The sequence below is a fragment of the Cnephaeus nilssonii genome (genome assembly GCF_951640355.1).
Source record: "Cnephaeus nilssonii genome assembly, chromosome: 4".
In the NCBI taxonomy this organism is placed as follows: domain Eukaryota; kingdom Metazoa; phylum Chordata; class Mammalia; order Chiroptera; family Vespertilionidae; genus Cnephaeus; species Cnephaeus nilssonii.
The window spans coordinates 89,966,980-90,110,597 of NC_137075.1; the positions used below are offsets into that span (position 1 = coordinate 89,966,980).

The 143,618-nt window shown below is 47.5% G+C and overlaps 1 protein-coding gene across 5 annotated transcripts; it reads left to right on the forward strand.

The window, feature by feature from the left end:
* Positions 1-511: 511 nt before the first annotated feature.
* Positions 512-107,248, forward strand: ADCK1 (aarF domain containing kinase 1). Of its 5 annotated transcripts, none has more exons than XM_079768548.1 (11): positions 512-587; positions 6,289-6,432; positions 9,133-9,216; positions 40,395-40,598; positions 68,946-69,104; positions 78,668-78,826; positions 85,450-85,566; positions 96,124-96,273; positions 97,424-97,621; positions 103,699-103,892; positions 105,541-107,248. In XM_079768548.1, the coding sequence occupies exons 2-11, from the start codon at positions 6,298-6,300 to the stop codon at positions 105,710-105,712; spliced, it is 1,572 nt and encodes a 523-aa protein (XP_079624674.1). In that variant the 5' UTR covers positions 512-587; positions 6,289-6,297; the 3' UTR covers positions 105,713-107,248. The 5 variants fall into 5 exon arrangements, with proteins under 5 accessions (XP_079624674.1, XP_079624677.1, XP_079624678.1 ...); XM_079768551.1 differs by having other exon boundaries at positions 40,395-40,562; XM_079768550.1 differs by lacking the exon at positions 512-587 and adding an exon at positions 651-878.
* Positions 107,249-143,618: the final 36,370 nt, after the last annotated feature.

Consider the following 143,618-nt stretch of genomic DNA (forward strand, 5'->3'; position numbering starts at 1 on the left):
ACTGGCTAGGGCATCATTGATGTTCCTATCTCGCTCTCCCTGTCCGAAATCAATAAAAATATATTTACAACACACACACACACACAACAAAATACATCTTATGAACAAACATTCGACAGCTGTCAGTAAACGAATAAATCGGGGCCAAAGATAATTAAGATTAATGAGCACATCTGTACTACTTAGCAACTGCCAGTACATTTCTTCCTCAACTACTTGTTCTAATTCCTTATTAAAAACACACAGCCCACAACTCCATCCTCCACTGAACACTTTCCTATTTGGAAAGCCTCTTGAGAAACAAGTTTTCAGGAAGATTCCATGTCCGCGGCTCAGGCAAAGAAACAAGGCCATCTAACAGGTACAGTGTCTTTCACCCCTTTGCCTCCTCCAGTTCAGCGGACCTGGGTGGTTCTTTGTCCGGGGTTCCCTGCGGCTTAGGGAACCAAGAACTACAAGTCCCGGCAGGCCGCGCGGCGCCCGGCTTAACCAAACGCAATCAGGGGTGGAGGAGAGCGACGTTTCCTGACACCTCCCGTTCCCGGCGGCGGCGGGAGGCCGGGCCCCTCGGCTCTGCTTCCTTCTGGGTGAGTAGGGCGGTCCCTCTGAAGCGGGCGCAGAGCCGGGGCCGCCAGGGTCTCACGGCGCGTGGAGTGCGGGGAAGCCAGCGTGGACGCGCCGGTCGCCCTCCCCTGCTCGGGCTACTGCAGCCACCTGGGGAGCCTGGAGGAAACCCCAGCCGTGACCTTGTCACCCCGGGCGCGGGCACGTGGCTCAGGTGACTGGCAGTGCCCCGCCCCCTCGGCGGTGACTCTCCTGCCTGGCTTTATCAATATCTTGAAGCGTGGACTAGCTTCTTCGGTGGCGCAGTCTTGCCAGTAGGTAGAGCTGGAGCTAGAGGGTAGCAGGGTGCTCACCCAGACGCCCTCAGCCCCAGGTGATCTGTGAGCTGCAAGGCGCAGGCAGCTGGGTCTGCAGCGTGATCTGAACAAAAGCAGGGCCCAAGCAGAAACCGGCCCTCCCGCCTGGACGTGCGGCGTGCCCAGAGCGCACCTCGTTTCCAGCACCTTGCCCGGCCTTGCATTTTCGGGTCGCACAATAAATGAGTGCCCAAGACAGCCTGTGTGTGGAGAGCAGCCTTTAGAAGACACCCGGTGCAGCTCTCTCCCCAGTTTAAGTGACATTTACTTTCGACTGACTAGCAAGTCATTCAATTCAACAAGTATTGATTGATGACCTCCATGATGCTTGGCACTTCGTGGGTGCTCAAGCTGTATTTGCCCAGTTGAAAGTGAGTTCGAGTTTATCTGTGCCTTCCCACATTTTCTTGAAGCATGTTCCTGTTGCAGTGATTTTCAAACTGTAGCTCGAATCAGGGTACCTGGAGGGCTGTTACAAAACAATGCTGGATCCCATCCCCCAAAGTTTCTGATTCAGTAGGTCTAAGTGGGGAGCAAGAATTTGCATCCCCTAGGACAGTGGTCGGCAAACTCATTAGTCAACAGAGCCAAATATCAACAGTTACAACGATTGAAATTGCTTTTGAGAGCCAAATTTTTTAAACTTAAACTTCTAATGCCACTTCTTCAAAATAGACTCACCCAGGCCGTGGTATTTTGTGGAAGAGCCACACTCAAGGGACCAAAGAGCCACATGTGGCTCACGAGCCGCAGTTTGCCGACCACGGCCCTAGGACATGGGGATGTTGTTGCTCTGGAGACTTATTTTTTAGTTCTACTGTTATATAGAGGGGAAAAATCCTATGTACTTAAAACTCTTACTCTTTACACCTGGTTATAGGCCTTTGTGTTCTTGTTTGCTGGTTTAATTTTGTCATTATTACATCATATTCTATCTTATGTCATTACTGGCTTGGCTATTTCTCAACAGCCTTCATGGATGCCAGATTTGATTTCTGCTGGGAGAGTTTGCATTTCATTTCTTTCTGATATACACATTTTCTTGTCAGACAAGGGACCTGTAAAATAAGAATAGTGCTTGATTCAGATATCCATTCCTTCCCTCTCTTCTCTCCCCCAACTCACCGAGGGACTCCAGTGACCCACCCCAGGGTCCAGCAAACCACTGTTGGTCTTTACCCTGTGCTCTCTTAGTTGGAAAGACACACCTGCATTCAAGTTCAGGCTCCCTCGCTTACTAGCTTCCCTGCTGAGTTTCTTACCTTTTCTAAAACTCAATTCCTTATCTGTAGAATGAGGCCCTCATAGTGTGCACCTCAGAATACATTGTGCAAGTTACATGAGATGTTTAAGCCCTTGGCATTCTACCGCTCACTTAGCCTGCTTGCTGACTCTTGGCACTTGGTTTTCCACTGTTCTCCCTGAGGCCCTCTTTCCCAGGAGAATGAAGAACCTCTATTTCTTGCTTGGATGAGATTTATTTTCCCTGCCATCTCTGGGATCTTGGCATCCGTCAGGGATTCCTTTATTTAATCAATATTGATTCAGCCACCTTCTGGGCATCAAACACTAGGAAGGGGAGTGTGGTTACACGGGGACTGCATCACTCTCTATAGGGCAGAGCAGATTATAAACCTGCCCAGGCCAAACCCTGGGCATTGACTCAACCCTGGGCATCAACTCAAGACATGATGGAACCATCCACCTTGTTTGCTTTTTATCCACAACAGTCATCAGGAAAAATAAGGCTCATTTGTCTAACAGTCTGTCTAGGAAATGGGAGGAGGCTGTGATCATTTTACAGGCTTAATGTAAGTAGGGCCCTAACTGCCTTTCCTCTCTGACCATTCTCACCTGTGCACCAAGCAGGGTGAGATGATTCCAGGCTTGTTGTCACAGAATGTGATGTGGGGAGGGATGGTCACTGAAAAGATCTAGCCACTTCTTGGCCGGTGAACAGTAAGTGTGAGAGGTTCCCCATTTAGTTCTGTCCAGGGAATGGATATTTCATTTGCCCATCAACTTCCAGACTTCCCTGTTGCCTCATTTCATCACCCACCGGGGTGGTCCAATGAGATGGGTTCTAATCATAGTTTTGACAATAACACAGCTCTCCGAAATGTTTCCTAGGCTGGAATCGGTTTCTAGAGAGGTGCTTTGGTTGCTCTTGTGACATGTTGATTTCCAGGGCTCCAAGCAGCATCTTCCATATGCCTAGCATTGCGTGGGTGTGGTAGAGGGTCAGAAATAGTCCCTGCCCAGAGTGGCTGATTCAGTTAACGTGTGAGCAGTGGTAAGAATGTTGGTGAACAGAGGGTCTGGGAGAGCCTGTCAAAGAGGTCACCTGTCATAAAGAGTAGGGCCCAAGCTCTTACTTAACCGTTTACTATCTGAGCCGCCTGGGCCAAATCACTCGCCCTCTGTGCTCCTCGGTGTCCTCACTTATTCATGGGGCTGGTAATACTATTTCTCACCTCACTGGGTTGTGTGGAAAATCAAATGAGATAATGAGTGCAGAGGGCTTTGTAAAGGTTAGTTATTGCTAATGTTATTTATCTAATGATTAGGTTTAGGTTCTTGGTGACCTAGCTGCCCCTCCCCCTTCAAGTGTATGTTGTTATGAGAAGTAACTCAGGTGAAAGTAAAAAGTCAAGTAAACAGAAGAGAGCAGGTGATCCGTTAGCAAAGGGTTTAATAAGGAGAGGTGTTTTTCATGGACAGACATATTTCACGGCTGACAGGGTCTTTTAAAATACCCCGAGGGAAGCAACTCATTTGCATGTTAAAGACTCCCTGACACCTTATGGAAAACTCCAGCTTCAGTCTGTTTAGACACAGTTTGGCTCCTATATCATCTATTTTATGTTTTTCAATTTCCACTTCTTTTATTACTGCGGACATTTGCATGAAAACCAGGTCTTGGGAGTTGTGTCTATTTCGCAGCTGCTTCCCCACCCAGAGGTTGTCTCAAGGCTAGGGGTGGCCTCGTCGCCTACAAGGACAGATGTGGAAGATGGTGCACTAGGAGATGAGGTTCAGAGGAGGCGAGGGCTGGGAGCTGGTGCTGGGGGTGACCAGAGGAGGATGGCTATCCAACTGGCAGCCCTGGTATGTGATTCTCACCTGGGGATGTATGTTGTTACTGGCTCTGCACAGGCTCATGGGATATAGTTTATTCATTCACTGATTGATTCATTCAGTAAATACTTTTGGAATACCTACTATGAGCTAAGCCAAGGTTTGGCAAACGATAGCTTGGGAACCAAATCTGGTCACATCCATTACTTTACATGTCATCTAGGCTGCTTTTTGCCTTGAACTACAATGCAGGGTTGAATAGTTCTGATATTGTAGCCTGTATATAAAAAAATATTTACTGTTTGGCCCTTTAGGGAAATAGTTTGTTGATTCCTGTTCCAGGCAGGACAACAGCATGTGCAAAGGCTCTGGCATGTTTGTACAGAATGTGCCTGGCATGTTTGAGGAGCAGCAAGGAGATCAGTGCCCTTGGAGTGAGGTGGCAAGGTGGGAAGGGCTGAGACCCTGGACGGAATTGGGCAGTCAGGTCAAGTAGGATCTTGTAAGTCATGTCAGGGCCTTCTCTCTTCATCCAAGTGAGGTGAGACCCACTGGGGAGTGGTTTGCTGGTGCACCTCTCCTGGGTTCACCTCTCCTTTGGGAGCTGCAGCTGTGGTCAAAGACTAGTCTGATTAGAATTCCCAGGAGAAGCAACCCACTGAGGGCAGTAGCCCCAGAGAGTGACTATGTAGCCACATGGTAGACTTGAGCAGGTACAAGTGGGGTGGGAGAAGGTATCATGGAGTCAGGAGCCCACTTGGTCCCACTGACTGTGAGTGTGGGTTTGGTTAAACCTCTCAGGTTAGGTGGACATTGAAACCCTAACCGTAAAGCGCCCTACAGCACTGTGAGTAACAGTTATGGTGTTTGCACTCACAGTCTAGACAAGGGGCAGTCTATTTTAATGAAAATCAGCCAAATGTGGAAGGATTACCTGGCTGCTTCTGACCCCTTCTGACCTGGGCATAGAAGCCTAATGACGCCTGTGTGTGCATGGTGGTATAATAATAGTTACAAGTAGCAATTGTTGACACGCTCTGCCACTTTTCCTATAGAAAAAGGCACCTCTCGTCACATATTCATCATCTTTCCTTTTGCCCTCTTTTTCTTCTCAGCACTTCATACCAGCTGGCATTCTAATATATTATGTCTGTTTGCTTATGATCTGTCATCCCATCTAGCGTGTAAGCACCACATGGGCAAGGACTATGTCAAGAGTTGACTTGTGTGCTGGGTACTATGCTGAGCTTATCATATACACTAGAGGCCCGGTGCACAAAATTGGTGCACGGGTGGTGGTGGTGGTGGTGTGTGTGTCCCTCAGCCCAGCCTGCATCCTCTCCAATCTGGGACCCCTCAAAGGATGTCCGACTGCCCATTTAGGCTGGATTCTGGTGGGATCTGGCCTAAACGGGCAGTCAGACATCCCTCTCACAATCCAGGACTGCTGGCTCCCAAACGCTTGTCTGCCTACCTGCCTGATTGCCCCTAACTGCTTCTGCCTGCCAGCCTGGTCGCCCCTAACTGCCCTCCCCTGCAGGCCTGGTCCCCCCCCAACTGCCCTCCTCTGCAGGCCTGATCACCCCCAACTGCCCTTCCCTGCAGGCCTGGTCATCCCTAACTGCCCTCCCCTGCTGGCCTGGTTACCCCCAACTGCCCTCCCCTACAGGCCTGGTCCCCCCAACTGCACTCCCCTGCAGGTCTGGTCACCCCCAGCTACCCTCCCCTGCAGGCCTGGTCATCCCTAACTGCCCTCCCCTGCAGGCCTGTTTTCTCCCAACTGCCCTCCCCTACAGGCCTGGTCCCCCCAACTTCCCTCCCCTACAAGCCTTGTCCCCCCCCAACTGCCCTCCCCTACAGGCGTGGTCCCCCCAACTGCACTCCCCTGCAGGCCTGGTCACCCCCAACTACCCTCCCCTGCAGGCCTGATCACCCCCAACTGCCCTCCCCTGCTGACTTGATCACCCACAACTGACCTCCCCTGCTGGCCATCTTGTGGCGGCCATCTTGTGTCCATATGAGGGCAGCCATCTTTGACCACTTGGGGGCGGCCATCTTGTAGTGATGATTAATTTGCATATTACCTCTTTATTATATAGGATTATATAGGATGATCTCATTTTATCCCAACAACTTTTGAGTTGGGTATGATACTGTTTTACAAACAGAAAACTGAGGTGCAATGAGATTAAGAAAATGACCCAAGATACAATCTATTAAGAGCCTAGATGTAAATCCTGGTCTGTTTATGAAACTCAATTGTTTCTCTTTCTCTACTTGCCTTCTGCAGTTTGGGAACATGGCCAGAAGGGCTCTCAAGCTCGCTTCCTGGACCAGCATGGCTCTTGCTGCCTCTGGCTTCTACCTCTACAGTAACAAGTACTTGGACCCTAATGACTTTGGTGCTGTCAGGGTGGGCAGAGCAGTTGCTACGGTAGGTGTTTTTTTTTCTTCAATTGGGGGTGAAAAGGAACTATCATATTAAATGCAGGTGTTCATATATGTAGCAGATGGACATGCTGGTCACACATTTGTGGAGATACACATGTACCTATCCTTACATGTGCAAAGCTCCCTCTACACTGTTGTGCAGGCATGGATATATACCTTCTCGTTCCAATATCCCTGTATACACAACCTCTGCAGTCCTGAAGTTAAGGAGAGTAGGATTGTACAGGATCTTTGTGTTAAAGCCTACATTTTAAGTTCCATATCTCATTTTAGTGACAGACTCAGAGGGCAGCGCTCCTCAGTGAATACCTGAAAAGAAGGATTTGCCATTTTGATTAAATTGTATCAGAAAACTTGGTCTCTTTCTCTCTCTCTGTCTCTCTCTCTCTCTCCAATAAGCTAGTGTGAATGATTCTTGATGCAGGGCTCATACTCAGCATCTAGGCTTCAGAGAACTTTGGGGATTCCTTCAGTCCCCTAACTGAGAATCTGAGTTGACGATGTGACCATTGATGGTTTTGCTCACTGGCTCAGGAGCATCATTCTGTTGTGAGTGTGTCCTCTGTGGAAAGCAGCCTATATCACTGTCCTATTTGCTTGTGGGTAGATTACTACATGCTTCATGTTTTCTTTTCTCCTCTGTGTCCTGCAGGATGAGCTCAGCCTTACTCCCCCTGGGGTAGCTGTATTCTGATGCACAGTCTGTTTGGGTTGTTGTCCAGCCATTTCTTTAATACTTGGCGTTATCAAGTCTTCTCCCTGGCCTGGCTCAGAGGGGAGGCTGCTGTAGTGCCTACCTTCTAGGGAAAGCCAAGTCAGAGAATCACGACAGACAATAGATGAGCAGAGCGGGGACTATGAAGCGATTTCTGTGTTTTCTGAGTGCCTTTTTGGGGTCTAGCATTGTCTTATATGCTTTGAGGAGTAGAAGCAAACTGTCCCACTTAGAAAAAGCTTTGAAGGAGCTTCTGGCTGAGAAATGCTCATCTGAATGGGTCAGAAAACAATCTACAGCTATGCATGGGCTCAAAATAGTGACTTGGACGGCCACCACTGTGGGACCTCAGACACAGGAGTGAGCCCTTGCGCTGGGAGTCAGGAGGAGTGCTGGAGGGAGTGCCATAGAGCCTCAGGGATTTGAACAGTTGGACAGAGGAAGGAAGGTCTTTACCAGTGCTTTATAAATCAGCCTCTAGACTGTGCATTCTTTAAAGGATAGGGTTCTGGTCTTGACTATTCTGCACTGCTTAGTGACCAGGTCTTGGTTGTGGTTGGCGTTCAACAAGTATATGTCAAACGGAATAAAGCTTTGGGGTGCAGACGAAGGAACAAACTCCTCTCAATATTAGCTTTGTAAGCCCCTTTGTTGTGGCAGAATGCACAGGAGAACGATCAGCCAGCACTCTGAGGGAGGAAAGTTTAACCTTCATTTCACAGATCTGCTAGTCCAGGGGAATTCCGGATCCGAAGCCTGACCTGAACTCATGGGGAGGCTCTGACCTATATATCTCCTCCTGTGGCAGGCCCCTGAGGGTCCCCGAAGCTCCGCCCAAGTCAATCTTGGCGGGGCCTTGGGGCTTGCTCCTCAGTTCCACCCAAGTCAGCTGTGGTGGGGCCCTGGGGTTAGGCTCTGCAGCTCTACCCAAGTCAGAGTGGGGAAGTAAGACTACAGTTTTTACCAGATACTGAACTAGATTGCAAGCCCCCTCCCGCCCCCGCCCCCGCCCCCCCCCCCGCCCTTCCCCCATTTTCCTTTACACCTTAACCTCTAGGGGCCTCAGTTGCTCAATTCTAAAAGGGGATGTTTGGGCTGAAGCCGGTTTGGCTCAGTGGATAGAGCGTCAGCCTGCGGACTGAAAGGTCCCAGGTTCTGGTCAAGGGCATGTACCTTGGTTGCGGGCACATCCCCAGTAGGGGGTGTACAAGAGGCAGCTGATGGATGTTTCTAACTCTCTATCCCTCTCTCTTCCTCTCTGTAAAAAATCAATAAAATATATTTTAAAAGGGGATGTTTGGGCAAGGCAATCTCCACAGTTCCTCCATGCCTGAGATATCTGGGAGACTGTCATCTTCTGATTCACCAGAGGTAAAGGGGGCTTCTCTTGGAGTTTTGGCCAAGGGACCGAGAATCAAAACTTACGCTATTAGAGCAAACATAAATATAAAATGATGTTTATTTGTGATACAGAGAGTGGGATAAGCTTACCCAACAGTCCTCATTCAATTAGTATTTACTGAGCATTTACCTGTATGCCTGACACAGTAAGGACAAGCCCCTGTGCCCAGAGAGCTGAAATTCTAGCAAAGGGGAGACAGTCCGTATACAAGGAAACAAATGAGCAAGGTAATTTTGGATGGTGGTTTGTTAGGACAGACAATTGAGAGTTCCTGGGGGGGTGGTGAGGCAACTTTAGATTGGAACTCTGCGGAAGTGGCATTTGTGCAAAGCTCTGATTGGCAGGAAAAAGCCAGCCAGGTTAAGATCTGGGGGCAGAATCAGGGAAAAAGGAGACATATGTAATACTCTGAAGAGTAAAAAAATAAATAATAAAAATCTGGGGGCAGAGTGTCTGAGGGGTGGGACTACCTGTTCCCAATGTCAGGGGCCTGCAGCTTTAGTTCTTAGGCAGAGGAGTCATATTTGATGCCTGGGCACTAAGCTTTCCCTTTCCTTGCTTCACAGACAGCTGTCATCAGTTATGACTATCTCACCTCCTTGAGGAGTGTCCCCTATGGCTCGGAGGAGTACGCACAGCTTCGCTCCGAGGTAAGGACCCCTGGGACCCATCTGAGCCCGACCAGGACTGAGTAAGTCCCGAAGTGGCTGCAAAGGCAGCACACTTCCTGTGTGCAGGGGCCAGTGTGGGGATCAGGGATGGGGGCTGGGGAGGAAGGAGGGAAGGACCACCTCCTCATTGGAGGTGCTGTGGCTGCCCAGGAGGGGCTGGGCTGCCAGGCTGACATCAAGCTGGATCCTGTAGTGCCAGGGCCATGGATCTGCAAAGCACTGTCAGGGAGGCTGGGGTGTGTTTCTGGGATGACTCAGGAGGAAGGATGGCTCTGTCTCTGAGATAACTCAGCTGGCTTCCAAACTGCTTTGTCAGGCAAAACCCAGTTGAAAGAGGTTAATTGTTTTTTTTTTTGTCCTCTGAGGGTGACACTGGGGCCTCTTGTAGGCCTCTTGAGTGGAGCTGTCCACCCCATACACTCTGTTCTCACTTTGATTAGGGTGGTTGATTTTGATGCTGTGACTAGATATCCCAGAGAGTCGGGGCATCAAGTAAGAGGGCATCTTTGTTGAATGTAAGTTGAGTTTGGGGTCAAATGTAGATACTTTTGGTTCCTCCAGAAAGATGTGTCTTTGCTCAGCCCTTTGCCCCTTAGAAAATTCCAAGTCATCCTTCCAGACTCAGCTCAAACACCTCCCCTTATCAATCATCCTTGGTGGATGGAATAATTAATTTTTAAAAAATTTATTTAACATTTTCATTATGGAAATTTCAGCCATTCATAGGGGTAGAGAGAATAGTGTTATGAAGTCCTGTGGAACTGTCATTCAACTTCAGAAATGATCAATATTTTGCCAATCTTGTCTTATTCCCCCTTTATTCATTCCTTTATTTATTTTTATGCATTTATTTATTATTATTATTTGTTGAAGTATTTAATAGCAAGTCTCAGGCTTTGTATTATTTCATGTTACATACTTCTGTATGTATTTCTAATAGATATGGACCTTTAAAGAAATCATGATCATACCTAACAAAATTAACAATAATTCCTTAATAACTTCTAATAGTCCACATTTAAATCTTCCTTTTTGTCGCCAAAATATATTTTTAAAGTTGGTTTGTTCAAATCTGGATTCAAATAAGGTACAAATATTGCATTTGGTTGATGTTTCCTGAATCCTTTCAAATCTATATGTCCCCTGCCTCTTTTCTTTCATTATTTTTTTGAGCTTTTTTGCTTATTGAAGAACCTAGAATTTTCCACATTCAGGATTTGGCTGATTGCATCCTCAAAGTGTCATTTAATAGGAAATAGTTTTGCATAGCACACAATTCAAAATATATAATATTTGAACATACAAAATGATTCTTGGATCCCTGTTCCTCAGGATCCCAATTTTCCTGCCTGAAGGTGGTCATTATTTCCTGTGTATTATTTTAGAGATAGATTCCTCTTTGAATTTAATCACTCTACCTTTATTCCTGCCACAAATGATAGTTGGTCTTTTTCTCTCTTAAGACTATAGCTTCTATTCAATCAGGGATTGGGTCTTTTTTATATCTTCTACCTCTAGTGATGACGCCTGGGACTGAGTTGACTGAATGTCTGTTTCAATGCCAGGCTGCACCTTGCTAGCCACTTGCCTTGGGAGAGTAAGGTTTGGAATCAGAAGACCTGAGTTTGTGCCTCAGCTTTGGCGAGGTCATTTTGGGAGCTGCCATTTTCCTTGTCTGTAGGCTGGAGATGGTTATACCCATCACTAAGGAATATTTTGTGAAATGTAAATGCAAATAAGTCAGATGGCTACTAGAAGGTGTGCTCCATGAGCACAGGGACTTGTCTGTGTTGTGTTTCTCCACGTCTGAAGCACCTACAACAGTACCCCGGGCACAGTAGGTTCTGAATAAAGGTTTGTTGAATGAATGAATGAACGAAAGTTTGTATTGGAAGGTCTCAAAGTCTGTAGCACTTAATATCCCCCCCCGCCTCCCCTCCCCCGCTTTCCTCTGCCCTCCTTTGTCCATCTAACTAATGCTATGGGCTTTGGAACCTACCAGAGCAACATTCTGCAGAGAGGTCCAAGGGCAGAGCAGGCAGGGGCAAGGGTGCCATGGAGACAGTCGCCCTCCATGTGTAAGTTATCCGAAAGGCTGGGGTGCCACAGCACCTGGGGAAATTGAATAAGGAAAGTGCAGCCTGGCATGGTAGTTGGCACCAGATAACAGGGGTGTGGGCTGGTCCCGAAGTTGTGCCTTGGAAGGAGGAGCTGGCTGGCACTAAAGAGAACAGGTAAATATTGCAGGAGTGTGTTCTTCCATCAGAACACTTATCTGTCCTCATCCGAGTGACTGATAAAGGAGTGAGCGAAGGGTAAAACACAATTATCTCAACCTGTCAAGCCAGCGTCCCCAGGTCCTGGAATACGCCAGAGCCAGGAGATGAGCTTGGCAGGCACTTTCAAGGTTGGTGCTCAGCTGACATGGATCTCAGTGACTCAGCCCTGAGTCAGGAGGGGGTGGGACCTGATGCGGAGTGTTTCCTTGGGGCACAGTGGCACTTTGCTAGATAGCTGAGGGTGTGGGGTGGGGCCCAGGGGCTTTGGAGAATGAGATCCCTGGGGCTCAGGATGCTTATAAACAGGGAAAACGTGTGTGAACTGGCCTGTCCACAGGGCAGAAAAAAGTCATAGCTGATGCAGACGTTCAGACAACGGGCTGGAGATGTAGGACAGTTTATTCTGAGCGAGGGGTTGGGGTAAAGTGGACATATGTTAATTCGACAGCGCAGGAACCATTCTATGGAGAACCATTCTCATCCAAACTTTCCTTTGGGGAATTAGTCATATCTCAGGTACTCACCATGAGGTTTGAATGGGGCTCATTCCATCCTCAGCTACAAGAGTGGGCATGTGACTTAGGCCCCTTCCTCTGGCCCTAGAGATTGATCCAGGGAGGGCACCTGTGCCAGGCTGGGCAGTGAGCATCAGCTCCAGGACTTTTGGGGGTGTCTCCCATAGGACAGTGTTTTTTTCTGCTGGATGAGCAGAGAGTATAGGATGTTGGCTTAGGGCTAATGATAGCCATCTTGCCCCCTTGGGGGGGAAAGCCCATCTGTGAATGCAGTCAGTATTGTGGAGAGATGTGTCATTTGAATCCCTGGACCTAATGGAGGCTAAACCCAGATGACCGCTAGACTTTTTAGATATGTGTGCTAGGAAATTCTCTTTTTGCTTAGCATGGTTTGAGTTCAGTTTTCTGTTACTTGCAACCAAACGAGTCCTGATACACTGGGGAATCTTAGAGAAGCAAGCTGGATCTTAAAGCACAATCAGGGTTTTGATAGGTCAGAGAAGAACTTTTCTCTCAGGAAGAAATGAAATTCAGAAATTCCAAGACAGTATGAGGAGAGGTTTGGATGGTGCTGGGTAGAATTTGAGCCATTTTGGCTTCTGGCTCACCACGAAGCACCTCTATCTGTAAAGTGGTAGCAGTGGCCTTTGCCCCAACTGAGTTTGTAAGAACATAGATGAGAGGCTTTACTTAATTAAACATGGGGATTATTTAGTCCAGCCAGAGAGGCGACCCAGAAGCACAAAGTTTGCCTTGTTGGCTCCTTATCATTTTAACGAACAAGTTACTGATTTCTGTTTTCCTTATTTCTACGTTTATTAATTGGAATACTTCTATAAGGAAGAAGTGTCCCTTCTCCTTCAGTTCTTCTTCTTTTTTCAAAAAATATATTTTATTGATTTTTTACAGAGAGGAAGGGAGAGGGATAGAGAGTTAGAAACATCGATGAGAGAGAAACATCCATCAGCCGCTTCCTGCACGCCCCCCACGGGGGATGTGCCTGCAACCAAGGTACATGCCCTTGACTGGAATCGAACTGGGACCCTTTAGTCCACAGGCCAACGCTCTATCCACTGAGCCAAACCAGCCAGGGCCTTCAGTTCTTTTAAATATATTTTATTGATTTTTTACAGAGAGGAAGGGAGAGGGATAGAGAGCTAGAAAACCGATGAGAGAGAAACATCGATCAGCTGCCTCCTGCACACCCCCTACTGAGGATGTGCCCGCAACCAAGGTACATGCCCTTGACCGGAATCGAACCTGGGACCTTTCAGTCCGCAGGCCGACGCTCTATCCACTGAGCCAAACCAGCCAGGGCCTTCAGTTCTTTATTGACATTTTTTTATCATTATGAACTTATGCACTTTTTATCATTATGAACTTGTTTTCTTCTATGAGTTAGAACCCAAAACAATTATTATTAATTTTATTGCTGAAATTGTTCAAACTGTGGCCATTGGGAACTCAGCAGGTTTCTCCTATCTTTTTTTTTTTTTTAAACATGTTTTTATTGATTTTTTAGAGAGAAAGGAAGGGAAAGGGAGAGATAGAAACATTGATCGGCTGCCTCCTGCATGCCCCCTACTGGGGGTTGAGCCCCAAACCTGGGCATGTGCCCTGACTGGGAATCTAGCCAGTGACCTCTTGGTTCATGGGACGATGCTCAATCCACTAAGTCACCCTGGCCGGGCTCCTGTGTCTTTTTGATATGCCTTATCATTTTTTTGAACACCATCTCAATTTTTGGGTACCACAAGATGCCCCAGGCTCTCCTTATATTTTCCTTGCTCCAGCCTTGTAATCAATAACTTCTCCTTTTATTGGAGAATGATATTTAGAAACCAAGATGTGGATGCATATTACTTTTGGGGTGTTGATGTTTCTAGACTCGCCGAAGAGACAGAGTCAGGAAATATATGTACGTATACTTATTCATGCATACACACATCCACCTTTATATCTATCTATCCGTCAATCCATCCACTCACCCATCCATTAAAAACCATGAATTCATACTGATATCTTCAATTTCAATATAACATTACAGAATTCATTTAGCCTTTTCCCTTTCCTTATTTACTTTATTTCTCTGACAGTGAGATACCTGCCTCTAATTATCTACAATATATTAACTGATTTATTCAGCCCCAGTGTAGTTAAGACCTTCCCTCCAAGTAATACAGAAGCAGGGCAGTGGCCTAAGATGGATGAGACTGAATTAATTAAGGGGTATTTGAGCTGGGTTTGGAAAGGTGGTTAAGACGGAAACCCGTGGCACTGGGGACAAGATGATTTTGGTTGATGGGTAAAATTTTAGAGATCATCTGTAGGAAACAGACATTAGTTCTGTGTCTGGAGACTAGGGTAAGGGTGAGTGAATGGACATACTGGCAAATACAATTAGAGCTAGGTCATAGAGGGACCAGATGCCAAGTTTTTTGCCATGGAAACTTCTAGAGCGAAGTTTTACTAAACCTTAAATGAATGTGAATGCTTAAAGTTACCAGTTACTGAATATTTTTTGAGCTTTTACTCTGTCAGATGTCAGACAGTGAGTAGAAGAGTGTGTGTGTGTGTGTGTGTGTGTGTGTGTGAGAGAGAGAGAGAGAGAGAGAGAGAGAGAGAGAGAGAGGTTGCATGCGCCCTTTCCTTTCTTAATCAGAGTCCTACTAATGAGAGGGGACCTTGATTGCTACTGACTGGGAAGTTTGCTTATTTATTTATTTATTTATTTATTTATTTATTTATTTTTGTTAATCCTCACCTGAGGTTATTTTTTCTATTGATTTTGAGAGAGAATTGAAGGGAAGGAGGGCAGGGGAGAGAGAGAGAGAAACATTGATGTGAGACACATCTATTAGTTGTCTCTTGCACCTGCCTTGACCAAGGGTGGGAATGGAACCTGCAATCCAGGAATGTGCCCTTGCACTGAGAATTGAACCTGGGACCCTTTGGTACTGGGGCCAATGTTCTAACCATTTAGAAACACTGGCCAGAGCATAACTAGGAAGCTTTTTACAGAATTCAATTTTGTGTTACTGACTGGGCTCCCATGGTATCAGATGCTTTAGGACAACAGTGGGTGTCATATTAGTTACTATAATACTTAACATTTGGGCTTGAGGAGGAAATGATTAATGCTCTTTTACTTCTTACCCAAGAAGCAGAACCCAGGAGTTGCAGAACTCTGCCAGGTAGGGAGCAAACTGTCAGCCTATTACTGATAAATGCTGGGCTGGAGCCTGTGGCCTGGGTCCCTGAGTGAGTGGGCTTTGTTCGACTTCTCCCTCGAATTTGTTAGACTTATCTACCAGGCATAGACTTGGCAGGGCAAGCCTCTCAGATGGGGGCCTGCGTCCTAGGTCAGGGAGGCGCTGAATACCAGTGCTCTGCAGGTATGAAGGTCCCAAAGGGAAGGAGAGAGGAAAGGGTGAGTCCACCATGCTGTGCTTCTTCTCCCAACTCACCAGCTGCAGTTCCTCCTGCCACAAGGAGTGAGGGAGAGGGCAGAAGTATTACACCTCCGATGGCACTCCCTCCACGTGCTTGTGTGAAACTTAGAGATAGGAGGGTCACCTGCAATATTTACCCTCAGAATGGGAGATAGTTTTAAATGTGCTGTAAGGACCTTTTGTGCCTGCTAACTTCAGCTAGCCTTTACACATGACCTTGTTGAAGGACACAGGTGTTTTGGGCTTGAGTAGGGGGTAGCAATTTTGGCATTACTGAAATCTGCATTAAGAGGGAGGGTCATATGTTGGCACTCTTGAGAACCATGGCATATGGTAGGGTGTTTGCAGGGGAAAGGGACTTAATATGACCAGTGGATGTTGCCCAGAGGAGTAGAGTAAGGAGCTAAGGTGGGGTGATGCCTCTGTTTATAATTATTCCATTGAACTTGAGAAAGCCATCTTTGGTATCAGCTAGCTCAAGCCTTTGATGTACAGATGCGGAACCGGAGGTCCAGAGGCTTGATGCCACTCTTTAGGCCCCCCGCAGGTTTGTGGCCGATCATGGGCTTGGGCTTGGATATCCAGGTCTTGTCCAATTGCTTGTTCTTTGCATTTTATACTCGATTGTCTCCATTTATCAACTTCCAACTTGGGGGAAAGCCAAGTGGATGGAAAGTGGAACCAAAGAAGCTTGGGCAGCTGTTCTTGCCAACTAGATGGAGTGGCTGGAGTTGCTTCTCCTTGGGGTCTGTCCCCCCTGGTGTGAGCCCTGAGGCCGACGTGCTGCTGGGGTCGGTTTGGGAAACACAGGGGAAGAGGAAGAAGGGCAATGGAGCCTCCTCCCTGGGATTCCTTTACCCATGCGCTCAAGCAACCAAACAGTTAATTCAACAAATAATTGGAATTTGCGTTCCTCGGTAGAGGGGAGTGTTGACCCCAAAGGAATTGGTAGATGCTAGCTCTGCGATTTGGGAAAACGCTTCAACTCTTAAGCTATGGAAAAGCTGCCAGTTTGCAGGATAACCATACTACCAGCTTAGTGAAGGCATGGCAATTCAGTTGGCAGTTTAAAGAGCTTGTTGCTCTGCAAGGGGAACTGTAGCAGTGTCTGGCTCTTCAGGAATATTATCTGAAAGCTGGGACTACCCTGGCCAAGTCAGGACATGTCTCCACCATTTTCCATCCATTTTTTAAACATATTTTTATTGACTTCGGAGAGGAAGGGAGAGGGAGAGAGAGAAACATCAATGATGAGAGAGAATCATTCATCGGCTGCCTCCTGCATGCCCTCTACTGGGGATCGCGCTCCCAACCCAGGCATGTGCCCTGACCAGGAATCGAATCATGACCTCCTGGTTCATAGGTCGACACTCAACCATTGAGCAACACTCGCTGGGCTAATTCTTCCATCCATTTTAACCCACATTAATGGAGCCTGCTGTGTGCCAGGTCCTGTGTGAGGCTCAGGCTCAGAAGATATAAAGGAAATTAAGACGTGTCCTCTGCCTTCCAGTTGCTCACAGTCTAGTGGGGAAGCGGGTGTGAAATCACAGCTGCAGGAGGGTTGATTTGCCTTCATTCCAGCTCCGGTCCCTGACAGCAACTAGCTCCTGGGCCATGAAGAGCGGGGACAGGAGCCCTGCAGGAGAGGGTCTCCTCACCCAGCCGGGGTGGGGTGCATGCCCAGGAAGGCCTCCAGAGCAGCGGTGTCTAATTGTGCCACAGCTCTTTTGCATGCACGGTGTCTGTCAACCTGGAGTGGAAGCTTTTCAGTGAGCTTCTGTGCCCTCTGTGCCTCTTCTGCTGGTCATCAGGGAACATTCGCCTGAGAGTGTTCTGCCTAGAGGAGGAGGGAAATTGAATCCTTGCTCTCTTGGTGACTGGCTTTTTCAGAGTTTGTGATAATTTCTGCAGGAACATGAGCTGCATTTAATTTGTTCTGGTTGGGTCATCTCAGGACCAGGCCTCTGGAATAGGATGAGAGTCTGCGATGGAATCTAGCACATCCTTTTTAGTTTTCTGTGTACCCAAAGCTCTCTGAGTACTGCATTGCAAAGCTGAACAACTTTCTGCAGTGGCCCTGACCCCACGGCCTTCTAAATTTGGGGAACATTCCCTAGGAGTGGGGTTTTGGGCCTTGGTGTGGTCTGGGGAGAGATCTGGGGGTTCACTCCCACCAGTGAGGACGCTGGAGGAAAATCTGGCATGACCCAGCTTCCCTTGGAGATGGGGGCTCGCAGCACAGTGGCTTCTCTGTAGTTCCTAGCAGACCACTCAAAGCCCTTGATTGCTGTGGACTTGCCGGTGACCTATAGACCATGGCCAATAACAATGTCCCATCTTGCCAGGTTTGCGTATCTCTTGTCTTTTTAAAAAGGTGAAATATATAAGACCTAAGAAAAGGTATAAAAATAATGTAGTGATTGCCCCTGTACTCACTATTTCAGAAATAACACCTTACCCTTACAATTGCAGCCCCCAGGTACTTCTGCCCTGACTTCAGCCTTCCTCCTACTTAACCAGACACGAGCTCAATCTTGGTTTCGTTGTTTATCATTGCCATGCACTTCCTTGGCACGACCAGCCATTTTTGTGTTTGTGTGATATTTTTTCATTCTGTTGACTCTTTTTCCATTACTTGGTTTTGTTCTAGGGAAAAATATCCGTGAAATTGCAGATTTGATAGGCTAGCTATCTCTTTTTAGGGGGCCTAATGCATATGCAAATAAGCATTCTGGGTACCACCCCCATTTGCCTCTTGTACCACATTTTTGTACACCCTCACTGGTGCCGGTCACACTTTGAGAAGCACAGGCTGCACCGTCTATAGTAGACGCTGGGCCACACTCTGGCTTGCACACACCATTGCCTTGGTCTTTCTCCTGCTGGGTTTGGCCCCTCTCTTTCCAGCTCTTCTCTTCTCCGAGCTCACCCTGCTTATCTCCTGGTGCTGGTCCAGGCTTGAAGCTGCCTGTTGGGGTAGTGTTTGCTGCTGCTGCTCAGAGGCAGTGATCGCTTTCCAAAGGCCACAGCTGAAATGAAACAGAATAAGCCCCTGGGTTTCAGGTGATGGGAGGCCGTTGTTGTGTGCGGTGTCTCTCCATCCTGTTCAGCACGAGCATCACATTAGCCGATTCCTCCTTTGCATGTGCCTGCAGTCCCCTTGCCTGCACAGGCTGCCTGGACACACAGGGTTGCTTCCTCCTGCCGCAGAGCTGCTCTCCAACTGCCGGGCCACCGGGTTCTTGTACGGTGGGTGGAGGAGGGCAGAGCGCCCTGCTCCCCAGAGGCAGTGCTGTGTCGAGGTACTGCATTGACGCACACCTACTGGGGCAAGAGCTGGAGAAACCGCAGCTGCTGCCTGTTCTTACCCGTCTCACACTCTGTCCCAGACTAACCACAGCTGGGCTTCTCTGTGCTGATTACGTTTCCCACTAGAAAGCTCCCAAGTGGCCTCTACCTCTGCCGAGGGTAGTGAAGGGCAATGGGCTGAAGCTATGTGATGACGGATTCAGGGTGGGCATAAGCTGGGACTTCCTTACCACCAAGGTAGGTTATAGTACTGGAATGGCTTACCAAAGACAGTGGTGACATCGGTATCTGGAAGGGCAGCTTTCCCAAAACGGGAGAGATTCTGTCTGTCTGTCTGTCATGGAGGGGAGTGTGACGACTCGCTGGTGGTTCCCAACCTTTAGGCAATTAGAGTCACCAGGGAGGCCTTACAAAGTGCAGACTTCTAGACAATACACTTGAAAGATTTATTTTCCATGATCCTGGGGTGAGGCCTGGAAAACCATATATATATATTTACAGAGAGGAAGGGAGAGGGATAGAGAGTTAGAAACATCGGCGAGAGAGAAACATCGATCAGCTGCCTCTTGCACACCTCCTACTGGGGATGTGCCCGCAACCAAGGTACATGCCCTTGACCGGAATCAAACCTAGGACCTCTCGGTCCGCAGGCCGACACTCTATCCACTGAGCCAAACCGGTTAGGGCTGGAAAACCATATTTTTAATGGCTTCTGTTGCTAAGAACAAGTGTTTACATGGACTGAACACTAAAGGACAGGTGCTAAACTAGGAGCTCTCTCTCTATTATCTTCTTGAACTTCATAGCAACCCTGTGAGGTAGATACAATTGTTATCATCCCTGTTTTACAGATGAAGAAACTGAGGCGGATTGATTGACTTGTCTGAGGGCCCACAGCTAGTAATTAGGTACGTTTCCTGTGATTGCCATAACAAATGACCACAAATCGGTGGCCACTGACAACAGAAATGTGTTCTCTCATAGTTTTGGAGCCTGGAAGTCCAAAATCAAGATGCCAGCAGGGTCACACTCCTTCTGGAGGCTCACGGGAAGGATCCTTCATTGCCCTGTCTGGCTTCTGGTGGCTCCCGACACTCCTTGTGTCCATACCACTCCACTCTCTGCCTCCATCTTCTCTTTCTTATACGGACACTTGTTCTTGGAGTTAGGGCCCACCCAGCCAGTCCAGGGTGATCTCTTCAAGATTCTAAATAAGGTCCTGCCAGTGTTGCTCAGTGGTTGAGCATTGACCTATGAACCAGGAGGTTCACAGTTCAATTCCTGGTCAGGGCACATGCCTGGTTTGTAGGCTTGATCCCCAGTAGGGGGCATGCAGGAGGCAACAGATCAATGATTCTCTCTCGTCATTGATGTTTTTTATCTCTCTCTCCTTCTCCTTCCCTCTCTGAAATCAATCAATTCTAAATAATGTCACAATCACAGGTTAGGATATGGACATATCTTTTGGGGTGCCAGCATTCAACCCACCACCAGATCTTGGATTTATCCGCAATAGTGTGGCTCCTGAGCGGGTGCCTATGACCACTTGACTTCCTGGCTGTCTCTTCTTGACTGGCTGACTCCTGGGTTCTTCCGGGCGAGCCGAGGTGTGGATTTCTTTGCTGTATCAGGGAGTTTGAACCTTTGTCAAGCCTTGAGAAACCAGTGTTTTCTGCCACCTCTCTCCCATCCCCTCAGCCCTCGCCATTTCTCCCAAAGCCCTTTGGTCTCCCGAATTCTTTTTTTTTTAATATATATTTTATTGATTTTTTTACAGAGAGGAAGAGAGAGGGATAGAGAGTTAGAAACATCGATGAGAGAGAAACATCGATCAGCTGCCTCTTGCACACCCCCTACTGGGGATGTGCCCGCAACCAAGGTACATGCTCTTGACCGGAATCGAACCTGGGACCTCTCGGTCCGCAGGCCAACACTCTATCCACTGAGCCAAACCGGTTTTGGCAGTCTCCTGAATTCTTACAGCTTCTTGTGCTCAGGAGGGTGGGCCACAGGGGCCATGAGGCCAGACTCATCCTGGCCTGGCCAAGCTGCATTTCTCTTGCCTTGCTGGTCATGTCTCCAAGATGGGAATCGCTGGAGTAGCAGGTATAGAGGGAAGGCCATGGTATACCTAATAAAGTTGATGGAAGACGCTCTGCAGCCGTAAGGGTGAGCGAGGCGCTTGTTAATAACAGTAATAATCGAATAGCCGGTTCTTGATTTCCTGCTTCTTACTGTCTTGGCCCCAAGCAGCTATTTTCTAACAAATTAAAATCTACTCAGCTTCCTTTCTGTCCCTGAGTAAAACTACCCTCAAAGCTCTTGCTGGCGACAGCAAGCCTTTTTAATAGACTTTTCCTTGTAGAACCGTGAGACATATGTCCAATTAGCAGAATAACTTCCCTTAAATATACAAATAAACTGTTGACTGATAATGGCGGGACATATGTGAGGCTAATTTAAGGCAGCGTGGTTCAGGATCCGGGGTACCACCCCCTTCCCCAGTCTGTTTCCAGGCCTCTCCTTCCCTGCTAATGGAACAGAGCTTCATGCCCCACATGCTAGAGGAGGAAGAGGGGCATCTCTGTGCTATGCCCGGTCACAGCACCAAGTACCTAAGCCACTCATTCTTGTGGACAATTGTGCAGTTAATATTTAGTGAGCACCCACCACACCACGTGCCAGGCACTGTGTGAGGTGCTGGGTATGCAATGGCCTATTCTTGAGGGGACCAGAGGTAACTATCAGTTGATGGAACTCAGAGCGTCCACGCTAGGAGGCCAAGGACTCAATCGGATTGCTTGCTGCTTTATCCACCACACTTGGAACAGCACTGGGCACACGCCAGGCTCACTAAGTACTTTGTAGAGGATCAGGGAGGTTAGTAAACAAGATAATGTCAGCTCTTGCTGAGTGCCCTAAAAGAGATAAAATGTGGTCATGGGATAAAAAGTGACTGAAGATGGGTTGGGGAAGGGCTCTCTGATGGGGGCTTTTCAGTTGAAATTGGAAAGTGATGAAAGAACCAGCAAGAAAAGAGCTGAGGGAAGACTGTTAGAGGAAGAGGCAGGGTGGGCTACATAATTTTCGGGGCCCACTGCAAAAGCAAAATGTGGGCCACTGGGGGTGGGTAAATCAGCATCGCCTTCCTGTGGCCCTGCATCCTAACCTGCAGGAGTCTCTCAGGAGATGGCAACCTCTGGGCTGGGACATGCTTGGAACCAGGATAGGGGGTGGGTGAGAGGTCCCTGCCAAGTTGCCTGTTGAACTTATGGTGGTGATGTGAGTCTGGGATAGGAAGAGAGATTGAATAATATGTATGACCCCGACCCTTCCTATTGTTAACGTAAAAAAAACAATTGAAACCTGTAAAGAATTTTTGTGAGTTTGTTTGAGCCAAACTGTCGCCATATGCCTGGAAGCAGAACCTCAATGAATTGAGATAATGCTCCGGAGAATGGCGGGTTACATTTGTATTTATACATTGCAATCAAAGGAAAGGGACGTAGGTGGGTTATATGAAAGCCATTGGTGATAGACTAGAGAGGCAGGAGAGCAGGGTGGGGAGGGGGATCCCTGGGATTAGATAAAAAGTAAAATGATGGACACATACTTAGGTGGGTGCAGGAACAATGAACATGATCAAGAAGGAATTTGTGGTATCTACCCTGGCGCCCAACACATTAGGTTGTGTCCCAAGGGGTCCGGAAAAAGGGAAGTTACAAGTTACCTAGACATTTCAAAGGGTATGTTATCATAGATGCAAAAAGACAGATAGGCTCAGTTAAGGTAAAGGTTGACCTTGTCAGTGAAGATACCGGCCTAGGATGTAACTACCCACCATAACTGCTTTTAGTTAAAGTTTAATTTCAGACCATCCTTTGTGGTTACTTTAAGTCTCTGAGTTTGCAAGACTGCCATGCAGGCCTTCCCTGAGTTATCATGTGGCCCGTTTTGTCCACACTATATCTACAACCTGGCACCCAGCGGAGATGAAGGCCAATGGCAGAGTGTTGGCCTCCCTCACCTGGGCAACCTGGTTGCCACCCTGGGTGGAAAGCAGCTGTGAATGTGGGGTGGAGGTGGGGGGGGGGCGCCCAGGAGTTAGGGTCCTGGGGGTGAGGAGTGGGCAGTCCACTAGGGATTGGGATTTTGTGTGAGCTGAATCCCTCAGTGTATGCTCCATTGTCCTATCAGGCTTCACTTGTAAAACACAAATTCAAAGATAAAATTAAGAATTTCAAGACAGCTACTGTATTAGTTTCCTATTGCTGCTGTAACAAACGATCATAAACTTAGTGACTTAAGACAATATAGATTTAAAAAAACAAAACAAAACAAAAAAACAATACAGATCTATTCTCTTTCAGTTATGGAGATCAGAAGTCTGAAATGGTTCTCACTGGGCTAAATTGAACACATCAGCAGAGCTGTGTTCCTCCCAGGGGCTGCCTGTCTTTTGCAGCTTCTGAAGGCCATCTGCATTCCTTGGCTGGTGGCACCTTTTCTCCATCTTTAAAGCCAGCAATGTCTGGGCAAGTCCTCACTCTGCCACCTCTCTGGTTCTTTTCTTGTGCGCCCCTGTTCCACTTAACAGGACCATTGTGACCATACTGGGTGCGGGAAGGCACCGCTTGCCGATACTGTCACGAGAGTGCACCAAGGAACGCAGAAGGCCAATGGACCCTGGGCATTAGCAGGGCTGAGGCTTGTTTGTGTTGAGATAGTGGTGGCTCAAGGCAATTCCCTAGCCTGATAATCCTTTTACTGTTTACCAAATTTTACCTTTGCTATGTCTGTATGCATTGCTAAAGGGAAAATGTGTATTCAAGTAAATAAAAGGCAGACCAGGCCAGAGGTTGGTGTGTCTCTTCAAGAAAGAGGCTCCACCTGGCCCCCCATGCCTTCTAAATTCATATTTCTTATATAGCATTTTCATTTGTGATTGGCCCCTCCTTCAGATCCTGAATCCTGCCGCGAAGGTCGTGGCAACTGGGTCCACCTGGATAATCTGAGATAGCCTCTCTATCCCAAGGTCAGCTGATTAGCAACCTTAATTTCATCTGTAACCTTAATTCCCTTTTGCCAAGTAAGGAACATACAGGTTCTGTGTCATGGCCATCTTTGTTGGAGGGGGAAGTTGGCATTATTCGGCCTTCCATATTAAATCACAAGTGTGGGGCTCAGTGTGGCCTCACTGGTCACATGCCCATGAAGCTGGCCCTGGGAAAAGGAAATTGCAAGCCTAAAATCCCTGAGATGGGAATCCTCGGCTTGTTCACAGACCCGAAAGGAGGCCAGTGTGATGGAGTTGGGTGAATGACAGGCCATGTGGTACAAAATGAGATGGGAGAGGCTGACTCAGGTTGAGAACACAGGAACAACGAAGTGTTAGGAACAGCAGGCTGGGATCTGCCTTTGAATCTTAAAAACAAAATATATGAAAAATTTCAGATGCAATTAAACAGTAGAGAGAATAATATGAAGAACCATATACCTGGCACCTAGATCTAAAAGATATTTCTGTAATTAATGCTGAAGAATTTTAAATGATAGAAATCATGGCTTTTCTCCTGTCATTTCCCCATGCATCTCTAACCACGGGTGTTTTCCTAAGTATTCATGTCATTATCACCATGAAAAAGTGGAGCTGACCACATGTCACATAATGAAATTAACAGGAGTTTTTTGTTTTTTTAAAAAATATATTTTTATTGATTTCAGAGAGGAAGGGAGAAGGAGAGAGAGATAGAAACATCAATGATGAGAGAGAATCATTGATCAGCTGCCTCCTGCACACCCCCTAGTGGGGATCAAGCCTGCAACCCGGGCATGTGCCCTTGACTGGAATCAAACCCGGGACCCTTCAGTCCCCAGGCCAACGCTCTATCCACTGAGCCAAACCAGCTAGGGCAACAGCAGTTTTGTTTTTTTTTAGTGTCATCTAATTCCTATGCATGTTCAGTTCCCCAAATGCCCTTCCTGTTGATCTTCACATTGCACCTGAGCTTTGTCCCTATTCCCTCTTAGCATCAGGCCTCTTTCTCTGAATCTTGCTGAGTTTTGTTTTGTGTTCCTTCCCACCAGCCCCCAACATCTCCAGGCTGTGAGGAAGTGAAAGAGACTCCTGTTCCATACCCAGGCCCATGGCTTGGACAGAGACGATGGGGAAGGCAAGGGAAGGGAAGGAAAAGGAAGGGATGGGACAAGAAGGGAAGGGAAGGGAAGGGAAGAGAAGAGGGCTGACTGCAAGCTATTCTGCTTGTGGACTGACATTGGTTTTTCTTGTCTGTAATTGTCATTCTAGAAGTGCCATCATTCTTCCAACCGCAGAGTAACTGTTGAGAACAAATTAATTATGTATCTTCCCAGTGTGTATGATTAAGGGGCACATGGAGGGAAGGGTTCTCTTTAGTTTTTCTGGCAACTAGGCTCCCAAATGGATGCTTTCCAGACTGAAGAGTGCGTGTCCTGGGCTCCTGTAGGCATCTGGGTTTGTCTGTGTGGTGGCAGGCAGAGTCACAAGTTGCCAGTAATATTATTAATCTCTTAAATTTTCAGCATGTGCGCTGTTTGCTGAGGGCTTGCACACTCACATCAGCTCATTCGTTGGGATTTCAGGGATGCTGGAACAACTTTCTTTCCTTAATACCTCCCTAAATCATTGCTGATGCTTGTAATTCCGCCATTAGAGATTAATTCCTTTGGCCTAAAACTTGTTCCCTATCAAAATACACGTATTCTTGGCAGCTGTGTAGAATGTTTTATTCATTAAGCTTTCTCAGCCATTAGCAGCTGCCCTCCCCAGATGCCCCCTCCTGCAACTTTCTTTTTGGATGGCCTTCTCTGAAACAGAACCTATATTTTGGAAACTATCCCATTCCACAGAATTCTACTCTCAGTTGCAGAGGCTGGAAAAACAGGCAGGTTATAGAAACTCCTGCCAAAGTGACAACGGCAGAAAACAATTTCCTGCGTTACCACCTCTAGGGAGTATTTGCATTTGAACTGAAGTTTTCTGGATACACAGTGCTTAATGCACAGGAACCTGTACCCCTTCATTCTGTCCTGTCAGCGGCCTTACCCTTAGCTCTCTCCTTTATTGGGCTCCCTGATTGAGGCAGAGGCGAGAGAGGGTCCTGGCTGGACCACCTTGAGAGTAGATCCAGTTTTTGTAACTCAGATTGGGCATTGGCTTGGAGTGGTGTTCACTGTGGGTAGCAATGAAAGTGGAGTGGACCACATGTAACATAATGTCCATTCTGCAGAAGCAAGACTGAGGTGTCAGGACAACTCCAGTTGGAGTGGGGCTAGAATGAAAATGTCTTTAGAAGCTCAGTAAACACAGTTGTAGATTATTAGGGTCAGAAGACACCTTAGAAACAATTTAACTCTGGGCAAGCAAGCATATTTCATTTGCCAACTCGGATTGATATGTAGTGGTTGTCTTAGTGCAGAGTGGAGAATAAGTGAGTCTTCACCTGGGCTCAGTGACTGCATGTTGTGGTAGATTAGTGATGTCCGATGTGTGGTCATAGAGGAGAGACACGATGTCACCCGCTTGCTATTCCTGATTCTGCTCCATCTCTCATTCACAAATGAGCCCGCTGAGATCCAGAGAGCTGGGATGATTTGATCAGGACTACACAAGTAGGGGGCAGTAAGTTAGGGGCAGAATTGGCCCACAATCCAGATCTCTTGTGTCCTGGTTCAAAACCCTTTTTTCCTGAAGTATCCAGGTATTCTAAGAAATGTTTCACTGTGGTTAAAGAGCACTGTGGTCTGGGAGCCCGTTTCTGGGTTCAGGTCCCAGCTTTGCCACTGGTTAGCTGGGTGCCTTGACCAAGTTATTTAACCTTTTGGAACCATAGCTTCTTCATCTGTAAAATAGGGAATAATAATTGTGTCTATCTTATTGGGTGGTTGTGGAATTAAATGAGATATTACACATATAAAGTGTCCAGATTAGGGCTTAACACATAGTAAGTACTTAATAAATGTTAGTAACTTAATTTAAGTGTTACTTTTTGTTTTTTAATCCTCATTGAGGACATGCTTTCATTGATTTTAGAGAGGGAGAACAGGAGGTGGAGGGCGGAGAGAGAGAGAGAGAGAGAGAGAGAGAGAGAGAGAGAGAGAGAGAGAGAGAAACATTGATGTGAGGTTGAAACATCGATTGAGTGCTCCTCCCCAGGGGATAAAACCCGCAACCTGGGTATATGCCCTGACTAGAATCTAACCTGTGAACTTTTGTTGTACAGCCTCATACTCCAACCAACTGAGCCACACGGGGGTCAGGCTAAAATGTTACATTTTTATTGCATTGTCCTTCTAGATTCTTTAAAAAAAATATATTTTATTGATTTTTTACAGAGAGGAAGGGAGAGGGATAGAGAGTTAGAAACATCGATGATAGAGAAACATCGATCAGCCGCCTCCTGCACACCCCCGACTGGGGATGTGCCTGCAACCAAGGTACATGCCCTTGACCGGAATCGAACCCAGGACCCTTCAGTCCGCAGGCCGATGCTCTATCCACTGAGCCAAACCGGTTAGCATGTCTTTCTAGATTCTTGCTGGATATGGACACACAACCTTCCCATGGTCATCCCTCTCAGTGTCCTTCAGGGTTACCACTCAGCACCCACTTCTCTGCGTCCCCTGTGGAATGCTATGGGACTTCTGGGTTTGAAGTGCTCCTGGAATTGTAGTTTGGTGATGACAACGTTCACCGTATAATAGCCAAGTGTGAAATGGTACTGGGTCAGTAATGCCTGCACTTCTGGGGCAGCTTTTGTTGTTACACTTCATGCTCCACAGAAATTTGTCTTGGTTTGGAGCGTGCGATGCAGCCCTGGAGGCCTGCTGTGACTCCCCAAGGACCAGCTGCCGAAAGGGGCCTTGGGGGCCATTTTGCCTGGTCTCCCCTCTGACGGGAACATCATTGTAGCATCTTCCCCGATTCTGTCACTGAACCCCTAAGCCATTGTGTTCCCCCCACCTCTGACCTAGTTTGGAGACTGGGCATCAATGCCCAGCTGGTGCCAGCCCCATCCCCTTATGCCCAACGCTCCTGTGGACCAGGGGTGAAGGGACTTGGAGCTGACTCCTGCAGGATGAGTGGCCACCCCTTGCATTGTATGACTTGCTCTCACTTTGGGTCACAGTTCGGTTGCACCATGGCCATGTCTGCGGTTGCTTCCCTGCTTTCCATTGTCTGGGCCACAGCAGAGCGGATGAACATAGCCCCAGAGCTGTGGCATGGGCCGGAGCCCCGTTATTTCCAAGGGAGGCTCAGATAAAGGGAGGATTGAGAGCCACGCAGGGTGGAACTCCTGGCTCTGCTGTTAGTTCTGGGATGGGGGGAGGCAGTAGCATCGCCTGTGAGAGGGAGATGGGGGCGGGGACTGGAGGAGAGGAGAATGGACCATCTGGGGCTAGGAAGAGGGGAAGGGAGGAGAGGGAGGCCTGGGTCCTGGCTGAGGAGGGTTTTGACAGGTGAGAAGGGAAGAGAGTGGTGAGATTGTGGATCTGCCCGTGGATGGCACAGGAGGTGACTGATCACTGGGGGTGGGGAGGGATAGTGAGTGAGTGGGGAGATAAGTTACGAGGCGGGAGGGTGCCCGGGTTGCATCATGGGGGGCCTGGTAGGAGTTGAATGTCATACTGAAGGCAGTGGGGACTTTTGGAGGGTTACCACTGAAAGCTGTTTTCCCTTTTCCACTGTGACCAGTACCCTGTCCCTTCCTGACCCGCCTCCTTGGGCCTCATGGTCTGTGGTCTTGTCCAGTGTTTGCAGTGAGAGGCCTTATGCCTCCTGGGCCTCCCTCACTTCCTTCTCGCAGTGGTTCTCTGATCTTAGTTTATTTGTGCAACTGGTGCTTTCCAGGCCTCTGTATGTTCATGAATTTGTTCCTAATCTCCATGCTGTTAGCTGGCTTATTGGAACAGGTCCTGGGAGGCCAGACATGGCCAGGCGCCATGGCGGCCGTGTGGCCCAGCTGTTGGATATAGCTGAGGCTCAGCTGGGGCAGGAGTGAGGATTGTGAGCGTGTGGGGAGGGCAACACGGTGGGCCCATAGCAAGCACTGGCTGCCTGGATTTTTTTCTTTTAGTTCATGAGGAATGCTTAACAGTGTGTTTGGAGGGGCAGCAGACTTTAGTAGAAAAGGACAGGTTTTGGAATCAGAAGATAATGACTCAAACCCTGTATCTACTACTTATTGGCCCAATAACCCTGGCAAGGCCACTAACTTTTTGGAGCCTCAATTCCTGCATCTGTGCAATGGGGAGAATGATAGTACCCACCTCAAGGCTCTTACCTGGATCAGGTGAGATAATGTGTGTCCAAGGTTTCATGCACTGTAAGTGACTGTGAATTTACTACTGAGGACCATTATCACAGTATCTGACGAGCAAGATTTGTTCCCAGCAGCTTATATCGTATGCTGGTACAGTGAGCCAACAATTCAAATAGAAACCAGTGATTATGGAGAAGAGTATGTGAACATTACAAATCAGGGACCTATTTATACTTGTATTGTGCTGACAAGTCATTTGGCAACTTAAGTTTGATTCTCATTTTAATATGAAATTATTAACTGAGCCTTGGGTGTTAGTAAAACATAAGATGATAGGAAACACACATACATGGGCATTCACAGCCTTTATCATCTATTAATGAACACATATACATTGAATGAAGACAGGAATCTTTTGTTTAGAAGACTCAAGATGGATATTTATATAAAATGTGTCTAAAGTATTATAATTGATTTTAAAATAAACAGTTTATATATTCTGGAATTAGGTAGTGGTGTAGTCACACAACTTAGTGAATATAGTAACCACTATTGAATTGTACATTTAAAAATGGTAAGTTTTATGGTATGTGAATTATATCTCAATTTTAAAAATAAAAAATAACTAAAGCAATAACTTTATTATAAAAAATTTAGAGTCAAGAAAAAATTACCTAGCCTTTTACCAGTTCAAACAGTATGATTTTGATATACTCTCTTCTAACCCTTTTCTATTATATCAATAATGTTCTATTAATATAATGAACTGTTTTTCTCATTTCCCATGTTATTCTTAGCATTTTTACATGTTGCTATATAGTATTCATTTAAAATGGCTACCTAATATGCCATTGTGTAACTGTTACACAATTTACTTAACTATTCTCTTTTTCATGTCTTGGATTATTTTCTTAGGAGAAATTTCTAAATGATAGATTTTATTTATATATATGAAAAGAAAGACAAACTGCAGACTGGGAGAAAATATTTTCAAGTCATATATTAAATAAAGTACTCGTATATGGGCTATTTAAAAAATTCCTACAACTTAATAATAAGAAACCAAACAATCCATTAAAAAATGGACATAAGATTTGGGTGGACATTTCACCAAAGAAAATATAAAGATGGCAAATAAGCACATGAAAATATGCTCAACATCATTACTCTTAGGGAAACATAAGTTTTAAACCATAATGAAGTAACATTATACATGCATTAGAATGACTAAAATGAAGAAGACTTACTATATAAGCATTGGGAGGATGTGGAGGAACTCGCTACTCTGTTGATGTGAATTTAAAAATGGTACAGCCACTTCACAAAATTGTTTAATTTCTTAAAAAGTTAAACATATACCTATCAAACAGTTTGATCATTACATTCCTAAGAATTTACTCATGAGAAATGAAAGCATATGTTCATGTACATGAATGTTTATAACAGCTTTATTTATACTTAACAGATAAATGAATACATGAATTGTGATAGAGTCATACAATGGAATACTACTCAGTAAGGAAAAATATCCCATTTTATCTCTTTGTTTTGGCTTATGAGCTATAATTATTTTTGTTATTTTAGTGGTTATGTTAGTTTATAGCATACAGTTTTTACTTGTCACTGTCTACATTCAAATGACATTATACTACTTCACAGAATATAAGAATCTTACAATAGTATACTTTCTTTCTTCCAGCCTTTATGGTGCAATACATTTTGCTTTTATATGTATTATAAACTCTACATTATATTGTTTTATTTTTGTTTGATTACCTTTAAAGAGACAGAATATTAAAAAAAACCTCTTGTATGATGTGTGATGTTAGTGGGTAGATGGTATTTACAACCGTTATTCTGAATGAGATCCCTGAGGGAATATACCTAGACTATTGTATTTATCATGTTGTTTCCCCCCCTGTATTTTTTGGTCCTTTGACATCCGGGGCCTTGTTGACCCTGGAGGAACTAATTCATAGAGATAGCAAGCACCTCACCTGGAAGCATGCCTTTCATAGGCACACCAACCAGTTCAGAGCCCATGCCACCAACCACCTCCTTTATTGAGCAGTTATTCTCTGGGACACTGTCCACCTGCCCCACCTACGCCAGGGCCAGGTACCAAACAATTAGGGACATGCCCTGTCCTCCCAGGCCTACTGCAGTTATTCGATCTCGTCAATCCTAAACTTGCTTACTCTCCCTCACCTATTCTTTCCCAAGAATCTACAATAAAAGCTCTTTTCTCCTCCCTCCCCGTACTCTCAGCCAACCCTAGGGCTTCCCCGTGGGGCCCTGCATGGCCTGCCAAGCCTCCTGCTGCTGGGAACTGTGAGTGAAACTTCTTCCTTTGTGACTGTGTCTGTCTTGTTGTATCTCATTAAAACAAGTCCTCGGGACCCTTACAACAGTACAGCAATGCCGGCTCTGGCTGCCTGGAGTACCTCATTTAACCTTCCCAGGAACGCTATGGATATAGCTGAGAAGAGAGAGAGAGGACACTCCAAGGAGTGGTCAGTCTCCTTCAAAACATTTAGAAACTGCAACCTATTCCTCCCCTCCCCCTAAGACATGATGAATTTTACTTTGTTGCCTAAATGACAATTTAAAGCAAAGGGCGACATCAGAAAAGAGACCTTCCAGTCAGTCCTGGACTGATTTCTTTGCATGAGGGGGGAGTTACAATTCCACGTTCATGATGAAAACACACATGTGGATCATAGTGTCCTATAATATTAGGGAGGAGGTGCTGGAGTCCTCCCTCTGCACCAAAGTCTGCGTGGCAGGGTCTTGTACATTTAAAGCTGGAAAAAAAAAATCAGCTGGACTTTTCTGTTTCCAGAACATGTTGAAGAAGGGATGATTAAAAAAAAAATGTCTCCCCCATTATTGATATAATATATACATTAATTTAAAGAAATTTGGAAAATACTGAAAAACCTATAAAGAAGGAAAAATACTCATGTAATCTCACAGCCCAGAGATGCCACTGTTAATATATCAAGTGTATTTCCTTCAGGTCTTGAGTTTTTGACTAGAAGAATTAATCAAAGGTCCTTCTCTGTTTTGGGATCTGTCTGTCACCTCCTTCACTGACTCTTCCTGTGTGTGTGGGGAGTGTATACATGTGTGTCTGACTGTCTCTTTCCGCTCTGTTCACACTCACCCTTAAATCCCATTGGGGATATCGCCCCATTCTGATGGGGAGCCCCATTGATTCATTCTGACTTTGGTAACTTTCTGCCAAGGTTGGGGGCCGAGACCCTTGCTCTTGGGATTTAGACACAAGTCAAGAATTGCCCTCCTTAGGCCTTTGCTCTATCCCTCCCAATCAATAACTAATCAACAGTGAGTTGATCTTATTAGCTATTCACTGCCCCCTCCCAAACCCCAAACCAAGTTGACTAATGAGAGTGTTTTTAATTAATGTAAGGCAGATTAAAACTCATTACAGCAAGGTTATTGGTAATGAGATAATCATAAGGCAAGTTATTGAGCTGGGAGTAAAAATGAAGCTGGAGGAGGGGCAGGGAGACCATGCCAGCTGTTTCTGCCATTTTTTGGGCAGGGGTGGGTGGGGGAGTGGGGGGCCTGCCCTGAGGATACGCTGCAGTGACACACCCAAACCAGTCAGTGAAGCCAGGTGCTGGGTAAGGGCAGCACTCAGCTCTAATGAGCAAAGGGTGGTCAGTATTAGGGTAGTAGCGGAAGTAGGGAGATCTTTGGGGAAGAGAACCTGAAATTGGTGTATTTAGAATAGGCCTCAATAGCTATTCTTATGCACGGATGCTTTGCAATTTAGATGACACAGCTTGAAATTAACTATTATTTCTTTCTATTAGATTGTGGTCCAGACTTGTTCAACTGAACGAAGTATAGAGAATAGATGGGCCTCAGTTATTTTTTTAAAAAATTATTTCATCTTTCAAGGAAGATTGATTCCCTTCCTCCCTGCCGCCCCCCCCGTCTCTTTTTATTCATTTATTGAGCACTGATTATATATATATATATATACGCTGGGGCCTGTACTAAGCTTTTTTATGCATTGCTTCATTTGGTCAACACAATTATCTTGTTTTTCTTTTACTGATGAGGAAACTGAGGCTCCAAGGTTTAGCAACTTGGCCCTGGTTATATGGCAAGTCAGTAGGAAATCAGGATTTGAATCCAGGTCTTTTTGGTTTCATAGCCAGAACTATTAATCATTATGTTTTATGATCCCCTCTTATTGTATTCAAGACCAGCTCCAGCTTGCATTGGACTTTTATACCACCTGTACTTGATTCAAGTTCACTGGCCACCCTGGTGACCTCTCCAGCACCGCCAGACCTGGGAGAGCTCGGCAGTACCTTCCTGCCTGCCATTGGTGATTCTAGTTTCATGGGTGCATGTGCACCTCTCGGTCTACATTGTAAGCCCTTGGCCCATGAGGACCCTGGTTGTACTTCCATGCCTCCCCACAATGCTTGTACACAGAGAAATTCAGTTGATGCCTCTTCCTGGCGCCTGGGTGAGCACACCAAATGATTCACCAACTACTGGCTCTGGGACCTTGGGTATGTCACTGAACCTCTCTGGGATTATTTTTTCATCCTTAAAGATACATATTAAGGTCATTTTACAGAGATATTGTACAGATTTAAAAATGATCACCACCATCACAACCTATATTTGAATGTTTACTGTAGACCAGAAATAGTACTTAGAAGGGGGCACTAAATAAATGATTATTCAAGTGTTGGCGAGGATGTGGAGAAAAGGGAAATCTTGTGCCCTGTTGGTAGGAATGTAAATTGGTGCAACCACTATGGAAAACAGTATGGAGGCTCCTAAAAAAATTTAAAATAGAACTACCTATGACCCAGCCATTTTATTTCTTGGTATTTATATGAAGAAAATTAAAATTCTAATTTGAAAAGATGTAGGCATCCCCATGTTCATTGCAGGATTATTTATAACTAGAGGCCCGGTGCACAAAATTCGTGCACTCCGGGGGGGGGGGTCCCTTAGCCCAGCCTGCACCCTCTCGCAGTCCAGCATCCCTTGCTCCTTACCGCTTGCCTGCAGTGGAGGCAAGAGAGGTTCCTGCCATCCTGCTGTGCTCGCCAGCCACAAGCCCAGCTTCTGGCTGAGCGGCGCTCCCCCTGTGGGAGTGCACTGATCACCAGGGGGCAGCTCTGGCATTGAGCATCTGCCCCCTGGTGGTCAGTGCACATCATAGCAACCAGTCGTTCCACCGTTGAGTCAATTTGCATATTACCCTTTTATTATATAGGAATAGAGGCCCAATGCACAGATTTGTGCACCAGGGGGTCCCTTGGCCTGGCCTGTGGGGATTGGGTCGAAACCAGCTCTCTGACATCCCCCAAGGGGCTCTAGATTGCGAGAGGGAGGTTCTCAGGTGACACACCCTGGAATCAGGCTCCCTCCTCTCTGGTTCCAGGTGCGTCACCCGAGAACTGCAGCTGCCAAGTTACTACAGCTCAGCAGCTCCTGCACTGAGCGTCTGCCCCCTGGTGGTCATTGCGTATCATAGCTACTGGTCAGATAGTCACTTAGGCTTTTATATACATAGATAGCCAAGATATGGAAACAACCTAAGTGTCCATGGATGGATAAATGGTTAAAGAAAATGTGGTACATAAACACATTGGAATATTACTCAGCCATAAAAAAGAATGAAATCTTGCCATTTGCACTAACATGGATGGTGAGGGCATTATGCTAAGTGAAATAAGTCAGACACAGAGAGACAAATACAGTGTGATCTCTTTTATGTGTAGAATCAAAACCAAACCAAACCAAACCAAACCAAACCAAACCAAAACAAAACAAAACCAAGCTTACAGATACAGAGAACAACTTGGAGGTTGCAAGAGGCAAGGGTGGGAGAAATGGTTAACATTTTTTTTTTTTAGTTTAAATGAATAATACTTTTAAAAATGATTATTTATTTATTGTAGTTGTTACTAATTTATAAACCTGAGCTGTCCAATATGGAAGCCATTAGCCACGTGTGGCAATTTTAATGTAAATGATTTAAATTTGAAAATGAAAAATTCATTTCCTCAGTTGTACTAGCCACATTTTATTTTTATTTTTTTATTTTTATTTTTAATTTATTTTTTAAATATATTTTATTGATTTTTTACAGAGAGGAAGGGAGAGGGATAGAGAGTTAGAAACATCCATGAGAGAGAAACATTGATCAGCTGCCTCTTACACACCCCCTACTGGGGATGTGCCCGCAACCAAGGTACATGCCCTTGACCGGAATCGAACCTGGGACCCTTCAGTCCGTAGGCCGACGCTCTATCCACTGAGCCAAACCAGTCAGGGCTACTAGCCACATTTTAAGTGCTCTGTGGCCACTGTGGCTATGGAGCTAGTGGCCGCATATTGGACAGTGCAGGTACAGAACACCTGCATCATTGCAGAAAGTTCTGTTGAACGGAACTGTTATAAACTGACTTTCATTTACCTGCATGTCCCTCCTGGTATGTATGCCTGTGTAAGTGCTCAGAGAGATGCGTAGTTTGAAGGACCAGATTCAAGGGGATGCAGAGGTCGGGAGATCCTGGAAGCTGTGCCTCTCACTGAGCACACTCGCATGGGCAGGGACCAGATCCTAGGTAGGAGAGAATGCCTGTATGTTTCCTGCTCCCAGCAGGCTTAGCCCTTTAAGGTACCAAATTAAATGATGCCAAAAGGGGGGGGGGTTTGCACTGAGCCAGTAGTTTCTTAAAATGCTGAGTGGTACCTGCCTTCTGATCCCAAAGGACAGTGAAGCTGCAGGAGCCGGAGCTGGAAAGGACCCTGGAGAGCAGAGGGCCTGCTTTGGTACTCAGAATGGTGTCATTTGGCCTTAAAAGAGCATTTTAATTTTTTGGTGAGTGGCAGTGTCCCTCACCCTCATGTGACTGTGTGTGTTTATTTAGAAGCTGGTTGAAGGTGATTTTGGGGCCTCTTTAGTTGAAATATAAGTAGCAAGTAGATGCTGACTCATTTCCATGGATGATGGCTTTGTGAGTGTCTGACCTATAGTCACCATCAACCCACACTATGACACATGCAGGGCTTGCCCTGAGGTACACAGAGCGCACAGGAGACACACATGATTTACCCTAATGGCGGATGTGCCAAGTACCTGGTGAGTCAGTAGACTGGCCTTCCTGGGCTTGTGTCACCAGAGATGGCCGAGATGGCCCACGCAGAGCATTACCTAGACACGGTCCTGAAGGTGACCATCACTTTGTGCCAAGAGACACCCTACCTGAGACTCTTGTGCCACAGATGAGGGGCAGCAGAACCCTGGCTCTGTTCCCTGGTGGGCAGGCTTGCAGGGTGACACTGATGTTTTCTGAGGGCTGCCAAAGGCAGACAAATGCAGATGTGCATTGTCAAAAGAAAATGGTAGAAGTGTTCAATACACACGCGCACATGTACACAAACACACATGCATGCACACATGCACACACACACATGCATGCACCCACATCCTTACACACAAACCCACACACATGCCCACAAACGCACACATCATACACATGAATACACACACAGATGCATGTGGTTATGTTCTCTCATTCTGAAATGCCCCTTTTTTTTACCCTAATCTATTCAAATTCAATTTCAGGGGCTAACCTTTTATATAAGCCAGAGTCTAGTCATGCCAATAATTTGAATGGGGAAAATTTAATAAAAAGGATCATTAACTAGTAAAAGGTAATTTACTCCTAAAAGGAGTAAAAGAAGATCCTAAGGGTACAGAAGTAGCAAACGCACAGAGCAGCTGCTCCCTCTAGGGTCAAGGGTAGTGAACCAGGACAAAACTGAAGACTCAGCCCAGGGCTTCCCACCTGCAAGGCTGAGCTGCCTGGGTGGTGAGGAGATGTGGTGGAAGGCGTGGCCCATGGGGGCAGCCTGCCTGGTGGCGGAGAAATTGGCTGGAGCTTATGTGCAGGAGAGGCCTGCTGGGTAGTCAGAACACTCGCTGGAGGGTGTGGGTCTGAGCTGGTCCATGGGAGGGGCCCACGAGGTGGGGAAGAAATTCATTGGGGATGGCTGGTCTGTGAGGGCCACTGCAGTGGGCACTCCCAAGCAACTGACCTGCTGGCTGTTGTGCTGAAGAGGGCACATTGGGACCAGCAAGGGAGACTCCTTGCTCTGTTGTGGCCTCCACTGGCCACCCAGAGCCCCTGTTGACAAAGCCCAAAAGCCACCATCTGACAGGAGAAATGACACAGGGTCCTGCTCCAATGTCACAATTCAGGGCAAAGAGGGTAGATTTGGAGCTGAGAGGCATCTGCTCATGAGTGGCACATACCACGCTTCCCCTCGGGAGCCAAGCCTTTCCTCTGATTCCAGCCCTTTTGGGCCTTTCATCTGTGAGCTCTCGCAGTGGATCCCGCTGCCATGTGTCTGTCGGGTCTCCCCTGTGGTAGAGGGCACAGCACTCAGCCTGCTGTAAGTCCCAGTGAGTGCACAATGGTTGGTGTCTTTACTGCAAGGGGAGGCAACAGGGGTGTGTGTCCTTACCCTATTTTCCAATCCTCTGCTTCCATTTGGCATTGACCCTGGAACAGCTTTGAGTGGGGGCTGAGTGGGCCTCCTTAGGGTAGGGGGTGGCTGCTGGGTGCCAGGGCAGCCTCACCGGAGCATCTGGCTGGACCTGGGCTCTGGTCATACCTTGCTTTTGAATTAATGGGTTGTGGATGCCTTTCTGGCCACCTCATATTCTTCTGTTGAATAATGTGACCTCGCCTCCGCTGGGTTGGAATTGGGGGACAATTACTTGAGCTGCAAAAAGTCATCCTATGTAATAAAAGCCTAATATGCTAAGTGTCTGGTTGACTGGTTGGCCGTTCAATCAATCAAAGTGTAATATGCTAATGATATGCTAAGGTTGCTCAACCGCTCACTATGATATGCACTGACCACCAGAGGATAGATGCTCCAACCGGTAGGTTAGCTTGCTGCTGGCGTCCGGCTGATTGGGACTGAGCGAGATGGCTGGACACGCCCTGGAGCCTTCCCACAGTCCCTCCCCAGCTGGCCAACCTCCCGCATCCCTTCCCGGCCCTGGTCATGCACTGGTGGGGTCCCTCGGCCTGGCCTGCGCCCTCTTGCAATCCAGGACCCAGACAACCTGCCTCAGGGGATGTCAGAGAGCTGGTTTTGGCCCGATCCTGCAGGCCAGGCTGAGGGACCCCACTGGTGCACAAATTCATGCACCAGGCCTCTAGTTTGTTTATAACAACCTGGACCCTTGTATTGTGAGGATATGCCCAGTTCCGTGTTTGCTGAATTAACCTTCTTTCTTGCTTCATTAGAACAAGGGTTTGAGTGTGGCCTTGGCCAGCCATAGTACTACTGACCTTACTAGTATATTCCAAATTCTTTTAATATGTTTTTATTGATTCCAGAGAGAGGAAGGGAGAGGGAGAGAGAGATAGAAACATCAATGATGAGAGAGAATCATCCATCGGTTGCCTCCTACTGGGGATCAACCGCAACCAGGTCAGGGCATGTGCTCAACCACTGAGCAACACTGGCCGGGCCTATTCCAAATTCTTAAAAAAGAACCCTGGCCAGCGTGGCTCAGTTGGTTGGGCATTGTCCCATGTACCAAAAGGTTGCTGGTTTGATTCCTGGTCAGGGCACATGCCTGGGTTGCCAGCTTGATCCCAGGAGGGGGTGTGCAGGAGGCAGCCTATCGATGTTTTACTCTCATATCCATCTTTCTTTCTCTCTCCCTCTCTCTTTCTCCATGTCTAAGAAGTCGAATATATATATATATGAGAGAATCTATCCCATCCCTCACAATCCTTTAATTCATCTAGAGTATGCTCTCAATCCTTAATTCTCTTCTCCCTATAATCTCCTGTCTGCGAAAGAAGCTCCTCCATGGCCCAGCTTGGATTAGTATCCACAGAAAGGCTGGAGGATTCTGCCCAGGGGAATGGAGTCATGTGCACAGGGTTCCCTGAGAGTACATTGGGGTGGGAGGCAGAGGTGTCCAGCAGAGCCAGCAGTGGGGGTCCCTCAAGGCCTAAGGACATCCTGCCCCTGCCTGGAGTCTGTGGCATCTGCTCTGCTCTGGTGGGAGGGGGCAGATAGGCTTCCTGGCTGCTGGGATGAGGATGTTCAGGGCTATAGTATTCTCTTCTTAATTTCTAAAGTAATAGTTTTCTGTATGGTTCACTTGGCAACTAATTATATGGGATTTTCAACATTTCTTCCATGTTTGTTGCCCACTGTTATTTAACTCTTCATGTGGTTCATTGCCTCCAATATGTACTTAATTATGTCAGCATCTTTCATAGTACTTAAGAGAGGGTGAGTCCATCATAGATGGTTACCCTCTCTTGGTTGACTTCATGGGCAGAAGAGGTACAGGGTTCCCACAGGGCACTGGATTCCCTTGCCTTCTGTGTGTGCTCATGGCCCCACCCTACCTCAGAAGCTGTAGCTCCAGGAAGGCAGGGCCCTCAGAGCTCCCAGACCCTCAGCTGAGCTGGGTGATGACTGGCGATGCACACCCTGGGGGCTGATACCCACCTCCCAACTCTGGAAGGACAGGTGGGCATCAGGTTGCAAGTTAAGACTGCCCTGTCCTAGACAACCTGCCCAGCAGCCTGCTTCATGTGCCAGGAAACTTTTTGCTCCAGTTAATATGAGATCACTGCAAAAGTTTGCTGAGTTGAAAGAGCTCTAGGTTTGGAGTGTTTTCTAGACTTAAAAAAAAATTTTATTAGCTACTTCTTGATAAGCAAACCATCTGAGTTTCTTATCTTTAAAGATACCAATACCTGCCTCCCTGAGCTGCTGTGAGAATGAAATGAAATAATGTATATGACTATGTTTAATAAATTATAGGTCTCCATACAGATAGTATTATTAATATGTCTGAGGGTTGGGTGGTAATGTACTCTTGAATGAATCATTAGTAGATGAGATTTGGCTAAAAGCCTTGAACAAACACTCATTTCTGAGGGAGTGGGGTCCAGACCAGGTAAGTTTGATGGAAAGGAGATCGGAAGCATCCGGCCATATGAGAAGGCCAGCTTTGGTATGAGGTTGTAATTGACTGCTCTGGGTATCATGACTGAAGGAGAACAGTGAGAGAAGAGGTGAATGAAGGTGTGTGTGTGTGTGTGTGTGTGTGTGTGTGTGTGTGTGTGTGTGTATGTATGTGCTGAGGATAAATCAGAGTTCCCAAGCAGAGGGACAAGAGGGTCAATGCCCACTGGACAGGGTGCACTCACACTTCTCTGGTCTTGGCCTGTCTCCCTGCAGGTGCACCTCCGTTCTGCCCGGCGTCTCTGTGAGCTCTGCTGTGCCAACCGGGGCACCTTCATCAAGGTGGGCCAGCACCTGGCAGCCTTGGACTACCTGCTGCCTCAGGAGTACACCAGCACACTGAAGGTGCTGCACAGCCAGGCCCCGAAGAGCAGCATGCAAGAGGTCAGCCAGGTCATCCGCGAGGACCTGGGCAAGGAGGTACCCGCCTCTGCCAGGAGGGCTGGGCCCTGGGACGGTATGCTTTTGAAAAGGCCCTGGCAGATTCTCGCTGCCAGGTGCTGAGGACCCACTACTAGTGCGGAACCACACTTCACGCAGCTTTCAGTGCTCAGATCAAAGAGGTTAGAAGGAACCAGTGTTTCTCAGTAAAAAATATTCGTCAGACCATATGAAAGAAGTGATATTCTACTGCAGCTAATATGATTGGTTCAACCTAATAATATCTATCAACTATTGAGGGTTTCTCATGTGCCGACACCTGTGCTGTGTTCGTTCCATGCACTATCTCACTTAATTCTCACGCAAACTTATGAGGTAGGTACTGCCATTAACCCCATTTTGCAGATGAGGGATGGAGGCTTAGGTGCTAAGGTAAAATGTCCAAGGACACTTTAATACGTGATGCCAGCATACTGCTCTATAATCCTGTCAGTAGCTGTCCAAATCATTCTATGCATTGTCTTTCCCAGAACATTTCTGGCAGGCAGCCATCAGCCTCTGCTTGATTACCTCCAGCAATGGGAAGCTCATTCTCTCATCTGCTGCCCTTGGTGGTCTCTTCTTTTGTTAGCCATCTCTAATTATAAACGTTCTTTTTCCTAAGGGCTAAAACCTGCCTCCTCCAACCTCACTTTTCTGATCTTTATTCTGACGCTTAGAGCAACAGAGAAAGGGGCAAAGGGTCCCTCTGTCCACAGCCCAGATCACATTCCTTTGGACTCATGCTAGTGATCTGCAGGATGTGTGGACCCTGAACTGGGCACAGTGGCACGGGCCCTTGCTGGCCTGTTCTGGTCGTCTTGCTTCTGGGGACCGGGAGGGGCTTGAGCAGCTGTCTGCAGGTTGCTGAGCTGTGGGTCAGGCCCAGCCCTACAAATTGTGTAGGGTACCTCAGATATCTCTACTAAAAAAACTTCCTCTCCGCCCTCACCTATTACTCTATTTGCAATTCTCCTCTTTGATAGACAATCCTTTGGGTCTTCTAGAATTTTTTTTTCTGAGCAAAATAATCTTAAAGTCAAGCCCCGAGCAGCGAATACCTCTCCTGAGATGAGTTTACAGCCTTTGATGCCTCCCATTTGCCAGGTCCACCCCACCCACTTTCAACTTGCCCATCCGTTTCATGACTATGTCTGGGTCAGGCACAGTGGCTTTAGAGTTTGGGCTCTAGAGCCAGGAGTGTGGACCATGCACAAATTATTTATCTGGCTCCTCACTTTTCTCATCTGCAAGATGGGAGAGTGTTCTCCTCATAGGGTTGTTGTGAGGATTAGACGTGGTAATGAATATAAAGTGCTTTAGTGCCATCCCTGACCTGGAGCAAGTGCTCGACAAATGCTAGTTATTACTCAGACCCAACGTGTACCCTTAGCCCTCAGTGCCTATGCATGGTCTTGTCTGCCTGCAATGTCTTACTCCATCCTCTCCCTGTCAAGGGAGTCCTTGTGTTTCTAGACCATTCATCATCTATCCTCCCATCTGCCAAATGCCAGCACAGTGCTGAGTATCAAAGCCCAGCTCTCCTGTGAAATCAGCTCTCCTGTGACCAAAGCCCAGCTCTCCTGTGAAATCGTCTGTGATCTCGGCACAACTTTGCTTCCTCTACTCGTGCACCTTGTGGCTTGGTTAGTTATATCTAGGAGGTTCCACTGCAGGCACTAAAGTCTTTGGGGAAGAGATTCTTGTGGTCCTTTTACTCTGTATCTACAGAACAGTATCTGGTGTACAGGGGGTGCCAGTGTTCGTTTAATGAACCATTGGACAAATGAGGGACAGCTTCCTCAGGCTACTCGGGATGGAGAGTCGGGGCAGAGGCTTCATAAAGACCAACTGTTCCATTTCTTTGGTCTGCATGGAGCTGGCCTGGCTATTTGTCCCTGAATGTAGAGCTGGTATTGGATGCCCAGCATCCAGCCACAGATGTCCCACTGGCCTAGAGGGGGCCTGGATCACACAGGAGGGGGAGCATAGAAACCTTTTGGATTTCTTTCCCACTGAGGAACATGGGGGAGATTGAGCGAAGGTGAAACCCAATTTAGGGCTGGAGTCAGGAGCAGGCTGCAGGCTGGGAGGAGCAGGGTTAGGATGGAGGGACCCCAGGGAGAGGGGACAGGATTGGCACCGTGGAGGCTCATGCATGGCTTTGCTTCTTGCAAAGACTCTTGGCTTCCTGCTTCCTATAGCACGAGATTCACCCCCCAAATTAAAACTAAATAAATCACTGTAATAACAGTGTGAAGAGCATCATTGCTGGCATGTGGCAGCTCAGTGCGGGTGGCTGCGAGGGAGGAAAGCTAGCAGATTAACCCTTGGAGGTTGACTTGTCTGTGGATAAAGACCCTGATGGTCCTTTACCCTGTACCTACAGCACCAGAACAGTATCTGGTGTATAGTAGGGGCTAGTGTTTGTTTAATAAACCAATGGACGAATGAGGGACAGGAGGGAGGCTAGAGCAGGTCAGTGGCTCTCTCTAAGCCATGATGGAGCGAGATGAGAAGTTTGGGGTGCCAGCAGTCATAGTGGTCCCACCCAGCCAGCCAAAGGATGTTTGGGGTTGGAAGATGTCACCTGCATCTTCAGGGCCTCTTCTCCAAGCCACCTGGTCAAGTAGTCCTGAGCGTGGTTGCCTGTGGCTCTGCCCCATGGGTTGTCTTGAGCCCTCTGAGAAAGGGGCAGCTGATGACAAGGTCACGGTTCTGTGGGGGCGTCCCTCACAGCTGGGAAGCTCAGAAACCTCTGGTTTCTTACCCCGGCCCCCACAGGCACACAATCAAAGCCTTCCCTCCCATTCCTCCTCCTCCTCCCACCCGGGAAGATGGCATTTGTTCCCTGTGACACGCTTTCTCAGTCTGTGGGTGGAGGGAGGGGAAAGGGGCTGTGCGGGGAGCAGGGTAGGTGGGTGTGGGGGTGGAGGGCGGGGAAAGTCACTCACTTTGCACTTCCCTCCTCCTCAGCCCCTCCTGCAACACTTCTCAGGGAGCAGCTCTTCCCCCAGGAAGATGTGGGAGCAGCCGCACTGACCCTGGGCTCCATGACTGCCCTGGGACCCTCAGTGGGAAGGTCCATTTCCTCCCTGGTTTCAGGAGCATGGTTAACGGAAGCTGATCTGGAGTCCTTGGATGAGCTCTGAGGTTACCTGGAACTCAAAGACAGCGTAGCATCCCTAGATCTCAGACTGGAAAGAAGGGCGGGTGGCTCTAGGTTGGTATGTTCCAGCCTGGGCTGTTTGGTCACAGCTATGCCTCTTGGGGACCCTCCCATTAGCAGCGACCTTAAAGGGTCACTAGCGCTCTCAGACCAATCCCTGTCCAAGGCGGAGAGGGCTGGCCCTGAGAGGTGTCCAGACTTGGGAGTGGGGGGTGAGAGTGAGGTTGCATGATTTAGAGTCAGTTCTGGATCAGTCCACGTCCCTGGGCTGCAGCCAGTGCCAGCAGTGTAGAGGTGAGGGCAAGTGAGGGGATACCATCCTGGCACAAGGATTGGCGTGGGCAGGAAGTGTGCGGCTGGGGGGCAGGAACAACACAGCTAAGGGAGAGGCCTGTGAGCCATAACAAGACCTCAGATCTTCTGATACCCAGGCCAATGCTCTGTCTTCTATGTAACAAAACTGTTTGGCAGAAATCCTTTTGGAAATCAGTTTTCTATGTGTTTGCGTGTGTGTGTCTTAGAAGTTTCTCAGCTAGTGTTACCAGAAAGAATCTTACTTTTTTCTTTTTCTTTTGAATGTTAGGCTTACATTTGGATGGACGGGTTCTGGGAAGCAATCAGGAGCCCAAACTCTAGGAGGTGCGGTCGTTTCTGCAGCCTCAAAAGTGACCTGGGTATGGAGTGGGTTGGGGATGGCCTCAGGCTTGGTGCCCTGACTGCCCTTGGGGCTGCGGGTCCAGGTGCAGTGCTGACCTTGGCCAGCAGATGGCGCCTGAGCCTGAGAATCAGGGAGGGGTGTTTAGTATCTGGGCCTTCCCTGCTGTGGGGAGCCGTGACCGGTGGATGAGACTCAGGTTCTTTCTACTCCTGGGCATGGTCCATGCTGTGGAAGGAGCGCAGGCCGACACCTCTGCACCCTGAGTGGGACAGACACAGGCCTAAGTCATGAGGCCTTTGGCTCTGAGCTGGAAGGCCTGGTAGAGTTCTACCCATCCTTACACCTTCCCTCTCTGGGTTAGGCATCTTCTGAGGTCCCCATCCAGACTCAGCCTGTAGTTCTGTGGTTCAACACCTTTCCCTTCATTCTTCCACTTCTTGTCTCTCTCTGTTATACAAGCAACTGGCATTTAGTGAAAAGGACACAGTACTGAAAGCTGTGGGTACAGCCAGGACCTACTTCTGTCCCCTGTAGTCTGGGGTCATTGAGAAGTACATTCATCACTGTAATACCTGGCCATGTAAGTACCCATGGAGTTTGCAGGAGAGAGAGGGAGAGTGTGTGTGTGGAGGGGGAGTAGGAATGGGACAAGAAGAGGGAGAGAGATTACATTTGGGTGGATGGAGGCTTTCTGGAGCAGGTGACATCTGACCCAGGCTCTCAAGGATGGGTGAGACCAGAGGAGATGGAGGAGAGGATTACTGAGTAATGATTAATGAGATGGGCTAAGCAAAGGTGCAGGCACTGGAAAGCATAAAGCACGGAGAGTGCATGGCGAATGGTCTTGTTGACTAGAATTTGTGGAGCTGAGGTTGCAAAGTTGGGGCTGAAGTCACATTATGAAGGGTCTTTGAATGTTCTTTTCGTAACGTGAGACCGAGGAAGAGGAAGACTTGGAGAAGGATCTGAGCTAAGTAGGATGGAGTGGGACAGATTTAGTAATATGGGAGATGAGCTCATCCTTCATAGGTGGGGAAGGTGGAGGCGGGAGGTTTGTGGTTTGGTGGAGAGCTTGGGGATGGGAGTCACAGGGGGATTTAGGAAGAGATGATGGAATTGTCGACTGCACTGGTACAGTTATCTTTGGTCATGGGACAACATATCCCTCCTTCTTTCCTTCTTCCCCAGCACATACAGAAAGTCCAATATCACTACAATACATTTTAGTGAATGACTCAGTTTTGCTTATTGTTCTGGAATATAGTTGTATCAGATAAGGTTCTTTCAAGATTTGAAATTCTATGAAAAAACCCAAAGAAATGAGGTCAGCTACTGGAGTGGGACATAAAAATATCTTTGTTAGGGGCACTGCTTGTACTAGTGGTGGGATATCAGGTTTTGACTTGTGTACTCTGAAACATGTTTCCTTAGTCTTTTACCCCTGAGCTCCCATGGGGTGGGGATCTAGACTTGACCTTGTTTTGTAACTTCCAATACTACCCAAGGGCAGTGCTGGGTGTTGTAGGGCTCAGCATTCTTGATGCACCATTTGACCGGGATGGCTATGAAAATGCAGAAGAGAGCTACCATGCTTCAGACTGCACACCCTGATGTTTCATATGAACCTGTAGGTACAGGTGGAGGCTGACATTTTTGTCTTGTTTCAGTCAAGGTATAAGCAAAAGTTTAGAAAAGACAAAAAGAAGCTCTTCCTTCAAGAACACCAATTGTTTATCAAGCTTGGCAGGGTGGCAGAGAAGACACTCATGGCATCAGGACTAGCAGGAGCAAAGGTGGACGGTGGGAGGTGTGACAGGAGGCCACCTGGCCTGTGCACGGGGCTCCTGGTGGTGGGAGCACTGGGTGGGGGCAGTGCAGAGACTGGAGCAGGGACTTTTGTGGAGGCCTCAGGGCCAGGGGACAGGGTGGCAGGCATAGAGCAGGGGTGGGGAACCTTTTTTCTGCCAAGGGCCATTTGGATATTTATAACATCATTTGTAGGTCATACAAAATTATCAACTTAAAAATTAGCCTGCTATATTTGGTCAGCCGTTTAATTAACTCACTCTTGATGCCTTGGCAGGGCCTGACCAAATGTTTTAGAGGGCCAGACATTCCTCACCCCTGGCATAGATAGTGATGGCAAACTCTGGGACGACCCTTATCATCTCTGCAGGTCTGCGCACAGGGCCTCTGCTTGAGAACTTTGTGAGAACTAGGAGAAGGTGGCCCCTCTGGGCATCCCTTCCTCCAGGCTGTGGCAGCTCTACCAGAGCTGTATTTCATTCTTTTAGAGAAACAAGAACCAACAGGGTGTGTGTGTGTGTGTGTGTGTGTGTGTGTGTGTGTGTGTGTGTGATAAATAAGCAAAGGGAGAGAGAGATTGACTGATTGATTTTAAAGAATACACTTATGAAGGCTGGCAAGTCAAGGCTTCAGAGTGGGCCATCAGCCTGGAGACTCAGGAAGAGCTGATGTTGCCCTTCAAGTCCGAGGGCTGTCTGCTGGCAGAATTCCCTCTTGCTCCAGGAGGTCAGTTTTGGGTTCTATTCAGGCCTTCAATTGATTGGATGAGGCCCACCCACATGATGGAAGGCAATCTGCTTTTTTCAAAGTCCATGGATTTACATGTAAATCACATCCAAAAACATCTTATAGAAACAGCTGAATCATGTTTGACCAAACATCTGGGCACTGTGACCCAGCCAAGTCCGTACATAACATTAACCTTCATGGTTCCCCACACAGCCCTTGGTCAGGACTACACATTTGTATCCTTGGTCCCACGTCCACGTGACATTCATATTGACCCTCTGAGGTGGGTAGGAGCCAAACTGCTTGTTGCTTTATTAGCTTTGTGACCTTGGGGATGTTTCTTATCTTCTGTCTCAGTTTCCTCATTTGTAAGATTGGGATAATAACCGCACCTGCTGCAGGGGTTAAATAAATTAATGAATGTGGAGCACATAGAGCATGCCTGGCACAGATCAGATCAAATGGTGAGCAAACATTAGCCATTATTTCTGTCTTATGTAGGATGCTTTTTTCTGTGGGAGGAATGAAGGTTCTGAGAGACTATAAACGGTAGAGTTGGGTCTTTAACCAGGTTTTCTGATACCTGGTTCGGTTCTCTGTTCCAGATACTACTATTTTGCCAGAACCATCCTCCTTTCTCTTCCCCTCCCTGATGGGTCCCCAGCGTTCCATCCAGTGGCAGCCCCTTCCCTTCCACTGTTAGAAACCTCCATAGGCTGCCCTGGAAGGTCCCCTGACTTCTGGACATCCCCTGCTTCCTTCCCATAATCCTCATCTTGGGGGGCTGCTGGCAGCTCCTCCAAGCAGTTTTGACATCTGTGGTTTCCAGAGGTCCATCAGCAGCACCTGCTTTGTGTTCTTGGTTCCCAGGGCTGACTCCATGGAGGAGTGGGTGGAGGAAGAGCCCTGGGTGCCCAGGGTCATGGTGGCTGTGCTATGTCAGGACCCACCCAGCCGTTCTCACTTGCTGGGTGGCAGCTGCTCTCAGCTTCCCTTGTCCTGGAGGAGCTGGGGGTGGGGCATAAGCAGGGATGAACATGCCCTGGGTGGACTAGGGCTAGGGAAGTGCTTAGGGCAGAGGGGCCAGTTCCACCCATGGGGCCTGTGGCTAGCAGAACACTTTCCCTGCCCTCACAATCCTTGTTGCTTTCTTCCCTTATGCACTCACAAATATCTGTTGAGCCCTCCCCTGTGCCAGGCACTCTGCCAGTCCCTGAGGATCCCCATTCTCCCAACACTGGAAAGGGCCTGGTACAGGCTGGCTCACCCTTCCCAACAACCCCCCCCCTCCCCCCGGGCTGCCCCACTGGCCTGGGCTGAGGACCTCCTCAAGGGCTTCAGCTGTCTGTGGATTTGCTTCCTTTGATCCTCAGCACCCTTGCTTGCTCTGGCACCCAGTTTCTTTGTCTCTCTAGAGCAGTGGTCGGCAAACTCATTAGTCAACAGAGTCAAATATCAACAGTACAACGATTGGAATTTTTTTTGAGAGCCGAAAACCGACTTCTGCGCATGGGCCACGAAGTTTCAATCGCACTGTATGTGCGCTTCCGCACGTGGTATTTTGTGGAAGAGCCACACTCAAGGGGCCAAAGAGCCGCATGTGGCTCGCGAGCCGCAGTTTGCCGACCACTGCTCTAGAGAGTTCCCGAAAAGGCTACCTTGTGAGTGTTTTGGGAACAGGAGGAGCCTGTGGCCACAAAGCTGTGTGGCAGGCCTGGGGATGAGGGAGAGAGATGACCCTCCCTCCCGACTTGGCCTCATCCGGCCTTCCCAGCAGTTCTCAATAAAAAATACATTTATATTAAAAACATAATGAAGAATAAAAAAACAACTTCTCCCCAGTAATGCCAAACATCAAAAGGAGATTTTAATCAATTATGAGAGAGCGATTTTGGCCATAAATGGTAATTTAAGGAGTGGAGATGGATGGCAGGAAGCATTAGTCACTGGAGGAGACTGAGGCCCGTGGCCACTGGTTCTTCCCCAGGCCCGCCTGGCCCAGCCCCACCCTGAACGCTGCCCTCCCTCAGGCTCTGCAGCCCCTGCCCTGTGAGGCTCCTGCTCCAGTCTCTGAGTCCCCTTCTATCAAGTGCTCTGTGGCTTCTGGATGAATCTGCACAGCTTCGGGTGCATCTCCATTGTGCCTGCGGAATAGACACCCAGAGAGTGACCTGGAGCTGCTCCCACTTTCTTTGCAGCCTCGTGCCTTTTCCACTCGTCACTCAGTGCCACCCTGGCTGCCCAGGACTTCACTCCATGAACCTGCTTCCCTTCTTTGCTCATAAGATGTCTTTTCATCTTTAAAAAAATAAATAAAAATATATTTATTTATTGATTTAGGAGAGGAAGGAAGAGGGAAAGAGAAATAGAAATAATGAGAGAGAATCTTTGGTCAGCTGCCTCCTGCACGCCCCCTACTGGCCACATGCCCTCACTGGGAATCAAACTGTGACCTCCTGGTTCATAGGTTAATGATCAACCACTGAGCCACACTGGCTGGACTCTTTCTCATTTTTTAAACTCCAGGTCTAACAACAACAACACATGCACACTCTGAATGCTTGCCAGGTGTTGGGCCCTGTTTACAAGTTTCACATGAATCAGCTTCTCACTAAAACCCTCTGTAATAGGCACTATTCTCTTTAAAAAAAAAAATATTTTATTGATTTTTTACAGAGAGGAAGGAAGAGGGATAGAGAGTTAGAAACATCGATGAGAGAGAGACATTGATCAGCTGCTTCCTGCTCACCTCCCACTGGGGATGTGCCCGCAACCGAGGTACATGCCCTTGACCGGAATCGAACCTGGGACCCTTCAGTCCACAGGCCAACGCTCTATCCACTGAGCCAAACCGGTCTCAGCACTATTCTCTTATAAATGGGAAACTGAGGGACCATTTCTGATAACTTTGTCTCTCCTGGCCCCTCACGACCCCAGGGAGGATTAATGGCTCTTTCGTGTCCAGGGCACTTCTGTCCCCTGCTGCAGCTCTCATGCACTGAGGTTGGTTGCTTCCTCATCTTGAATCCCCTGTGGGCTCTGCAGGTGGTAGATGTTAATAAATGTGGCTGAATTGAATTGATGAGCTCCTTTGAGCCCCTGTCCCCTCGCAGCCTTCCCTGACCTCCTGGCCAGGCGGGACTGGGAATCTCGAGCGCTGGGCTTGACCCACAGGTGGTCCTCTTGCTTCAGCCTGGCTTTCTGGTTCTCTCAATGTTCTTTCTCAGGATGGCAGGTCTCCGCCCATCCATCCTGGGTTCCCTCAGAGCACCGCACAGGGCCCGGCACGCAGGTTGCTCAGTAATGGATTGTTACAGGCACCGATGCGGGACATTGAGGTTTTATGGGCCTAAAGTCCTCAGGAGCCAGCTCTGCCCAGGTCTTGGTTGCATCGTTCCCTGGGGCATTCTCATAGGAGCCTGTGGAAGGCCATGTGAGGGCATGTCTGGGACTCTCTAAATCCGTGGTCTGCAAACTGTGGCTCGCGAGCCACATGCGGCTCTTTGGCCCCTTGAGTGTGGCTCTTCCACAAAATACCACGGCCTGGGCGAATCTATTTTGAAGAAGTGGCATTAGAAGAAGTTTAAGTTTAAAAAATATGGCTCTCAAAAGAAATTTCAATCGTTGTACTGTTGATATTTGGCTCTGTTGACTAATGAGTTTGCCGACCACTGCTCTAAACTATGGGCTAAGGGCAAGGGCAGGGTCTGGCTTCCAGAAGGAGCGGAGGGATCATTTCTGAGGCAGTATGGCGTGAAGGTTATACAAGGGGCTTGGAGTCAGAGAGCCTTGCACCAAACCCAAATGCTACCACATTCTAACTGTATTATTAGATCTTTCTGAGCCGTAGTTCCCTCATCTCTAAACAGGCATGATAATAGAACCTTCGCATTGATAGGACTGTGACGAGGATGGAAAGGTGTAACTCATTGAAAGTGCAGTGCCCGGTGGATAGCAAATCCCAGACCTTCAGAGGTCACAGGCCTGCCAACACCTCGATTCCAGACTTGCAGCCCCCAGAACCACGAGACAGTACATTTCTGTTGTTTGAAGCCACCCAGTGAGTGGCAGTTTGTTATGGCAGCCCTGGGGAACACATACAGATGTCCATTCTCAGACCAGCGTGAGGAGATGGGACCCCTCTCATGTAGTCCCCACAGTTAGAGTTGGGATGTGGTGGGAAGCAGCAAGGCAGAAAAAGGCATAAAGATGGGTAAGGCAGAAAAACCATCCGTGTTCATGTCAGTGGATAATAATGTTACAGTTTCTGTTTGTTTGGTGCTTGCTTGTAGTACACGTTGCTGGATGTTTTACAGATATTGTTTCTAACGCTTACCATAATTCTGCAGGGTTGGTAGATTTTACCATCCCAGTTTTCCAAGTGAGGAAGCAGAGGCCTGAGAGGTTAAGTAACAGCCAAATTCACGCAGCTAAAAGAAACAGAACTGGTTTTGAGCTCTGTTGCCTAAGTCCCCACCCCTCCTGCCAGGCAGCTGCTAGCTGGGGCTGGTCTCTGGGGGGCAATAGCCTGGCTATAGGCAGTGGGCTTTGATGAGCAAGCTTTAGGGAGTCACCACAGGCTCCAGGCCTAAGAGATAGTATTAAGTCAGATCAGCTAATCCTATGAGCATGTGTGTACAAGCCCCCATGACTGAAGAATAGACATTTTGGGCACAGTCAGCCAACAATGCAGGATGGATGGAGGGGCCCAAGGCAGGAGCCATGCGAGGAACCTCTTGTTATCATCCATACCTGGCAGATGGAGACTTTTTTTTTTTTAAAAGGGAAATCTTTTTTATTTTATTTTTAAAATATATTTTATTGGTTTTTTACAGAGAGGAAGTGAGAGGGATAGAGAGTTAGAAACATTGATGAGAGAGAAACATCAATCAGCTGCCTCCTGCACACTCCCTACTGGGGATGTGCCCGCAACCAAGGTACATGCCTTTGACCGGAATCGAACCTGGGACCTTTTAGTCCGCAGGCCGACGCTCTATCCACCGAGCCAAACTGGTTAGGGCGGGAAATATTTTAAAAAATATATTTTTATTAATTTCAGATAGGAAGGGAGAGGGAGAGAGAGAGAGATAGAAACATCAATGATGATAGAGAATCACTGATTGGCCACCTCCTGCACGCCCTCTACTGGGGATCGAGCCCACAACCTGTGCCCTTGACTGTAATCGAACCTGAGACCCTTCAGTCCGCAGGCCGATGCTCTATCCACTGAGCCAAACCAGCTAGGGCAGTGGAGCCTTTTTTAGCTGTCTCCTGGAGCTGGGCAGGGCCAGTTCTCCCCGCACTCCCCTCCCTCTCGTCTTCCATCCCCCTGGAGCTTAGAGCAAGTGTCTCAGGCTGGACACAAACCAAAGGACAGATGGCACAGCACCGCTCTTGAAGGAGCTGCCCTGACAGCTGACCCCACGCCCTCAGGGACTGCGAGAGGGGCAGCAGGTCCTCATCTCCTTCAGTGGACTCGTGGCCTGCCTTCCCTGGCGCAGGGAGAGGGGAGTGGGTCTCCTGCAGGCTGCTCGGGGCTGGGTTGGCAGTGTGGGCAGGTGGATGCGACGGCAGTGGTTTCTGATGCTTCTCCGTGTGAGCCAGAGGGTTGTCTTTACTGGGAGGGCTGGAGTAGGAGCGATGATGGAAGGAGTCCCAGGCCTGCCCTGTTTTACAGTGAACGTGATTACCAACCTTGACTCATGTGGAAAAAAGTATATGGTGCTCATGGCGGGAGAAGTGCTCATCCTAGTTGGGCTCTCCCAGAAGACGGCTCCAGACAAGGATTCCAGTGAAAGTGGTTTTGTGGGATGCTCAGGTGCTGCCGGGGGGAACCGGGAATGTGGTCCAGGGACGGAAGGCTGCCAGTGGCTGTGGTCATAAACTAGCTGCCAACACTAGGTGAACGACGGGGAAATGGTGCCAAACAGTCACCTTAGAATGATCCCACCCAAGGGCCAAGGGAGAAGGTAGGGTGTTTATACACCAACCTCCTAACTCCTCGAGTAGCGTGTTCCTGAGGGCTGTTAATCCTGCAGCTACAGGTGCAGATACTGGGAATTGCGAGTCAGGCTGATGGAGCAGGAGGAAGGGCTAAGGGTTGCGCCCACTGGCGTTACTTTGTAGGCATATCTCCCATGAACCTCACAGCTGCCCTGTGAGGGGAAGTCCTATTATTCCTATTTTACAGAGGAGCAACCCTTGGCCAGAGAGGCTGAGTCACATGCCTGAGGTCACACAGATAGGACAAGGCAGAGTCAGGAGCAAAAGCCAGGCTGAGTCCAGAACCTGCGCTCCTGACCCCTGCCTTCCATTGCTCTCTGTAAGGAGCCCAGTGCTTTTCACAGTTTCACTCTTGCAGCTTAGGGCCTCGCCCCGCATTCCTGGTGGGAGGCAGATCAGGCAGATGGTCAAGGAACTGAATATTTACTAAGTGTCCCTAGAACAAGTTAGATGTTTTCAAACACAAGGTCTCCTTGAGGCCTCATAACAGCTCAGCGCGGTAGGTATTCCTTTCCCCATTTTTTTCCCCAGATGTAGAAACAGACACAGAGATGCTGAGTAACTTATTCAGGACCACACAGCAAGACAGTGCCTCAGCTGGGAACTGGACCTGAGTATTGTCTGACTACGGAGAAGAACATGCTTCAATTACAGAGGCTGCTTTACGGAGGGGAGGGGCCGGGTTCAAGGCCACGGTGATGGGCCTATGAGACCCAACCTGCCTCTGAGGGCCATGTTCTTTCCTCTGACATCATACCAGTCCGCCACCTCCCCTTACGCCCGGGGCTGGCCCTGGCCCTGGCCCTGTGTTGCCTAAGAGCCAATGAGATGATGGTCGGGGAGATGCTCTTTAGAAGTGTGGGTTGCTGCGCTCTCCTCCATCTCACCTCTGGGAAGGGTGCTGCCCCCTGTGGGCGCAGGCTGGGCTGGTGAAGAGGCAGAGGGTGGTCCGCTCTCCTGCGTAGCTTCTTAGCGCTGCGTCCTTCTCCAGGGAGGAGCCCCTCTCTTCCGCTGCCCCCACTCGCTATCTCCCTGATGCAGCAACGGGAGGCAGGCCCTCCACGTCGGCCTGATTTATGTTCATCGTTGAAACAATAATGTTTAATCTGGAAAGGGCTAATCAATTTTTTATGCTGATTATGAATAGGCCAGCTGTGCCTGCTTCTTTATTCATGGAGCTTCGGGAACAAGCCGGCATCCCAGGCCAGGCTCCCCTGGTGATTTCTGCCGCGGGAGGCCCTGTATCCAGGAGAGCCCCTCAGTGGCCTGGCCTGTGCCACTCTGGAGGCGACTCCCGGTGTGTGTACATGTGTGTGAGCATGCGTTTGTCACCAGGGAGGGTAAACTGATGCAGATTTGAGTGCACACGTGTATAGAGGAAAGTTGGGCTGGGCTGGGGTGCAGTTGGGGAGTGTGATATGGAAGGTAAGAATTATAGGGTCATAGAGTTAGGAGGGCTGTCAGTGGTCACGTACCCCAACACCCTCCTATTACATGCGAGGAATTAAGACCCAAAGAGGCTGGTTGGTGGCAGAGGTGGGACCAGCACCCCGTCCCCTTACTCAGAGTGGTATGAATGGGGTGGGAGAGTCTGAGGGAGGTACTGTGTGGGCTGCCGCACTCATGACACACTCTGACAACTCCGAGGAGCTTGCATCTCAGGTACAGAATGGGCTGTAGACAACAAGAGGTCAACGTCAGGTGAGAGGAAGTCATCTGAGGTTTGGGCTATAGCTTTTGGGAATCCACAAGTAGGGCTTCCTGGAGGAGGGGAAACTGGAGCAGGTGCGAGGGCTGTGGACGGGGGAAGCAGCAGAAGGGCACGGAGAGGGCATTCTGGGCAGGTGGAGTGCCTGAGCTGAGAGGTGGAGGCAGGCCGAGGATGTCATCGCTGGCAGGCGGCACCGCAGGGAGGTGTCTGAACTTGAGGGAGACCAGAGGGGCCTGTGCCTCCTGGGCCTGGAGCTGGAAGCATGGAGCCTTATGCCCAGGTGGGGGCAGGTGCTCGGCTGGGAGCACAGCTTGGCTGTCCTGCAGGCAGGGGCTCCTGTGTGTCTGGGCCTCCGCAGCCTCTCTCCCTTTGGGACCTCACCAGTCACTTGTTGATTCATGTGTTGACTCAGCAGATGTTTATTGAGCGTCTGTTGCGTGGCCCTGGGTGTTACGGGGTAGCCAGGCTGCCCTCATGGTGCTTATGATCTAGTTGTAGGGGATGGCAGATGTTGCACCAGCGATCAGAACAAGGAAAATTTAATGACGCTTGTGATAAATGCCCTGGGGAAAAGTATATGGTGCTCTGAGTTTGGGGCAGCCCGAGTGGCCCTTCTGAGGAAGTGGTGGTTAAGCTGAGACCAGGGGATAGTTAGGGGAGGAGGGGGGGTGAGGCAGAGGGAAGAGAGAATGTGGAGGCCTCGGGGTGGGACAGAAAGGGGGTGGCGGTGGCAGTGCAGAGAGACACTGAAAGATGAGGCTGGAGAGGGTACCGGGCATGTTCAGGAGATCCAGATTGCAGCCACTGATAGGTTCCGCACAGAGAACCGCGTGTCTAGGCTGCAGTGGCTTATACGGGAATGGGTGGAACCAGGAGACCAATGACCAGGCTTTGTGGTCCTCCAGGCAAGAGGTGACGGTGGCTCAGGTGAGTGGACATACGTATTTTGGAGACTAAGGTCAAAGACAAATTAAATGGGCAGGGCCTGAGGGAGAAGGAGGTGCCACGATCGACTCCCAGGCTTCTGGCATGAACAGTGGGGGGCAACCTCAGAAATGACCACAACACTAAGGGGAAGTGGGGGCAAATGTGCTAACAGCTTATCCTGCTAGCAGTTTGGGGAAGGATTTTTTTTTTTTTTTACAGGGCTGGGATTTGCACAGTGGCCCCGTCTCTCCTTCCAGTAGGATGGGTGGGTTGGTGGTCACAGAAGGTTGGAGAGTCCACGTGGGACAGAGCAATTTGGGGTTCAACAATGGTAGGCTGGAGCACCATTGGGTTCCTGGTTTCTGGTTATTTAAAAAAGTCATCAGGAATGAGTGTGTGTGTGTGTGTCCATGTCCCTGTAACTGGCTTTGGAGAAGGAGAGACTGTTGCTTTAACAGCTGGGGCAGCTCCTTCACGTCAGTCACCTATGTCACCATCTCTGTGTTGAGAAGTCCTTCATGGGCCCTCCTGCGCTTCTGTCTTTGGTGTGTGAACGGAGACTGGTGGTTCTGTGTGAAGTTTAAGAGGAAACTGGGCTCCTGGGGAAGAGACCCTGGGGCAGAGGTCATTACAGCCAAGCAGGTTTTCAGATTTGACCTGGGGGCTGGGGAGGAATGCTGTGTAGAGGCAGCCAGGGGAGCAAAGGACCTCTTACCCTGGGAGGGGAAACCAGGACAGTGCTGGGTTGTCACCTGGCACAGCAGAATGGAAGCCTGGTATACTTTCCTGGTGCCACATCTTGGGGTTCACACTTCTCCTATGTTCCCCCCGCGGCTTGTGCATCCCTTGTCTTGTTCCTCAGCTTTGTAGTCTCACCACTGCCCTGGGAAATACAGCAAAAGCATAAAAACAGACATATACTAGGAGTGTTACACTAATGCTCTACAGGGGTCAGCCAGCGTTTCCTGTAAAGGGCCTATAATAGGTTCCTGTTGCTGCTGTAACAAATTACCACAAAATTAGTGCCTTAAAAAAATACACATTTATTACCTTCCCATTCTGTGGGTCAGGAGTTAAAAAATTCAGGTGTTGGCTGGGTGGCGTTCCTTCGAGGCTCTAGGGGAGAATCTCTGTCCTGGCCTTTTCTAGCTTCTAGAGCGGTGGTTCTCAACCTTTCTAATGCTGTGACCCTTTAATACAGTTCCTCATGTTGTGGTGACCCCCAACCATAAAATTATTTTTGTTGCTACTTCATAAGTGTAATTTTGCTACTGTTAATGAATCGTAATGTAAATATCTGTGTTTTCCGATGGTCTTAGGCTCTACAGCAGTGGTTCTCAAACTGTGGGTCGCCTAAGACCATGGGAAAACGCAGATATTTACATTACGGTTCTCAACAGCAGCGGTTCTGTTGAGAACCATAATGTAAACACAGATATTTACATTACGGTTCTCTACAGCAGCGATTCTCAACCTGTGGGTCATGACCCACTGACCCACAGGTTGAGAACCGCTAGCAGGGTCGCCTAAGACCATCGGAAAACACAGATATTTACATTACGATTCATTAACAGTAGCAAAATTACACTTATGAAGTAGCAACGAAAATAATTTTATGGTTGGGGGTCACCACAACATGAGGAACTGTATTAAAGGGTCGCAGCATTAGAAAGGTTGAGAACCACTGCTCTAGAGGTTGCCTCCGTTCCTTAGCTTGTGGCCCCTCCTTCATCATCAAAGCCAGCAGTGCAATCTTTAAAGCTCTCTTTCTGTCCCACTCTCGCTCTCTTTCTTGCTTCCTCCCTCCCTCTTCCTCTCTTTCTCTGTCTTTCTCTCCCCCTCTACCCCCTTTCATCCCTCTCACCCTTTCACCTCTGCTTCCTTTCTCATATCTCTGCTCTGACCTTCCTGCCTCCGTTGGGTGAGGACCCTGTGATTACATTGGGCCCACATGCTAATTCAGGGTACTCTCTCCATCTCCAGAGCCTTCCCTTAATCACACCTTTGGGGTTAAGGACATGGACATAGTCGAGGGGGGGGCATTTTTCTGCCTCCCACAGGGCCAGATAGTCAGTATTTTAGGTTTTGCAGACCACACACTCTGTCACAACTGCTGAACCCTGCCACTGCAGGATGAGAGCAGGCATGGACCACGGGTGATGAATGAGCGTGCTGTGTCCCAGTAAAACTTCCTTCATGGACAGGGAAACTGCATTTCATATAATTTCACATGTCACAAAATGCTATTCTTTTGATTGTTTTAAACACTTAAAAATGTGAAAAGCATTCTTAGTGGTGGCCTGGGTTTGGCTCCCAGGCGATGGTGGCTGCCCTCTGCTCTAGATGCTTAATGTCCTTTAACACGTGCAAGGCCCCTACCAGGTAGGTGTAATTATTAGAGAAGTAGTTTGCCGCATGGCTGGACGTTGGCAGGTGGGGCCGCTGGCGCTGGAGTTCTTAACCACTGGTCCTCTTTGCTGGGTCAAGCCAGTAGTGTGGCTGCTTCCCCCCAGATGTGGGCATTATCTTCCCAGTAGACCCAGGAAGTCTGGGATTACCTCCCTTTAAAATCCCTAAGCCCTTGCCAGGCCAGTGTGGCTCAGGGGTTGAGTGTTGACCTATGAACCAGGAGGTCATGGTTTGATTCCTGGTCAGGGCACATGCCCGGGTTACGGGCTTGATCCCCAGTGGGATGCCTGTAGGAGGCAGCCGATCAATGATTCTCATCATTGATGTTTCTATCTCTCTCTTCTTCCTTCCTCTCTGAAATCAATAAAAATATATATAAGAAAATCTTTGGGCTCTGCTGTTATCACTTGCAAAGTGCATCTGGAAAACTTCTTACTGAGGGAAACCTGTACAGGTGTTGCAAAAAGACTGTGGGCTTTGGTACCTGAGCTCTCGTGTGGGGCTCTGAAGCACGGGAACATAGCCTAGGCTCATTTGCTGTGTGGTATTTTGCCACCTCCCAGGACATAAGGAAGTCTGTCCTGATGGCAAAGGATGCTTATGCTTTATTGCCTCTCTTCCTATGTTTTTGAGTGTAGGAACATCTGAAGGTTGTTGCAAAAGGCCTTTGGGGTTTTGTGACGGTGAGCTCATCAGGTTTGAGAATTCCAGGGCCTCACCAGAAATGGCTGTGAGCCTCTGTGGCCGGGCTTTCTCCCCATGGGCAGAGCTATTGGTGAGGAGCCCTCCGTTGGGGGAGACTGGAGAGCCCAAGCCGTCCTGGAATCTGGGTTGAAAGTTGCTGGACATCTTCTTTCTGATTCTTTCCTGTTGCCCTATCTTATTCCTTTCATTTATACTTCACGCGAGCTGTTCCCTCTGCCTGGACGGCGTGTACTTCATCTCTGCAGTGAGGTAACTGGCTCCTTGCCCTTCAGATTTCAACTCTTTGACACCTCCTCAGGGAAGTCCTCCCTGCCCTGGTTTAATCCTCTGAACACAGGTTCTTCACAGTACCAGCTACCTCTCCATTCATAGCATTTATCAGAGTTGGCCATTTTACATTTGTCTGTGGTTACTTGATTGATTCCTGTCCCCTCACTAGACTTCATGATCTAGTAATGACCTCAGAGGGTGGTGACTGTACCCAATTTGGATTTCCTCCCCATTGAGCCCCCAGGAGACTAGCACAGTGCCTGGCACATATTAGTAACTCAATACGCATTTGAATACACAGATGAATAAACAAATGACCTTTAGCAAATATGTTCCTCTTTCTAAAATGGGGGCAGTTATATCTCCTTTACCTAACTTCAAAAGAAAGTTGAGAATCACATAAGAGCCCTCTAAGGGCAACAAACATGCATCTATAAGGAATTATCCAGGTTGACCATTCAGGCTTGGCAGAACAAAGATATCCTGACATCCCTCATACCAACCCAAACTCAAGTTCAAGGAGAGGTGGTAGGTCCTCACGGGAGTACGCTTACAGGGAGGGTATAGAGCTAGCCTGCCCCATTCTGCCCCAGGTCTGAGTCCTGTCACCACCTGTTTTGTCTCTTTGCCTTGGCATTGTCTGTGAACTTGACCTCTAGGCCTTCATGGCTCCAAGTACGGCTCATGACCTCTGTACTCTGATCACCCAGGGGATATCTGCCTGGGCTGCCCTGGCTGTGGGGGTCCCCAGCTTCACACTGCACTGTCTGGGGTCTCTGGTTGCTTCTACCCCAGAGATCTCTGTCACAGGCAGAGACATAGTCAACGTCACCCTGTGAGATTGCACAAGTTATTAAGATGAGGAATGTTGAAAGATTAGATTTATGACAGCCAACGGTGGATTATGAAGAATAATTTATCAAATGTCAGTGCCCGCAGCCTACAATTTACAGAAGGTTTGCTTAAGCTGAGCACTGTCCCCTCCCCCATCTCTAATGAATGACAGATCTAATGGATGGCTTCCCAGGCTGGCCAGCCACACAGGGTGTTTATCTGCTTTTTATTAATCATTATTATCACAACATTTCCATAGAGTCCCTCCAACCACAGCTGTCGCCATGCCCAGCACCAGGGAGGCTCCTTCGGCCACCTTGAAGTAACGGCAGCCACGTCTGGGGTCAGCTGGAAGGCCCAAGGTCCCTCAACAAGAATAGGTTAGGGCAGTGGTCAGCAAACTGTGGCTCGCGAGCCACATGCGGCTCTTTGGCCCCTTGAGTGTGGCTCTTCCACAAAATACCACGGCCTGGGCGAGTTTATTTTGAAGAAGTGGCGTTAGAAGAAGTTTAAGTTTAAAAAATTTGTCTCTCAAAAGAAATTTCAATCGTTGTACTGTTGATATTTGGCTCTGTTGACTAATGAGTTTGCCGACCACTGGGTTAGGGAAAGTGGAACCTCACCTCCATTTGTTAATTATGTGTTAGGATGCAATGCTGAGCAAAAATGGAAGTCTACAGTCTAGAAGGGAAGAGGGAGATTAAGCAAATACAAACCGGGGCAAAAGTGCAGCTCTTGAGGACATGTGAACTCTGGGAATGTACACAGGGAGGCTTCTTTGAGGAGGTGACAGTTGAGCCATGATTTGAAGGATGAGTAGGAGTTACCTGAATGAGGAGGAGGGAGGGGAACCTTCTGGGCAGAGGGGACAGCATGTGCAAAGGTCCTGCAGCAGGCAGGGAGGGAGTGTGCTGGTGGTAGGAAGAGGCAGAGAGAGCTGGGGTCAGAGGGGAGAGATGGGGCAGGAGAGGTGGGCAGGGTCAGACCCTGTGGGTCATGTAAAGGATTTTGGTCCCTGGGAAGCTGGTGAAGCGGTTTAAGCAGAGAGAAGTGACATAATCAGCTTATGTTTGGAAAACTCACCTTAGCTGTATGTGGAGGCTGGGTCAGAGGGGGAACGAATGCAGGTGGGTGGGTCAGTCAGGAGGCCGGCACAGCCTCTGGCTCAATGAGGGTGGTCACTGACAGGGCAGAACCGGGGCTCTAGAATTGCTGGCTGTGCAGGGCTCTTGTCATTGTACCACTCTGCTCTCTTCCTGGGGGCGTCAGATGGGGCACCACTACTCCTGCTAGTTATTGGGGTCTTCTATAAGCTGTACTCCAGACACTTTATGTATGTTGTTTCATACAACAACTCAGTGAGCTTGGTATTAAAACTCCCATTTTATAGAAGAGAAAACTGAGGTCCGGAGGGGCTATATAACTGCTGGAACTGGTGCACATTGGAGCCAGAATTTCAGCCTGGGCATTTGACGAAGAGCTTGCATTGGGGGTCATTGTGCCTTACTGCCGCTCAGGCCCCTTCTCTTGGCCAGCTGGTGGGCCCACAGCTAACGGAGGGTGTGGCTGGTCCCGGCTTCTTGTTTCTCCTTTTGTCAGCTGCTTGTCACCTTCTTGTGGGAGGAGAGAAGCTCGATCTGTCCTGTGATGCCCCGGGCAGAGCCAGGTGGCCAATTAGGTCCTGTACCTGGAGGCTCTTTAGCCAATTGGTAAGAGTTGAGCATTATGCCACTCCCCGTGTTAAATAGGAACACTGGTGATTTCTGGGGTTCACCCTTGTCAAAAAGGCCTCAGGTTCTGCCATTGTCACTTCATTCTTTCTTCCCAGCTTGGCAGTAGCAATACCTCTTAGCTCTGTAGAACCGACAGTTCGATTTTTCTGAACCTCAGAAAGAACAGATTCCATGGAAGACAAGGTCTACGTACGTGTTCTCGAGCTGTTTCTGTTGTTATTTTTATTGTGGGAAGCTGGGGATAGGAGTACTCCCACCCTGAGGCAGGGCAGCTATGGAGTGGGGGTGAGGGCTCGGGGGAGGGAGAGACACTTGGGTGCCTGTCCTCTTCCGGGAACCCCCAGGGTCTACATGATGATATTGGAGGTCCCCTCTTACCTAGCTAGAGAGCCTCTTTATGGTTGGGTGAAGCAGCTCTGGGCAGGGGCACTGTCTCTAGCAGGCCCTGCTGAAATGCAGGTGTGTTTTTCAGAGGTAGTTGCCTTTTGCTGGACTGAGGTCTCCTCCTGGCCAGAGACTGTGTCTGTTTTGTTGGCCCACATACCAGCATGGTTTCTGGCATGTGATATTTTCTAGCCTGCAGTAAATACAGGGTGGGCCAAAGTGGGTTAACAGTTGTTTGTATGGAGAAAATACAATAATTAATAAATAAAATATAAGAATAAACTCTGTTTCACATGTTCACAACTGTAAAGCTACTTTTGTCCCACCCTGTATTTGTTGACTGGCTGAAGCTAAGGAATGGCACATTAGTTTCATTTTATACATTCATGCTAGTGGCTGCCTGGAGCATTAGGTTGAAAGAGATTCTGAGGCATCTCTGGGCCCAGCAGAAAGGAATGCTGCGATTGTGAGGTCTGGCATGGGTATGTTTGGGGTGTATTAATGAGCTATTGCTGCCTAACAAATGACCCCAAAACTTAGCATCTTAAAACAACAAACTTTTGACTTCTTAGTTTGTGTGGGTCAGGAATTTGGGAGTGGCTCCCTGGAAGGTTCTGGCTCAGAGTCTCTCCTGAGGGTGCAGTGAGGATGTCGGCTGAGGCGGTGTCATCTGAAGGCCTGGGTGGGGAAGGAGGAGCTGCTACCAAGGTGGCTCACTGTTGGCAGGCGGCCTTGGTTCCTGACCACCTGGACTCTCCACAGGCTGCCTCAGTGTCCTCCTGACAGGGCAGCTGGCTTCCCCTGGAGCAGGCCATCTGAGAGAGAGCAAGGAGGACGTCATAGTGACAGTCTCAGAAGTCAGACACTATCACTTCCTCCAGATGCTGTTGGTTAGGAGTGTGCCTTGAAGTCCAGCTCACTCTCAAGGCATGGGAAATAGGCTCCACTTCTCAAAAACAGGAGTATTTAAAAATGTATGAACATATTTAAAAACCACTAGAGGGGGAATGAGGGCGCATGTGCCACTCATTTGCTGTTACTGTCAGGTGCTATCTTGGAAAGTACAGGAATGACCCTGAACAGGTGGGATATAAGCTAGGCATGTTTAAGCGGTAGAAAAAGGAATTGCAGCAAAATGGGTTATCAGCCACTAGGGTGACTGAGAGGTAGGGTGCCTGGGGCAGGTCCCTAGGAAAAGATGCTGAGAGGAAGTGATGAGTTTCAAGCAGAGGCAGGTCAGAGGTGGTGGTAGGTTTTCCGCCCAAGATGGCAGTGCTTTACAGAACCCTAGCTGGCTGGAGCTATCTTGTCTGCCTCAGTTGATGGAGGGGTACGGGGTAGGGAAGGTTCACTCCAGTCACTCTGTTAGCTCAGGGACTGGTCTTTCTCCCCATCAGTCTGTGGTAGATGGCTGCAGCCATGTGTGAGGGGGGCCATTTGAGGACCTGGAGAGCCAGATGTTCTTTACTGCTGATGCCATGGTGTCCTGGGCAGTCTCCCCAGCTCCTAAGTGGAAGCGGCCTGGCCTTGGTATTTAGGCCTGGACCTGCCTGCTTTGAGTAGGCCCCTGTCTTCATCTGCAGCCAGCCAGCTCAGGGCTTGTTAGACTTGCTAGCATTGCCTTACAGCGATGTGGTTTCTGAACCCAGAATAGGTGTAATGTGAATGAGTATGAGGACAACAGGATGGAATAGGTGAAACTGGGCCATCTTGGAAAAATCCAGGACATCTCCCATTTTGTAACTGGTCAGTCAGTCCCCACAGGGACCCGAGCGAGGCTGGCTGGGCTCACGTGGAACTCCCAGGAGTCACACTGTGGCTTCTCCAGAAGATTCTGACTTCCTTCACCTTATGCTGGGCAGAATGTAGCCCCTGGCCAGTGTTTGGCCGCTCAGTGTGAACATTGCCTAGTCACCTGGCTTCATGGGAATCTGCACGCTGACTTTTCTGGAGTCTCTCTCTTTGCCCTGCACTGGGGCACAATGTCACGTGGTCTCCGATTCCCGGACCCCAGCTGAAGAGCCTGCTCAAGTCTTCACTTGAGCCCCAGCCTGCAGGCCCCTGGGGGTGACACATTGTTTCCTGCCCCTCTCATGTTTTCTGCTCTTAAAAAAAACCACCCTAAATCTCCCCACACACCTCTAAAAAAACAGACCATACAAAGCTAGAGAAACTTTTTTCCTGATTATTTTTCCTTTTTTAGACAAGGACATCGATATATTTGAATCATGGGCCGACAGTAATTAAAAAGCACATAACTAGTCATTTTAAAATGCAGTTGTTTTACTTAATTGATTTTGCCGCCAGACCCAGAGGAAAATAAAAGGTAGTGTGTGTGTGTGTGTGTGTGGAGTGGGGGGCGGGGGGTGTGGGGGGTGTTGGGGGGGAGACAAAGCCTTAGGGGAGAGAGGTTTCTGCACTGACTGGAGGCAGCGAGGCCCATCTTGAATCTAATTGCTGCCCATGCCGCAGTTTGTTTCTGCTAATGGTTTTCTGCTGAAAGGGCTGGGGGACCAGGCCTGATTGGAGGGGGGTTGCATTTGTTTCAGCTGCGTAGGGGGTGTAATTCTGCTTTCAGGACAGGGTCTGTTTTTCCTTCCTATCTATCAGCTTAAAGTACTTCCACTGAACACTTTGAATCAAGGTTCCATTTAGAGATACTTTATTCTTATTTAATTATAGGCTGTAGCACCAATCTTTAATTACCTTTATTATAAGCCAGCTAGGAACATCCACTAGCAATCAGTTATTGTGTGTGTGTGTGTGTGTGTGTGTGTGTGTGTGTGTGTGTGTGTATAAGCATAGGAGGGTATGGGTGTGTGGCTTGCTGTCTGATAGAGAGGGAACAGACAGCTGCAGGGGCACTGGGAGGTGGTGGGCAGGCTGGGGTGGGGTGGGGTACCTGCCTGACAGGCTCCCTGTGCCAAGTGAGTGGTGCATCGCATCCTCACTTCCCATGCCTGTCTTTGCTTCCACTGGTCAGATTGGGAATTTGGACAAGTCCTCAGAGCTGGGCCTTGTTCAGGGTGCTGAGTTGACAGTTGGGTTTGGGACCCCTTCCATCCCCCGGTGGGAGCAGGGAATTATGGGAGGCCCCCTTTCTGTTCCCTGGGGATAGGGTGGACCAGGCTTCCTCTTACCCTGGAGATTGGGATGCTTGCTTCAGCCCTTTCCTTTCTCCACCTCCCCTTGGAGTGCTCTTGGCAGCTGTTTTTTGCACACAGCCCTAGCGATGCAATGACTCTGCAATGTCCCTGCAATGACACTGATTTGAAGACGGGTTGTCCGTCTCAGCGAATGAGCCAGTGTTCCCAGGGAGTAAGGTCAGGTCACTCCCAAGTCCCTTTGCAGTGGGGAGATTGGGCTGTCCCATCTGCCTGGGAGGTGAGGGTGCTGGTACATAGCTCTGCTCCTGAAAATGTTCTTGGTGCTCCTTCAGGAACTCCAGAGGGTTCCCAAAAGAACTAATGGTGATCTCATTATGTATCGGCCGGGAACGTTGCAGAAGTTCTCCTCTTCTATTCCTGGATCCCTGTCCCAGCTAGAGAATGGGGAGAGGAGGGAACTCACACTTACTGAGCCTCTTGGGGATGCCTGGCACCATGCCTGTGTTTCTTCAATTTATCCCAGCTGAGGCAGAGAACACACTGTATCAGTCAGCGCCCCTTCTGCTGTGTGTGACAGAAAACAACTCAAACTGACTTAAGCCAAAAAAAAAAAAAAAAAAAAAAAAAAAAGAAGGAATTATAGGGTGGGCATTCAGGCATGGCTAGATCAAGGGACTTCAACCATTGTGATTAGGATTTACTCTTTCTGTCTCTTGGCTTTGTTTTCCTCTTTGTTGCTACTATGTGACTTCAGGCATCTCTAGGCTTCAAGTTCAATTTTAGCAGAAAGACAGAATCCCTTCTTCTACAGTTCAAACAAAAGTAAAACGGTTGAGTCTGATTGGACCAGTTGGGTCATGTGTCTATCTCAGAACCAATCATTGTGGTCCAGAGTATTCAGGGTTCTGATTGGCCAGGCTCACCCTGGAGTAACGTAGGTAAACCTTACACTTCACATGCGCTTTTCCATTTGAGACCTTTGGATTAGTAGGTGTGTGGGATCTGGAAGACCCAGTCATTTCAAAGGGAAGAAAGAGTTCATCCAGTTCTTCTCCAATGGAGAGAATAGTGGATTCAGTTCTTCAACAAATCTTTGTTTGTCAATGACTAGTTCCAGCCCCGTTCTAGGTGCAGGGAATTCAACATTGAACAAAATAGACAAAAGTGCCCACTGGGAGTTGATAGTCTAATGAGGTATATATGGTTGGTGGTCCTTGCATTGTCTTAATCCAAGTTCCAGGATAAAGGGTCTTGTGCAGAGAGATTCAAGGTGATTCTGGGGGTTGATGATATGAGAAGAATATGGCCCTCAGGGAGCCTAGAACTCACAGAGGAGGGAAAAAGATGGGTGCATGGCTGGGGCAGAAGAGGGGAGTGGGCACTGGGAGGGGTACAGATCAAAACCCAATGAGGAAGGAGGGGGCAGGGAAGCTAATCCGTACCATCTCGTGACAGTGAAGTGTAGGCCCCTCCCAAGTTGCCTGGACCTTTGGCCTCCACAGGATCTTGATAAATGGGATGGAGTTTAGTGAAAGCTAAAAGATGATGACAGGGCTGGAGGGAGTGATTTATGAGACAAGATTAGCAAAGTGATGGTGCAGCCTAGCAAATGGGATGGGATGGTGGCTGTGGGTCATCTAACTTCTGGAGTCCAAGGAGGGGAGAGGCGCTGAGGGGCTGGGTGTTTGCTGCAGAAGGGGACAGAGGGAGGTGGGGGCACAGCCTGCCAATCTGGATGTGTGAGAAGAAGGGGAGGTGTGTGACTATCCACATACACATTTGGGTAGCTGTGTGTGTGAATGTCTTGACTTTCCGGCAGTGTGAGGCTACCGAGGGACTTCAAGAAACAGAGGGGATGAGTATTTCAGCCTTGGCCGATCTTGCAAAAGATTTTTGGGGACCTCCTTCCCATCTGGTAGGATATTTATATCTGGATCAAGTAGGTGTGATCACTCAAGTCAGAAAGACTTTTTCCTTCAGGAAAATTGGTATGGCATTTCTTTTACTTTTCTTTCTTCTTTCTTTTTTTTAAATGTGTTTATTGATTTCAGGGAGAGGAAGGGAGAGATAGAAACATCAGCGAGAGAGAATCATGGATCGGTTGCCTCCTGCAAGCCCCCTACTGGGGATCAATGTGCCCTGACCGGGAATAGAACTGTGACCTCCAGGTTCATGAGTTGATGCCCAACCACTTAGCCATGCCGGCTGGGTGGTATGGCATTTCTAATCAGAAAAGAGGGAAGGCAGAAGGAAAGAGAAGATGGAAGAATAAGGGTATATGTTCCATTTCATAGAGAAAGCGAGGCATGGGAAGGGCAGGGGATCTACCCAAGGCTACCTTTGGGTGGCACTGCAGGTGAGGACCAAGTGCAAGGCTCAGGCCTGCAGCCCTGGGATCTCTGCCAGGTGTCTGAGCTGAGAATGGGCTTGGGGACCCATGTTGAGGCTGCTGTTCAGCAGGAATATGAGGTGGTTATGGGGTGTGCAGTCTCCAGCCAGGGTTCCTTGAACTCTCCAGGTTGGCGTGGTGGGAAGTATTCCATCTGACCCATGTCTTGGGCTGCCCTGGGCCCAGATTCTGTTAACTTTTAATTATCTAGACCAGTGGTCGGCAAACTCATTAGTCAACAGAGCCAAATATCAACAGTACAACGATTGAAATTTCTTTTGAGAGCCAAATTTTTTAAACTTAGACTACATAGGTAGGTACATTGTTATTAACTTAATTAGGGTACTCCTAAGCTGGCCTTTGCTAAAAACTCAAGGGGCCAAAGAGCCGCATGTGGCTCATGAGCCGCAGTTTGCTGACCACTGATCTAGACTAATAAAAGGGTAATATGCTAATTAGATTGGGTCAACCGGCCATCTTCCGGCCATCTGACTTCCTTCCGGACAAAGCCATGGTGGTGGGGGCCTAGGCAGAGGTAGTTAGGGGCAAGATCAGGCTGGCAAGGGAGAGCAGTTAGGGGCGAGATCAGGCTGGCAGGGGGTTAGGTGCGAGATCAGGCTGGCAGGGGGTTAGGGGCGAGATCAGGCTGGCAGGGGTTTAGGGGCGATCAGGCCGGCAGGGGAGGGCAGTTGGGGGCAATCAGGCTGGCAAGGGAGGGCAGTTGGAGGTGAGATCAGGCTGGCAGGGGAAAGCAGTTGGGGGTGAGATCAGGCTGGCAGGGGAGGGCAGTTGGGGGCAACTGGCCTACAGGGGAGGGAAGTTGGGGGCAACCAGGCCAGCAGGGGAGGACAGTTGGGGGCAACCAGGCCTGCAGGGGAGGGCCATTGGGGGCGACCAGGCCCACAGGGATTGGGCCTAAACCGGTAGTTGGACATCCCCTGAGGGGTCCCAGATTGGAGAGGGTGCAGGCTGGGCTGAGGGACTCCCCCACCCCATGCACAAATTTTGTGCACTGGGCTTCTAGTATCCATATGTGAGAGCCTGGGAGACACCGTAGTAGGTAATTACATGGGTGGATTATGCACATTTCTGAACATTCTAGATCAGCAATCACCAACCTTTTGGACCTCACGGACCACCGGTTGACGACTGCTGCTCCAAAGGTTTCCTTAAACCAGCGGTTGCCAACCTTTCAGACCTCATGGACCACCAGTGGTTTGTGGACCACTGGTTGGTGACCGCTGTTCTAGATAGCACTTCTTTGGCCTTAAATGGAAGTGCCCAGGGCCCCTTTGTACACGTGTGAGAACACACTCTCCAATGTGTTTTCTGTCTCACTCCCTCCATATGCCTGGTGTGAATCTCTGGCAGCAGGAGCTGGGCTGACATACAACTGCCAGAGAAGAAAATCTGTGGCGGGGGCATCAGGCAGCACAGCTCTGGCCTGTCCTCCTGGCCCCTTTCACTGAATTCAGTCATCTTAATTGTTCCACCCTCTCTCTCCTCTTGACAGATCCCTGATTTGTTTGTGAGCTTTGATGACACCCCTATGGGGGCCGCTTCCCTGGCCCAGGTCCATAAGGCAGTGCTGCATGACGGGCGGACAGTGGCTGTGAAGGTCCAGCACCCTAAGGTGCAGATGCAGAGCTCAAAGGACATTCTCCTGATGGAGGTGAGAACCTTCCCTTTCACCTGCCTTCCTCCTCATTCTGCGATCCAGGCAGTCCCAGGGAAACTGGCCCCAGGCTGGTGGGTAGGTGTGGCCCTTTGAGCAGCAGTGGCAGAGAGGAGGTAGCATGACAGTGCTGTGACCATGTGACCCGGGGCTGGGTTGGTCAGTTCCTTCTCATTTGTTCCTGGGAACGGCAAAGATATTTAAACGCCAAGGGGACCTCAGGAGGATGCCGTAAAAATGAGATGAACTAGAGGTGATTTCCCTGGGGGTGGAAACACTATATCTTAATTTGTTAAGTTATAATGAAAGAGAGCATGTGGACAGCCAAGGGATATAAAAATGACAGGAGAGCCTGTGGTGCCAGCTGGGTGGCTTGACGGGAACTGGAGGACCCACTTCAAGGTGGCCCATTCACGTGGCTGGCAAGTGGGTGCTGGCTGTTGGCGGGGAGCTCAGCCAGGGCTATGGGCCACGGCCACAGGTCCTCTCCAGGTCATCTCTTCACGGTGTCTTGGGCTTCCCCACAGCATGGCTGCCGGATTCTCCGAGTGAGTGAAGTGCTGCCTAAGAGAATAAGGCTGAAAGCCCATCCTAGTTTTATGATCTCGCCTTGACCGTCATGCAGGCTGCTTCCTCCTCACTTTATTGGTAATAGCAGGAGTCACGGAGGCCCCCTTTGAGAAAGGGGTGGGAAATAGACTTACTTCTGGATGGGGCTTGGCATGGTTCTAGAGCATTAGAGTGGGAGATATCGTTGCAGCCATTTTGGAAAATACAGCCTGCCAAGAATTACACACTGTCGTCAAAGGGGAGATGAATGAGTGGCACTCGAAGAAGGGCCTGTTAGATTTGGTGATTTGGAGTGCTTGGGAAGAGCAAGGAGAGTGGGGTGAGTGGGTGAAGGAGGATTGAGGCCCAGGGAATGGGGACAAGTTAACGTAGATTACTCTTCTCACGTTGCACCATCGGTGGTGGGGGAGTGAGAGTGGAGGTCAGTGCAGAGCCAGGATTAGAGGTCAGTCAGGCAGCCGCGGGACTGGCAGCAGCAGAGAGAGGGATTGAAGGTTCAGGAGAGAGCAAGTTGCTCATAGGTATGGTCCAGAAGGAGACTCGGGGGACGGATTGTAAGGGTGCAGGTGGAACCAGCAGCCTTTGTTTGGAGGCTGGAGGAAAGTGGTCAGGCTGGGTAAAGACAGGTATGTGGGGCAGAGGGGACGATGGGGGGAAAGGTGGGCAGCTGAGTTGTACCAGCCTAATAGCCTCTATTTTTTTCTCTGAGGTAAGAGGCAAGACCATCTGCTGAGAAAGAGGGGGTAGGAGGTGGCTTTGGAGGCTCTAATAGGGGGGAAGGTTTGAAATAGTTGCTAGAAGAGAGTAGGATTGCCGAGTGGCCCTGGGAATCACCCTGGAAACCTAGGTTTTCTGGAACACCTGTCGATGGCTATGGAATGGCCATTGCTGGGAGGGACTGGGGGTCTTGGAGGATCCCCCGCCATCCTGAGACCCAGCAGCTGCTCCTGTGTCAGGTGGGAACCTGCCTCTGGCCAGCCGTGTTGTCAGGAGGACAGCTGACACTGTTTTCTCTACTCAGAGCCTCGCTGGCTCCCTAAGTAATGGTGGCCGTAGGGTCAATCGCAATAATAGCAGTGATAAAGATTTGGCATCTTCTGGAGAAAAGCATCAGATGCTTTTCTCGGGAAGAGCAGCCTAATGGCCGTGTGCAGAATACAAAGTGGCTCCTTCACACTGCTGAGGCCATGCTGGGGCTGGGATCACAGACAGATCAGAGTCCTGTACTCACAGCCTTCAGCAGAGAGGCTGGAACCGAGGCCTGAGGTCACCATCTCCGTGAGCCATCAGCATTACCAACAGTACCAGGTGGCACTGTTTTCTCACTGGACACATCTCTGGTGGAAATATTCTACCTGGGTCATCCTTCTCTGCTGTAAAGCTAAGAAGAGCCTGACTGGAAAGCTCATTTTATTTTATATTTGAAATTAGTGTGGTTTTTCTGAGTCCAGACCTAAAATGGGCCTTGGTTTTAGGAATGACAACCCCAGAATGGTGCTCAGGGATGCTTGGCAGGAGAAGAATGATTTCTAGGGGGTATTAGAGTCACCTTAGCCACCAGAAACTTGGAGACAAAGGGCAGGCAAAGCCACTGTTCTGCACAGCCTTCCGGTGCTTCCTCTCACCACAGGTCCAGGTGTTGTGAGCCCTTATCCTTCCCTCCCACTGCCCACTATTGTTCATCTCTCTCTCTGACCCAGTGATTGATCACAGCATGGCCTTGAGAGGAAGACTATCTGATCAAAGTAATTCACACTAAGGAGAGAGTGGCTAATAGGATTAACCTATGGATATTTGCAGTTTAAGAAATCCTATACTGCCCTAGCTGGTTTGGCTCAGTGGATAAAGCTTTGGCCTGCTGACTGAAGGGTCGCAGGTTCGATTCTGGTCAAGGGCACTTGTCTGGGTCGTGGGCTCAGTCCCCGGTAAGGGGGGTGCAGGAGGCAGCTGATCAATGATTCTCTCTCATCATTGATGCTTCTATCTCTCTCTCCCTTTCCCTTCCTCTCTGAAATCAATAAAAAGATATTAAAAAAAAGAAAGAAATCCTATACAATAAAAGGCTAATATGCAAATTGACCAAACGGCATAATGACCGGTTGCTATGACGCGCACTGACCACCAGGGGGTAGACGCGCAATGTAGGAGCTGCCCCCTGGTGGTCAGTGTGCTCCCACAGGGGGAACGCAGCTCAGCTGAAAGCTGGGCTCATGGCTGGCGAGTGCAGCAGTGGTGGCTGGAGCCTCTTCTGCCTCCATTGCAGGTGGGCGGTAAGGAGCAAGGGTCCTGGACTGTGAGAGCCCTGGACTGAGATAGGGATTTCTGATTGCCAGTTTAGGCCCAATCCCTGGGGCCTAAGCCGGCAGGCAGCCATCTCCCGAGGGGTCCCGGACTGCGAGAGGGTGCAGGTCGGGCTGAGGGACCCCCTTCCCCTCCAGTGCACATATGTCATGCACCGAGCCTCTAGTGAGTTTATAAATCCAAATGCATATCTGCTGTGAGGTCTATAGGAGTTAGGCTTTTGAGAGTGAGGAGTGGGGACTACTGGTTGTATCATTAGGATGTCGTTGGCCAAGGTATCAGAAAATTCAACTAAAAGTGGGGTAAATAATCGTAACCTATATTATCTCACATTTTAAGACTTCTGGTGGTCGTGTCAACTTTTCCATTGTTGACTAACCTAGTACTTCGTGTGTTTTTTTTAATCTTCACCTGAGGATATTTTTCCATTGTTTTTTAGGGAGAGTGGAAGAGAGAGGGAAACACAGAGAGAAATATTGATGTGAGAGAAAACACATCGATTGGTTGTCTCCTGTATGTACCCTGACCAGGACCCATATTGGGGAGGAGCCTGCAATCGAGGTACATGTCCTTGACCGGAATGGACCCTGGGGCCCTTTGGTCCACAGGCTGACTCTCTATCCACTGAGCCAAACCAGTTAGGGCTTTGTGGTTTTTAAGGACCTAGGTTCCTTTGGTCTTCCACTCTTCCATTCTGGCTTGTCCTTCCAAGGTAATGCCCTTCATGGTCCCCAAACAGCAGCAGTAGTTTCTGCTATTACAAGTCGATGACATCTGGATGCCGAAGAGGTCCTGTTTCTTTTCTCATATTCCTTACAAAAAGGAGCCCCTCAGTAGAATCCCCTTCATTTCTCACTGGCCAGAAAGTTGGCCATGTGTCCCAGCCTAAATCGGTCTTGGTGAGAGAAAGACCACTCTGATTGGCTTACTGACCATTCATGGCTCACCTTGTCAGGTAAAGGACTGACTGCCTTCCTTGAAGGACATGAGAGATGCACGTATTTGAGGTTCTGTTAGCCAGGACAGTGGGGGACATGGCTTTTGTGTTGGCACTCAATAGTATGTGCTACCCTTGTGTTTTGTGTCTCTTGTGAACGTGCCTCTCCTCTTGGGAGAAGGGGACAGCCCCTGGGGTAGACGGTTGAATGGTGACAGAGAAGTGAAGGCAGGCTCTCAGTAAATGGTGTTTGATGAACCGGATGATGTGGGTGACTTTGCACAAAAGAGAGAGGCACAGCCAAGGGTGTTTTTTGGCTTTGTCATTATCACCTGATATTGTCCCTTTAGTAGCTGGGGCAACTCTACTTCTAGATGCACGGCCAGTGACTCTTATTGATTTGAGTGGCTGTCCAGAGCCAGACTAATTGGGCCCAGAGATTGGAACAATGATTCAGCAGGAAGGGGGAACTGACAAGGCAGAGTCCACCCTTGGCGGGCTGCTGGCGGGCTGGCTTTGCAGCAGCTCCTGCCTGCCCACAATAGCAGGGAGCTCAGTTGCCAGGCACTGTGTTCTCACTGTTTGAGAGCAGGGCAGGATTTGGATGACCTGGGAACCGGGGGTGAGATCTGATCCCCACATCTCGATGGTGACACCATCCTGTTATGTCTCAAGATTCTGAGTTTGATGCTGAGCACCCCCTGGCACTATCACCCCCTAAAGACTCTATAACTCATGGCCAGGCACCCTGCCCTCAGTGTACCACCTGTCCCCAACATGCTCTTCAGTCTTGGGATGGGACTCTGGTCTGAGCACCAGAATATGACCCCCCATTTGATGCCACCCATCCCATCCCAAGGGTTTCTAAAAAGAAAGGCCTGTGATAGTCATATTTTTGACTTTTTTGGAACCACATTTTCAGGAAATGCTGCTGTCATCTCATTTCTTTTCTGAATGTGTTGATTGAACAGTAGGTGGCTAGGTAATGTTTGTGTGTGGCACAGAATCCAACGGTTGATTTTATTTTTAAAGATATATATATCTTTAAAAACCCAGAGATGTAAACAACCCCACGGAAACTTTTCTTCACCCTGTATTTCTGTTTTCTAAAAAGTGTACATTTTAACAACTTATCAGAACAAAGATAAGCCCATGAGCGCCGCGTTATTTACATAGCTTCGAATTGATTTTTGATCCTTGTCAAACACCCATTTTTACCAGTTTGGGTTTGCACAGGTGTTCTATTTTGTGTGCTCTTGCCCATAGAATGTTATTTCTTTTATAATATATAATAACTTGATAACAGGAACTCGCATTTCAGCTGCATGTTACAGTTTACAAAGCTCTTTTTATGCCTTATCACAAGCTTCCTATTGTATCATTTTGTATTGTATTGCATGAGACAGGGCTGCATAAAGAAAGAAGGAAAAAAAAAAAAAACCCAACAAAACACCTGGGTCCAAGTCCTGCATTTGAAATTACAAGCTACATGACCTTGAGAAGTACTTCAACCTACTGGAACCGGTTTCCTTCTCTGTGAAATGGGCACGCAGAGGATGAAATGAGGACCTACATATAAAGTGCCTTGCAGCACAGTGCCTGGCATATAGTGGGTACTAAATCATAATCCCCCACCCTCCCTCTTTTGCTATTATCAATAACAGTCAAGTTTTCAAGCTTTTATGTGACTCTTAATTTTTCCATTATATTTCTGTGTGGCCCACAATTGATTTTCCCTCCTGTGAGCCAGTGACACTATAGGAAAATAATTTCATTATTCTATCTTGAAGGAGGTATTAACTGTTGAATATACCTTGATTGATTCATAAGGTTCCAAATGGAGTAGAAAATTCTCAGGCATTCCAAAACTGTGGTTGCCCAAAATTTGGAGATAATCCCCTTTCCCACCAAAATCTCAGAAATAGAACAATTTAATCCATTTGAATAACACACATGTGAACATATAATTATTTCTGGGGAGAGGACAGATCCTTTGAAATGTTCATTTGTTCATTCATTTATTCATTCACTGACTTATTCACGTGAATATTCAATAAACATCTGCCGTGTATTGAGTACGTGCTAGACACTGCTGAAAATATTGGCTGTTGGAAGAATTTTATGGAGAAAATACATTTTGGAAGAAAAATAAAAAGGTCAAATTGATAACAACACCTGTTTTATTTTAGTTGATTGCATCTGTTGTCAAAAAAGAAAAACTTAAGTGAATCTACTTAGGGAAGGCTTTTAAGAAGGGAATTGAATGAAAACAGAAGGTGAAACTGAGTTTTATTTATTTTCCTCAGCCAAGAAAAGTTTTAGACTTGGATCAGACAGTGACTTGGACCAGACAGTGCTTAATCCGACCCTTCTCCTCATTCCCTGAATTATGTGCAAAATTATGTGAGCATGTACATTCTTCTGGGCTTCATAGCTAGCACCAAAATTTTAAATTGGTGACTTCCTTTAAGAGGCATGGTGTCCTCCTAGAAAACTAAGAACCATTGATTTCCACCCAAACAGACATTTGTTTTAAAATAACCAGTGGCTCAGTTGGTTGAACACTGCCCCATGCACCAAAACGTCACTGGTTCGATTCCAGGTAGGGACGCTGCCCAGGTTGTGGGTTCGATCCCCAGTAGGGAGTGAGCAGGAAGCAGCCAATAGATGTTTCTCTCTTACATCAATGTTTCTCTTTCTCTCTATCTCTCCTTTCCCTCTCCCCCTTCCCCTCTCTCTCAAATCAATAAAAACATATTAAAATAAAAGAGTAGCCCAGGGAGTAACTCACTCACCACCCAGAGAATGCTTTAGAAACCAGTTTAGTGAGTATGTACAATTTTTTGGGTTATGAATTATTTTACTAAGTAGTTACTAGCAATTAATATCAGTCAATAAAATCTTTGATTGCTTTTATGATTAATGACGTTAGGTATTAATAAATAACCAATAGTACTACTAATAACTAATTACATAATTGATTAGTAACAGAAAAATCTTTAAAGTGCCAATCAGTGCTGTTTAGATGTTAATGCTCATGAAAAATTTCACAAATAACAGTGATCGTACAGTAAATGATGAGGATTTATTGTTTGGCCAGAAGACTCATTCCCAGGTATAGACCCAACTCGGTTGCATGTAACTCCCTGTGTATACTCACATCTGGCCCAGGGTCATTACCTAGGACAGTGGTCGGCAAACTCATTAGTCAACAGAGCCAAATATCAACAGTACAACGATTGAAATTTCTTTTGAGAGCCAAATTTTTTAAACTTAAACTATATAGGTAGGTACATTGTTATTAACTTAATTAGGGTACTCCTAAGCTGGCCTTTGCTAAAAACTCAAGGGGCCAAAGAGCCGCATGTGTCTCGCGAGCCGCAGTTTGCCGACCACTGACCTAGGAGGTAATCAGTAAATTTTGAATGAACAATTGACCAAGCCTCATTGCGGCTCCTTCCCTCATCCCTACTGGGTGAGAACCTCTGGAATTTAGGTCAGAACCAAAGTCTGAAGAGGTTTCTTGCCTGAACTCAGAGCCCAGAGTGGAATTCAGGTGCCTCTGGTGATGTGTGTGCCCTGGCTCAGGCCTGGGCAGGTACGTCTGCTTCCTGTGCGCCAGCTCTGCCTCCCCTTTGGCGGCTGCTAAGGGCCATCTGAGGGCATGGTGACGAGATGCAGTGCCTGGAGGCTGCTGGGCCAGGTGTCTGGGTCTGACACATGTGGCCTGGGCCTAGCTGTTGCCACCTCTCTCTGCCTTCCAGTTTCATGTGACACCAACAGAAACAAAACATAAACTAAACTGATTATCATAAGGTCACAGGTCTGGCCTGTGAAAGACTAGACAAGACTTAAAAGAAATTAGACTGCAGCCGAATACAATTAAAAGGAGTTTTGAGAGAAATTGAATATAATAACCCTGTGTGATGATTATTTTAGACCGGCGTCTGGTACACAGCCTAGGACTTGTGTTTAAAAGCAAAACCATTAATGCTTTGTAGTTCATGGCTCTGCTTTAGCTTTATTTCTTTCGTACCACTTGTGACGAACACAGTGTTGGGCATAATATTATAGACCAGGACAAAAGGAAGCACAAGCCAAGGCTCTTAGGTGGGGCTCAGTAAATCCTCCTGGATAGACTGGCTGGTGTCTTAGGCTGCTGGGACCGCCATAACAAAATACCATTGACCAGGTGGCTTAAATAAACTGTGACATTTATTTCTCGCAGTGGTGGAAGCTGGAAGTCCAAGATCAAGGTGCCGGACTATTCAGTTCCTGGTACGGACTTTCTTCCTGGCTTGTAGACAGCTGCCTTCTCTCTGTGTCCTTGCATGGCAGAGAAAGAGTGAGCTTTGCTCTCTCTCTGCTTACAAGGACACTAATCCCATCATAGGGCCAACCTCCATGACCCCATCTAAACCCAGTTAGCCCCCAGGGGCCCCACATCCAAACACCATCACACTGGGGTTAGGGTTTCAACATAAGAATTTTGGGGAGGGAAGGGGACACAGGAACTTAGTCCATAAGAGTTAGGGAAGGTACCAGCAGGCCCAGGGTTCCTTGGTTCCTGCTCAGTGTCCTCCTGCTCTAGCCAGGGGTGGAGAGGGGTATCTCAAACCTGGACTGTAATCTCTACCAAGAATTACTGGGATGGTTGGTCGGTGGTCTCCCCAGGCCTGACTTTGAACCCTAACAGAGGGCTTATCGGCGAGCAGGAGGGTTGCCTGCTTTGCTTCCCTCCTGGATTGCTGGACCATCTCCCACGTCCCTGGCATCAACGTTGCTCACCCACTGCAGAGCCATGTCTGTGAACTTGTGAGACTGTCTCAGCTCCAGAGCTCTGGTGGTGAGGTGGCCTCAGAACTGAGTCCTTGCCCAGGGAGGGGCCGGGCGTGCTCCCCAGATGCCACTGGACTCTGGTTCTCTGCCAGTGACATTTAATTTCACATCATTAAACTGACAACGAAATGCCAGACGAGTCTTCTAACCCCTCTCCACTTTTCATCCTGTCCTCACTCAAGAATCCACAGTGAGGCCAAATGGCCCCAAATCTGAGCTTTTTATCCAAGTGGTCAAATCCCTTATCTCTTACTCTTCTTATCTTATCTAACCTTGTTTTCTTTTCCAGTTTGATTTTTTTTTTATCATGAAATAGTTTAGATGTACAAAAAGTATAGAAAGTAACATTATAAATGCTCAGGTGTTAACCACTTAGCTTAAGAAATAAATAAAAGCATGCTCCAGCCCTTCGTAAACAAAACCGTGAAGACCTGGGAGCAGCGAAGACAGCAGTTCAGAGACATGCTTCAGAGCAATGGTTTTGGGGGCTGGGTGGACCCAAGTAGAATTCTGTTTCTATGCTTCCTTACTGGGCAAGTTCAGAAAAAAAAATCATATAACCTCTCAGAACCTCAATTTCCTTATCTATGAAATGGGGAGATGATAAGAGTGTGCACTGTGTACTTCCCAGATTGTGCATATGAAGTGGAGTAACCCAGTCAAGTGCTGAGCCAGTGCAGGGCATGTGGGGAGCACTCAGCAAATGGTAGTTGTTGTTACTGCTGGTGGCTGTTGACTTTTTATCATCCTGCATCTTGGATTCCCTAGCGGCGGGCGCCAGGGGAGCTGTTTTCCCACTCATCCTTACTCCAGGGGAGACCTGGCGGGTTGTCAACATTTAGACCAGGCAGGAGGGCAGGGTGCCTTGGTGGGGCGTCAAGAGCTGACTGATGGGGTGCCTGGTGGATTTCAGGTGCTCGTCCTGGCTGTCAAACAGCTGTTTCCAGAGTTTGAATTCATGTGGCTGGTGGATGAAGCCAAGAAGAACCTGCCCTTGGAGCTGGATTTCCTCAATGAAGGGAGGAACGCGGAGAAAGTGGCCCAAATGCTCAAGCACTTTGACTTCTTAAAGGTAGGAAGGCAGGGCAATGGGGGCATGGTGGGAGAGTGCAGGGGAGGACTGGTCCTGGCCCTGAGTATCCCCCCTTGCAGGACATGAGTGGGGACATCTTCCTGAGTGATGTACATGAAAGCTCTTGGAGGCAACATTATAGAGAAATACCAGCTGTTATTGTTGACCTGTCAGTCAGTCACACAGATGTTTATTGAATGATCTACAGTTTCAAGACACTGAGTGCTACCCAAGGGCTGTGAATTGTGGTTTCTGCATCCATGAAACACGGGGCTATGGCGATAATGATGATGATGATGGTGATAGTGATAATGATGGTGGTGTTGGTGACGATGACGATGATAGCTAATGCTACTGCACTTTGGCACTGTTCCTAACACTTCATCTATATTATATTAGCTCATTTACTATACAGTCCATTCTGCTATAACACAACATATGTGTTCTTAGAAATATCCACAGTATGTAAAATCACACAATAGACACCACAGGGCTTATAGGGAGAATAGATTATGCTTAAAACACTCAAAAACATGACCAGTGACATGGAAAATAAAAGAAGATAGGAACCTGCCTAGGTGGTGTGGCTCAGTGATTGAGCATCGCCCTTTGAACCAGTAGGTCAAAATTCCATTCCTAGTCAGGGCACATGCCCGGGTTGTGGGCTCGATCCCCAGTAGGGGGCGTATAGGAGGCAGCCAGTCAGTGATTCGCTCTCATTGATGTTTCTTTCTCTCTCCTTCTCTGACATAAATTAAAAATATATTAAAAAAACAACAACACAAAAGAAGATGGGAACCTAATAAAGAGGGTAGCATAGTTTTACACGTGTTAAGTGGCTATGAAATACTGAAGACCACAGCATCATGACACCTGCTTTTTATTAAAAATAATTTTTTTATTGACTTTCAGAGAGTAAGGGAGAGGGGGAGAGAGAGAGAGAAACATCAATCATGAGAGAGAATCATTGATTGGCTGCCTCCTGCAAACCCGCCCCCCCCCTCCCCCCAACTGGGGATGGAGCCCGCAACCCGGGCATGTGCCCCTGACCGGAATTGAACCTGGGACCCTTCAGTCCACAGGCAGACACTCTAGCCACTGAGCCAAACCAGCCAGGGCAACACTGTCTCAGCCTTGACATTCAAAGCACCAGTTCAGTGAAAACTTGGCTCTCTCAGACAGGTAATACTATTAAGTAATTAGCATGAAGCTGTGGAGTCTAAAATAAGCCTCCACTTGCATATCTTATTCCTTTCATTCCTTTTTTCCACAGTGATTGAGCATTTCCGGAGCCTGTTGCTATTGCTAGGAGCTGGGCATGTATAGATGAGTAAGAGATGGTTGGCTCCTGCCTGGGAAAATGACCTATCTAAGTGAGGGACAGATACACAAATGTGTTGCTGTGTACAGGTTGGTGATGCTATGTCAGAGACTTACTTATCCATGTATCTGTGGATGTCCAAGAGGAAGGACTTAAATCCACTCTGGATATGGAGCGCAGAGGGGGCTTCCAAGAAGTGCTGGTTATACAAGGGAATAGACAGTATTTACTGAATGTTCTTTCACTGCACTGAGCACTATGCAGATGGGATGACAGTGAATTCTTCCAGCAACCGGCATCCCATTTTGCAGACGGCAGTCTGAGTGGAGACGCTCGGGCTGCAACCCAGCTTTTCTGACTGCGACTCTGGTACTCGGCTGAGGACATTCTGTTGCCTCTTACCCGGCAGGGGTACTCTTCAGAGCTAGAACTAGGAGCCAGACAAACAGAACCATCTCCTCCACGGTTCCCATGGAAACAGCAAAATTGTCCCCTGGCTGGGACCAACTGGCATCTGCCAGACCAAGACATGTAATAATAATAATAACACAAATTTTTGAGACGAGGATGCCAAATGGGTAAATAATTAATGTAACTATTTGACCTGCTGCTTCTAAAACCCGAACGCCATTCCTAAGACAGTGGTAGCGTTAAGGTTCCTGAGCCATTAATTTTGCCTAAACAAATACCAAGTAGGAAGCAAATTTTGTGTACTGAACACCCAGTTCAGCTCTTAAAACCGGAGATAGATTGCTTTCGCACACTGGCACCCCATCACAACATCTGTGCGTAATTAAGTCTCAGCAAAGAGTTTACCTCTCAGTGTGCGCGACACCTTCCAGTGGGGTGTAATAGCCTCAGCCCTAGGCTATAAATCTCCGGGCTTTAGACTCGGACTGAATGCAGATGCGATGGTGGGGAGACGGGAACAGGGTGAGGAGGCAGCCAGGCTGAACGGTCAAGACCAGGGCATTTGTGGATTTGGCGTCAGAGTGTGTGTGCTGGGGGCAGGGACAGGACAGGCAGTGAGGCCTGTGACTGACCTGGGAGACCGCTAGTGCAGGTAGGAGGGAGGAGCCTGGTAACCGCAGGGTTTGGGACAGGAAGAGTTGGGAGTGTCATTCTACTCATGGAGGTGGAGATGGGTATGGGCGCCATCTTTTGAGTAGGGCCACTCCACATTTTTTTTTTTTCCTTTTAAAAACATTTTATTGAATTTATTGGGGTGACACTGGTTAACAAAATTATAGAGGTTTCAGGGGTCCAATTCTAGAATATACCCTCTGTATATTGCCCTGTGTTCACCACCCCAAGGTCACGGTTCCTCAGTGGGAGGCCAGGAGCTGGGCCTCCCCAGACACTGTAGTCAAGCCGTGTTGGGCATCAGTGATTCTTTCTCACAGCTTTCTCAGAATCCAAAGACTCAGAACTGCTGATGGATAACAATCAATATTAGTTAAGCTTTTTACATGCTTAGGCTGTTAGCCATTTTAAAAGTGCATTATATGTGTTTACGTTTTAATATTTATAAAAGCCCCAGAAGGGCGATGCTGGTATTAGCTCCATGTCATCGGTGGGAAAGCTGGGCCTCAGAGAGATGAAACGTTTGCCCAAGGCCACACAGCTTCCTGGTAAGGGGCAGAGGCAGCCAGCTTCAGAGCCTACACGCTTAACCTCTGTGCTCTTCTGCCCGTGTGACAACTTGTGGGGGAAGATCTGAATTATGCTGCACTGTCTGTACCGTGAACCCTGAGCTCTGGCTGTGTATCAGAACCACGGGTGAAACTGCGAGGCTGTCACATGGCAGCTGCTGGTTGTCCAGCCGCTGCAAGTTGAGTGCTTCTGTGTCGAGCACCAGGACTCCACACGTGCTACTTGGCAGTAGGGAGTGTTGCTTCCATTGTGATGGTCATCACGCTCTTACAGGTGGGGAAACTGGCCCTCAGAGAGGTTATAAAACTGGGCCTCAGCCACGCAGCTTGGAGGAGACACAGCCGGGGCTCCGGCCCGATAGACTGGCTCTGAGACTGTGCTCTGCTCCGCCGGGCGCGGGTGACGAGGGCTGCGGCCCTGGGTGAGGGGCACTGGTTCGGACGATCCAGGCCTTGCTTCATAGGTGCGTTGATCAAAGCACAGGAACAAAGCAGAAGCCAGCCTGTGAGACAGGCCCAGGGTCTGGAGCTGGAACTTTCCAGAATCTGGGCTCTCTTTCTTAGGGCAGGATTGGCCCCAGTGTGGGGGCAGGTGGAGTCCACAGCAGCGGGGCCTCCAAGTGGACCCAGAATACAGAGGTCCTCATGGCTGGTGTGACCCTGCCTGTGGGGTCAGCAGGTGCCCTGGTCATGAGCCTCCCAGGGTTTTGTTTTATTGGGGCGGGTTGGGGGGCAGGAGGCAAGTGGACAGTTCTTACTGCCGCTTTAAAATTTTCCTCTTTCATCTTTCCTGGCCTTGATAGAAGAAGCAGGGAAAGGGTCAGTGGTGCAACATGGGTGTTTGGGTGAAGTGAATTTCCCTTTACACCCCAAACCCTCCTGCCCACATGGTGATTCAGGGGCAAGTCCCCGTGTCAAGTCAAGCTTCTCATCACGGAGCAGGGTTTGCATTTTGCGGTCATTTCCATGTCACATCAAGGAGGGTCAGTGTCCTCCCTGAGCTCCCAGGACAAATGCCTAGATCTCCCAGGCTTGATATGTCTGTTACTTCAGATCTAAACAGCTGAAGCAAGGGATGTATTCTACTGTGAGGCTGGGATGTTTGCATTTTGGGGGTGATGGGGGAAAGGTGGTAGAGGGGGGAACCCAGCACACCCATGACCCTGGTTGACAAGCCCGGAAAGTCTCCAGCCTTTAGATTCTCTTTCCATTGGTGGCTCCTTCATGGCTGTCCCATGTTGCCCAGGTGGCTCAGATGGGGGTGTCCCCAGGTGCCCACAGCCACGCTTCCGTTCCAGACACACCGAGGGAAGAACTTAACCCCAAACATGTCCCCTGCGCTCAGAAGCCACGAACAACAGCAGCAGACTTGCACACATTTTTAAAGATACCTTTTGAAAAACGCCAAGCAAAACTGAATTTCAAGTTCAGAGTAACAGAGAGTCACAGGTTTTCCAATGGCAAAAGCTGCAGGAAAGTAGCAAACCAGAATGACACCTTGATTGCAGTGGACCCTTTGTTCAGGGAGCCGGAGCCTTAGGCTTGTGCGCAGGCCCTAATTACGCTCAGAGCTCCTTACGGAGAGGGGCAGGAACAGGCTCTTTTCTAATGAGAGCCAGGATGTAGAGGAGCTGAGGGCTGGACTAAGTCACAGTTATTAGCAGAACTAGGAACAGGGAACAGTTTTTTGATGTCAGAGCTGCTCTCCTACTGCTAGATGACTTTTCCGGGTTTGGGATGAGGGAAGTACTTATTCCCTAAACAGTTGAATTAGCTTCCCTTGTTTCTTTTCTTTCTTTCTTTTTTTTTTAAACTCACCTTAGGATATTTTTTTCAATGATTTCTAGATAGAAAGAGTGTGAAAGCGAGGGAAGAGGGGAGAGAGAGAGAGAGAGAGAGAGAGAGAGAGAGAGAGAGAGAGAGAGAGAAGAGAGGGAGAGGGAGGGAGAGGGAGGGAGAGGGAGGGAGAGAGAGGGAGAGAGAAAGAGGAACATGGATGTGAGAGACATATGGATTGGTTGCCTCCTGCATATGCCCTTACTAGGGCTGGGGAACCTGCAACCAAGGTATGTGTTTTTGACCGGGAATGGAACCTGCAACCCTTCAGTCCATGGGCTGACGCTCTAACCACTGAGCAAACCAGCCAGGGCCCTTGTTTCTTTTTCTTTTTTTTTTTTTAATATATTTTATTGACTTTTTACAGAGAGGAAAGGAGAGGGACAGAGAGCTAGAAACATCGATGAGAGAGAAACATTGACCAGCTGCCTCCTGCACACCCCCCACCGGGGATGTGCCCGCAACCCATGTACATGCCCTTGACCGGAATCGAACCCGGGACTCTTCAGTCTGCAGACCGACGCTCTATCCACTGAGCCAAACCGGTTTCGGCTTGTTTCTTTATTTGTAAGTAGAAATAAACCCATCAACTTGTTGGGGAGATGTGGTGTGCTGATAGCCGGTAATTCCTCCTTCCCAACCGTGGTGGGACTGATGGGGGTCGCTCACCCACATGGCCGCCCAGCAGCCCTTGGTGCAGTCCAGTTTCTTGCCTCTTCTTAGGGAAATCTCTTCTCTTTTTGGCTATTAGGTGTTTTCAGAGTCAGAGAGGATGGAAGAGCGTATCAGTTGAGAATGCATTTGTCTACAGGTAATTGATAGCTCGATTTAGAGGATCTTAGACAGAAAGGATTTCTTTTCCTCACATAGCGAGAAGACTCTCAGAAGTTGCCTGGTGATGGTCTTAGTGGTTTAACAATATCAGGGCTGGCACCTCTGATTTCCTTGAACTTTTCCTCATGTTGCAAGGGGGCTGCTGCAGCTCCCAGCACCGCACTCACTTTAAGGTAGGAAGAGAAGTATAAGAATCGTTGCATCATCTGCAAACATCCCTTTTCTTATCTAGAAAATAAAAATCTTTCCAGACTCCCTAGCTGACCTCTACTGTGTCTCACAGCCAGAACTGTGTCACATGGCCATACCTATTGCGGGGCTGGCCTGGAAGTATTTAGTATTTCCTGTCTCTGGGAAAGAGGAGGATTGGGAATAGGTGTTGGGTTAGGATCCAGCATTGTCTGCCACAGGGTCTTATAGGAAAGGGCAGGAGAAAACTCGTAACTTCCTGACCGAAAAACTGATTATCCAATAAACATGCATTTGTTCATACATTTATACATTCATGCATAGGTACAATACACCAGTTGCACAGGCATGGAAACTGAGGCAGAGGGTTGAGATTCATGTCAGGAGCCTGAAATGGGCCTGGTGAGAGAGGGAAACAGCTTTTAATGCCAACTCTTGCCCAGGTGTGAGAGGTTCCACACATTTTCCCCTGAGTCCCAATTTTAGTTTTGGCTGTTAATTGTGCCTGGAAGGCATTAAAGAGGACAGGGAAGCCTTCTCTGGTCCCCAAGCAGGCGGGGGGGGGGGGGGTCTCTAGAGGAGGGGGCTGGGGCTTGGCTGATGGAGGAAGGCAGCCTGGCCTTCTCTCTTGTCCTGTCTTTCCCACCTGCCACTGCGGAAGCCCCTCTCAGGCCTGTACCTGGGAGGAGTGTCTGCTGTTGTCTGGTTCTCTGGGCCTCTTGGTGGTCCTCGCCCCCTCCCCCTGACTCCCAGCCCCTCAGACTTTTCTGACCCACCCTTTCCTATTCCAGGTGCCCCAAATCTACTGGGAGCTGTCCACCAAGCGGGTCCTTCTGATGGAGTTTTTGGATGGCGGGCAGGTCAACGACAGAGATTACATGGAGAGGAACAAGATTGATGTCAACGAGGTGAGGCTGAGTGCTCATGGCTTCTGCTCACACAGCTAGCAGAAGCAGAGTTGGGATTAGAACCCAGGTCTGCATGACTTTAGAGTCCTTCCTTGTCTGCCTTCCCATCTTCCTCCTAGGGATTTGCCTTGGACTGCAGTGGAATCCGGGCCACTTCGGTAACTCCCGAGGCAGGAGTTGGAGTACTGACCGAGAACTTTTCCTGCCCACACACTATCTGAATGCAGCCCTTCTTTCTCTAGCTTACATCCAGGGTCATTCATCCATTCCATATGGACATTGTTCCATCTGATAGAGATGTGAGGGCTGAATTAGCGCACAAGCTGTGCTTAGCCTAGCGCCTGGCCTGTGGTTAGTGCTCCAGATTGGGAGCTAGTTGATAATTGTTGTTTTCATTCTCAGTATCCTCCTTTACCACGAATGTTTACTGATGGCCTGGCTCCCTATGCCAGACCCTTTCTGCCCTGGAACCTTAGGAGGGAGATCTTACTGTCTCTATTTTGCAGATGAAAAATCAGATACTTAGACCTAACTTATGTAAGGTCCCAGATCTTAATGGTACCACATAATCACTAGCCAGATAAAGATTCAAGTCATTTCTAGCACCCCAGAAGACTTCCTCATGCCCCTCCCAGTCCATACTCTCATCCTGACTTCTGACATCAAAGAACAGTTTTGCTCACGACTGAACTTCATGTAAATGGAATCATACAGTCTAGGCCAGTGATGGGCAACCTTTTGAGCTTGGTGTGTCAAACTTCGCCAAAAAACCGAGCATAACTCGGGTAGTGTGTCACTTTGAGGAAAAAACATTATTTCGCAATATTTATAGTTTAAATAACATAAATGTTTTATCCTCGGCATGCGGCCGCCTCAGCGGCCGCGTGTCATCAGAAATGGCACTGACACGCGTGTCAGAGGTTCGCCATCACTGGTCTAGGCTTTGGGTCTGGCAAAAACTCTGTTTTCTTCCATTGGTCTATGGGTCTACCCTTACAATAATACCATTTAAAATATTTTTATTGATTTCAGAGAGGAAGGGAGAGGGAGAAAGAGATAGAAACATCAGTGATGAGAGAGAATCATTCATTGGCAGCCTCCTGCAAGCCCCCTACTGGAGATAGAGCCTGCAGCCTGGGCATGTGCCCCAACCGGGAATTGAACCGTGACCTCCTAATTCATAGGTCGATGCTCAACCACTGAGCCACACTGGCTGGGTTACCATCTGTCTTAATTGCTTAGGCATTCCTAAGGAATCAATTACTTAATTCCTTAATCTCTTGCCCCTGGTTTCTAGTGTTTGTATGACCCAGAAAGCTCTTTGGTATTCTGAAATGATGTCATTAAATACTTTCACAGAAACTGTAGGCTGGACAGGGGCCTCTGGGCCAGGGGCTCCACTGTGTTGTGGCAGACCAATGGTGATGTTCAGAGTAGACCAGCAATAGGTCTTACTTTGTAGAAATCAATCTATTATGTCTCTTATCAGCTAGTATCAAAGCCACAGGTCTCATGGAAGACTGGTGGTATGTGTGTGTATGTGTGTGTATGTGTGTGTATGTATGTGTATATGCAAGTGCACACACACACACACAGAGTATGAAACACCCCGCATTATTGAAAGTTTCTCACAGGTTTCTGAGGTTCTAGGATTGTGGGACTCAGGATTGGAGTGACTCTTCGTCCTGAGGATGGCCTGGCTGTGTGTATTCCTTGGGGAGGGAAGTATAAGGGACAGATAAGGGTGACAAGGGCCAAATCCTGGGGTGGAGGGTGGTTAGTGGCATCTTGGCTGCTATAAGCTGGTGACTCAGCCAGAAGGTGGGGCTCAGTAGGGGTTGGCTCTAGAAGGAATCTCGAGTTGGGTGGGGGTGGCTCTAGACCCCTCCAACCACTTGTGGAGTCATCCCATTGCACTTTGAAGAGGCCCTCTCACCCTGCAACATCCCAGCCCCACTGGGCCTAGCATGTGAGGACCTCAAGACCAGCCTAAGTAACCAGTTCACAATAGACTCGGGTAGGGAAACACCAGGTTAGGAAGCAAGAGACTTGGGTTCAAACTCCAGTTCTGCCAGTGGCTCACTGTGTGACCTTGGACAAATCACTCTCCTTTTCTGGATCTCAATTTTCTTATTGAAGGTTTTGGATTAGCTGGACTCTAAGGGTATGTCCTGCTTGGATATTTGAGAGAGCAATGATTCTCAGCTTGCTGGGAGCTAGGACTTGAGCCAGCTATTTCAGAATCACTGGGGAGCTTATTTAACAATGCAGATTCCTGGGACCCACCCCAAATTTACTAATCAGAATCTGGGAGTGGGGAAGGATTGAAGAATATGCATTTTTAACAAACTCTCTAGGTGGGTTCTGATACTCATTGAAGTTCAGGAACCACCTTCCCCAGGCCCAGAGGGCCTGGGCACCTAGGTTGATTTGCACCTCTGGGAACAAGGCAGCCCTGCCCAGCTGTTCTCATCTGCCAGGGAACATGGGGCTGTGAGGAGCCAGCAGCCCGCAGGAGCCCTTGTTTGCTTGTATCTCTGAGCCTAGCAGCAGATATTACGGAGGGCCTGACCCATGATCATATTTGCCAGTCACTTTAAGAGCTGGTGACAGTGACTGCCATTGATTTCATTAAAAGTAAAGGTCGTGAGGGAGCGCGTTCCCAGGCTGGATGGAGCCTCCTCAAGCCACCGGATGACTATTGATTGCACGACCTTTATCGAGGGTTAATTGGATTTCAGTGAGTATGTATTTAAGACCCAGCCTGGGCTGAGGCCCAATTGAATTTGCGTGAAATCAGCCGAGAGAAAGGTGACAGAGTCTCAAGTGTGGGGTTGGCAGAACGGGGACTGGAGGTCCTATGGGCAGACATTGGCAGTCTGGGAAGAAGGGGGTGGGTGTAGGGATGGGGGGCTCACAGAGACTCCAGCATCTCTGTTCCGGAGGCCTGGGGGCCAGCAGAGAGAAGAGGGCTGGGACGCCCCGTGGTCATCATGTGGACTTGGATTCAGTCCTCTGTCCTCGGATGGACCTCCTGGTGTGCGGTGTGGCCTCCAGAGCCTGTGGTCTTTTCCCTCCTGTCAGGGTCAGGAGGGGAGCTGGGGTTTAGCTCTTACTTTGAAAGTCTCCCCACTAACCCTCCTTTTTTAGGCCCCCAACTCCTGTTTTCAGAGGTTCCAGGTGCCCTCCGTTGCAGCCTCTCTGGTCAGAGTCCCTCATCTATATAGTTGGAGTGGCAACAATACGTACTTCATAGGGCCATTATGCAGACTTTGCAAGTAGTGAAGTTCTGTAAAAAAAAATCTTTTATAATTCATGGGGTTATTCTTCATAGGGGCATATCTCCCTCCATAGAATCTTTGAGAATCTTCTTTGCTTCCCTCCTGTCCACCTACCTCTGTTGTCTGTGAGTGATGGTCATCAATAGAGTATGGTGACTCCCCTCCCCATCTCCTTAGAGTTTCCCCTTGTCCCCTCATGCCACCAAGGACTGAATGAGACATTTATGTTTTGCTCACCATCGCCCACTGGGCCTCTATGGCTCTGTGGTGGGAGGTGCCCAGGAGACCAGGGAGGAGAAACTGCAGAGACATGCAGACCCTGGTGACCAAAATCACTAGAGAGAAGACACGTCCCATCATCCTCCCCTCTAAAACTTCTTGGACCAAATCTTGGGAGGCCCAGGGATGTTGGAGGGGTCCAGGGCACAGATGAGTTCCTGGAGATTCATTTGCCCAGTGGCAGGGGTGTCAGGAGTGGGCACAGTGCCACTCTGGACTTGACCTTCCTGGATTTGGTGCTGCCTCTGCCACTTGCCAGCCATGCCTCCTTGGTGGAACTGGTCACCCTTTGGAAGCTTCAGCTTCTTGTCAAGTGGGGTACACAACCAACCTGGGGGACTGTTTGATGATTGACATACCAAGCAATGGCAGAATGCCAATAGTCCCTGCTTGCCAGGTTATTATCCTGGAATTCCGACCCTCTGCCCACTCTGTGGGAAACAGGTAGGGGAGAAACCTTTCTCTGTGTTTCATATTGGCCCAGGGAAGGCGGAAGAGGTGGAAATAATTTCTTTGGAGTGAGTTGTTCCCCGAGGCCGGGAATGTCAGATGTCCACAGCTCTTGCTCCCTCCACCGTGTCTTCCAGTAGTTATGGCTCCGGTCCCTCAGGTAGCCATGTCCCTTTATGTCTCTCAGGCGTTGTCTGTGTTCAAGCCTAATCTAGAGAGACTTTCACGGAGCTCACAGAAGCTCCAAAATGAGAACAATCCTTCCAGTTTCCTGTAATTAGCTCAGCACCTCTCCTTCCTTCCAACACTATGTGTGGTTGAAGAGGTTCCCAGTGCCTTCACATTCAGGGATTTCACTCCGAGTTTGCCAGCCCAAGATTGACCCACTTGGTGAATAGATGTGGCCTCGTGCTGGGCAGCAGTGAGTAATTGGAGGTTTATATGCCCCGGGGGTGGTTCCTGGGGAAAAGGTGGGTGTGGAGAGAGGAAAATTCTCTAGGCTGTGGTCTGGTCTTTCAGGCTATTCTGCCTGAAGAAGCCTCGGTAGAAACAGGGGATAGGCAAAGAGAGTCTGAATTATTAACCTCTTTGTACTTAATATCGGGCGACTTGTGTGATTATTAATATCTTGCACCACCAACCTCCTGTTTCTTTCAGAGAGCTTGGCCTTGCTTCCATGACACCCCCCAAAACATAAATAGACTTCCCCTTGGGGGTGGGAATAAATTAATCCGTGCAATTATTGAATAATTAAAGTACTTTCAGCCAATTCAAGTTTTAAGAAAAATCTAAAAATAACTCCTTAATTTACATATTATTTACCAAATTAATTCTTTACTCATACTTTTTACAGATTCCTGGCTCCTTCCCCCCCCCCCCCCGCCCGCCCCCCTTACTGTTATAGAATAAAGGCATTGTGTAATTACCGAAATCACTTAACGTGAGTGGCACATCCTTTTTACATGGAGCAATTAAAGGACTCCTCACTGACTTTTCCTCTAAAGATTGCTGTACTATGGCTTTAATTAGCCGTGTGTTTTTGGTAAGACAAACAGCCCTGGATTTCCCTGAGGCTCTTGTCTACATGGAATGACTTCTTGGATGCTGTGGGGACCTTTGGAGGTTTTTGGTGCAGCCTCTGCCTCCAGGCAGGAGCTTCCTGTGAGTGGAAAGGCAGGGGGCCTGGTGATGGAGAGCTTGTTTCCCGGAGTCAGGCCTTCTGGGTTTGGATCCTGGTTTTTCTAACTGCTGGCCAGGGCACCAAGCTGCTCCTTCTTTGGAATCTTGCTTCCCTTACATATCTACTGCAGAAGGTGGCTGGGAGTCCATGCAAAGTGCCTGGCACAGAATGTTAACTGTTACCATTCTAAAGTGGTGTCACTTCTTGTCTTTATTGCAGCTACCACCATTAACAGGGCGGGGGGAAGCCTTAGAGGAATTGAGTAGACATTTGTCCAAGGAAGACATACTAATGGCCAACAGGTACCTGAGAAGGTCCTCAGCATGACTAATCAAGGGAATGATAATCAAAACCACAATGAGAGATTACCACATACCTGTTAGAACGGCTGTTATAAAAAAGACAGGAGATAACAAGTGTCGGTGAGGATGTGGACAAAAGGGAACCCTTGTACACTGTTTTGTGGGAATGTAAATTGGTGCAGCCAGTATGGAAAACAGTATGGAGGTTCCTCTAAAAACTAAAAGTACAACTACCATATGATCCAGCAATCCCTACTTCTGGGTGTATGTATCCAAAGGAAATGAAATCAACATCTCGAAGAGATATCTGCACCCCCATGTTCATTACAGCATTATTTTCAATTGTTTGTTCTTAATCATGAGGCTGAGGCATGGCTAAAGTATTATGGAAGGAGTAGAAGAGAGGGTTGTGTGCCCAGTGATGGCCTTAGGTGTCTCCCAGGACCTTGATGTCTTTCTGAGTTGGAGAAGGCTGGAATTACTAGAGTTAAAAATTGGTTTCCAGAGACAATGTAGTACAACTCTGACAGATGTAAAGAAAAATTGCCCCAAATTTAGAAATAAGGCCATGAGTGCGCAGTATGTTTTTTTAAGTCATTTTGAGCATTGTTCAACCAGCCCACCAGAGGATTCTTTAATATTTAGGGGAATGCACTTTTGTCAGACTTTGCTATTGAAAAATTAACTACTCAGGCTGAAGTTATATGTCAACCTGTAGATCTTATCCGGTAGAGGCGCAAATCATTTCTGCCCAGTAGGAAAGATAACCTTATTGCCCTATAGGACAATAACCAGTTTTGCCTCTAACTCAGGAATCTTAGGCTCTTATTCCTGTTTAAATGCCCATAAACACCCAGTCCCTCAAAATTCTCCTTGAATCACTCTGCCTTCATATTTGGTTCTTTATTGATGAGTTAAATAATTGTCAGCATGTGTTCATCCTATATTTGCATGAGGGTCATGTTTTTAATTTTTTTGAAAATTATACTTTGATGGTGATAATGGTTATATTTTTTTAACAAGTTAAAATAATAAGCTACCCCATTACAAACGAACATGTTTGTGTGTTTTATAGTGAAGTGCAGTGATTTTTAAGTGGTGTGCCTGGAGAGTTTTTAAAACATGTAATACCTGACTGATCTCTTTTCCCTTAGATTGTCAAATAAAAAAATGACAACAGCCAACACAACAATAGCCATTTGGTATAAATGCTCAGTCTTGAACCATAAATATATAGGTTATATAATAGAGTTGCATCTTATATCACGTCACATAATCAGTTTGTGTCTGATTGTTTAATTCCTGAGACCAGAAATCCTTATATACAAGTATAAATACCCGATTTTTAAAAAAGTTACTTTGGAGCAAAAAGGGTAGGTAATTACTCCTATTATTTTTTTTGTAAATCAATCAAAATTATATCTATTTCTTTTTATCAGGTCGATCAAAAATATATTTTTTGGTGTGCCACAGAATTTTAATAATTAGTTTATGTGTACCATGAGATGAGAAGAGTTGAAAATCGCTGGTGTGTAAAGCACTTGTCCATATATATGATCACATTTTGATCTTAAATCTTGCGGTTTCCCTGAGAGGAAGACTATCAGATAGGGTTAGTCCCACTTACCAGCTAAGGGAACTTGAGACTCACATTGGGAAGGGAGGCAACTTGTCCCCCAGGTCTCCCATACCCTAAATGGCAAAACCAAGATGGCTCTAGAGTGGAGCTGGGTGCAGAGGACAGTTCTCCCTGATGTCTCTGCCTGCCATGCCTGCCTGTCCTGGTGAAATCTGGTTAAAATGAACATCAAGAGCAGTCCCTAAATGGAGACACCCAGGCAGGGCAGACGGATGGGGTGTTGAGATGGGGAGGACCGCTCTGGGGCTTTGCTCGTGTGTATATGAGCTGCAAGGGGCAGCACCTCCCCCTCCTCCTCCAGAAGCTCACTCTCTTGGGCAAGGACTCCCCCATTCTGAGTTCCTAGACCCTGGGGGGCCGTCTTTCAATGTAGTAATAGGGGCCCCAGAGCGATTAGCAATATTTCAGAAATCTTAAGGGAGATCATACATCTCCCCATGACAGGCCTGCCCAGACTAAATGAAATGTCATTTCTCTGCTTTGGCTGGAATTCCGTCAGCTCAGTCTGGCTGCACTGCTTATCTTGGGCTGATCAGGAGCCCTGATTGGACCTTATATGCGTCCCTGACAAATAAAAATGAATTATTAGTTAAAAAATGCAATTGATTTGGCAAACGCAGCCTTTCAGAGTGTGGTTCCATGGAGCTCCAGAGCACCTAACAGAAGGGGTTCTCGGGGCACAGAGGTGGGGACTTGCTGGTTCTCCCAGGACCAGCTCAGGCTGCGCCCCTTTCCCAGGTAATGGGAAGTGGTGGCTCTGGGACACCTGACATACCAGCCTGAGTCCAAGAACTTGACGTGGGGCAAAGTCCTGCCCCAGATGCCAACAGACACTGAGTACTGGGCATTCATTTCACCCAAGGAAAACGTTGGGAGCTGGAGAGCTGGCGTGGTGTCAGGACATAGTGTGACATAGGATAAGTGTCAGGGCTCCAGACAACCTCTTTAACCCTGGTGTCTCCATCTCAAAAGGTGCAATGATGCCTGCTGCCCTCCCAGGAGTGTTATGAGAAATCAGTAACAACAGGGACACTGACGAGAGGTCACTAGGTTCCAAGCACCGGGAAGTTGTCATTAACCCCTTCAGAGTGACACTGGTATCATTTCCATTTACTGAAGCTGAGAGTATAAAGTCACGGAGTTCAGTTGAGGAGTGCAGAAGTCAGAGGGAGCAAGTATCCTATATAATAAAACCCTAATATGCAAATCGACTGAACTCCGGAACGACTGGTCACTTTGATGTGCACTGACCACCAGGGGGCAGACACTCAACTCAGGAGCTGCCCCCTGGTGGTCAGTGCACTCTCATAGGGGCAGCGCCGCTCAGCCAGAAGCCGGGCTCATGGCTGGTGAGTGCAGCAGTGGTGGCAGGAGCCTCTCCTGCCTCCACTGCAGGTGGGCTGTAAGGAGCTAGGGGTCCCGGACTGCGAGAGGGATGTCTGACTGCCGGCTTAGGCCCAATCTCCCCGGGGGGATCGGGCCTAAGTTGGCAGGTGGACATCCCCCGAGGGGTCCCGGACTGCTAGAGGGCACAGGCCGGGCTGAGGGACTCCCCCTGCCCCCAGTGCACGAATGTCATGCACTGGGCCTCTAGTAGAAATAATAGTTATGAGAAGGCTGTGGGCTCACACCTGGTTTGAATCCTGGCTCTATTCCTTTCTAGCCATGTAGCTCTGGGGAAGTTAAACCTCGATGTGTCTCTGTTCCTCATCTACAAAATGGGGTCATAATTGTACCTTCTTTTGGGGATTTTTAATAAGGATGGTAGCTATGGTTATTAAAGTAGGGTTATTCTTGATTTATTTTGGGCCCAATTGTAATTTGGATTCTGAGGTGATCAATGGGGTCAGGATGAGCATCAGAAGCAGGAACCACGGCATCTCAAAAAACTCAGAGAAACAAAGGTCTCATTTATGTTGAAGACAGAGTCCTATATTCACATGTTTGGCCTGTTACAGGCAAGTGGATGCATAATAGAACCAGTGTATCATATGTAAATTACACCGCAATAAAGCTGTTTAACAAAATAGAGCCAGTCCCTGCCACCTTTGGAGCTTATGATAGAGCACTAGATGGTCAGCAATTAAATAGTGACATAAATAGTGCTGTGAAAGTAAAGTACACCATTCTGTGAGAGTATATGGTAGGAGAGCATCATCGAGTCTGGGAGATCAGGGAAGTTTCCCCAGGGAGGTGATGCTGAGCTGGGAAGAAAGAGAGGAGTGAACCAGGTGAAGGGGAGAGGGGAAGGATGCTTCTGGCTGAGGGACTATCATGTGCAAAGGCCCTGAGGTAGGAAGGCACGGGGACCTTTGGAGAGGAGGAAGAAAGCAAATATGGCCGGAGTGTCAATGAGCAAGATGAGACCAGGGAGGGAGGCTGGACTTGATCATGTAAGACTTTGTAGGCCAAGGAAAGCAGTTGAGTCTTTATCTTAAAACCCTAATCCTGTGTTCGCCACCTGATGAGCCCAGCTCCTCTCCTCTGGCTGGGATATGTTTGTTAGTGACCATGGGGTCCAGCTGAGGCTGAGAGAAATGCCAAGGGCAGTGTGTCCTGGGACGTCAGGTGTCTGGGTTGAGCATCTCTTTGTCCATGGAAACCCATCAGCACACATTCCATGGGCCCAGGTCTGGCTCTATTCAGCAGCTGTTTTCTAGCTGGGAAGAGGCTTTTAGCTTTAATAAAAAGGGAGTAGAGATAAGAAGACGGCCTCGGCAGGGAAAGCAGCAGTGACAGGATGATTTAAACGGCCTCTCCAGTGTCATTTCTTCTGTGCAGACATCATAAATCAGATCAGCATTGGGCTCTGACAGGGAGGGGTGTGATGAAAGGGGCCTGCAGGGAGAGGGTAGAAGGGCGTGTGATTCTGGGTCCTCCTGGGACTGGCCAGGAGCGGGTGGGGTCACCTATTCCTGGTCCTCAGTCCCTTAGCCTTACTCTTTGCAGGAGGGCAGGTGGACTGACTCCTCCAACCCAGCTTTCCAGCCCATATTCAACTTTGGGGGAAAAAGTGAAGAGAGACTAATAAAAGAAATAGAGAAGAGTGGAGGGGCGGATGTAGGAGGTGGGTGTTACAGCCATCAGAAAAACTAGTCACAGTGGTTCTTCTATTTTGCCATGTATTAAAATCACCAGGGGAACTTAAAATAAAATACTGATGCCTGGGTACCACTCCCAACATTTCTGGGTTCCAGGTAACTCTGATGTGCAGCTAATGTTAAAAAGAACTGGATGAGAATTTAGCATCTAGCTTACACTCAAGAACTTTGCAGTGTTGAGCCATCACTTTCACCATGACCGCTCAGACCCACTTGGTCCCCCTGGCCTTCCTCTTGAAAGTGGCCAGACTGAGGGGCCAGAGTAGATGTCTCTGAGACAGGTGTTAATGCCCATCAATGCCTGCCCAACGCCCTTCTCTTCCAGATCTCGCGCCACCTGGGCAAGATATACAGTGAAATGATCTTTGTCAACGGCTTTGTGCACTGCGACCCCCATCCGGGCAACGTGCTGGTGCGCAAGGGCCCGGACACAGGAAAGGTGGAGATTGTCCTGTTGGATCATGGGCTCTACCAGGTAGGAAAGGCCTTTCCCACCCAGCCAGCCCCAGGGTCTAGTCCTGCCTGGGATGAGAGTCCACTGAACTTCCCGATGGGCCACAGAAACAGGAGGCAGATGGCTGAGGTAACGGAGAGGCCCCACGCTAGCCCTAGGACTGTCATTTGTGCAAGTGCCAGTCATATACTCTGAGCCTCAGTTTCCTTCTCGGTGAGGTGAGGCTGGGAATGCCTCCTTTACGGGATGCTGTAAGGAGTACATGGGAATGTGCCCAGATAGGTGAAATTGTTTTGTCTGCTGTACAACAACCTTGCTTCCCAGGGAAGCCCAGGCCAGCCCAGATCCTGGTATGGGAGCTGGGACTTGCTAGGGAGGGTAATTCAGCCCTAGTGACGAGGTGCCGTGTAGCATGAAAGGGGGCCTGGGAACTGATAGAAGCTCTATCCTCTGGACTTGGGGTGCAGAGCTGGCTCAGATGAGCCACGAGTCCTGCCTGGAAGTTGGGAAGTTCAATGCCAATCCTGGGACCCAGGGCCTGGTTTTATTCTAGGAGACAGATGGTCCTTGGGGAGGCTGTCTCTAAAGTCTCCTGGTCCTCAGTCCCTTCCCTCAGGGTCCTAATTTCACATCCCAAAACCTTGGCCCCCTTTGAAAGGCTCCGTGACGTTGGGTATGTTAGTTTAAGGTAGGCCAGCTGCTGTCACATGTAGTCCCCGAACAAATGGTGGCCCAGACACAGCAGGTGTCTAATGCTTGCTCATGTGTCGGTCTTGGGTGGGTGGAGGAGGCCGAAGGCAGGGGCTGACTGAGGCTCTGCCCCCGAGCCCTCCCTCGGGTGTTCTCACCATCTGCACCCAGAGGGGGAAGGGCTGGGAGGAGAACGCATGGGCCAAGCTGGGAGTGGAGCTTCTGCCACATTCTGTGGGTCAGAGCCCAGGCCCAGGGCCACATTTAACTAGGAGGGAGCTGGGGAATGTAATTTCTGCCACTTGGGACCAAGGCTGGCCCAATAGTAGCTTTGAATTTGGATTGACTTTTGGGGGGAAGCAGATGTTGTACAGGAGCCACAGTCTTCATCCATCTCCCCTCATGGTGGCCACTCTAGCCAGGGACTAGGTCTCGATAGAGAGAGGAGGCTCAAGTGTGGCCACGGTTGCCCCCATTGTAGGTGCTCACAGAAGAGTTCCGCCTGGACTACTGCCACCTCTGGCAGTCGCTGATCTGGACTGACATGGAGAAGGTGAAGAAGTATTGCCACCGTCTGGGAGCTGGTGACTTCTACCCCTTGCTTGCCTGCATGCTGACGGCCCGCTCATGGAACTCAGTCAACAGGGGCATCAGCCAAGCTCCAGTCACCGCCACTGAGGTAGGTGCCCCCTCCTGGCCCTGCCCTCTACTGCATACAAGGGGCCGGACCAGAATGGCCTTTGGACCTCTTTCTATCCAAGGTCTGAGGTTCTGTCTGCTGGGCTGTGGGGGGTGGGAGGGTGAACAGAATTGGAGATACATTGGATAAGAAGGGGGGAGGGGAGGAGAAATAGCATCCCTGGATGGAAGGAGGACAAGGGAGCTACATCCCACTCTTGGCCTTAACCACCTGGAGTACGAAACAGGTCACGTTAACCATGTGACTAGAGTTCTGCGGCTTTTTCTCCGACCTACTCACACAAGATTTCAGGCTTCCACAAAGTTCTCCCCAGGACTTCTGGGAATCCCCAGGGACTATCTGATAAATAAGTCTGCTGTCTCCTCCTGGGTACTGTCTCCCATTGTATGGTCCCTCTGGGGCAGCCTACTGGGGAAAGCGCTTTAGTTCTCATGTGGTGCTGCTTGTCCCATTGCTCATGTGTCATTCTTAGGGGTGGAGGAGGCTGGAGGCAGGGCTGACTGAGGCTCTGCCCTCCCCACCCCCCCGCAGACCTCCCTCATGGTGGTCTCACTGTCTGCACCCAGAGGGTAAGGACTTGGAGGAACACAGAGTTTTTAATGAAATAGCTTTTTGGTCTTTCTTTGTAGTTCATTTCTTCATTGGATCTAGACAGTAGTCCCATGGTGTCTGGGCTGAGACCAATCCAAGTAGCACCTCCTTCCTGCACCCATTTTCACTTCTGCCCCCATCACAGGGACTTATGTGGCCACTCCTTCTTCCTGGTTCAGAGCTCCCTCCATCCCTAGTTTCTCAGTCTGTCATGGAGTGCACTTCTGTATTCCCAGTCTGTCAGTTTGCCAGGTTTATGCAGTCTTGCCCATATCCTTGTGGGGATGCGCTCGGGCTCACCACAAGGGGCAGGGTCCTGCTTGTGCAGTTAGAAAGACCTGGGTTCTAGTTCCAGCACCTGCTCTTCCTGGTGGCATGACCTTGGATAGTTTTTGTCACCTCTTGGAGCCTCGGGCGGGGGGGCGGGGTCCCCTGTAAGCTGCCTTGTGGTAGGTAGTTTTAGGAATGGCTGGATCCAATGTGTCAAACGATGTCACCAAAGAGGCTACCCATTGCCAACTCTTGGTTCTGTTTTCTTCTAAGTTGACATCATTCCCCAGCAAGTGCGGTGGCAGAGATGACCACTGGCTGCCCTAGGCCTACACAGCTTTAAAGCTGGTCATTTCAGAAGAAGAGAGATAGTCTCCCTTCTTGATTGTATAGGGAGGATCATTTCTGCTTTACTGATAATGCCTGGAGAGTGCCTCTCCGTAGCTCCTGAAGTGCCTTCATTGAGCAAACACAGGTTTTTGCTGGGACCTGGACTAGGTGCTATGCATCCAGTGATGAGCAGTCTGTTTTTGTAATTTGTACTGTGGTTGAGGGAGACAGACAGTAAACATGTGAACCAGCAGGTAAATGGAATAATTGCAGGTTGGAGGTATCAGGGAGGAAACAAGCTTGTGATGGGATGCTGTCAATTGGGTGCTCAGAGAAGAGATCTCTGAGGAGTTGACTTTTAAGCTGAGCCCGAAGGACAAGGAAGGCACTGGCCATAGGAAGAGCTTAGAGAAAGCATCCCAGGCAGAGGGCACATACTGCGCTACGATGGTCTGGGGGAAAGGAGAGTTTGGTGTAGTCTGGAGTGTGGTGAGTGGATGATGGAATGAGAAGAATTTGGAGCACTGGGCAGAGAGAGCATTGCTCAGGGCCCATAAGCCATGGGAAAAGTTCAGATTAATTCTCAGTACAGAGCAAAGCCTTAGACAGGTTTTAAGCAAGAGAAGGACATGCTCAGATTTGCTATTTTAAGTATTTCTCTGGAGTGGGGCAAGATGAGCAATGGGGTGATTAATTAGGAGGCTGGGGCAGGACTTCACATTGGAGAGGTGCTGGGGGCTCAGACTACACTCATGGTAATGGAGGTGGAGAGAAGCAGATGGAACCAGGATGCATTTGGACTTAAGACTGAGCGGCTTTTCTGTTGGCTTGGATGTAGAGAGGATGAAAAGTGGCCTCATAGCTTCTTGGGGGTAAATTACAGGATGGGGAGGGTGGTGCCACTTCCTGACATAGGGAAGATGTTGGGAAGGACATATTTGGGGTGAGGGTACCAGTAGTCTATCAGTAATTCTCTTGAGCATTCAGATAGACGTGGGCAGTTAAGCCTGGAGCTCAAAGAGGTCCAACCTCGAGATATACATTTGTGAGTCCTCAGCACATAGATGGTATTTAACGTCACAGAATGGATAAGATCAGATGGCACAAGTAGGTACTCAGTAAATGATATCTGTTTTTATTAACTAAGTTTGAATTTTATTTTTGCATTTGTTATCTATATAATAAAAGCCTAAGCGACCCTATTGTCAGAATGACCAGAATGACCGGTCACTATGATGCGCACTGACCACCAGAGGGCAGACGCTCAATGCAGGAGCTGACCCTGGTGGTCAATGTGCTCCCACAGGGGGAGCACAACTCAGCCAGACCTGGGCTCATGGCTGGTGAACACAGAGGTGGTGTCAGGAGCCTCACCCGTCTCCGTGGCAGCGCAAAGGAGCAGTGAGCTGAGTGGTAAGGAGCAGCGAGCAGGCAGGTGGTAAGGAGTGAGGGGTCCCAGACTGTGAGAGGGATATCTAACTGCAGGCCTAAGCTGGCAGTCAGACATCCCCTGATGGGTCCTGGACTGCAAGAGGGTGCAGGCTGGGCTGAGGGACCCCTCCAGTGGATGAAATTTCATGCACCGGGCCTCTAGTTCATTCATAAAGGCCCAGCATAAATGCTAGTGTACTAGTCTGCTTGGGTTGCCATAATAGAATACCACTAACCAGATGTCTTAACAGCAGAAATTTATTTTCTCACAGTTCTGGAGCTCAAAGTCCAATATCAAGGTATCATCAGGATTAGTTTCTGGTGAGGGCTCTCTTCCTGGCTTGCAGATGGCTGCCTTCTCATTGTGTCCTCACATGGCCTTTCTTTTGTGTGTACACACTCCTGATCTCTCTTCCTCTTTTGGAAAGGACCTCAGTCCTATCGAATTAGGGCCCCCCTTATGAATTCACTTAACTTTACCTCCTTAAAGGCCCTGGCTCTAAGTAGTTACACTGGCATTAGAACTTCATCATAGTGATTTGGTGGGGGGCACAATTCAGTCCATAGCACCAGCCCTGGAGGCCTCTCCTCATGCTTTTGCCAAAAGTGATCCCTTAATACTTGGATCACTCATGTGCCAGCAGCTTATACTGCATCTCAGAGTTAGTTATTTGTATATTTATATGGACTCTGACTAGTTGGTAAGTACCTGGAAGGCAGGCATCCTGTCTGATACCTCTCTCTCTCTCTTAAAAAAAATATTTTTATTGATTTCAGAGAGGAAGAGAGAGGGGGAGAGATAGAAACATCAATGATGAGAAAGAATCATTGATCGGCTGCCTCCTGCATGCCCCACAATGGGGATCAAGCCTGCAACCCGGGCATGTGCCCTGACCGGGAATCGAACCTAGACCTCCTGGTTCATAGGTCGATGCTCAACCACTGAGCCACGCCCAGCCAGGCTGGTGCATCTGTTTATAAAGTCTCTTTGGTTCTGGGACCAGGTCCAGTAGAGAGGCGTTTGTGTAGGTTCTGGAGACGTGTACTCCATTTGCTCACTTTGGAAAAAACCCGGTAGAGGATAAACATAGCCACTCTAGGCCAGCCCAGACTCTGAGTCCTAGTCTTACTTAGAATTAGGGATCCTCCAACATTGTATCAAGGAGGATGTTTTCCCAACCACAAGTAGCTTAAACAATTAGGCATTTGCTCTCTCCATGACAAGCAGCCTGGAGGTGGGTGGGTCCAGCTTGGTTGATTGAGCAGGTCAGCAGTTTCAGGCCTCTGGGCTGACTCCTCTGCGATTCTCTTGGTTTCCCTCTCATCATTCTGAGATGACTGTGGCAGGTCCAAGCTGTGCATCTCAATTCCTTGGTGTCCAGAAGTGGGAATGAGGGCTATTTCTTCTCACATATTGTTTCTTAAGAGCAAGGAAACTTTTCCCAGAAGTCCTTCAAAAGACTCCTCCTTGTGTCTCATTGGCCAAAATCATGTCACATATCACATGCCCCTTGGCAGGGGGGGCATTGAGCTCAGAGCCGGTATTGGCTGAGATCAGGCAATGATTTGGGGCTAGGGAGGGGCTCTGCCTTCCTGAGGAGCAATGCCCCAAGGGGTCAAATGAACAAAAATGGGGTCCTTTTAACAAAGGGGAATGGGAGATGGGTGGCTGTTGGATAGGCACCCATTGGGGCCTTCTGCAGACACCCGCCATCAGGATGTGTCCAGGCTTGAAGGCTGTGACCCCCACTGCAAGGTAGTCTGGATGGGCGCAGGTGCCTTCATTTGGCCTGAGAGGGGCTGTCATGGGGCCAGTCCCTTCCTTGCTGAGAGGGGGATCCCTGTGGTGAGCAGGCTTTGATGAGGCCTTAGCCCTCCTGGGTGACCTGCAGCTGTGGTGGGAGGTGGCGGCAGGCAGACAGCCTCTTGGTGTCTGGCAGCGCGGTGCGATGTTCCAGTCTGATAGCTCCTGCCTGAGGGACATTTGGAGTTTCACAGCAGCTTGGTTATCAGCAGTGCACACGTGTTCCTGAAAGGGCAGAGAGTCCCGCTTCTGCTGCAGAGAGCGGCCAGGCGGGAAGGTTTTTGGCAGCACTGCCGGGCCCCTCGTGACTGCGGTTGGCACCGCGCACCTCCCCGTGCCTTATCTCTGATGCCCTCTTGGTATTGCTGAGAGGCAGGCACAGAGGATATGAGCAATCCAGCGTTTAGGTGGGGACACTGCTTGGAAGAGGTGAAAGGACTTGCTCAGGCTCACAGAGTCCGCGGTGAGTGAGAGGCAGTATAGCCTGGTGGTGAGGGCGTGGGCTCGGGAGCTGGACTGCCTGAGTTTGAATCCCGACTCACCACTTACTAGCTGTGGACCTTGGGCAAGTTGCTTAATTTCTCAGTGTCTCAGTTTCCCCTCTCAAAGCGGGTAATCCCCTTGCCTGATAGGGGTGTTGTGAGGATTCAATGAGTTAATACATGTAAACATTTTCAAAGTGCCCAGCTTACTGGGTGAATGCACTGTATGTGTGGCTCTTGTCATTGTCACCATCATTATTGTCATCGTTGTTTTTCTGGAGACTGAGGAGGGGTCAGAGCCTCACTGTCATACTCAGGACTCTGGTTGGGGGCAGTTATCTGCCAAGAGCCATGTGAAGCTCGGGACAGGGAAGGGTGGGAAGTCAGATCCCAAATTACACACCAGAATGGGGTAAGGGCTAGCGAGCCCTGGATCCTGTTCTGGGGCATCAGGACCTTGGGCACTGGATGGGCTGAGACTGGCTCCCGAGTGGAGGACAGTGATAGGCATGGCTGTGTGGGTGGCAGGGGCTCTGGCTGGGGTGCAGAGTCATGCAGGGCATGGGCACAACTTTGGAGCTGGGTTGGAGTCAGGAGCTCAGACCGATGAACTGCACCAGCTTGGGCTGGGCTGAGGGGTGGGGGACATGACTCAGCGGTACCAGCTTCCAGGGCTCCTTCCAGGCCTGGCCTGAAGTTGGTGGCCAGTGAAGAAGCCTTGGAGAGTAACTCCAGAATGGACCCCTGGGCTGAGAGGCTGGCACACTCTACCCTCATCAAACGGTTGGTGGGGAGGTGGATTTTCAGTCGGTACTGGTTTGGAGGCTTGGGGGATGGGTACGGTGACCTTGGCTGTGGGGAGCTGGGACAGCAGAGGCAGGAGAAGTGCCTGTGGTCCCCATTGATGTGCTCTGGTACTGGGCCCAGTGCTTGGCCAGAAGTTGGGGTAAGATGTCCGATCATGGTTTGTCAAAGCTCCTTGTGCTAAGCTTCCCTTTGGGGAGGGTTTCTAGTGGTACCAAGGCAGCTATGCTTGAAGCTCCCTCCTGGAGCTTCTTTGCAGGCCCTCAGGTCGTGGGCTTGGACACCCGCCATCCTGGGCTCCACTTCCCACACCAACCACTGCTGTTTCCCCGTTGCTGCTTTAGAACATCGAGATCCGCAACAACGCGGCCACCTACCTCCCTCAGATCAGCCAGCTCCTCAACCGCGTGCCACGCCAGATGCTGCTCATCTTCAAGACCAATGACCTACTGCGAGGCATCGAGGCCACCCTGGGCACCCGCGCCAGTGCCAGCTCCTTCCTCAACATGTCACGTTGCTGCGTCAGAGCGCTGGCCACGTGAGTGTGGGCTCCGGCCTCTCCTCCCCTTCAGTTCCTTGGCCTGCCCCAGGAGTCCTGCTCACTTCCACTTTCTCCCAGAAGCTCCTAGGGCTTTACCCCAGTGTCTCAATCTCCAGGTCTCCCTGCAGGGAGTTAGGGGCTGAGAAAAGCTCCAACGAACTGGCTGATGCCTCAGGGCATTGTTTTGGGTAGTCCAGAGAGCCACCTGCACTTGCTACAATGGTGGTTTCTGGGACCTCACTCCCTTGGTCAAGCTTTTCAGGCAATTCTTACCCTCAGCAAAGTTTTAGTTCTATCCAGGTGTCCCCTGGGCTTGGGATCAGGTGCATATCCCATCTTGGTCTGGTTCCAGGACCTGCCTCCCCAGGATTGGCTGGGCAGCGAGGCCAGTGATCTTTCCCCTACAGGTATGCTGTGACTCAGGAAAGTGTCGCCAGCAGGCTCTAGGCCCTCTCAGGATCTCACATTCATTCATTCATTCATTCATTCATTCATTCATTTAATCCTCATCAGAGGATATTTTTTCCATTGATTTTTAGAGAGTAGAAGGGCAGGGGAGACCCAGAGAGAAAGAAAAATAGGTAAGAGAGAGACACATTGATTGGTTGCCTCCCGCACGCACCCAGATCTGGACCAGGGATGGAACCTTCAACCTGGGTATGTGCCCTTGACCAGGAATTGAACCATGATGCTTTGGTGCATGGGCTGACACTCTAACCCCTGAGAAACACCGGCCAGGGCCATATCAGACCTTTTTAGATGCCTCATAATCCTTGGGGTGTTGATGAGGAAGGGAAGGGTACTTCCTCAGGGAGGTAGCAGCAGAAGAGCAAGAGTCCTGGGCCCCTCTACCTGAGGGTGGCAAATACAAGGGTAGACTCGTGTGTGTGTGTGTGTGTGTGTGTGTGTGTATGTGAGTGTGTAATGTTCTCACTTGTGAGGGGAGGCCTTGACTGTGGTCAACTCCCAGCCCATCCATCTCAGGCAGAGGAAGGGTCATTTTAGCCTACTATTTGGTGAAGGGAGAGTTGACCACATATATCATGCACCCACTATCAAATATCACAGTAGATTATAGCAACATAGACTGTACACGGAAAGGGCTGAACATGATTCACTCTTCCTTCGAGGGCCCAGAAAACGAAGTTGTGAATAGGTCATCATCAGAAACACCTGTTTTCATCATGCCCTTTTGCTGGTGCAGAGGGATTGAGCTGGGCTGCATCCACAATGGCTTCAGCCTCCTAGGACCACCTGACCAGGTTTTCAGGTGACCCTGAAACCTTCAGAAAGTTTGGGAAAGCTTTTATATTTGAGTTTGGGGGATTCTGGTTTGATAAATATTAACTCTACCTTTGGAAAAATGAGAGCATTGAAACATTGTACTTAGTGGGTCCACACGGGGCTTTTGATGCCCCGTGAGACAGCCGCCCCTGCTTATCCTACTTAGCTGGAAAACTCCTAGGAATAGTTGAGTTCCTCTGGTCTCTGACTGGGCAGTGGTCTGATCCACGACCAGGACTCGTCCATTGGGGCAGGGAGCTGGTGAGTTGGCAAAGCCATTATCTTATGTTTTTCTAAATGATCCTGAGTGTCTCTTTCCTCTTTAACTCTTCTCTCTCCTTTCTTCTTGCCCCTCCTGCAGGCACAACAAGAAGAACACCTGTTCATTCTTCAGAAGGACCCAGATCTCCTTCAGTGAGACCTTCAGCCTGTGGCAGATCAGCCTCCATGAACTCATTCTGCGTGCGAAGGGGCTGAGGCTGGCCAGCTGGGTCTTGGCCCTGCTTTGCTGGCTGTTGCCTGCTCCACACTGAGTGGACTTTCTATCCCCTTCCCTTTTTCAGTGTGACTCTATGGCGGGCACGGGGTCTTTCCACTCAGCCTTCACGCACGTCTCTACCAGTTGCCCTGTTTCTGCCACACGGTGGCCTGGAGTCCCGAGGTCACTGTCTGTGGCACCACCTTACTCCACCTCTGGAATTCCTGTCCCACCATAGCCCTGTCTGAACCACAAGCTGACCATGCAGTAGTTTCTCTCCTTATCCAGGGAGATGGCGCACAGTCTGCTTTCTGACTCGTGGCGTGTGCTGTTGGGTGGGATGTCCCCCCACTTCCATTAGCCCTTCCTGTGTCAGGGTGGCCCAGGAATCCCACAGAGGGCACATTAACTTGTAGGAAGTTTGGTTCTGCTGGAGGGGAGCAGGGTCTCTGAACTTGCTTGAGACAGGTTCCCTCTCCTTGCCCTCACACTCCTTAGCTAGTGGCTTGGCCTCCAAGGCAGGCTGTGCCACAGCTATGGGTTCACTTCTGTACTGGGGACTCCCTTGGGTAATGAAACCCTTCTGGTCTTGCTCGGTGGGATTTTTAGTCTAGGGTGGGAGTGAATGCACTTTGGCCATTAGGCAGGAGCGGACCTGGACACCATGTGCCATTGTGTTCTGCCTGGCTTCTTGCCTCTGCATTGCCAGGTTGCCACTGCAGGGCCACGTCCTGCTTCTTGTAGGTTTCTCTCATCCTCCAGGACTTAGACCTCATTGGAGCTGTTAAGAAGCCCAAGGCCGGGAATTCAGAGGCTCAGCTGAAACCCCTGGGTTCTCACCGGGCACCTGCCTTGTTCTAACAATCGCTTCCTGACTTAGCCCCTTGGTTCATTGTGTGATGCCCCCAGTCCTGGAGACTTGTCTGAACCTCACTTACTGTGGCTAGGGTTCCACTCTGAAACCCCTTGTCACCTGTCTAGACCCTGTGCTTTACCTTATTGCCTGCGGCCAGTCTGCCCCTCTCCCAGCACGAACATCTGCTCCTATTTCTGGGACACCCCAAACTCCTGCTGTAACTGCTGTCCCTGTGTGTTCTCCAGGTGCTATTGGGTCAGGTGTCTCCCCACTTCCGTTAATTCCTCCTGTGTCAGGGTGGACCATGAATCCCACCCACACTGGCACATTTAACTTGCAGGAAGTTTGAATTTGCTGGAGGGGAGCATGGTCTCTGAGCTGGCTGGAGACAGGTTCCCTCTCTTTGCCCTATCACTGTCCACAGTGATCACACCCAGATTCAGTAGGTCCTAGCGCTTACTGAGCACCCTTGCTCAAGGACAGTTATTGTATATGAGTCTCTGTGATTTAATTCACCTCATTCATGGGGCAGAAAACCCCCAAATTTTCGTCTTATTTTCTGTTAATACAACAAGCAGATTTTCCACTGACCACAGATGAGTCACAATCCCTTTATTTCCTGAAAGAGTTAATTGTTCTTAGTGACTAGTTGGATGTGCCCAGGGGCCTGAGAGAATAATTTGCACAATCTGTTACTCATCATGAGGATACATATTGGATATTATATTTTATGGTGTCTTTTATAACCACTGAAGTAAATATGCTTTTGTTGTTCAAGGTAATGGTTACTTGCTTTTTACTTTTGGTTTAATGGTTGGCTTCCTGCTGGCCTGGGATGTAAAACATCAGCATGTTGCCAGTGGACCCAGCACCCAGAACAGATATCCAGGGAGAGTAGAGAGGCTGGGAGAGTTTGGGGTACAGGAGAGTTTGAAAATAGGAGAGGAGCAGGTTGGTGATTATTGAGTGCCTTCCATGTGTAAATAAGTTCCATCATTGAATTGTACCATCAACTCTGAAAGGAAGAGGGATCATTGGCCTCATCTTCCAGAGATTGGAACCGAGCTCAGAGAGGTTTAGTAATTTGCCTGAAGTCACACAGCTGCTGAGGGGTGGTCCATTTTCTGTTTCTATCCCACAGTGCTGTAGATACAGTTGCACTTGCTCCTTGGGCCTCAAATGATGTTGGAGGACATTGGGTTTTCAGTGGAAGTGGGGGAGTGGATGGGTAAGGGAGACAGAGAGTCCTGGAAAATGCAGACTTGAGTTCAGCATGTCCCCCGGGACCTAAGACAGGATGGACCTGGACTACTACACTCCACAGTGCAAATCTGACACTGACCATTCAGAGTTACTGCAGATGCCTCAGGCTTAAGGTCACGGTTCCCCTTGAGACTCAAGCTGCAGGTTTGGAGATCCCCAGGCCACCTGTGGTTCTGACCAACTGACTACAAATTTGGAGGCTTCCCCAGCCCTTCAGATTGAACAGTTTGCTAGAATGACTCACAGAACTCAGGAAGTCACTACATTTGTGGTTACAGTTTTATTATAAAGGATACAAATCAGCACCAGCCAAATGAACAGCTGCATAAGGGGGTGTCTGGGAGGGTCCTGGTGCAGAGCTTCCCTGTCACCTCCCGTGGACTCAGCACACAGCGCCCTCTCACAACAGTGTGTGCACGGGCGTCAGTGTTCAGAGTTTCTGTCAGGGGTCATTATACTGGCAGGATTGACTGAATCACTGACCACATGACTGAACTTAACCTTCAGCCCCCCTCCCCTCCCCAGACAGATGGGGTGGGTATTGCCTCCATCCTGAGTCACTCAGTACAAACTCCGGTGTGATCCAAGGGGCACAGCATGAAGATCAAAGATACCCCCGTCACTGGGAAATTCCAAGGAGTTAGAGGTTCTCTCCCAGCAACCAGGGACAAACACCAACCAGACAAATTCTTTTCTTTTTTTTTTTTAAAATATGTGTGTGTTTTTTTTAAAATTTCTTTGCTGATTAAGGTGTTACATATGTGTCCTTATTCCCTCATTACCCTCCCATCCGCCCCCACTCATGCCCTCACCCCCCTGTTGTCTGTGTCCGTTGGTTAGGCCCATATGCATGCATACAAGTCCTTTGGTTGATCTCTCCCCCTTACCCCCACCCTTCCCTACCTTCCCTCCGAGGTTTGATGGTCTGATCTATGTTTCTCTGGATCTGGAACTGTTTTTGTTCATCAGTTTATGTTGTTCATTATCTTCCACAAATGAGTGAGATCATGTGGTATTTTTCTTTCATTGACTGGCTTATTTCATTTAGCATAATGCTCTCCAGTTCCATCCATGTTGTTGCAAATGGTAGGAATTCCTTCTTTTTTAGCGCAGCATAGTATTCCATTGTGTAGATGTACCACAGTTTTTTAATCCAATCATCTGCTGATGGGCACTTAGGCTGTTTCCAAATCTTAGCTATGGTAAATTGTGCTGCTATGAACATAGGGGTGCATATATCCTTTCTGACTGATGTTTCTAGCTTCTTGGGATATATTCCTAGAAGTGGTATTACTGGGTCAAATGGGAGTTCCATTTTTAGTTTTTTGAGGAAACTCCATATTGTTCTCCACAGTGGCTGCACCAATCTGCATTCCTACCAGCAGTGCACCAGGGTTCCTTTTTCTCTGCATCCTCGCCAACATTTGTCATTTATTGATTTGTTGATGATAGCCATTCTGACAGGTGTGAGATGGTACCGCATTGTCGTTTTGATTTGCATCTCTCAGATAGGATAATTAGTAACTTTGAGCATGTTTTCATATGTCTCTTGGCCTTCCTGTCTTCTTTCGAAAAGTTTCTATTTAGATCCTTTGCCCATTTCTTGATTGGATTGTTTATCTCCCTTTTGTTGAGTTGTATGAGTTCCCTGTAAATGTTGGAGATTAAACCCTTATCAGTGATAACATTGGCAAATATGTTCTCCCATGTAGTGGTCTTTCTTGTTGTTTTGTTGATGGTTTCTTTTGCTATGCAAAAGCTTTTTATTTTGATGTAGTCCCATTTGTTTATTTTCTCTTTAGTTTCCATTGCCCTAGGAGCAGTATCAGTGAAGAAATTGCTTCGGCATATGTCTGAGATTTCTCTGCCTGTGGGTTCCTCTAGTATTTTTATGGTTTCCCGTCTTATGTTTAAGTCCTGTATCCATTTTGAGTTTAATTTTGTGTATGGTGTAAGTTGGTGGTCTAGTTTCATTTTTTTGCATGTATCTGTCCAGTTTTCCCAACACCATTTATTGAAGAAACTGTCTTGATTCCATTGTATGTTCATGCCTCCTTTGTTGAATATTAATTGGGCATAGTGGTTTGGGTCGATTTCTGGGTTCTCTATTCTATTCCCTTGATCAATATGTCTGTTCTTGTGCCAGTACCAGGCTGTTTTGAGAACAGTGGCTTTGTAATACAGCTTGATATCTGGTATTGAGATCCCACCTACTTTGTTCTTCTTTCTCAGGATTGCTGTGCCTATTCAAGGTCTTTTTTTATTCCAGATGAATTTTTGGAGAGTTTGTTCTAGGTCTGTGAAGTATGCCGTTGGTATTTTAATGGGGATTGCATTGAATCTATAGATTGCTTTGGGTAGAATGGACATTTTGATGATTGGTATATAACATGCTCAACTCGTACTGAGTAAGATTCTGAGATGAGGTCCTGGTACCACCACTTGTAGCAAAATAATATATCTCATGCTTGAACTGCATTAACCATTAGGAAGGAGACATTTGACTCAAACTTTAAACAAGGAGCCTGGCTGGTGTGGCTCCGTTGGTTGAGGGTGGACCCATGCACCAGGAAGTTGCCAGTTCGATTCCTGGTCGGGGCACCCATTTGTGTTCCCAGCTCAATCCCCCGTAGTGGGTGTATAGAAAGCAGCTGATTGATGTTTTTCTCTCATCAATGTTTCTATCTCTCTTTCCCTCTCTCTGAAATCAATATAAACATATTTTTAAAAATTTTAAACAAAAAACCCCACTGGAATGAAATAGACTGTTATTGGTAAAACTAATGAACTTTGACCTAGGAAAGTAGATCGGATTTGTCTGGGGTTCTAAAACAGACATGGCAAATATCTGGCATAGGGCTGCCACCCCCTACCATGGCCAATGCAAATTCCACAAATTGATCACTGCAACCTTTTGGGTTGAGCTGGGATATGGCTCCAGAATCCTTAACACAGCATACCAGTCAACTGCTACTGAATGAGCAGAGTTGGCATGTAATGCCCTGTTGCTAACTTTGCTCTCAAAATAGGATCCTTTCTTGGGATAGTAAAGGCTCTCCTTAATGAACATAGGAGGAAGAATAAGTTAACATGACAAAACTTTCCTTACTTTCTGGTGATGGGGAGGAGACATCTTGGGCTCACTTGGGTAGATTGATTTAAAGGCATTATGATGTCATTCCATGGCTTAGAAGACTCCATGGACACTGTTTAGCCATGTTTTCTTTTGCAAGGAGTTTGAACTTCTGGGGTGTGGGGCGCCATCCTGAGTCTGTGTATTGGAACCAAAGGTGTTCAAGGCAAGAGCCTGATCTTCAGCAGTGTTCAGTGTGGGAAGCTGCAGCATCTAGGAGAGATCCTGGCATGGGGAGGGGATGGGAGAGATAGGTCGGGGGTCCAGAGACCTATGGATCACTTAGGGCAAATCTCTTTTTCCCTACCCTCTGATTTCTCACTTGCAAAGTCAGGAGATTGAGTTACATCAATGGTTCTCAGTAGGGTGCTATTATCCCCAGGCACTTCCTGGAAATGTGTGGGCACATTTTTTATTCTCAGGATGACTGGTGGGTTGCCACTGGCACCGAGTGGGTGGTACCAGGGATGCTAGGTATCTTCCTATGGGCAGCACAGCTTCATTCAACAAAGAATTTTCTTGTGACCTGTGTGATTTCTAAATGCCACACAGGATATTTGTGTGATGAAAATCCTGTTTATAATGAACTGAATCGACAACCTAATTGTTTTACATGTAAAGTCAAAGCATTTTTTTTTTTTTTTTGGCATGGGTTTAAAATCTGTTGAATTTTCCAGGAATGCAATTACCATGAGAGCTGAAGGATGATTTGTTTCTCTAGGAATTATTGTTCACCATCTTGGAAAAGCACATAACCAATGGCAATAAAGAGTCCGCATTTGAATAGCCAGTGCAACCCCACCTGGGTCAGTGTGACTTTTAAAATTTAAATTAGTAGATTCTAGTTTCTATGGATTTCATTTCAGGATGGTAAGGGGCAATACAAAATAGTTATTGTAAAAGGGTATATTAGGTCTGATTGGGCTAAAAACCACTGATCTGAAGATTCTCCAAAGAGCCCTGGTTGGTTGGCTCAGTTGGTTGGAGGGTCATCCTGTGCACCAAAAGGTTGCAGGTTGATTCCTGGTCAGGGCTCAGTTCAAGGTTGCGGGTTCAATACATGGTTGGGGTGTGTACAGGAGGCAACCAATCGATGTTTCACTCTCACATCAATGTTCCTCTCTCCCTCCCTCCCTCCCTGTCACCCTCCCTCCTTTCCTTTCTCGGTAAAAATAAATGGAAAAATATCCTTGGGTGAGGATTAAAGAAAAAGATTCTACAAAGACCTTTCTTTAGCTCTAACATTGTCTGAGTCTGTGCGAGTAGGAAAGAGATTCACATGGCATGGAGAGCAGCAGTAGAAATGGATCAAGACAAATTGATGTCCCCAAATTGAGCAGAGCCACTGCTGAGAGCATCCACTCCTGCATAACCCTGGTTCTGTAGTGAAATCTTTGATTTTGGACTCGGTGTCCAAATGGGATTCGAATGAGAAACCCCTAGTTAGGCAGTCACGTGAATCTTTTACTGTTGGTAACTCAATGTGCACCTACTGTATATGGAAGCTTTACTCATGGCTCCTTTCCTTCTATCTGTAATCCTTCCTCCTGCCCTGTTTTCATGATGTAATTTTAGGAGAATTAAACTTGAACAGCCCCAAATTATATAATTAATTACATTCAGTTTCAATTACAATCACTAATTGATCTAAGCCTGCTAGCACAACACTTTCATTATTTGGCACACAATTATTGAGCGCCTACTTTGTGCTGGGAATAAAGTAGGAAATGGTCAATTTCTACCAAGGAGGGAGGATGGGGGGGAGGGGGGTTAGTGTTTGTAGTTCTCAAGGATTTGGTGGGGAAAGTGGCAGGTGAGTAAGCCCCACTGCCCTTCTAGTTTACCTGTGAACGACTGTGCGCTCAAAATCTCACATGGCCACACTCTGGCATCAGGCAGGCTGGTTTTGGCACCAGATGTCGCACATTGTACTCTAGGTCTCGATGGTTTTCTCTTTCTTTGACTGTGGAATAATAATTAGTTTAGAAATTAATAGATACAATGAACATCTGCCATGTAAGGTGCTCTTAGTCACCTCATGGGTCCTCCTACTCCTAACCCTCTCCCAGGGCTCTTTCCTTTCTCTCTGTAATCGAAGGTCTTGCTACCCAAACTTGAATATGCATTCTTGTTACATGAAGAGTCCGAATTGCAGGTCGGATGGGGTCTGGGATTCTGCATTTCCAACAAGCCCCCAGGTATCACTGCTGCTGCTGGTCTATAGACCACACTTTGAATAGCAAGGTGCTAGGGCCACTAGATCACCTTTCTTTCCGGAGAAGTAAATTCATCGAGGGGGAAGCCAAAGCAAAGTTATTCAGCTAACTTTAGGAGATTGTCTAGTCACGGTTCTCCTAGAGCAGGACAACTACTGCTCAGTTGTGTTGGAGTTACATCCTCCCAGTCCTCCCGTGTTCTTTTATGGGGCAGGGTATGCTTTCTTACTTCTCCCGGGATTAAGTGGCTCACCAAGTGAGTTCAGATGTAGTAATGAAGGTGAAATGTCCCTGAGGTAGGTTAGGCTTTTGTTAAGTGATTTATTCATGTAGTACCTCCTGTCCACCTAGGACAAACATGTCAAACTTGCAGCCTGCGGGCTGCACGCCATGTTAGGATGAGCTGGGTCCTAAAAAAAAAAAAAAAAAAAAAAAAAAAAAAGGAGAGACAAAGGTAAACAATGCCAGCTGTCACCTAGGTCCAAAAGCTGGGAATCAGCCTTTGCCCCTCCTTGACCTTCAAAGCAGCCCCCATAGACTCTGCTTCCTCATATGTCTTGTGTTCACCATCTTTGCCTCTCAACCAACACCATCCTGGTTATGCCCTCAGGAGAATTGCCTAAAGATAAATTCTCCTAAAGACCAGTTTGTTACTACTCCCTGCAGTGGGAAAGGCAGGCCTGGATTACCAGGTGACCTCTCAACCAACACCATCCTGGTTCAAATCTTATCCCATTAGGAGAATTGCCTAAGGATCAATTCTCCTAAAGACCAGTTTGTTACTACTCCCTGCAGTGGGAAAGGCAAGCCTGGACTACCAGGTGACCAGCACCCTATGTAGAGCAACTTGTCTTCGCTCTGTTCCAGGGACACTAAGGACCAGCAGAATCCTGGCATCAGGGTGGTTGAATGCCCACTTTCCCAGGGATGCGGGCAGGATGGTCCACTTGGGAACTTGACTCTGGGAACCAGCGGCCAAAATGGAAAGGACCTGCTCCCATAGTGCCTCCACCTCTCCTCCTTCCTCGTTTGCCTCTGCTGTTTCCTTGTTCCCTGCAGGTCCTCAGCTTCCAGGAACACGGATGTAGCTGCTGGGCAAAGGAAAGCGGTGTTGGCGATTGGGTTGTTTCTCAGAGAGGAAAGTGGGAGAGCTGCAGTCACATCTGTTGTCATCGCAGCGGGTCTGATGACAGCTCATCAGGCTGAGAATCATGGAGATGGGACCCCTTCTCCTCTGACCTGTCCCTTCCTGCTCACACTCTGCCGCACAGAGCACTTTTCTGCTTTTGCGCACCTCAGCCTCCGCCTGCCTCTCCCTGTCTGCCCCCACTTCAGACTCAGCCCATTTAGCCAGGAGGGAGAGGTTTCATCAGTCATTTCTCCCCTCTCCCCTGAGTCCTGACGGTTTCTGTGGGGACAGAGAGGGGCCATCCTGCCTTGGATGTTGTCCAGCTGTGTGGGCATCTACTGGGCTGAACTGGTCCATGGCCAGTTTCAGCCCCGCTTACCTTTCCTGGGGATAGTGACCAAGTCTGCCTGCTTCCTCTCTGTGTCCACCCGTCAGAGAGGGCAGCTGTGGTGACTTCTGTGCAGCAGTCACAGGAGGCTTCTCCTAAACCGTGCTGGGACACGGGGCCTCAGAAGTTGTAAACTAGAAACCGTTCTTTTCTGGGACCTTGCCTCCAGCCCAGAGTGGCTTTTCCTAGGAAATGGTCACAGGTGTCCTGTGACGTCACACCCCTCTGGACTCCTGAGACTTAAAATAGGTGCAAAGAAAGGGGATCCGGTGATGGGTGATGTCTCAGCTTTCACCATTTCCCCTGACTCTATCCCTCCCCACCAGGCTGGAGGGAGTCTGGGTCTTATTCCTAACGTTTGCTTAAGTTTTGAATCTATTCCACTCTCTGAAAGAAGATCCAAATAGTTAGCTTTTTGAAATCAAAAGTCAGCAAGTAGGTGCTCAGTAAATACTTGTGATTTCCTAAGCAGAGAACCTAGCAAGGCCATGCCTGAATTCTGGCCTATGGAGCTATGAGCTATTAAGTAGGTGTTGCTTTAAGCTGCCCAGTTCTTAGTAATTTGTTGCATGGCATAGAAAATATACACATTCAGAGATAAGAAAGCTACAGAAACCCAATGTTCAAAATCAGTATCATTAAGAGTGGGACAACTAGATATTATGCACTTGCAGATGTGATAGGAAATTCAGTAGGAAGTTCACAGCATCACAGCATCATTTTAAAGTATTTTGACCTATCATCTTAATCTGAATCAGACCAAGCTGTTAGATTATGTGACTGTTTGCATTTGTCAAAATGCATAAAACTGTAAAGTAAAAGGGATGGTGTTTACTATATAAAAATTATACCTCAATAAATCTTGCTTAAAAAAACACACCAAGCTTTTAGATCTACCTCATTTTGCAAGAAATAATAGTGATAATTAAATCACAGCATAAGGAAGTAGACATGTTTAGAATGTGGACCATTTTACATGACAGCTGGCTGGGTCTCTTCAGAGTCAAATGTCAGGAGGGGGACTAGATAAGACAAGACTTAAGCATTATAAACAAATTAATTGCATGAAAATTACTGGATTCTGATTTCAAAGAAATGGTTCTAAAATAGAATTTTAGGACAATTGTAGAAATTGGAAGTGAGTTTTAGGTGATATTAGGGATTACTGCTATTATTGTTAGGTATAATATTGGTACTATTATTAACTGGAGAAATATCGCTGCTCTTTGGAAATACATGTTGCAATATTTGTGGGTGAAGTGTCATTATATTTTAAATTTACTGTGGAATGGTTCAGTGATGAGGCAAAAAATGGCACAGTTATTAATGATGGTTGAAACTAGATAGATGGTTCTTGGGTGTTCATTGCACGCCTTTCCTGCATGTTTGAAATTAGGATGGAAGTTACATGGAAGCAAACAAACAAAAAATAGGAGACAGCTGCTGCTGACTCACGTAGCTGCCCTCCACTGCCCATAACCCCAAGGTGGGTGATGGACTGTAGAATATGGAGCCTAATGACCAATGCAAAAACTCATGCCTCAGCAACCGCCACTGGCAAAGAAGAGGGCTGCCACCTCTCTCCCACCTTCCCAATCCTGCGTGTGTGCTTGACCAGACCGCATCCAGAACCCTGCAGGCCAGGGACATTATACTATGCAGGTAATGGAGTTAAGCTTCTCCCAAAGCCCTGGGAGGCCCTAGTAATGTGTTCACATGGTCATGTGCTCTTGTAACCATCTTTGCAGAAGTGAGCTATTTCAATTGCAGATCTTAAGGCTGCTGTCTATTTCTACTCTGATTTTCCCTGGGTCATACTTTTCCCTCTATGGGATGGTATTGGAATGGCCATGGGAATTTTTGGGATCCAGCTAAGAGGAAGTTGGACTGGGGATGCATTTAGTTGGTGTTTAGTGGGATATGCGTCTGCAGTTTGCAGGCATTTGCTAGTTGTCTTGTTGCAGGAATGGCTTGATAAATAATGCTCCCTGTGTCAGCTCTCCTGGGTACAGGGCCAAAGGTCAAAGCATAATGTGATTGTGTCTTGTGCCCAGCACAAGAAATATTTAGTAGTGGAGGAGAAAAAAGATTAAGATGTACAGAGCCAGAAGCTGGTCTGTGTAATGTTCTTCCACTTACCAGATGTATAAAATTATAAGTGGAAAATTTGGCACTCAATGATGCCTGGCAAAATGGAAGCTTTCTGTTATCAGAAAAATGCTTAATAACTTAGCTTCTATATTTATAAACATACCAAATACTTTTCTGATGGGCATTATGAATCACAGAGTTTATCAGAATTCCTACAGTTATAGGGCAAAACCTGTAGTAGTACTACAAATAGTATCTCTCACATGTTTTATACATATCAACCATCAACAATATAAATAAATTTTAATGAGCCATGCTACAGGAAAAATTCAATTTTATTTTTATCCTTCAGAAGCTATATAAATCTTGTTCTATGAAAAACTTATCAAAGCTAAAAAAAAAGTTGGGAAGAACCTATTATAAAGATATGTTGGGCAATTGAATAATTATATTTTTTTCTCAGATTCTGTGATGTTAGTATTATTTCGGCATTAAAAACTTTATAATATATTATGTTTTCTTTCTCATTCTAAATAGGTATTTGTAATTTTGTATTATTTTACTTAAAGAAGGCCTCCACAATGGTATAAGCTTTGGGCAGAGGATGGCAGAGCCAAAGATAGAATTCTGTTCCTTTTTGATACTTGTAAGCCCTTGGCCGCTCTGGATGGCCCACCGCTAGTCTCTTTTTATTTGAGGAAGTAACAAATCTCTATATTGTTTAAGTGACTATTCTTTTGGCTTTTCTGTTACGAGCAAATAAACAGAATCTTGACTGATATGCCCTTTGACTCAACAGTTCTACTTCCAGTAATCTGTCCTACAGGTATACTGGAACATATGCAAAATGACAGATGGTTGGGGTCATTAATGGCAGCAAAGGATGGGGAACAACCTATGTCTATCAATGAAGACTGGTTAAATAAATTATGTATATCCATACAGTGAAATAGTAAACATTGAATATTAGGAGGAAGCCCGTTGTAGCAATATGTAATTATCTGAGATATATTGTTAATAGAAAGAAGGAAGTGCAGAGCATTGTGAATACTGTGCTATTATTTGTGTAATACATATTTGTAAATGTGTTTATATAAGTGTATATAAATCCTAATATATAAAAACCCAGGGTCATAACATCCAAAATGACTGAAGGCTTGACTGCCTTCAAAATGACCCAGCACTGACTGCCCCGCCGCTGCGGGCACTGTGACCCAGCACTGACTGCCGAGGGGGCTGCATTTCAGGCCCGAAGGGAGGCCCAGGGAGAGAGAAGCAGGGTCTGATCCGTAGCCTCTGTGGCAGCTGTTGATCAGCCCTTGCCTCTCTCTTTCTCTTGGGACCTGGCCAGCAGCCACGCCTCTCTGTCTCTCGGGCCTCCACTGGGGCTGCTGATCAGCCCTGCCTCTCTTATCAGGCCCATTGATAGGCCCAGAGACGCTGACTGGCATAGAAACCGACCAATCAGAACCAAATCTGGGTGAAGTGCAAGGAGCCAATGGCTGCCTAGGAGGTGGAGCTTTAGATGCTGACTGGCATAGAAACCGACCAATCAGAACCTAGTCTTGGTGAACTGCGAAGGCAGAACCTAAGGTGGGGGCTGAGGAAGGGTTTTAAGGGCAACAGCTGTTTGGTGTAAGGTGTAAGAAAGTGGTTCAATTTTTTAATGACCAGTTTGTCAGTATAGTGCATATGACTGGCTATCAGTCCAGATATAGGGATTATGTATTTTTGTCTGCCAAGAACATCTCCTCCTGATGAAAAAGGCTTCCCCCCCTATTTAAGCAACCCTATCCTATATAATCTATCTATACTACTAAAAGGGTAATATGCTAATTAGACCGGGTTGATGGCCATCTTCCAGACGTCTGACTTCCTTTTGGACAAAGCCATGGTGGTGGGGGCCAAAGCAGAGGTCATTAGGGGCAATCAGGCCGGCAGGGGAGTGCAGTTGGGGGCGAGATCAGGGCAGCAGGAGAGGGCAGTTGGGGATGAGATCAGGCTGCCAGGGGAGGGCAGTTGGTGGCAACCAGGCCAGCAGGGGAGGGCCATTGGGGGAAAGATCAGGCTGGCAGGGGAGGTAAATTGGGGGCAAGATCAGGCCTGCAGGGGAGGGCAGTTGGGGGCGAGATCAGGCTGCCAGGGGAGGGCAGTTGGGGGCAACCAGGCCAGCAGGGGAGGGCAGTTGGGGCCAAGATCAGGCCGCCAGGGGAGGGCCGTTGGGGTGAGATCAGGCCAGCAGGGGAGGGTAGTTGGGGGCGAGATCAGGCTGGCAGGGGAGGGCCATTGGGGGAAAGATCAGTCTGGCAGGGGAGGGAAGTTGGGGGCAAGATCAGGCCTGCAGGAGAGGGCAGTTAGGGGCGAGATCAGGCTGGCAGGGGAGGGCAATTGGGGGCGAGATCAGGCCGCCAGGGGAGGGCAGTTGGGGGCAACCAGGCCAGCAGGAGAGGGCAGTTGGGGGCAAAATCAGGCCGGCAGGGGAGGGCTGTTGGGGGTGAGATCAGGCCGGCAAGGGAGGGCAGTTAAGGGTGATCAGGCAGGCAGAGACAGTTGGGGGCAAGATCAGGCCGTAGGGGAGAGCAGTTGGGGGCGAGATCAGGCCGACAGGGGAGGGAAGTTAGGGGTGATGAGGCAGGCAGGCAGAGAGGTTAGGGGCAATCAGGCAGGCAGGCAGAGGCAGTTAGGGGAGATCAGGCAGGCAGGCAGGTGAGTGGTTAGGAGCCAGTGGTACCAGATTGTGAGAGGGATGTCCGACTGCCAGTTTAGGCCTGATCCCACAGCCTAAACCGGTGGTCGAACATCCCCCAAGGGGCCCCCGATTGGAGAGGATGCAGGCTGGGCTGAGGGAACGCACCTCCCCCCCCCATGCATGAATTTCGTGCACCGGGCCACTAGTATATATATATTTATTTAATTCCTCAACTAAGTGGCTGAGAATAGGAATGAGGAATGTGCTCCTTTTGAATAGTCATGTGAACTTTAATATATAGAGTGGGGCAAAAGTACATTTACATTTGTGAATATGTGAAACAGAGTGTTATTCTTGTATTATTTACTAAAGGCCCAGTGCATGAAATTCGTGCACTGGGGGGTGGGGTGGGGGGAGGGGTTCCCTTAGCCCAACCTGCATCCTCTCCAATCTGGGATATCCCTCTCACAATCCGGGACTGCTGACTCCTAACCACTCGACTGCCTGCCTGCCTGATTGCCCCTAACCGCCTCTGCCTGCCAGCCTGATCACCCCCTAACCGCTCTCCTGCTGGCCTGATTGATGCCTAACTGCTTCCCTGCCAGCCCAATGGCCCCCAACTGCCCTCCCCTGCAGGCTTGGTCCCCTGAAACTACCCTCCCCTGCTTGCCTGATTGCCCACAACTGCCCTCTCCTAACGGCCATCTTGTGGCGGCCATCTTGTGACGATGTGGGGGTGGCCATCTTGTGATGACGTGAGGGTGCGAGGCACGAGGGCCACCTAGGCTTTTATTAGTATAGATTACTTATTGTATTATTTTTCACACAAACAACTAAACCTACCTTTGCCCCACCCTGTATTTTAAAATAAGTAAAATTAATACTAGAAAACATTCTTGTATTTTAATGCCTATGTAACAAATATATTATTTAAAAAATCTCTTTTCAGATAAAGAAATAAAAATCCCTTAAGTCACCTGTAAATAGAGATGCCATATGCCCAGCTTGCCCAGAATGGTCTTAGTTTGTGCCTCTTCTTCTGGTGTAATTATCACTATCACCTCATTTCACTCTCATTGGTGTCCTGGTTTGGATGATGAACTGGTCAACCCATCCACAAAGTGTATCCTAGTCTACAAGTTCAACCTAGCCTGTGATGGAACTGAACCCACTTCTTTGGCTGATGACCACATGAAGTAGTTGACTTGAGTTTAGGGACCTTGAGTGAAGAAAAATGTGTGTTTGTAATAATAAATGCATGTCAGTGAGGTGAGCAATGATCAAACCACTCGAGGTAATGGGAAATAAACAATCTGGAGATACACTAGCCTCACTTTCCTATCTCATGCCAGTGCTGGAGCATTGCTCATTGAGAGGAATGGTGGATGAACCACTGTGATATTTATCTGATTTCTCTCTCTCTCTCTCTCTCTCTCTCTCTCTCTCTCTCTCTCTCTCTCTCTCCCTCTCCCTCTCTCCCTCTCTCCCCCTCTCTCTCCCTCCCTCTCTCTCTCTCTCTCTCTCTCTCTCTCTCTCTCTCTCTCTCTCTCTCTCTCTCTCTCTCCCTCCCGTATAATTACATGTACAAATGTTACATGCACATACATCATGACTTAACTTTATAGAATGTACCATGTTGTATTTACAATCTGCCTCTACCTCCTGAACTGTGAGCTCTTTGAGGACAAGGACCATGTCTGATTTTTCCCTGTGGCCTGCACATAAACTCTCTAAATGTTTGTTGAATGAATGAATGAACTCTGTGGAGACCTACACTGATATCTGGTGCTCTCTTCTCCACAGATTATGGTGGTCAATCTTGAAGACTGTAATCTTTATGAAGGCAGGAACTAGATTTACTAAAATCAACACTTGGATCCCAAAGCAGAGCACTGATATATAGTAGGTACTAATCCATAACATTCGATGAATGGATGAATGAATGAATGGATGGATGAACGTTTCAGTTTTTGGGTCAGTTACCTGAAGATCAGTTTCATATATTGATCATTGCCATTATGGACTGAATGTTCCTGTCCCCACCCCCCACAAAAATTTTATATATTGAAGCCCTAATCCCCAATGTGATGGTATTTAGAGATGGAGCCTTTGGGAGGTAATTAGGGTTAGATAGGTCACGAGGATAGGGCCCTCATGACATGATTGGTGGCTTTATAAGAAGAGGAAGCTTGCACACACCAAGGAAAGCCATATGGACATAGGAAGAAGGTGGCCAGCTATAAGACAGGAAGAGAGCTCTCAGAGGAATCCAATTTGCTGGCACCTTGATCTCGTATTTCTGACTCTAGAACCATGAGCATCTGTTGTTTAAGCTACCCAGTCTATGGTATTTTATATGGCATCTGAGCAGACTAAGACAGGTGGCCTACTGGCCCTGGCATGGGATGGGAGAGTTCTCTCACTGGTGGAAGAGGAGTTCATGGAGGAGGCAGGGTTTGGAGATCTTCTTGAATGAAGATGGGAAGCACCTTACAAGCTGTCAGCACTTCTACGTGTCTTGGCAAAGCGCCTTCTGTGCCTGCAGTTTCTTTAAAGCATTTCTCCCCAGCTGCTGCCCTCATGATGGTTGATTTTCCCATGCCAGGGAATATGTTCCCTGGGGATGCTCAGGTTTTGATAAAGTCTAAAAAAATTGGGTGGGAGAAAGTAAAGTGAAATAATTGGTAAATGGCACAATTACTAAGAATACACCAGTGCTGATGATTAACTTGGATTGTGCCATATTTGAAATGTGTTGTGAGTTATGCAGGTACCATTGAGCCAGCTGTCACGCCATCCTGTCTTCTACTCAAGAACACAAATCAGATTCAAGTGACTGTGGTGTTATTTTAGGGGAGATATTGAATTTACTCTAGTTTTCTAAAAAGTAGCTAATTCACAAATTTTAGCATTCTCACTATTAATAGGAACAAAATACCTCACAACTGACTGAGACACTCTAAGGTAGAGAACAACTATTCCTTAGTTTTAGTATTGCCTTCTCCATCACTTAAAATGGTAAATGTTCTTGAAGGATAACATGTTACCCCTTATCCACTTGTGTACATGATGGAGTGGTGTCAGGTGTGATATGGAGGTGTGTGTGTGTGTGTGTGTGTGTGTGTGTGTGTGTGTACAGAGAGAGTTGGGTGGAAGGGGGGGGGTGGGCTGTTAGAAAAGGGGTGGGTGGAGAAGGGGACTGAGTGCTCCAAAGCCTCACAATTTTTGCTTTGGGCCACAGAGCAAACACCCCACCCCAAATATCAACCATGATTGTATCTTTAAAAAATTTTTTTTCATAGCAAAATTTTCTTACAGCCAATTCGTTATGGGATGAAGATGTTTGTGGCAAAAATGCTTCTGGCAAAGATGCTGCTGTGAAAATACTGGACATGCCCTGAGATACCTTCCATCGCTGACACTTTATGGCTGGAAGATCGTGAAGGAGAGTGAAATGGTTAGTTTTTGGTGGCTTGCCCTTTCTCATCTCAATGTTTCTCCCCCTTGCCACTGGCTCCGGGCTCAGGACATTCTTGCTGCTACTGGATGGTTTGCAGTGATTGCCAACCTTTCAGACCTCACGGACCACCAGTGGACTGCGGACCACCGGTTGGCGACCGCTGGTTTAGGATTCCAAAATGGTCACCTTAGTCACCAGTATTGGTTATAGTGAAATTTTGCTCCTTGTATGCCTATCTTTGTCCATCCATGAGGTTGAATTTCTCATTTCTCCTCTTAGCTTTCACTCATGACAATGGTGCCATTTGGTCATTCATTCATTTATTCATTCACTAGGTACCAGGCATGGTGCTAAGGGCAGAGGATGTAGTGAGAGAAAAATGGACATTGTCTTGTGCTAGTGGAGTGAGCATGATGGTGGAGGAGACAAATCTGATGACAGGTGTAATGAGAAAGGAGCCAGCTTGGTGAGGACAGTTATTGGGGGGAATTAAGGGGAAGAAGGGTGGGATAGGTAAGATCTCTTTGAGGACCAGACTGTTGAGCTGAGGTTTAACTGGTAAGTAGGAGGGAGAGAAAAGAAGCAAGTATTTGCGTGTGTGGTGGGGAGGGATTGTAAGGATGGGGAAGGGGGGTGTCAGCTCCATGAGAGCAAGGATTTTTGACTCTTGTTTGCTGCTGTACCCCAATGCCTCAAGTGGTAGGCACTCAATGAGTAATTATTGAAAGAAAGAATAAATTGAGCCACACAGATAAAGTCCCTGTGGTATGAAAGGAGCTGAAAGAAAGCCAGGGTCCCTGCTGTTTTCAGAAGCTCTAAGCAGCACGAGTTGAAGTCAGGGAGTTGATGAGGAGGCTCACCTAGTTTGCATTCTCCCAAAAAGCAGATGCTGAGACCAGAATCTGGGTGCAGGTAGTTTTTATTTGTGAAACTAAGAATGGGAGAACAGAAGAAAAGAAAGAAAAGTCAATAAGTAAAGCAGGGGTTAATGAATGGGGGTTGAATCCCATTGGGGACCTCTGAGTAATCTTGTGGAACAAGCCTGAGCATTGTCCTCCCAAGGGTTGGGGACTGGCATTCATCTGTGACTCATGCTCTCACTGGTTGAGAAGTGTCCCTGGGAACATCGAGTCTCTACCACTTCTGGGCTGCCCTGCTCTGTTTTGAGGAAACTCTTAGGCAGAGGAGTCACTTGGGGTAGGAAGGGGCCATCTTCTCAGCCACCCTCTACCACCGCTGCAGGTGAACTTAGAGGAGGCTGGAGGGTCTGGCTGGGCACCAGCAGGGTCTGACAAGAGGGAATTGTGGTTTTGAGGACTTTGGCTGTGGAAGTAGAGTCAGAGCTCTTTCTCTCTTCCTCTCTCTATCTCTCCCTTCATTCCACAAGTATGTATTGCTGTGGTTTGGCTTACTGGGAAGCTGGGTTCATGGAGCAGGCAGTTGAAGGAGTGTCCTTGCACCAACACCCGTGGTAAGGAGGGAACAGATGCAGGAGTGGGCAAAGGGAGAATCCGACAGCTTCAGCCAACCCCACAGGGTGCTCCAGAGCTGGATCTGCTCTTCACAGTGTCCTGGGTGGGGCGCTGAGGCTGGCCTTCCATCCTCCCAAGGCAGCTCTTGCAGGCAGCTCTGTTCAGCTGGGGCAGTTGCTATCATAGAGTCCACCACAATTATTCAAAGTCTTTTGCATGTTGGGCACTGTTGTAGTTACTGGGAGTGTAGCAGTGAATAGGGTGAGGAGGTGAGGGGGAGAGAACAAACATCAGGCAAAGCAGAAAAACAAACAGGGTTAGCTGAATGATGTCTAGGCTGGAGGATGAAGGCAGGATGGGAGTGAGGGAAACTTGGAAGAAAAAAGCAATCTTACCCTGACAATTTGGTGGTGGGCAGCTGCTACTTGCACTCGACTCCCTAGGAGCTGTGATCTGCCCCATCTCTTGGCCATAATTCCCCTCCTCTATGCAGGGACAGCCCCCTCCCGAGGGCAGCATTGGGACTCTCTGCTTTCTTTCTTTCTTTTTAAAATTCTTTATTGTTTAAAGTATTACATATGTCTCCTTCTTCCCCAATTGACCTTTCCCTGGCCATTCCCACCCCCCAGCACATGCCCTACCCGCTCTACTGTCTGTGTCCATGGGTTATGCTTATATGCATGCATACAAGTCCTTTGGTTGATCTCTTACCACCTGCCCCTCTGCCCCCCCCACCCACCCTGCCTTCCCACTGAAGCTTGGCAGTCTGTTCGATGCTTCTCTGTTTCTGTATCTATTTTTGTTAATCAGTTTATGTTGTTTATTATATTCCACAAATAAGTGAGATCATATGATATTTATCTTCCTCTGACTGGCTTATTCCGCTTAGCATAATGCTCTCCAGGTCCATCCATTCTGTTGCCAATGGTAAGAGTTTCTTCTTTTTTAAGAGCAGCATAGTATTCCATTGTGTAGATGTACCAAAGCTTTTTAATCCTCTCATCTGCTGATGGGCCCTTAGGCTGTTTCCAAATCTTAGCAATTGTAAATTGTGCTACTATGAACATAAGGGTGCATATGTCCTTTCTGATTGTGTTTCTGATTTCTTGGGATATATTCCTAGAAGTTGGATTACTGGATCAAATGGGAGTTCCATTTTTAAAAAATACATCTTTATTGTTCAGATGATTACAATTGTTCCTCCTTCCCCCCCATAGCTCCCCTCCACCCAGTTCCCACCCCACCCTTTGCCCTTACCGCTCCCCCCGCCCCGCCACTGTCCTCATCCATAGTTGTACGATTTTTGTCCAGTCTCTTCCCGCAGCCCCACACCCCTTCCCCCGCCTGAGAATTGTCAGTCCACTCCCTTTCTATGCCCCTGATTCTATTATATTCACCAGTTTATTCTGTTCATCAGTTTTTTTAATTCACTTGATTTTTAGATTCACTTGTTGATAGATATGTATTTGTTGTTCATAATTTTTATCTTTACCTTTTTCTTCTTCTTCCTCTTCTTTTATTTTTTATTTTTTAAAAAAATATATATTTTATTGATTTTTTACAGAGAGGAAGGGAGAGGGATAGAAAGCTAGAAACATCGACCAGCTGCCTCCTGCACACCCCCTACTGGGGATGTGCCCACAACCAAGGTACATGCCCTCGACCGGAATCGAACCTGGGACCTTTCAGTCTGCAGACCGACGCTCTATCCACTGAGCCAAACCAGTTTTGGCTTCTTCCTCTTCTTAAAGAATACCTTTCAGCCTTTCATATAATACTGGTTTGGTGTTGATGAACTCCTTTAGCTTTTTCTTATCTGTGAAGCTCTTTATCTGCCCTTCAATTCTGAATGATAGCTTTGCCGGGTAGAGTAATCTTGGTTGTAGGTTCTTGCTATTCATCACTTTGAATATTTCTTGCCACTCCCGTCTGGCCTGCATAGTTTCTGTTGAGAAATCAGCTGACAATCATATGGATGCTCCCTTGTAGGTAACTAACTGTTTTTCTCTTGCTGCTTTTAATATTCTCTCTTTGTCTTTTGCTCTTGGCATTTTAATTATGATGTGTCTTGGTGTGGTCCTCTTTGGATTCCCCTTGTTTGGGGTTCTCTATGCTTCCTGGACTTGTAAGTCTATTTCTTTCACCAGATGGGGGAAGTTTTCGGTCATTATATTTCTTCAAATAGGTTTTCAGTATCTTGCTCTCTCTCTTTTTTTGGCACCCCCATAATTCGGATATTGGTACCTTGAAGTTGTCCCAGAGGCTTCTTACACTATCTTCAAATTTTTGGATTCTTTTTTCTTTTTGCTCTTCTGGTTGGGTGTTTTTTGCTTCTTTGTATTTCAAATCTTTGACTTGATTCTTGTGATCCTCTAGTCTGCTGTTGGATCTCTGTATATTATTTTTTATTTCAGTCAGTGTATGCTTAATTTCTAGTTGATCCTTTTTCATATCCTCAAGGGTCTCACTAAATTTATCGGCCTTTTCTAGAAAATTCTTGAAAAACCTTATAACCGTGGTTTTGAACTCTATATCCAGTAGTTTGTTTTCCTCCTTTTCTTTCATTTGTGACCTGTTTCTTTGTCTCTGCATTTTGGTTGCTTCCCTGAGTTGATAGAGTGGCTTTGTGTGCTAGGTATCCTATAGGGCCCAGTGGCTCAGCCTCCCCCGTTACCTGAGGTGGACACTCTTGGTGCACCCCTTTGTGGGCTGTGTGCACAGTCTTGTTGTAGTTAAGCCTTGATTGTTGTTGGTATCACTGGGAGGAATTGACCTCCAGGCCAATTGGCTGTGAGGATCAGCTGTGTCTACAATGGAAGAACTTCTGTGCTGGAGACACCCTTATGAGGCAAGACTTGCTTCAGTGGGGCTTTGGTGCTCACTGAGTCTGCCCCCTGAGTGTGTCTCTTATGGATCTAAGGAGTTGTAATCTGGATGGTCCTACTCTGACCCCTGGGTACACTGGATCTTGGATCTCCAAGGAGGTGCTAATTTAGCCTTTGCCTGAGGCCACCCAGCAGGAGCTACGGAGAGATCTGCAGATTCCTCTTCTTTGTTTGGGTTTTGGAGGTGCCCAGATGAGGTCCAGCTGTGAAGCAGTGCAAGCTACTGCGGGGCCTTGGGCCTTCTTTTGGATGTTCTGGGTCTCTCTGACTCAGCTGCAGTTTGTTAGGTAAGTTTAGATTTCAAAGGACCAGGCCATTCATATGCAAAAGCCTCTGCGCACAGCTTGGATGGGGTGGAGTCTCAGGGTGGAGCAAACAGCAATGACTGACCGTTGGCCCTGCCCTAAGAGGCCCCTGGGTCTCAGTGTCCCTTGGTAATCGCTGCAAGCACCTCTGAGAGAAAGCCACTCTTGAGTTCCGCCAGCTGCCAGACAGTCCATTTTCTCCCCGTATGAGTCTGGGTCCCAAGAGTCTCGCCCGAAACTGGAGTTCAGAGCATTTGGGTGCTTGTGTCTCCCTCTGGCTTGAAAAAAGCCAGCTGCATACTCAGTTGCCAGCACGCATGCCTCCGTATCTCTGCATTTTACTTCCGTAGCTCCTCTGAGTCTCAGTGTGCTTTTCTCTTCCCTTCTAGTTGTAGAATTTCCACTTAGCCAACCTTCCTGTGGTTCTGGATGATGTCCGTTTTGTCTTTTAGTTGTAGTTTTGAAGTGGTTGTGTGAGGTGGCAAGTTCAGATGTTTACCTATGCCACCATCTTGGTTCTCTGGGAGTTCCATTTTTAATTTTTTGAGGAAACTCCATACTGTTTTCCACAGTGGCTGCACCAGTCTGCATTCCCACCAGCAGTGCAAGAGGGTTCCTTTTTCTCTGCATCCTTGCCAGCACTTGTTGTTTGTTAATTTGTTGATGACAGCCATTCTGACAGGTGTGATATGGTACCTCATTGTCGTTTGGTTTGCATCTCTCAGATGATTAGTGACTTTGAGCATGTTTTCATATGTCTCTTGGCCTTCTGTATGTCCTCTTTCAAAAAGTGTCTATTTAGGTCCTTTGCCCATATTTTTTTTTATTGGATTTTTAATCTTCCTTTTGTTAAGTTGTATGAGTTTCCTATAAGTTTTGGAGATTAGACCCTTATTGGATATAACATTGGCAAATATGTTCTCCCATACAGTGGGCTTTCTTATTGTTTTGTTGATGGTTTCTTTTGCTGTGCAGAAGCTTTTTATTTTGATGTAGTCCCATTTATTTATTTTCTCCTTAGTTTCCATTGCCCTAGGAGCTGTATTGGTAAAGATATTGCTACAACATATGTCTGATATTTTGCTGCCTATGGATTCTTCTAAGATTTTTATGGTTTCCCGTCTTACATTTAAGTCCTTTATCCATTTTGAGTTTATTTTTTGTGTATGGTGTAAGTTGGTGTTCTAGTTGACCCTCTGCTTTCTTGTTGGCAGGCAACCTAGCATTTTAAGAGCTGGAGGTTGGCATGTCTTCCTGTTGCCTCTGTCACCTTCCACCCAGAACAGCTGGCACAGCCTCGGGCCTGATCATTAACCCAGGGAGGGGTGGTGGATTGGCAGAGGTGGGACTGGGCCCAAGCCAGGGCCAATACTGTGTTTGTGTGTCTGCCTGGCTCACTCAGACAGTCTGCTGGCCTGCCTCACCTGGGTTGGTGCATGTAGGGGCCGATTGCGACACCTCCTATTGGGGTAAGGGGTAAGGGAGGCACCCCAGCCAGGCCCAGGCTCTGCTGGTCACCTTCCCCCATCCCAGAAAGGTCAAGTGTCCCAGCTGCTGGGGAGTCTTGCCACAGCTGTCCTCGAGGTCATGGGTCATTACTGTGGGAAGGCGGCACAGCCTTGGCCTGGGCAAGGGCACGGAGATTTCAGCCTGACTGGTGAGGGGCCAGGAGCGAACCCAGACTGCCTGTGGTCCTTGATCCTCAGAGACAGGGCCCCTGGGCAGCCTTGCTGCTCCAGGCAGCTGAGGGCACTGCTGGGGATCCCATGGCCTGAGGGTCCTGAGGTCCAGAGAGTGGAGTTGCCCTGGGCTGGGGGAGCAGTGATTTGGATTTGGTGTGGAACAAAACAAACCCAACCCAACACTGAGTTAATTAGTGATTAGCCCCTCTGTTTCTGTGGCTTCCTGGTGGATGCAGAAACGAAGTGGTGGGAGGGCTGGAAGACCTTTGGAAGCCCAGCTCTTATCTGCAGCACGAAATAAGAACCGTGCTAACTCCTAACACAAGTGTAAGCAAGGCAAAGACAGTTCTCACTTTTGGTGGTGGGGCGGGGTGAGGTGGGGTGGGGCAGGATGGGGTGGGGGGGCTGTTTTGCCTCTAGCCAGAGCTCTTGAACAGCCTGGACTTCGGGGTTCCTCTTTCTTTCCCTTCCCTGGCTTCCGGGGATTGGCTGCAGAGATCCCTGGGACTTTTTAGAGTTGCAGCATTTACCAAGTGAAAGTGCAACATAACAGTTAAATGTGAATTTCAGATAAATGAACTTTTTTTTTGAGGATAAATATGTCTCATGCATTTTGGAAACAGTCATATATACTTATACTAAAATATTTCATTTTCTGAAATTCAACAAATTAGAATAATACATGGGACATACTTATCCTCCAAAATCAGTCATTTATTTGAAATTCACATTTAACTGGCATTCTGGATTTTATCTGCAAAACGACTTGAGAGCCATGTCTCCTTTAGCATATCTTGTCCAGGAAGGGAAAGTGTAGGCCATTTGTACCCTCCCCCACCGCACTCTCAACATTGTGGGTGCTCCTTGAGCTGCATCTGAGTCCAGGCTCCTGTTCAGAGGTGGGTACTTTGGTCTTCTTCCTCCCCTGGTCCTGGAGGTCAGAAGAGATTGAGGAAGCTGAAGTTTAAGGACATCTTTCCTGGTTTCTGCTCGCCCAGGATGTTAGCAGTGGATTGGAGTGAGCCCATAGTGGACAGATTGCTGTGTAGTAGGGAGAACCTTATCCTACTGTGAGGAGCGAAGTATAATGGTGGTGAGAGCTCATGGCAAGAGAAGGGAGGTGGTAGAGGAAGTCTGAAGAGCTTCAGGCATATAGGGTGTGTTCCTCATGGGGGACATCAGCACCTTAGTGGTTTGCTCTGCATCCTTTCCTTTGGAAAACTCTTGTGCCCTCATACTTGTGTTTCAGGTTAGGCTATTTATTACCCATGGAGCTCTGCCCATCTCTGCGCAGCAGTGGGCATATAACCCAAGTTGGGGCTTATGAGTCATTCTCAGGGACCAGTATGCATGATGGGGGTGTGGGCGGGGGAGAGTGCAGGCTCCCTTCTCTGGCTTCACCAGCTGTGTGAATGAGGTAAGCCTGGAAAGAACCTGCCCGAAAATGGAGCAAACTCAAGGAAAAGCAAGAGAAACAGAAGGTCCCAGTGACATAATTTGAACTCCTGGATGTGGCCATGCCTAAAGCCAGCCCCACCCTTATACTTTCCATTTATTTGTACCAATAAATTCCTCCTTTTGATTATTTCAATTTGATTGGATTTCTGTTGATCACAGTGACAGAGTCCTGGCAATTACAGTGCCTAACAAGTGTGGCAGCACTTCAGGATGGTATGTTATATCTTTTCTGCTCTAAGTGCTCCAAGACCAGCAGCTGTTAGAAATGCCAACTCTCAGGCCCATCTCAGACCTATGGAGTCAGAATCTACATTCTAGCAAGGTCCCAGGCTGCTCAGGTGCGTATTGGAGTTTGAGAAGCATTGCTATAGACCAGTGGTTCTCAGCTCTAGCTGTACACTTGACAATCCTGGTACCCAAGCCACACCCCAGACCGATTAAATCAGAATCTCTGTGGTGGACCCTGGCATTGGCATTTTTTAAAGATCCCCAGGTGATAACAACGTACAGCCAAAGCTCAGAACCACTGCTCTGGTGTCATTTGCTCGGTGGGAGCTAAAAAGTCTAATGTTTTGTGATTAGAAACTTAGAGTAGAAGCTTTCTTCTGTGGGAGGCATGGCAAGGGGACTCCTTGGTTGTAGTGGGGATCCCTTAGGAATGAAGTGGGAGCTGCCCCCGCTGGGCAGAGGTACAGACTGGACTGTGTCCCATAGATAGAACCCACGGGCACCACAGGGGCCTTTGATCAAATCCTAGAATACTTTTGTTTCCAATCACCATGTATTCTTTCCCAGAATTCATAACCCAGGACCACATGGAAATCTCTCAAGCTTTTAAAAAGTCTCAAGTCCCTCCGACACAGAGACTTGAACACAACCCAAATCCCAAACTGAACCCAAATATTATTTTTATTGAACCATGAACTACCCCCCAAATATGTTGTGAGTTTTCCTTTTCCTTTTAGAAGTCATCATTGTGGTGAATCAATTCACTCTGGAATGAACCCAGATGTTTTCTGAAACCAGCTAACTGGAAGAAAATGGGGATATCAAACTATTATTTAAATTGAACCTGAGCAAAATCGGAGATCTTGCTCCGACTGGTCGCTATGGGAATTTGGCTTGTGGTCTAGTGTTTCCAATGGCTGGTCAGACCCTGTGTTCTCCCATCTTCCCATCTCTCTCTGAGTGAGGACCTCACCAGGACCCACGGGACACCTGTGACCAATTATGGCTAGATCCTGGTGGCATCATTAGGATGTTAGCAGGTGGCCGCAGTGCGTGTGCATGGAAAAATGAACAAGATGGAGGTGTCCTTTGAGGGAGAGGGAGGAGAGGGATGGACAGGGAGTTTCTGGGGCTGCTTTGTGTTTGTTCTTTATGGTTTTAACTGCTGGCCAAGAATCCTTTCCTGTCTAGGGCTCTGCTTGGGAACAGGGAGAAGTGTGGGAGGGGCTGGGGAGAGAGCTGGAAGCTGGCCTTTCCCCGCTACCATAGTCAGCAGCTCATTAGGGATTCTAATCAGGCAGAAATATTTTCCCGTCAGCTCATTACAAACTCTAACAAGGTCCCAGCTCCAGGTCGTGGCTGCTTTTCTCCTGCTGGGGATAACGATGAGCAGCTTGTTGGAGCCTTTGGTAACTCATTTGTTACAACATGCAGTTCACAGCAGCAGGAGAGCTTTGGGGTGGAGGAGGAGAGAACAGGGGAGGAGATGGAGGGAGAGTCCTCTTTGCAGAGGACAGGAAGGTAAACATGCCTGATACTTTAGGGAAGCCAAGCCCACGCCCTAATGGGCACCTAGAATCTTCTGGGAATCTGGGCCCCGCTCTGTGTGAGGTGCAGACCAGCTCCAACTATGTGTGGAAATAGGCAGCATCATGGCCACTTGCTGGCTGGGGACACGTTTTTTATCCTGTGGGGACAGTCTTCAGGATCTCTGCTTTGCATGCTTACATGGCCCCAGAGGCTAATCTTTTTTTTTTTTCACATTTAAAAATATTTTTATTGATTTTAGAGAGGAAGGAAGAGGGAGTGAGAGAGATAGATACATCAATGATGAGAGAGAATCATCGATCAGCTACCTCCTGCATGCGCCCCACTGGGGATTGAGGCTGCTACCCAGGCATGTGCACTTGCATGGGAATAGAATCATGACCTCCTGATTCATAGGTCAATGCTCAATCACTGAGCCACACCATCTGGCCCAAAGGCTAATCTTTGAACTTACTTAGTGATTAGAAAAATATTTGCATTCCATAATTTTCCAACTCAAAAACTATCAACGTGTTTCTAATTTCTATTCTCTTCCATGTGAATGTTTTTATTGTCTATCAAGGCCCTCCACAAAATAACCCTACTAAAACTAGCCATATTTCAAGTACTTTCCCCATCTGAAATCCTCTATTTGGTGAAATGCTTAAAGCCCCAATCTCTTTAATTTCTCAAAAAAGTTGTTTTTTTTTTTTAAACCTTTTTCTTAATTGTCTATCCACTCACCAAAGCCTAACCAAAGCATGACATCTATAAATCCTTTCATGGTTATGCTAACTTTCAAGGGATGCCTACAGCGTGGCTTAAAACAGGGATCAACCAATACAACCTGTGGGCTACATCTGACTCACCACCTATTTTTGTAAATTAATTTTCATTGGAATGCAGACATGCTCACATGTGTACTGTCTATGGCTGCTTTTGCCTCGCAACAGAAGAGTTGAATGGTTGCAACAGAGACCACATGACCCACAAAACCTAAAATATTTACTACCTGCCCCTCTGCAGAAGAAGTCTGCTTAGCCCAGCTTAAATGATAAAATGCATAACATGTTTCCTTCAATTCCTCTAAAACGCCTTCCAAGATTCTTCTTTTTTCTTACCTCTCCCATGCACACTTCCCATCTCTTCCTGCTCTGAACTTCCATCACATTTTATCTGTTTGTTTCTTATGATGTTTCCTCTTTTTAGAAACTTAAATAGTTATTTATGTGCCTGTTTTGTGTAATTCTCTAGTTCAGGGGTGGGGAACCTTTTTTCTCCCAAGGGCCATTTGGATATTTATAATATCATTCGAGAGCCATACAAAATTATTAGCTTAAAAATTAGCCTGTTATATTTAATTAACTCACCCCTAATGCCTTGGCAGGGCCAGAACAAATGATTTCGTGGGCCGTATGGCCTGCGGGCTGGACACTCCACATCCCTGCTCTAGTTTGTAACCTCTTTGTGGACAGAATCTCTTCAGATCTATCTCTGCACAAAAAGTTGTGTAAGGGGGGAAAGAACCTTGTTGGTTGCAGTCTGCCATGGTCCTGAATGACCTCCCTGGAATTGCCACCAGGATGTCACCAGCTTTGGGAAGCTCTGTGCAGGGTATGACATCATGAAAGGCTGTGTTCCTGTGGACTAAGGCTAAATAATCCTGCCCTTGAATTGGGAGCCAGATCCTGCTTTCCTCTTAGTCCGAAGAAAGTGGTATTGTTCAGTGGTATTCCTCATAGAGGGCAGGATGCCCTGCAGCTCTGTGGGGGAGTTATGGGATGCTACTGACCTGTTCATTTCCATCCTTCCCTTCTTCTCTAGCCCCAGCCCTTTGTATAGATTCAAGGGGTAAGCCCATCAAGTCTATGGAGATATCCAGAACAAAAGAAAAGCTTCCTGTCTTTTAATCCTTGTGATACAGAATCACAGTGAAACTGTGGTAGGTGGAATAATGGCCTCCAAATGTGCCCAGGTCCTAACCACTCCCCATCCCCACCCCCGCAAATGATGACTATGTTGCTTTATAATGCAAATGGGAGTGTGAAGATATGATTAAGGTTAAGGACTTTGAGATGGCAGGTCATCTGGGATTGTCTGATTGGGTTCACTGTAATTGCCTGAGTCCTTAAAAGTGAAATAGGGAGGCAGGACAGCAGGTCAGAGAGCTGTGAGACGAGGACTCAGTCCATCGCTGCTGGATCCGAAGGTGGAGGAAGGGACCGTGAGCCCAGGAATAAGGGCAGCCTCTAGTAGCTGCCAAGGCAAGGGACAGCCTCTTCTAGAGCTTCCGGAAGGGAAGGCAGTCCTGACAGCACCTTCGTATCAGCTCAGCGAGACCCAGGTTAGACTTCTTACCTCTAGAACAGTCAATTAATACATTTGTGTTAAGACACTACATTTGTGGTAATTTGTTAAAATAGCAGTAGAAAACTAAACTGGCACATATTACCCTCCCCCCTCTCATTTCAGTCTGAAATGGCTGACCCTGCCACGGACTCTGAATGGTTAAGTGACTCAGAGAGGCAGAGGGAGGGAGGTGGAGGCCCGATGGGCATTTGCCCATGCATTTCAGAAGAAAGTGGTATTGTTCAGAGTCCTGGAGCTGGGCTGGTTGTCTTGGAAATCAGGTGACCTTGACCCTAAGAATAAGTTGAATTGGGCGAACGTGAGTGGTCTTTTGCTGGCATTCTATTTGGGAAGGGATGGACTGGCCTTGTGGGTTTTTGTTGTTGTTCTTGCATGTGTATAGTGTACACATTTCAGGTATTTGGAACGCTGGCCCTCAGAGAATCAGCAACTCTAAAGTGCAGGGCCTGGGGTGATTTCCCCTGGGCATTGCTTCATTTACTAAAACATAATACTACATAAACACCATACCCCCAAACCTCACTGACTTAAAACAATAGCCACTTATCATTGCTCACAGATGTGTGGATCAGCTGGCTGCCTCTGCTGATCTGGGCTGGGCTCAGCTGGGCTTGTGTACGCATCTGTGGTCAGTTGGTAGGTTGGCTGGAGGCTGATTAGTCTCAGATGACCTCAGCTGGGGAGACTCAGCTCTTCTCCAGGTGCTATCTCATCTTCCAGAAGACTGCATGATCTTGTTTTCATGATGATGGAGGGAGGGAGGGAGAGAAGAAGAGGGAGAGAGAGAGAGAGAGAGAGAGAGAGAGAGAGAGAGAGAGAGAGAGAGAGAGAGAGAGAGAAGTGGGCACACCTTTGATGCTTAGGCTTAGAACTGATGTGCCATCACTCCTACTGCTGCATTCCTTTTTTTTTTTTTAAATAAAGGCATTATTTATTTATTTATTTATTTATTTATTTATTTATTTTAAATTCTTTATTGTTTAACCTTTGCACTCGCTTGCTTTTTCTCGATTCCTGCTACCTATGCTAACCATGTCGAGTCACACTCGACATCTGAGTGCAAAATGTTAAAGTATTACATATGTCTTCTTTTGCTTCTGCATTCCATTGGGCAAAGTAAGTTACAAGGCAGCCTCGAGTCAAAGGACAGACAGTAAGAGAGACAAAGAGACTAACCCCTTGATGGGAAGAACTAACTACCAAGTCACACTGCCCATGGTATGGGAGGGATGGTGAATTAGGGCCATTTTTGCAGTCAATCTGCCACAGACTCCCTGGGAAGAAAAATGTCCTTTGCTCCAATAGCTCCTGAAGGCTGAAGTGAATGAGGCTGCTTCCCACATCTGGCTCCTCTCCTGGCTGTGGGAGCCATCAGAGCCTCCAGACCCTTTTCTCTTTTCACTTCCTGTACCCCTCATCCCCCATCATAATTCTTCCTATGAATTTCCAGCCTCCCGCCCCTCCTTCCTCTGTCTCTCTGCTCCAAGCCTGAGGGATGTCGTGGGTGACCGGCTGGCTTGATGGATGCTGCTCCTGTAAACCTTCCCCTGGCCTCTGCAGCAGCATCAGCGTGAAATGAACTTGCTAATACTCTGAGAGCCACAGACCTTTTCCTCTTCCCCAGCACGACGCATCAAATCGATCTGGCTGGGTGAGCCGCGACAAACCCCGCAGAAAAAAGCATCAGCAAATTTAAAGCTTCGTCCGAGGTCTTGATTCACCATAAACTAAGTCGCCGGCAGCAGGCATTGACACCTCCTCACTGCCGCTGATACTGGATTTATCGACTTGCCTTTACGAGGCTGGTATTGACCAAGACCGAGCTCCAAATGAAAAGGCCCCTGGCAGTATATCTTTATTGCTCAAGTAATCCGAGGACTTGCTAATCCTTCCCTGTCCCACTCAATAATGTTGCAGAAATTCTTTTGGAACGGAGAGACCATCACTCAGGCACAACGAGATGCTCTTTCCCCACCAGGCCTCCTGCAATGGGGAGGGAGGGAGGGACAGCAGTGTGTTGAGAACATGACCAAAGGGTTGAAAAATCTATTCATGCTCACACCCCAAACCAGGGTACCTTTAACTTTTTAGAGATTTCATTCTCTCCTCTTGGGAAACGGCCCAGAAATAAACATGACAGGATTTCGCATGGGACTTGCTTGTGAGTAGCGAGCGTCCCTTCCCTTCCCCGCTGGTCCTCAGCCTGCCTACCTCCAACCCAGGCTAATGAACCCCAGTCTCTGGGAACACTGTGATGTCACCCTTACAGCTGGCCCCTGACAATGAAATTAAGGTGACATTTGGTTTTTGCTAATTTCAAGGCCCACTAGGAACACAGAGAAAGAAGGGAACATTTATTATCTGCAAATTAATTTTCTCATTGAAATAGTCTGCAGCCCTCACTTGAGGGAGGATATGTTTGCAGTGGGATCATATATGGTGGCTTTTGAGTTATTTGGGGAGGGGGTCAGGGTCCTTGGGGACACCAGCCAGGAACAGATGAGCAGACAGAACAGGGCCAAGGGAGGGGCCCAGAGTGGCAGGGTTGGGGAGAGAGGCAGAGGGGCGATTTCCAGCCCGGCTTCCTCACCCAGCTATGCTTGACAGTCTCTAAAAGGCCTTTTTAAGGAGGAAGATGGAGGCTGGTAGGGAGAGGCCAGGGAAGGCAGAAGCACAGGAAGATGGGGCTGTCACAGACATGCTCTCCTGCTGATAGGTACGAAGGGGCAGGGTGTCCCCCGTGCTCACCCGCAGCAGGACTCCTGCTCTGTTCTCTCTTCTGAGACTTGGGTCGTCTTTAGCAGTGTCATCTCTACTAGGCCTCCTGGCTGCTCCAGGGAGGGAAGGAGCTGATGACAGCATCAACCACATCCCAGAGGCACTAACAGAGATTCAGAGCACAGGCTTGGCTCTGTTTGGGGATGGAAATCTGGCTTCAGCACTTTCCCAGCTGGGTAACCTTGGGCAAGCCTCTTATCTTTGTTTGCTAGGCCACAGCTTTCTCACCTGTAAAAAGGCAATCCCATGGTAGACACTATTTATTGCCTCCCTTTCTTCTTTGCCAACAGAATATCAATTTTGCTTGGGTATCACGTCCTATGATTCCTAGGGAGGTGGGCTCAGTTCCTGATCCCAGAGTGAGCATGTGATCAGTTCTGGCCAATGAGATGGAAAGGGAACATTTCTGGGGTGGTTCTGGAAAATGTCCCTACCTGATAAGAGAAGGAGGGCAAGGAGTGTTTCTCTGCCCTGACACCTGCTTCTGTCTTGATATGAGCTCAGTGGATGGGAAAAACCTCTCCCGTATGCGGTCCCCTGCTTCCCAGGGATAGTCAGAGGGTCTTCTGGATAGAGACTTGAACTTTCCTTTCTCCAGTCTCTGCAAAGTCCTTGACAGTTTGTGAGATTTGCTCCCTGGGAATAATGATGAAAGAGAGAGGCTGGGAAAAGGAATGGAAGAGTGGGAGCGCTCTACTTCTCTTTTTCCATTTTGGGGAGAAGGCAATTCAGGTCTTAGCTGAATGGTTCTCTGTCCACCAGCATGTGCTTTCTGCTGGGTCAAGCACCATCCATTTTGTAGGCAGTGACCGAAACGTCATTATGTGGCACATGACTGTATATTTTGAAGATTTTACATCTATGTTCATGAGGGCTATTTGTCTCTAGTTTTCTTTTGAAGGGGGAGTACTATCTTTGGTTTTGGTATCAGGGAAATGCTAACTTAAAAAATTGAGACAAAATATACCCTTCTCTTCTATTTTCAGGAAAAAATGATCTAGAATTATATTATTTCTTCTTTAAATGTTTGGTAAAATTTGCCAGCAAAATCATCTAGTCTTGTGGATTACTTTTTTTTTTAAAAATGTTAAACTATAAATTATATTTCTTTAATAATTACAGTACTGTTTGGGTTATCTATTTCATTTTGGGTGAGTTTGGGCAGTTTGTGGTTTTTGAAGAATTGTCCATTTCATCTAAGTTGTTGAATTTATTTGTATATAGGATTGTTTATAGTAATCTCTTACTATCCTTTTAATGTCTGTGAGGTTTAGAGTGATAGCACATCTTTCACTGCTCATATTGATAATTTGTGTCTCTTATTGTCTGTGTTTCTAGAAGATTTTCTATTTTACTGATCTTTTCATATAACCAACTTTTGGGTTTCTTGATTTCCTTTATTTTTTCCCCCCTATTTTCAGTTTCACTGATTTCTGCTCTATTTTCATTATTTCCTTCCTTTTGTTTGCTCTCTGTTTATTTTGTTCTTCTAGTTTCTTACAATGAATACTTAGATTATTGACTTGAGACCTTTATTTTATTCTAATTGTAATAATTTATTGCTATAAATTCCTCTAGAGGTATGGCCTTAGCTACATCTCACACATTTTGATATGTATTTTTTACTTTTGTTTATTTAAAAATTATGTCCTAATTTCCCCTGAGACTCTCTTTGGCCCATTTGGAAGTGCATTGTGTAATTTCCTAGTATTTGGAGATATGATCAAGTTTCATTCCACAATGACCAGAAAACATTTTTTGTATGATTTCAATTCTTTTAAACTTATTAAAATTATTTTGTGACCCACAACATGGTTTGTCTTTGTGAATGTGCCAAGAGCATGTATTCTTCTATTCTTGGATGGAGTGCACTATTGACAAGAATGTGTATTCTTCTGTTGTTGGCTGGAGTGCTCTATCAATGTCAATTATATCTAGTTGTTTGGTAATTCATTTAATTCTTTTACATTCTTGCTGATTTTCTGTTTATTAATTCTGGTTATCAGGAGTGTTGAAGTCTCCAGCTCTAATTATAGTCTTGCCTACTTTTTTCGGTTCTTACCATTTTTTTTTGGGGGGGGGTCTTAAAAATTTCCCTCCTTTATTAAGGTATTACATATGTGTCCTTATCCCCCCATTGCCTCCCCCCGCCCCGACTCTTGCCCTCACCCCCCTGATGTCTGTTACCATTGGTTAGGCTTATATACATGCATACAAGTCCTTTGGTTGATCTCTCCCCTTTACCCCCACCTTCCCCTACCTTCCCTCTGAGGTTTGACAGTCTGATCGATGCTTTGTTTTTGCTCATCAGTTTATGTTGTTCATTATATTCCACAAATGAGAGAGGTCATGTGATATTTATCTTTCTCTGACTGGCTTATTTCACTTAGCATAATGCTCTCCAGTTTCATCCATGCTGTTGCAAATGGTAAGAATTCCTTCTTTTTTTACCGCAGCATAGTATTCCATTGTGAGTTTTTTTCAAGTTATAACATTTTATTTTATTTTTTTCCTTAACCCCCCATCCCTCCCCCCCCCACTCATGACCTCATCCCCCTGTTGTCTGTGTCCATTGGTTAGGCTTATATGCATGCATACAAGTCCTTTGGTTGATCTCTCCCCCTTACCCCCACCCTCCCCTACCTTCCCTCTGAGGTTTGATGGTCTGATCGATGTTTCTCTGTCTCTGGATCTGTTTTTGTTCATCAGTTTATGTTGTTCATTATATTCCATAAATGAGTGAGATCATGTGATATTTATCTTTCTCTGGCTTATTTCACTTAGCATAATGCTCTCCAATTCCATCCATGCTGTTGCAAATGGTAAGAACTCCTTCTTTTTTACTGCAGCATGGTATTCCGCTGTGTAGATGTAACACAGTTTTTTAATCCACTCATCTGTTGATGGACATTTAGGTTGTTTCCAAATCTTAGCTATGGTAAATTGTGCTGCTATGAACATAGGGGTGCATATATCCTTTCTGATTGGTGTTTCTAGTTTCTTGGGATATAGTCCTAGAAGTGGGATCACTGGGTCAAAAGGGAGTTTTATTTTTAGTTTTTTTAAGGAAACTCCATACTGTTCTCCACATTAGCAGTGCACGAGGGACCATTTTTTCCCTCTGCATTCCTACCAGCAATGCACGAGGGACCATTTTTTTTCTTTATGTGTTTTGAAGCTCTGTGGTTAGGTACATGTTTAAGATTGCAATTTATTTTTGGTGAATTGATCCCTCATACTTTTCTCATTTCTGAAATGTTTTGTGTCTAATATTAACATAGCCACTGTGACTTTCTTTTGGTTACTCTTTGCATTATATACCTATTCCACTTTCTTTAATTTTTAACTTACCTTTATTATTATATTTGAGGTGAGTTTCTTGTAGATAGCATAATGCTGAGTCATGGGTTCAAAAAATCTATTCTGATAACAACTGTCTTTTAATTGGTGTGTTTAGACCATTTTCACTCAATGTAATTATTGCTAAGTTTTGATTTAGGTCTACCATTTTATTATTTGTTTTCTGTTTGTACCCTCTTTTTTGTTCCTCTGATTCTCTTTTCTTGCCTTTATTTAGGTGATTTAAACAGTTTTTAGTGTTTCATTTTTTTTTTTTTTTTTTTTTTTTTTAGTTTAGCTCTTTGTACATTCTTTTTAGCGGTTGTTCTAGGGATTACAACATGCATCTTAACTTTTCACAGACTTCTTAGAGTTAATATTTTTCTACTTCAGGTGAAATGTAGAAATCTTACCATGTCATTTCCTCTTATTCTCCCTATTTTATGTTGTAGTTGTCTTACGTAGTGCATTTACATATATTGAAAACTTCACCATATGATGTCATAATTCTCTTGATTATCAAACATATTTTAAAGAACTTAAGAGATGAAGAATAGTTTATTGTATTAACCAGCCATTTACCCTTTCTGTTGCTCTTCCTTCATTCTCACGTTCCAAATTTTCTTCTGGTATTATTTCTCTTCTGTCTGAAGACATTTTTTTTAAAAAAATGTATTTTTTAATTGATTTCAGAGAGAAAGGGAGAGGAAGAGAGAGAGATAGAAATATCAATGATGAGAGATAATCATTGATTGGCTGCTTCTTGCGTGCCCCCTACTGGGGATGGAGCCCACAACCCAAGCATTAATTATTGCTTGAGATTATTAGATTATTGACTTGAGACCTTTATTTTATTCTAATTGTAATAATTTATTGCTATAAATACCCTTCTCTTCTATTTTCAGGAATCGAACTGGTTCATAGGTTGACGCTCAACCACTGAGTCACACTGGCTGGGCTGAAGAACTTCTTTTAGCAATTATTTTACGGCAGGTCTGATGGCAATAGATTTTCTTGGTTTTTCTTCATCTGAAAAGATCTTTCTTTCATCTTAACTTTTGAAGGACATTTTTTGATGAGTATGGAATTCTTGTTGGCAATTGTTTACTTTCAGCACTTTAAAGATGGTGTGCCACTTCCCCCTGGTCTTCATGGTTTCTTATGACAAATCTGCATTGTAATTTGAATTATTGTTCTATAGATAATGTGTTTTTTTCTCTAGTTGCTTTCAAGATTTTTATTTTGTATTTAGTTTTTAGCAAATTGATTATGATGTATTTGGGCATGTGTTTCATTGGGTTTATCCTGTTTTCAGTTTGCTGATCTTCTTGAATTGTTAGGTTTATTTTCCTCCCACATTTGGGAAGTTTTCAGCCATTGTTTATTAAAATAATTTCAGCAACATACTATTTTTTCTTTCTGTTTGAGGCTCTAATAACACAAATATTAGACCTTCAATTAGCGTTCCACGGATTCTTTTTTATTTTTCATGTCATTTATTTCTGTTGTTAATTTTGGATAAATTTATTTATTCTAGTTTATTGACCTATTCCTCTGGGCCACTCTTCTTCTATTGAGCCCATACTGTATTTTTCATTTCTAACCTTTCCATTTGGTTCTTCTTAACATCTTTTATTTTTTTTCTCAGACTTGCTATTTTTACATTAATTTCCAGAGTGTTAGTGATTATTTGTTAGGGCATTTTTTATAATACCCACTTTAAAGCCTTTATCAGATAACTTCAACATCTGTGACATTTAGGTGTTACCATCTATTTATTGTCTTTTCCCAAGTAAGTTGAAAATTTTCTGTGAAATAATTTTGGATTATATCCTGAATGCTTTGAATATTTTGTTATGAGACTGTGGCATTTTTTGATCTTATGGACAATGTTAATATTTTTGTTTTGGTCAGTTTTAGGTTACAAGTTCCAACTCACTGTTGGTGGGCTATTGTTCCTATGCAAATTTGGTTTTTAAGTCCTTTGTGTGCTACTTGAAGTTCTTCCATGTATGTGCCATCCAGTGGCTAGTGTGGGACCTGGGTGGTGATCTGTTTGTTAGTTCAATGCTCCAAATCTTTGGTATGCTGATTTGAGTCAGACCCATGCATACACAGCTTGGAGGCAAGCCCAGGAATTCATCATGAATTTTATGGGGTTACTTTCCTAAGCTCCTCCCTCTCCATGACCTCTCTATTACTTTCTGGGTTACAAGGGCTCCCTTTTCTGTACACCAGTCAGAAATCCAGGGCTTTATTTACCCTATTTTGCCACCCACATTCACAAGTGTGTCATGTCTGGGTCCAAGGAGTAGAAAGAGGAAAAAAAAGCAATGGAGGTTCACACCATTTTCTTGAGGCCATAGCTCCACCAGTCACAGAGATTCTCTTCTCTCTGAGTTTTGGTTCCTATGCGATTCTATGAGAGAATGGAGGGGAAAATTCTGGGAAAATTTCTGTACTCTCTCTGAGAATTAGGCCTTCCCTTTCTTTTCTTTTTCAAAAAAATCTTTATTGTTCAGATTATTACAGATGTCCCTCTTTCCCCTCCCCCCCCCATAGCTCCCCTCCACCTGGTTCCCACTCCACCCCAGGCCCTCGCCCCCCCTCCCCAATGTCCTTGTCCATAGGTGTAAGCTCTTTGTCCAATCTCTTCCCGCACCCCCACATCTCCTTCCACTAGAGAATTGTC

Excerpts from the sequence above, each read along its gene's own strand:
- ADCK1 (XM_079768548.1), top strand. The coding sequence starts at position 6,298 with ATGGCCAGAAGGGCTCTCAAGCTCGCTTCCTGGACCAGCATGGCTCTT. Across the intron at positions 6,433-9,132 it reads TGGGCAGAGCAGTTGCTACG|ACAGCTGTCATCAGTTATGA; the intron begins GTAGGTGTTTTT and ends CTTGCTTCACAG. Across the intron at positions 96,274-97,423 it reads TGGATCATGGGCTCTACCAG|GTGCTCACAGAAGAGTTCCG; the intron begins GTAGGAAAGGCC and ends CCCCCATTGTAG.